Source organism: Mchenga conophoros, linkage group LG1, assembly GCF_057382185.1.
Source record: "Mchenga conophoros isolate Kocher_MC1m ecotype Shallow Benthic linkage group LG1, M_conophoros_male_GT1.1, whole genome shotgun sequence".
NCBI classification, from domain to species: Eukaryota; Metazoa; Chordata; class Actinopteri; order Cichliformes; family Cichlidae; genus Mchenga; species Mchenga conophoros.
Window position 1 is genome coordinate 24,594,549 of NC_140526.1, and position 144,179 is coordinate 24,738,727.

At 40.6% G+C, this 144,179-nt stretch overlaps 3 protein-coding genes across 4 annotated transcripts; all 3 read left to right on the forward strand.

The window, feature by feature from the left end:
- The first annotated feature begins 20,684 nt into the window (after positions 1-20,684).
- On the forward strand, positions 20,685-110,168 carry LOC146583423 (ephrin type-A receptor 6-like). Its single transcript, XM_085271476.1, has 20 exons — positions 20,685-21,329; positions 37,145-37,209; positions 65,938-66,066; positions 67,108-67,257; positions 67,339-67,500; positions 67,601-67,829; positions 84,597-84,752; positions 85,394-85,744; positions 95,551-95,675; positions 96,017-96,179; positions 98,286-98,391; positions 101,351-101,421; positions 104,982-105,107; positions 105,686-105,871; positions 106,014-106,075; positions 106,172-106,381; positions 106,480-106,629; positions 106,788-106,981; positions 107,556-107,705; positions 109,379-110,168. Exons 1-20 carry the CDS (start codon positions 21,251-21,253, stop codon positions 109,491-109,493), a joined length of 2,979 nt encoding a protein of 992 aa, XP_085127602.1. The 5' UTR covers positions 20,685-21,250; the 3' UTR covers positions 109,494-110,168.
- Positions 110,169-112,217: 2,049 nt separating this feature from the next.
- arl6 (ARF like GTPase 6) lies at positions 112,218-125,921 on the forward strand. Of its 2 annotated transcripts, none has more exons than XM_085271490.1 (8): positions 112,218-112,402; positions 113,301-113,454; positions 114,157-114,218; positions 114,374-114,442; positions 114,521-114,615; positions 114,805-114,934; positions 116,039-116,094; positions 124,769-125,921. In XM_085271490.1, the coding sequence occupies exons 2-8, from the start codon at positions 113,335-113,337 to the stop codon at positions 124,792-124,794; spliced, it is 558 nt and encodes a 185-aa protein (XP_085127616.1). In that variant the 5' UTR covers positions 112,218-112,402; positions 113,301-113,334; the 3' UTR covers positions 124,795-125,921. The 2 variants fall into 2 exon arrangements, with proteins under 2 accessions (XP_085127616.1, XP_085127624.1); XM_085271498.1 differs by lacking the exon at positions 112,218-112,402 and adding an exon at positions 112,485-112,617.
- A 2,277-nt stretch (positions 125,922-128,198) lies between these two features.
- Positions 128,199-135,506, forward strand: slc5a7a (solute carrier family 5 member 7a). The gene is made up of 9 exons (XM_085271510.1): positions 128,199-129,043; positions 129,784-130,009; positions 130,237-130,350; positions 130,657-130,812; positions 130,947-131,095; positions 131,286-131,429; positions 132,081-132,234; positions 133,175-133,392; positions 133,506-135,506. Exons 2-9 carry the CDS (start codon positions 129,826-129,828, stop codon positions 134,178-134,180), a joined length of 1,794 nt encoding a protein of 597 aa, XP_085127636.1. The 5' UTR covers positions 128,199-129,043; positions 129,784-129,825; the 3' UTR covers positions 134,181-135,506.
- The last annotated feature ends 8,673 nt before the right edge of the window (positions 135,507-144,179 follow it).

Sequence of the window (144,179 nt, forward strand, 5' to 3'; positions counted from 1 at the left end):
AACAATAGTCAGGTAGGCTGTGGTGTTTAAATGATACTTATATTGTACTGAGAGGACCACAGCCATCAGCTGCTACCTGTACTGTTTCTACTAGCTCTGTTAATTTATGTTTTCTTTAATACTGCCCTTCTCTTCGGGTCTACGACTTCAAATCGCTGTTAAACATCCATGCCACTGTCAAGGAACAGTACCGAAAGCCCCCAGGATGTGAGGATTTCCGTGTTCCACCTGTGGTAGAAACCATAACTTTTTTTCTCCGCCGCTATCCACCTAGCCTTCCCCTCAGGAAGAAACACCACAGAAGGCGAGGGAAATGAGCCGGAATACTGGTCAAATTCATAAATTGTGTGGCGGCATGCATGGTGATATTTCCGGTGACTAATCCTTGTATTCTTCTTAAGAACCTTGCCCCGGACAACAAATGTTTTATCTCCTGGAGCTCCCTTGAATCGGCTCCCCGTTGGATTATAACGGTGACTCCACATCTTAATATCCAGCACCCTCGGCATCCGTCCCCACGTCTTCGCAGAGCGGGAGTGGATAATCAAAACCTTCTCCCCCTATGCCGATCATCCCGGCCAGCGGGGCATTCCACGCTAGGTAAACTGGCCCTGGTTAACGTTAGATCACTAGCCAACAAAATCTTCATTTTGAATGATTTTTTCACCACTCGGAATTTGGACTTTCTCCTGGTAACCGAAACTTGGCTGAACTTGGGTGAGTTGAGCCCGTTCTCTGAACTTGTTCTTGTTCAGTCAGTCTAAGGCTCAACTCACGAACACGGTCATACCCTGGATCTTGTACTCTCTTACTCATTGACACTGAAATCTGTAAAACATAAATTTTTCAGACCACATACCTGTCCTATTTGAGTTTTCCTTTTTGGGTCAGCCTGGTAGATCTGTTGTGCACAAACTCCGATCTCGTACGATCAATTCGGATGCAGATCGCTTCGCCCGTTCCTACAAAAATCTAAATCAGGCATTACCTACTAACAGTACCACTCATTCGACCACTGATTGTCTGCTTTCCCTGTTCAACTCAGCTTGTCTGGAAATACTGGATTCCATTGCTCCTTGTACCTTGTAAAACCTAAAACGCAACTGTGGTTAACCCTTGTGTGGTGTTCGTATTTTTGTTACTCAGCCAGTGTTCATGGGTCTGGTGGACCCGCTAGAGTTTTGGCTTTCCAAATTAACACTATCAAACAATTTTATGTTAAATTACTCAACAGATGTTTACTTCATCCCAATTACAAGACATATGAACAGCAAACATGGTTAATTTTTTCCCTTTACCTTTGTTAGATCACATTTATGAATTAATGTGCTTCTCGTTTTTCTTTTATATAAAATGTTATAAATAAATCAGTTATAATCAAGTGGAGTGAGTGGAAAGACACAACACATTTACACGTGAAAAAATAATTAATTGTTTAATTTTTCTTTTGAAAAAAACTGAACACGGGTCTCACAGACCCGAACACCATACAAGGGTTAAATAATGACACCAGGGAATGCAGACGGGCATGTAGAAAAGCAGAAAGAAAGTGGAAAAAGGACCGTCTCCAAGTGTCGTTTGAAGCACTTAGAGAATCCCTGTCAAGTTACCAGAAAGCTGTAAGAGCAGCTAAAACAAAATACTTTTCCAAGATCGTGTCCAACTGTAAGAGCAGCTAAAGCTGTAAGAGCAGCTAAAACAAAATACTTTTCCAAGATCGTGTCCAACAACTGTCATAAACCTCGGATTTTATTTGGTATTACAAACTCAGTTCTTAATCCTCCCACCGCTGATCCTCATATAGCAGTGAACATAACAAGTGAGAATCTAATGAAATTCTTCATTAATAAAATTGTAGATATTAGATCCCACATTATTCCTCCCATTTCTGACCCAGGTGTTTATACACCAACCTTGGCTGTTTTTGATCACTTCGAGCCAGTATCACTTTCATTACTTAACGAAGTAGACAGAAACTTGAGACCTTCAAAATGTACCCTGGATATCATTCCACCTAGGTACTGAAATATGTTTTTGACACTGTTGGTACATGTCTGCTTTCTGTTGTCAATAGCAGTCTTAAGTCTGGGTCTGTTCCCTTTGATTTTAAACATGCTGTGGTGGAACCCATCCTTGAAAAGCAGAATCTGGACTCAACAGTTCTATCAAATTACCACCCAATCTCTAAATTGTCCTTTTCGTCAAAAGTTCTGGACAAAATTGTCCTTCTGCAGCTCCAGACCTTTTTAGACCAACACAACATTGGTGAACTATTCCAATCTGGTTTTAAAACGTACCACAGCACTGAAACCACTCTTTTAAAAGTTTCTAATGACCTTTTAACTTTTACCAACTTGGGAGATTCTGCTATTTTAATATTATTAGACCTCAGTGCTGCTTTTGACACAGTAGATCACAGGATTCTTATCTCTCGACTACAACAATGTGCCAGAATTAAAGGGTTTGCTTTGGAATGGTTTAAATCCTACTTATCTAATACTTTTACAGACTTTCTCTAAAGACAACCCTTTTTTGTGGGGTCCCCCAGGACTCTATCTTTGGTCCAGTCCTTTTGTCAATTTATATGCTCCCGTTGGGATCTATTTTTAAAAAATATGGAATTTATTTTCACTGTTACGCAGATGATTCTCAGATTTACCTTCCACTAAAATGAAAAACTGTGACTCCTCTAAAGGGACTGTTTGATTGTCTAGAAGATGTAAAGGCATGGATGGCTCTAAATTTTCTAAATCTAAATGAACAGAAAACTGGTCCTTCTGACCATTATGACTTTGCCCCCTTAGAAAATTATAAAAAACCATTTGCAAGAAATTTAGAGGTGATTTTTGACAACAATTTAACATTTGCTAAACAGATAAATAATATAATCAAAACCAGTTTCTTTCACCTTCGCCTAATTACAAAAGTTAAGCCTTTTCTCTATTTCAGAGATTTTGAGAAAGCGATCCATGCCTTCATCTCACCTCGCCTTGACTTCTGTAATAGTCTCTACTCTGGTGTCACCTCTTCATCAATTGGCCGACTGCAGCTAGTTCAAAACACTGCAGCCCGGCTCCTAACTGGCACATGCAAGCAAGATCATATATCTCCTGTACTTGCTTCACTATACTGGCTGCCAGTCAGCTTTCGAATTGACTTTAAGATCCTAACACATGTTTTTAAGTCGTTGCATGGACTAGCCCCTACATATCTTGCTGATCTCCTAACCTGGTATTCTCCTCCAAGATCCTTAAGGTCTGCAGACCAAATGCTTTTGGTTATCCCTAGGTCCAGATTAAAACACAGAGGAGACGGGGCATTTGCTGTGACTACCCCCAAACTTTGAAATACATTGCCTTTGCATACCCGATCCTCCCCAACACTGGATACTTTTAAATGTCGTCTAAAGACCCATTTTTATTCTCTGGCTTTTGATTCATCGTGAGTTTGTTACTATTATTCTTTTTATGATTTTATACTCTTCTAAAACACTATTCTGTTTTTTATGTTTATTGCCTTGTCCGTTTTATTGTACAGTACTTTGGTCAACAGCTGTTGTTTTAAAAGTGCTATATAAATAAATGTGAACTTGAACAATGTGCCAAGAAAATATCCCCTCACCATGGCAGGATGGGGCCATGCTTTTATGTAGTTTACGTTAAATTCGGTCTCTGCCATCTTGGTGTTACGGCCAAAATCGAGACTCATCAGACCAGACAACATTTTTCCATTCTCCTGCCTGAATGAATCATTGCTTCACATTCATTTTCTTAGCTAACAGGAGTCACTCCAACTTTGGTCTTTTACTGGTGTAACTTATCTGTTTCAACATGATATACAGCAAAGACATCAGAATGTCATTCAGACTGAATAAGCGGATGGTAAGAAAAGAAGGGGATCGCGCTGCCAGAAGGCATGAGTGTCTCAGGGACGTGTTTACGGAGCCTGCACCTGGTGAGACAGACCCCAGCCTCTATGGATCTTGTACTTAGAGCATGTTCCTGTGCTGTCATGATTAGTGTCTCTGTGCTGTCTTTCAGTCCAGCTTTGTCCAGCCACTGGTAGGATTTCTATAACCCCCCATGCTAACCAAGCCTACCTTGGGTATGAGTGAGAGACAGAAAAATTAAGCCATACCAATTCGGACGTTGCCTGGATTAACATCAGGCGTTGAGGAACCAGGACAAACTGATGAGAAGTGGACTACTGGAAGAAGAAGGCATAAGTGGGCAACATATATATATATACACACATATATATATATATATATATATATATATATATATATATATATATATATATAGTACTTATTTGGGAGTGATGTCAGTCCAAAATCCAAAAAGCATTGGGCAAAGCCTTGCATTAAAACCTTGAGAGTCCCAGCCAACGCAGTAAAGGCTCGAATCCAAAAACAGCCCTGATATTTCAAAGGTAACCTGCCTAGCACCACTGCTCCTTTCATATTATCCATGGGGACTGTTTCCTTGTTAAAATAAAGCACCATGAGACTCTAAGTAATTGGGCCAATAATGACAATCATAGCTGAACATTAGCTGAACTGCACTGTGCACCAGAAATTAATGTTCTTGCGTACAAAGAGGTAGAGAGAGAGCGCATATCATGGACTGTGTACACCAATGTAGACGTGTTTTATTAAATTAGACATGTAACAAGTGCCTAATCAATAATCAAGAAGTTGTCACCCTTTCAAACTACGTCCTGAACTGGCACAATCAGAAATTTGATTATTTCTTAATTTATGTCAGCAAAAATGTGCCAACAAGCAACAAGAAGCGTAAGTGTGAAAGCCTTTCGGGAACTATCGGTCCAAGATTGAAAACAGACACAGACAGCCTTTTCTGTTGTTGCTGCTTTGCCACATTCATTATGCACAGCAAGTTTAAATGAATAATGCAGGTGACTAAATGGTTCTACAGAAGTAGTTCAATTATCATCATGAATAATAAATTTATTATTAAAAGGTGCTTGGAGATTTTAGTCACACTGTGAAGCAGTGTATAATCACTTTCCTAGACTTGTGTGTCAAATTAGCTCCTCTCCAGCATGACCTACACCAATTACAAACCCTCAGAATATCTCTTTTAACGCAGAGGGCAACATTTTCAAAAGTAAGATATTTACACACAAGAAAGAAAAATTACACTTTTAAAAAGGTGGCAGATGCATCACGACTGCTTTTACAGTCAGAAGCAGATTAGTTTACCTCTGAAAGAAAAAAAATGTTACAAAATTGTGAAGCAACTACGACATCAGGATGTCTGAAGCAAAAATCAGGTTTATAGTTGTGAGAAATGGTCTTATTTCTTTTTCCTAGTTGTTCCTTTCCCAATTAAATGATAACATAAATCTTTTATCTTCTTCTACCATTTAAATTCCCTTCAATCCTTTTTCCTGGCCATGTTTTGTCCACTCCTTTGCCCATCAATAATCCGAAAATTAGAGGGATTAAATTATTAAAGAAGTTCCAGCTGTAGTTTTAATAGATACACGTTAGCGTTCCACATCACCCATCCATCATTTTGCATACTGTACTCACTTAATGAACTCACTGTCAGAAATGCAATTCAGGTTTTCCCAGCATGCTTTTAGTAAGAGAATGGGAAATGTGAGTTAGACCTTGTCATGTCAAGTGTCTTGGTTAGAACTTCAGCGCATTATCTTGGCCGTATCTACTTGCCTAAATCCACTGAGTTGCAGGTATACCTAATAAAGTGTATCTTCAGTGTATATTGCTTAACCAGTATAAAGTTATTGTTTTGCTTTGCCAAAGGCAGCCTAGTCCAATTATTCAAATCCAACACATTTAGTCTGATACACAAAATGTGTTGGATTTGCATTTTGCCCAATTAACACCTAATTAATGAGCATAATATAAAAATCTCAGTCTTCAACATAAAGTGAGGATGTATTGCAGTGCAGTGAAACATTTTTTTCTCTGCTTTGTCGGATGCATATGTTTCATGAACATTACAAAAAAGTCCAGCTGGAGAAAATAACTGGATATCACTGCAAATGTTATATTCTGAATCTTTACTCAGGCATGGTACAATGTATGACACTTGTTAAAGACAAATTGCAGACAAGTAAGGTTAATCATGTTAACTAAAAGGTAATGAGGTGGAAGATAAAGCGGAAAAGAAATAGCTGGCAGGAAGCAAAAAGAGACAGCGGGTCAAAAGAGCTGCCAACCTTTATTGCAACCAGTGAGCCAAAAGATGAATGTAAGGAAGGTGAGAGGAGGGCAAACTCTTATATGTTAGACTATACAAGAAAAACTGAACAAGTATGATGAAAATGAAGGCATTTTTTAAACAATACTAAGAGCTGCTAGCTGATCTTTATGCACAAAGTACTCAGAACCACAATCGCAAAGCTCATGTTAATGCTGCATTACATGTTAGGAGATCAATAAACCCTGTATGAGTCATCCTTCTGTGAGCCATAATTGCCCATCCATAAAGTAGATGCTGGGATTCTTCTTAGGATAAATACGAATTTGCACCGCTTACTAGAAGAGTCAGAGGTTCATTAAATTCATTAAGGTTGCTATGCTATAAATTATGAATATCTGTCTAAAATTTCATAGCTATACACTCAATACTTGTTAGAGATTTGAACCAAAGTGGCAACCAAACAGCAGCAAACATCTGACAGTAATATATCACATACAGCTGGTTGTTAACACAAATATCCAACCTGCTAAAGTTCAAAATGAACATCAAAATGGGGAAGCAATTAGATTTACGTGACTCTGAAAGTGACATGTTGTTAGTGACAGACTGGCTGGTCTGAGTATTTTAGTTCTGTTGATCTACTGATATTTTCGCACAAAACCATCTCTAGGGTTTACAGTGAATGGTCCGAAAATGAGAAAGTATCCATTGAACAGAAGTTTTCAAGGTAAAAATCCCCCGTTGATGCCAGAGGATGATGGACTGACTGCTTCAAGTTGACTGGAAGGAACCAGTAACTCAAATTAGCACTCGTTATAACAAAAGCCTGCAGACAGGTATCTCTGGTGTTGAAAAAAATTGAACCCTGAAGGATATGGATGATAGCAACAAAAGAGCACCTTTGGGATAAAATGGGAGATCCTCATGATGGATGTGCAGCTAACAAATCTGCAGCAACTGTGTGATGCTGTCATGTCAATATGGACCAAAACCTCTGAGGAATGTTTCCAGCTCCTTGTTGAATCTGTGCCATGAGGAAGACAGCTCTAAAGGCAAAAGGGGGTCCAACCCAGGCATCATGTATCTACTAAAAATAACTGAGAACTCAGAAGAAGAGAGAAAATCCATCCATCCATTTTCTAAACAGCTTATCCAGGTGGGCCGAAGCCTTCGACAGTTCCCCAATCACAGAGTCGTAACATCACTCTCAAGTCCAAAAAAATTAATGGTACTATTGTGGTGGACCACTGGAGGGCTCCACTCACACCCAGTTCTCAGGAAGTGTTGTTGCTGTGTTTTGGAGGGAAAGTGTTCAGTTCTGTGGTGATGAGTAATAAACGAGCAGTGTTTATTGAGAGCTCTCGTGTCGTCTGTGTTTACCTCCACATTGGTGACCCCTGACTCGAACATGCTGCAGTCCGATGGTGGCGCCGACTCCGCTCTGGATGCATCAGCAGCCGCCAGCTCTCTGTCTCCGGTTGCAGCTACGTTTGCTGTGGCGCTCAAGCTGCTGTACTTTTGGCTTCACGATCCCCCGTCGTGGTTCGTGCACGTCGAGGCTCAGTTCGCCCTTCGTGGCATCTTGGCTGACGACACGAAATATCACCATGTGGTGGCTTCTCTCGACCCGCTAGCCACCCGTCGTGCGTTGACTCTCCTCCGGGACCCACCCACCCGAGGGAAGTACGCCGCCCTTAAGGAGCTGCTTCTTCGGCACTATGCCCTCACCGACGCAGAGCGAGCCGAGAAGCTCCTCTCCCTCTCAGGCCTGGGTGGCGGTACGGCTCTCGAACTGATAGAGCATATGCTATCCTTTCTCGGACCGGACGATGGGGGATTCCTCTTCGCCCACATCTTCCTCCGACAGCTGCCGGCAGCCGTGAGAGCCGGCCTCACCAACTCTCCGCTTCTGGGCACGAAGGATTATCGCTCCCTGGCTGAGGACGCGGATCGTATTCTCCTGGCTACCCGCACTTTCCACGATCACCACCTAGTTCCAGCCTCGCCGGCGCCGCCTTCCACTTCCCCGCTGACCTGCCACGACGTACCCGATCCTTCGCTGACGGCAAAGATCGCGGCACAGCGACACCACGGACGGGACCTCTGTTTCTACCATCAGCGTTTTGGCGCCAGAGCGCACCGCTGCCTGCCGCCTTGCGCTTTTCCGACCCTGGGACATGGACCCTGCCAGCGCGCTGTAGCGGCCGCGACCGCTGGCGACAAAGAAAAACTGCTCTTCATAGAAGACTCGCGCTCTGGGAGACGTTTCCTGGTCCTTCCCCCGTCCAGAGCCGACAGTTTAGCAGCAGGCTGCGGACCGCAGCTTATTGCGGCTAATGGCTCTCCCATCGCAACGTTCGGGGAAAGGTTCGTGACTGTTTGTTTTCATGGTCGGGATTTCCAATGGACCTTTGTTGTTGCCGCTAGCTCTGTACCTATTTTGGGCGCTGATTTTCTTTGTGCCCACAGAGTGCTGGTCGATGTCGCTAACAGACGCTTAATCGATGCACTGTCTTTTTCTTCAATGCCCTGTTTCACTCGCGCCATCGAGCCCCTGAATCGGGCTAATTTAGTGACTTCAGGGAATGTTTTTCAGCGTTTGCTCTTGGAGTTCCCTTCACTGACTGTTCCTAATTTCTTGAACACGGCAACGAAGCACGGGGTTGAACATTATATTCTGACGGTCGGTCCCCCGGTGTTCGCACGCGCGCGCCGCTTCGACCCCGCAAAACTCTCCGTCGCTCAGGAAGAGTTTGTCGCAATGGAGCGCCTCGGCATAGTGCAGCACTCGAATAGTGCCTGGCCTTCTCCGCTACACATGGTGCCCAAGTCAGACGGTCGGTGGCGGCCGTGTGGGGATTTTCGCCGTTTGAATAACGTCACGGAGAATGACCGTTACCCCATTCCCCACATCCAGGATTTTTCCGCCCACCTCGCCGGCACCTCGATTTTTTCTAAAATTGACTTGGTGCTGGGGTATCACCAGGTTCCCGTGCGCGCCGAAGACATCCCCAAAACTGCCGTTATTACCCCTTTCGGCCTGTTTGAATTTTTGCGCATGCCATTCGGCCTGAAAGGCGCCGCCCAGACTTTTCAGCGGTTGATGGACTCTATTTTGCGCGGGCTGCCTTTCGTCTTCGTGTACCTTGACGATATATTGGTGGCCAGCTGCTCTGAGAGTCAGCACGCGTCCCATCTGCATCAGGTTTTCCAGCGCTTGGCGGCACACGGCCTGATCGTCAACCCCTCCAAGTGCCAGTTCGGCTTGCCGGTTCTGGATTTCTTGGGCCACCGCATTTCCGCTGACGGTGTGGTTCCGTTGCCAGACAAGGTCCGGGCCGTTTCGGCTTTTCCGCGTCCTGCGTCCGTTAAAGCGCTGCAGGAGTTCTTGGGGATGGTCAATTTCTACAACCGCTTTCTCCCCAGAGCTGCGCACCTGCTGCAGCCTCTCTATGCTGCCTTGAAGGGTAAAACAGCTAAGGACCCGATTGATTGGCTCCCTGAACGCATCCAGGCATTTTCTGGGGCCAAGACCGCGCTGGCAAACGCCGCCCTGCTGGCCCACCCGTTTCCGTCGGCGGAGATTGCGTTGACCTCCGACGCGTCGGACGTGGCAGTGGGCGCAGTGTTAGAACAGCGGGTCTCCGGTGTCTGGCAACCGCTCGCTTTTTTTAGTCGCACGCTTAGAGACAGTGAGCGCAAATATAGCGTTTTTGACAGGGAGTTGCTGGCCTTACACCTCGCCACACGGCATTTTCGTTTTTTTCTCGAGGGTCGGAGCTTCACCGCGTACGTCGATCATAAACCTTTGACATTCGCAATGTCCAAGGTCTCTGATCCGTGGAGCGGGCGCCAGCAGCGCCAGTTGGCAGCCATTTCCGAGTTCACAATGGACATTCAGCACGTGGCTGGTAAGTCCAACTGCGTGGCTGACTGTCTATCCCGCGTGCTGGTTTCTCCTGTTTATGTTGGCATAGACTTTGAGGCTATGGCCGCTGACCAACAGGCCGACCCGGACGTCCTTGCCCTTCGGTCTGCGCAAACGGGCCTTGTACTGGAGGACAGACCCATGTGGAACGGCGGGCCTAGCCTGCTTTGCGATGTTTCCACCAGCCGTCCACGCCCTGTAGTTCCCCTTTCATGGCGTCGTCGCGTTTTCGACTCCGTACACGCCCTCTCTCATCCAGGCGTCCGAGCCTCGGTCAAGCTGGTCAGCTCTAGGTTCGTTTGGCCGGGCCTTCGTAAATCGGTGAAAGACTGGGCAGCCGCGTGCATCCCATGCCAACGCGCTAAGATCCATAGGCACACACAGGCGCCCCTCGAATCCTTCCGCGTTCCAGGGAGGCGTTTTGATCATGTGCATGTGGATCTGGTTGGTCCTCTGCCGCAGTCACAAGGTTTCACGCACCTTTTGACTGTAGTGGACTGCACAACCCGCTGGCCTGAGGCAGTGCCTCTGGCGTCCACTACAGCAGCAGCAGTGGCCAGGGCATTTTTGTCAACGTGGGTTTCGCGTTTCGGTCCCCCCGCCGACATTACCTCAGACAGGGGCCCCCAGTTCGTTTCCGAGCTTTGGTCTGCCATGGCTGACGGCCTGGGGGTCAAGGTCCACCGCACCACTGCGTACCACCCGCAGGCCAACGGGATGTGCGAACGTTTCCACCGGTCGCTTAAGGCCGCGTTCCATGCTTCTCTCACAGATGGCAACTGGGTTGACCGCCTTCCATGGGCTTTACTGGGGTTTCGCTGTGCGGTTAAAGAAGACCTTGGGGTTTCCCTGGCTGAACTTGTCCTTGGTCAGCCCCTCTGGGTCCCCAGGGAATTCTTGCCTGAGAGCCCACCCCCGTGCTTCGCTCCCTCTGTGCTGTCTCTCCGTCCCCCAAGAGACTCATTTTCTCTTCCTGGCCCAGTACACCATTGTGTGCCTGACACCTTTGTTCCGAGGTCGTTGGACTCTTCGCAGTTTGTTTTTGTCAGGCATGACGCTCATAGGCCTCCGCTGCGTCCACTGTATGACGGCCCCTTTCGGGTTATTCAACCGGGCCGGAAGCATTTCCTTTTGGATTTTGGGGGTTGGCAGGAGGCTGTTTCTATTGACAGACTTAAACCAGCACATGTGCTTCTGGATGACCAGGTGGTGCCGGCTCAGGCCCTCCGCCGTGGCCGCCCGCCTTCCACTGGACTGGACAACCCTGCTTCTTCCTCTGGAAGCGCCCCCCACCTGGCGGGGCCCGAGCTATCTTCAATTTTTCCTGACCGCCCGTGCCAGCCTGGCCCTCAGGCTCGTTTCCCCTCCGCCAGCTCTCCACCTCCCCAGTTCAGCTGTTCTGGACGTTTAATTAAAGCAAGGGTTCTGGACTAGGGGATGACCCTACTGGGTGTTCGGGGGGGGGGGGGGGGGGGGCATGTGTGGTGGACCACTGGAGGGCTCCACTCACACCCAGTTCTCAGAAAGTGTTGTTGCTGTGTTTTGGAGGGAAAGTGTTCAGTTCTGTGGTGATGAGTAATAAACGAGCAGTGTTTATCGAAAGCTCTCGTGTCATCTGTGTTTACCTCCACACTATGGTACTTTTCTCTCTGGTCAGCAAGAAGGCACAAGCCTGATGACACTTCTTTGCAGTATCCCCCTGGAGGACTGATACATGGGTCCCACTGGCTCAAACAGGGCCTGAGCTTAATCCTAAAAGAGAGAGAAAGAGAGAATGAGCCAGCGAAGGAGCTTTTCATAGATGTCAAGCTATTAACAATTTATCCAATAGTGCTATTTGGGCTTGAATAAACAGACAGTGTTACAAAGGAACATGCAAGCTGCAGGCCATCCTGGAAAATTGCTTTCAGTCTGACAATTTTAACACAGATGACTTCTGTTCAGAGTTCAGTTTTTGTGCTGTCTGCTATATTGAAGAATAGTGTGTGCAAACCTGTAGCTATCAAATACTTTTGAAGGGCATGAAGCCTTTCACATCCTTTAATCACTCAGAGGATTCTGCATCCCACTGGGCCTCTTAGACACAGCTTCAATCCAATTCCTAAACCACAAATCTGGGCTTCCCCTCCTGCCACCAACATCGATCGTGTAACAACAGGTGTTCGTAGGTGCTCAAATGTGGTCAAGCATCGACTAAAAGCCTTTTTGAGCTTAAGAACAAAGGAAATTAGCTCAGTAGGCAGCGAGAGGGGGAACATTGCAGTTTATGTGATGTCCTCTAGATGTTTGATATCTTACCTTCTCTTTACTCCTGAGATGCTGAGCTGAATATGTAACACGTATTTGAAAGGAAATTGAAAATTTTGTGAGCTCTAAACCAAAGAAAGGTCTTTTTTTTTTTTAGTTGACAAATTTGAAAGTTTTCAGAGTATAAAATATAAAGATTGCATGCTGGATGCACTGTTCGAGATCTCAAAGTGGTCAAGTTAACATAGATGTTTTCATTAATTTAACTTAGTATTCATTTATCCTGTTTATTCCGTAATTCATCACTACATAAGACCTGTTGCCACTTCCACTTCAGTGCCTGTGTAATTTAGCATATCTCAGTCTTTTCTCCCTTTTCTCCCCCTTCCACTAAGACCATTTCTGATGAGGCTTCAGTAAACAGTAGATGGATCGGATCTGGATTTGAAGGGACAGATTGATCTCTCAGGTCCTCTGTCAGGGCTTTGCTGAATTTTACTGTTCATCTGCTGTACATAGTTTTCAGGCCTGCCATGTCTCCTTTGCCCTGCATTTGTCCACGTTTTTTAAGGATACTGTAATTCTACCACTTCCACCCACACCTTTAATCAAAACTCTGAGCAACCCACACAAGACTAAAATGAAGCATTTCTTTTTGTTTTAACAAATTCTCTTAGATCTTTCAGATGATTTGCTTGTTGAAGTTGATTTTCATTTAAGTGCTTTATGTTCGCTACCTGATACACAGCGCTCCATTTTCAAGGGTTTTTTCCTTGCTTATGCGGAGTTATAAGATCCATTTTTGTTAAAAAATTATAAAAAAGAAAACCAACAGAATTATAACCAAACCAGATATCGTTATTACCCCAATTAATTAGTTTTATCCAGTGTTTAACCTGACATAAAATAAAGGCTTAGAAACTCTGATTAAAAAAACAAACAAAACAAAACAAAAATAGTAATTATATCCCCTCACACAATAAAGATAAAGCCTCTGCTTCTACTGACTCTTAATGCTGTCACAGTGTTATTCAATATCTTAGAGAAGTTAAGGTCAGACTCAGTGTAGCCAACTTTATTAACACTCGTCTGCGCAAACTTTGTGATATTTCTTCTTTGGCGATGTGGCGATGGTGACTGATGTGAAGAGTGTCCTGTTTTGCATGTCTTTGAAAGGGCTGAATGTATGTTATCTGTACCGTATCTATTTATTTTCACAGTTATAATTATTTTCCCAGGATCACACAAACATGAACAAGATGTTAATTGTGACCTTTCTGCTTTTGACTAAAATGAAACTTCCCCCCTAAGGGGAAGTGAGATTTATCAAACATTACAAGCCTGCAAAAGGGCAGAATGAGCCGAGAATGGAAATTAAACTTAACGTACACATGACTTTATTTTCATAACCCCCTTTCTTTCAGCGCAGAGCTGTTTATTAGCAGCGGTAACTCGCTAAAATGTTGGTTAATAGTTATAGTTAAACAGTCCACTAAAGTGTAATGTTAAAAGTTGGATATGTCTGATGGTTTTATAATTTGTAAGTTCTTGGACTTGCAGGTGTAGATAATATTTTAAGTTTTGCAATACAGCCACTTCATAATAATTAAAATTTTCGAAAGGAATAAATGTTAATGGAAAATGTAACAGAAAGGGCTGTGACTCAAAATGAAGAACATTTTGTTCCGACATAATTAAATTCATGATCTATAAAAAGACTGAGGTGCATTCAAAACAATGTGTAGAGAGGTGACACGGCCTTGGCGTGATCTGATGAAATAAAGAATAAATTTAAAAGAATAAATAAATAATAAAACAATCGAATCACTTTCTTGACATTTCGGTTTATGCACAGGTTACAGAAATGCAGAATTGAGAGTAGAGCTGGGCGATAGAACGATAACGATATGTATCGCGATATAACTTTTACTCGATAGAGAAATTAAGCTATCGCGATAGACCTCGCCGCTCTTGTCCTCTTAAAAAAAAAAAAAGGTCAGCCAATCCAAATTAAGTAGCGCAGAGCCGAACCAATCACAGCCGCAGCGTCACGTCGCGTGACTTGTTACGTACAGCACAAGTGCCAAGCCGCACGTGTGTTTGTTTGGGAAGCAGCCAGCGGGTAATGGAGCCAGCGCGTAATGGAGGAAATGAGTGTGCCGACTAGAAAAATCAACCGAGCGTGACCAAAGAGAAAACAGATGATGGTTCCAATGCCGGAGAGATTGTCGAACGGAAGAGCCAAAGAAGTTCCGTAGGGTGAAGGTATTTCGGCTATTTCAAGTCTGACAAAAAACAGAGTAGCGTGCACTGTAAATTGTGCCGAAAGCAAGTCTGGAAATACAATAAACTGGTGCATGCGTCACACGAAAACGGAAAATCTCCGTTTTCAAAAATACCCGTGTACGTGTGGACGTAGCCTCAGTCTCTGACTGGAAGCGCTAATTCGTCATTCGGCTTTTGTCAGACTAAAGTAACTGTTAAAACTGTTTGAAAAGCTAAGCTATACAACAAGGAGAGATTGAGAATTTCCTTTTAGTTCTCAGTTTATTTGATATTGACAAAAGTTAGTCAGTTTTGTCTGTTCTTCTGTAAAACAAACTAAGATTTATTTTTAGAATTAATATTTTGTTTCTAAGTGGAATTGACAATTTAGTAGTCTGTTTCGTTTGTTCTATTTTGAAACTTAAACGCTTTAGTGGCTGCCTTTTGTGTAGTTTGCAATATTTGCCTTTATTTATCTGAAAAAGTCTCATGTTCCTTAAGTACATCTACCCTGTTGAACTTATTATGGGAAATAAATATTTAAATAAAAACAAGCTGCTGATTATTTCACATTTTACTTGTGAGCAACGGCACATTTAAATCTTACAAATATAGTTATTTGGCTTATATCGTGATATATATCGTTATCGCCTGAAATGAAAAAAACATATCGTGATATGAAAAAATCTCATATCGCCCAGCTCTAATTGAGAGATTGTTTATTTTCCATCCTGGGATTAGTTTTTTCCTCCTGGTGCATGTTTTTATAATAAACTACTGGCCACCTGCCTTCAAGCACCAACTTTAACTTTTACTAATTGACAATAAGTGGACTGAGGGCCAATAACAATCTATTACTAAATGGTCTGAGACACAGCTGTGCTACATTCAGCAGACCTGATACCATGTTATTAGCACAACATGGTATCAGCTGAAGCTTAATTGTAGCTGTTTGTCTGTAATGGTGTTGAATGGAAGAGTCTGGGATTAGCAAAGTTACTATACAATTCATTTTGTGGGGATCACAAATGCATGTGCAACTGTCTGTCACACAGTTGTTGAACTCTGGAATAAAGTTACACAACGTGACAGTGCATTTCCATCTATTTACTTTTTCGGGGGGAATCAGAGGCTGAAATCCGGCCTGTAAGGAACCCATGGATTACCCATGGATGACCTAACTGTATTCATTTGGATTTAATATGCCATTATTTCTTCAGTCTGCACACTGACTTTAGAGAAGTTTATGCATTGTAATTTCAAATCCAGTTAGGGGGAAATTAAATTTGTCTTTCTAAATCATATTTCCAGTACACAAAAATTGTTCATTTGTATGATGAACAAGTAAGAAACTTAACCTTTAAAGCATTTACGCACACATTCACACCTGCACCACAATCAATTTCCGAGCAACTTTTTTCTCCTAATCATAGCCAATAAAAGAGTGTTGTCTCTCTGTTTCTGCGTCTGCTTCCCGTACATCAGGATAGCTTGTCATTTCTCTTTGCTGAGTGCTCCTCCTCCTTCCCCTAGCTCCACTTCTTCTTCTTCCCCTGTCCTCACTCTTCTGCATGACCAGTTCCATGTCAGCTCTTAATTGTGTTTTGATGTTCTTCCAGACCTGCAATTGAGCTCCATTCTCGCCAGCCAAAACAGAACAGACATTTGTCAATGCGCAGCTAACGTGATATTCCCCACTCTCTAACACGTTATCTGCTGCTTTTATTCATTTCATCCTCTTTTCCTCCTTTCTCCTGTCCCAGTGTTATCCAACTTCTGTCTGTCTGTCCATCTATCTTCCTGCCTGTCTGTCTGTCCATCTATCTTCCTGCCTGTCTGTCTGTCTATCTATCTATCTATCTATCTATCTATCTATCTATCTATCTATCTATCTATCTATCTATCTATCTATCTATCTATCTATCTAGCAACACTTCAGAGTTGTGCAATGAAGCAGTAAGATCAGAGAAGGATGAAACCAAAGACCTTCTTCCCCCTCTGGGGCCAATGTCACATGTAATAACTGTTACTTATAAGGCAAACTCTCTCTCTCTCACACACACACATGCACACACAAACACACACACAGTGTTAGACTGTCCTAACACTCAACTAAGCTCGGCTTGAGGAGTAAATATTTGTGCTGTGCAAGCTCTAGACATAGGAAGGCTCCTCACCTCAGCACTGTGCCACCAAATCATAAAATATTCAGAGAGAGGAAGACGGGAGGAGGGGAGAGAATGAGGGAGTGGGAGAATGAGAGGAAAAGAAGGATAGAGAAAGAGCGAGAGAGAGAGAGAGAGAGGGAGAGAGAGAGAGAGGTCACACATAACAGAATGAGATGGACGGAGGGGAAGAAGTGCGGGCGTAGGTGGCTCGGTAAAACAGCACAAGATCTGAAGGGAAGGAGTGGGTTGTTTGTGGAAGGGAGGAGAAAGGGGAAAAACAGAGGACATGGTGAGGGAGGCAGAGGGAATGAACAACAAGGCTGAAGGGAGAGAGAATAAAACACAGAGAGGAAAGGCGGAAGAGTGTGACAAGACAGAACGAAGGCTAAAGGAGGAGAGTTGGAGAGGAGGAATGGGTACTCTAAAAGTAGAAGACAAACAAAAATGTAGCCTGACAGGCAGACAACATTAGGAATAATCACACAGCACAATGTGTGGTGTCCTACAGCAGAGGAGATGTGTAAGAGTAAATGGATTGCGGGAAATGATGCTCTAAAGCTCTTAATGGTCCCAGTCAGTCTGCAGCTGAAGAGTGATAATCCCTATCCAGGACTTAATGAGGGTTTATTCTTTCACAGGTCATTCTGTCCTGGGATCTTGAAAGACTTCTCACTGTTAAAGCTGCTCTATTCACAACCACTCTGCTCACTTTGTGACTTTGAGGAATCACTACACCACACTGCTATCCTTTTTGTGGTATTTGTTCTTGTGACTGAGTAATGTCTATTTTGAGTTAATCACAGTAATTTTACTAAAAAACAAACCAAGAACTTTTAGCCATTTTCAGCCTTTATTTCATAAAATGTTATTTCCCCAACAAGGTGAGTCCCGAGGCAAAGGTGATGCCAGTGCTGCTTGTTGTTATTGTGGACCCTGTAGTTGGCTGATATTCATGAAAATTAACACACAGGTGGAGCATTGTCAAAACAAGAACTAAAATTTCTGCAAAACTGCACTGGCCACACACTAGTGATTTACAGTTTTTAGCTATGCTGTCACAGCTATGGGTAATAAAGTCAGCCATTTAGATGGTAATACAGTATCTCAGCAACGATATGATGGATATTCATAATATTTTGCCAGTTAGATCCCCATGAATTAAAATAGCAGGTGCTTTTTCCGCTGCTGTGACCCTCAGTGGTTATGCTACGAGGGTCCGTCGGCAGTAATCAAGAGACATGGGTTTGCTTGATTAAAGTTATCATGACTTTTACTTTTAAAAATCACCTGCTGTACAACAACAGCCAAGTACTATTTCTTTCTATTCACACTTCTTCATTTGGCAGGTGCTTTAGTGTAAAGCCACAGCTGTGCTTTCGATTCAAGGTTGAATTGGTTGTGTGCTATTTTTAAAGTTAACACACTAAAACCATGTGCGGCAGGTAAAAGGTAAAGTTGAGAGGCGTTAATGATGCTGCTGTTACAAAAGGCAACAAGCCAATATAATTAAAACAATCACAACAGTGACATTTGCTGAGATAATTTGCCTTTGCACACATTCATTTGGTATTTATACCATTTATGTATAATATAATAAATCTACGAATTCCCCGTATGTGCATGAATGTTGTTTGCACTTCATTCATATGATCAATGTCAAACTTGACAGGGTTGTTGCTAGATATCATCAAATGTAAAGGTATGAACTGATAAAATAATAGTTTAAATAGTTCTTTAGGTTCATAAAGCCCCATCCTTATATAAAGCGATTCCCTCTCTGCCCATCACTTTTTAGTAGAAAACAAGTCACCAGTGGACACTCCGTCATCTGTCAGTCAACAATATCTAGTCATCAACGTCACTTCAGAAGCAGTTATTTCACCTGTCGTTGCCACATGTCTCCAAATGTCATTGACATCTCAGGGTCTCTGGTGGCTACATCAGCGCTAGTCTATTCCTGTGTGTACTCCCCTTTATGCTTGATGTCTCACTCCTCTGGTGCCTGCATACCGATGTCAGACAACATAGTTTATAGATTAAACCTCCACTCACTGTGACATCTAAATTCGCAGTCGCAAACATGCCTGTAACAGTGACAACTGCAATCGTTAGGAAATATTGAATATCTGCACTAAATTTCTGGGAAATGGATGATTTTAATGAGGACTCATTCTTTGAGAAAAAATTGTTTGTAGGAAAAATGCACTCACTCCGTTTGCTTATAGAGCAAAAATAGAATCATGAAAATATGGAAAGCAGTTACATTCAATTCCCTCTGCGGGAAGTAAATGGCTTAAAATTGACCGTTAGGATCAATAGCCACTAGTCTTTCAAACAGCAGTTCAAATGGAGGATACAAGAGAAAAACATAACGCTGAAAACAAGTGCAAATACTTTACTTTTTTTCTTTTTCTCTTTTTAAAATATGTTGTAAAATATGGTCATTTTCAGGTTTCACTGTCTGTGAGATTCAGGGGTGTTTCCATCATTTTTATGTGGTTGTCGTCAAGGAGGCTGACACGACTCCCAGAGACCTGCAGCAACATTATCAGAAGGCTTAAACTCTGTTGACTGGCAGTGTCCATATTATGTACATTACACTTTATAACGAACCAAGAAAGGCTGCTGTGTACAGCACCACTGTATCGTTAGTGCCGAAAGAAGCAGGTGATGTTACACTAGGTAACCACTTGAGTCATAGCCAAAGAACCAATGAGCTCTATATTTGTTATAAAAACAAAGTTAAAGAAAGGGAATCTAAAAAAGTTGATTTTGAAAGTTAATATTTTTTGTCTACTTAAAATTGGCTAAATTATCTAGAACTTTAATTAAAAGTAAATGCATTCTCTTAAACAAGAACCCACTGACAGCAGATGTTCTCCATTCAGGATTCATTCAGTTGCCCTTTTTCCTGATAAACAACTTGATTTAAAAAAACTAACAAAAAAAAGCATTCAAGTTGCTTTGGGTTATAACAATTAGATTTACCAAAGTTAGTCTCAGTAATCATGGACAGGTTGTCAAACTATCGCAGAGCTAACATCGAGAGACAGACAACCATTCACACTCATAGTCAGTTTAGAACTGCCAGTTAATCTAACGGCATGCATGTCTTTGGACCGTGACGGGAAGGTGGAGTACCTAGAAAAATCATACAGGGAGAATATGCAAACTCCACTAAAAGGCCCCAGATTGGAGCACATTTACTCTCCCTCACCTGACCTGTAACTCTGGAGTCCATACGGTGATTATATCATCCCTCTGTCTGCAGACTCTAACAGTTGTTTCCACTATTGTGTTACAGCTTGAGGCTCACAGGCCATTAATCAGGATGGGTCTTTGGAATCGAGATGAAGGTCTTCTCTACACATGTTTTATCCAGAGCTTACAGTGTAACTGTAAATCATTAATTTGGTTCATTTCTATTAAGACACCCACTGCAAGATCTATGTGTGTGTCTGTTTGAGTGCACATTCAGTCCATCATACTCTGTATTAACTTAAACCATATCTGTCTGCTTTCCTTCCTCCCTGCCACCATAAATAGAAACTGCCCCAGACACATTACTATTCCAACAACATAATCCAATGCAGGTATAACCTACATCACAGCACAGAATTGATACACTAGTCTAATAATGGCTTCATATTTCCCTCTATATCCCCTAACGTCCCATGGAATCAATACCACAGCAGAAGCCGATGGAAATGACGCATTTTACATGATGTAAAGTGAGAAATGAGGTCACACATCAACAAGAACAAGTTTTATTTGCTTGCAAGGACTTGGCAGCTGAATGTCTGGTTGTGGTACAAAAAAAAACAGCTCCTCAGCCTGCGCCAGAGCATCCCTCCTATCCTGAGAGGAGGGAGAGGGAGCGCGAGATACACGCAGTGATACAGAAACACAACAGGGGATGCACCGGCTGCAAGTGAGTCGTTCGGGATTGTTCCCTTTTTCTTCTCTCGGTTGGGGATGAAAACACTGACTAACAAGCGCTGCCCACTGACTTTGCCACGCACACAATCGTCGGAACTTCGCTTTTGGACACTTTTGTCGTTTTGTGCGCTTGCAAACGTTACCCTGTGCGTGTTTTGAGGTTCACAGATCAATACTCATCGAATTAAGTATTGTTATCATTTAAGTTACTGCAGCTTAAGTTGTCGGGGTTTTGCGCACAAAGACTGGCGGTGTACATCTCTCGTCTGCCCGTGCTCACACGGAGGTGTCCGGTATGCGTGCCTAGAGAGAGAGAGAGAGAGAGAGAGAGAGAGAGAGAAAGAACGAACTCCAGTGGATGCGACCGTGACCTCCTGAATCTGGATACTGGGGGCTGGGGGGGCTTTCACTATCCTCCTTTATGATACAAACCTTACCTTTTCAGCGAGGAGATCTGTTTAGGAGTCTGTGCAACGTTTCACTTCTGAGCGCACTTGTCTGACTCAACGATGAGCTCCCGTGGGAAATACTGCGTGTTTTTGTTCTTGCTTAAAAGTATCCTGTCGGACCCGGGAACCTCAAATCAAGGTGAGTAAAGGGCGTCACAATGACCACACACTTAGAACAAGGGTGGATGCACCAAATTAGTCTCCTCAAACAAAAACACAACACGCACGCTCACACGCAAAACGCAAAGTACAGCCTTTTTCAACATTTGAGAACACGTGCATGATGAATATTTAACGAAACAAGTTAATAATTTGTTCACCCATTAAAGCCTGACGGATTTGCTTTTTATTTGTGATTTGTGGAATTTTCTCTCTTATGCAGCTTCCCGGCATTTGTCAAACAATAACAACAACATTAGCGTTTGACGGATTTCAAAGTGCACTCTGCATTTGCAGCCTGAAAATGCATCTGAGATTTTCCTTTTGTCGGCCGGACCCATAGATGTCAGTCTTGGTTTCAATACGTTTGTGTTTTGTCCTAATTAATGATCCTGTATTGCTTACAGCACACATCATCCAAAGGCAACATTAAGTCAGGAAGTTTTTCAGATCATTTGACTTAAAATGATACTATTGTTAATGTGAAATTTTTTAAACACTCAACATACAGTCATTTCAGTGGAAAGGCACAGGTTTAAAAAGAATCAGCACTGCACATGCATTTCAGTTTCATAATACACAACACACCGAGAGTTCAACTGCAAAAAACAACAACAAAAAAAAAGATTCACACCATGGAGGCTGTCTGCTCCATGGTGTGAATGCTTGGTCTACAGGCTGAAGCTCCTTGAGCCAAAATGACATCTTATTCACCTCCAAGTGCACAGAAACATCACCACAGCTATAGGAACCACTCAGTGCTACTGTAAATGGCAGCCCCTTATATTGCGAAGAGGATTCCTCTAAGGCAGGTGAATCTTATTATGCTGGGCCAGTGGTTGACAGTAGCTTCATCAGAATAGCTCTCCATATTTCAGGATTCATTTTCAAGTCATGCTGACATCAGTGTGCAGTTGCATATGTTTGAGAAAGACAGGAAATAATAGTGTTATTTCTCCTTCGTTGTGCTTGCAAGTCACATGGGTAAATGGTTGCCCTAATGCAATCTGTTCTTGACATCTTCCTCTTTGCACGTTTGCAAAGAGGTCAGTTTAATATTCCTTCCTGAATGTTTAATGTGTAGGATACACGTTTTCAAAGATGACAGGAGCTTCGCTAGCCAAATGTCAAAGTCTCCTTCACTACATTTTTCTGTCTTTTGTGGGAGTGTGTGTGTCTGTGTGTGTGTGGGCGCACACTCATTTTCCCCCACAGGATGTCTGTCTGCCTGTGGTGGTGACAGGCTTAAAGAAGAGGGGATGCACACAGGGGAAACCTGAAAAAATGACATCGTGAGGTGCTTAAAATGTAGTGTGAACAAGCTAATCTATGTTAGATGGTGCAATGTGTCTGAGTGAGTTTTCTGAATGTGAATCACATGTTTATGCCCTCATAGAAAAAAAGAAAATGAGAGTCAGAAGATAGTGTCTGTGGGGGTTTTAATTGAGTCATAAAACATATTTGTTTTCTATAAAGTATATTGAAGATTGTTAAAGGGAGTGGTAAATTACCGTTTAAACTTAATTGTTCATAAATAATTTCAATCTGCTTATTGTCAAAAGAGAACCTTTTAGACGAGGCTCTTATACGGCATTTCTGTAAAGTCAGCGTTCTCACAAGAATAGGCGGTAATATGGAAGCAGCATTTTTTGCATTATAATGTATAGGAGTGGGAATTCAGCACAGACATCCACACTGTGGTGCAAAACTACACAGTTGATGTGCTGGTCAGAACAAGGCTCTTTTGTAACATAATAGGTTAGGCTTGTTCTTAGCTAATGAGAGGCTCTCCAACTTGTGAGTAACCTTAAATAAGTGTAGTTTGTAAGCAATTGAGCCTGACATGTTTGTGTTTCCAGTAAAGTATCTAATTCATTCCTTGGAGTCTTTCTTTTGTCAGTTTCGGTTTAGAGTCTAGAGTCTTGCTTTTATTAGATTCCTGTGGACAGCAGTTCAGCCATGGAAGTGTTGAGAAGAAGTGGATCCCAGACTCACATGTCCCCTGCTGACTTAAATTAAAATTGCTCATCTGGTACATGAAGTAGAATCAGTCTGCAGTCTTTCAGACTGCATGACACTTTACTACATGACAAACTGCTAAAGCTAAGCCCATATAGCCTGCTTATAGGATCATTTCTACGACAAATGAATGCAGGTGAACATGCAGAATCTCTAAAGGATAGGATTTTCACCAGAAGCTTTCTGTTTCTCTTTGTAGTCTGACTTCTACTGGCAAATTACATTTGTCAGGTAAACACTCCATGCAGAGAGTAAAAGATTTTATTGGGATTGTATTTGTCTGCTTTTATCTAACAAAAATCTAGGTTTATTAATTTTTTTAACATACAACCTGTGGATGGAACAGGAACTCTTTTCCCAGGTATCCACTGGGAAGACTGGAAGCTCCAAACAGGTGTCTGTTTCCCTGAGGTCGTTTGGTTAGAATTATACTAGGAGAGTTGCACATAACACAGACAAGTTGTCATTCCTGTTATACTTCATTGAGGTCCACATGAAGGGTAGATAAATAGTTGGTGCACTGTTATGTAGTGTTATCACAGATAAGTCTGCATAGTCATGCATGCTTTAATTAAAACATGAGAATAATTATTCTAATGACAATTAACAATAAAAAAAAAGAAAATGTGTGTGTTCACCATCTGTGCCCTTTCCCACAAAGGGGTCCATAGAACAGATTAAAAAATGGGTAAAGTGAAGAGAACTGTAATGGTGGCTTGTGCAGATGCAGATGTTCAGCTCTCTTCTGCTGTCACCCTCACGTTTTCAGTTCTCTTAATCTATTGTTCATTAACAAAATAGCAGCCTTCGTTACATATGCGTCGATTACCATCTTTCTACTATCTATCAGGGACTATGACGTGGATCTTGTATTTGACGCAGTTTTTATCCTGCTTAAGATGTTGTGCACACCATTCTCCACAGGAATAACTGTCCCACTAATGAAGTGGCACGACCACGAAGAAAAGTGCAGGAAGTGGGCTAGGGTAACCGAGGGGTGGGAAATTAATTTTCCTCAAGGGGCCACATGAAAAACTGGAACTGTTTTGTAGGGCTGCACAAATAAGCTGAACTCAATTCTGCCTAATAGTAATATTAATTTGATCTCTTTATAAACTATTACTGATGAGAATAAATATTACAATTAGCCAATTAAAATATGAACTAGGCAGAGGCAAAACACACACATTCTATCACCATTTAATCAACATGCACAACAAAAACAATTGTGCAAGTTCTTGCTGAATTTCAAATATTTTTACCTTCATACAAAGTGTTACTCTTTTAATTAATTACGTCATCTTTCTCAGTCTTGTTTTCTATGTGAGACAAATTCAGTCTGTTTTGGGTATGAACAAGGGATTAAAGTCAGGTTCGATGTCTGAGGTTGATATGGAAGCGCGATAACATCAAAAACTTTACCTTTCCTTTCACAAACCCGAGAATTTCAACTCCTTTTAGGAATTTGCCAAGGCTGAGGAAACTGACAGCTGTGTGGTAGCCTATGTCACCATGTGCATTCTCATACTCCTCCAAATGTGAAATAAATTATATATAACTCAGTGCTTTCGCATTGGGGAAGTTAACTAATTTAGTTAAACAACATGGCTAATTTTTAGCACTGATTTACACAACGTCTCCTGATGTATATTAAAATGAAATAATATGAATTAGAGCTCTGGGATAATCTCAGACACTTTTATTTTGCACTTGCTTTAACAGTGCAGCATTGTTCCCAGTCAGACTCGGGACAAACTGGCAGGTGTTAAAACTGATGGCTGTCTATTTCATAACCTAGCCAAGCGTGATGTTGCATCCATTGAGAAATCAGTCCCTGCCATATACTCTTTAAAGAGGACATGAAATGCTTCGTGTACAGAGGCTAATTTACACCAAGGAGCCCTGCTATCAAAAACTTACATGGATTTCAATTGTCTGTGAAGCTGAATTTAAGAAATAAATGTTGAACGTGAAAGTTTTTAGAACATATTTAGTACCATCTTGTGTCAGTACAGAACTTGACATCACTGGGTTGGTTGTTTGGCTGCAATCAATAGACTTACATTAGTTTATGTTACCTAAATAATAACAGAACTAATAATTCAGGGAAAAACAAAGGAACTAAACTAGATCGCATTGTAAGGGAACAGTGTTGGGACTAACGCGTTATTAAGTAACGCGTTACAGTAACTAAGTTATTATTGTGGTAACGAGCACGGTAAGTAGTTATTATGCCAAAACCGGGAACGCGTTACTCGTTACTGGGATTTAGATAGGCTTGTTATTCGTTACTTCGTGTGGTGGCTATCGCAGAGCTTCCACAGATTCAATAACATTAGCAAGTGGTGGAGGCCAGCAGGTGGATGAAGGAAAAGGGAGGCAAGAGGAGAGACGCGAAGCGGCCGCTGGTCCGAGTATCAGGTGAACTGAACTTCAGGTAAGAAGTTATAACCTGCAGTCCATCTGGGTCAGATATGAACCAAGTTTAGGTGGAGTTTATTTTCGTTATGCTGACTTTTTCGTACTGCGTGCTAGCTAGCATGACGGAGTTTCTATACAGCTGGGTGGGTGCTATGTTACTGATGTTGAACTTTATTTTGTTCATAATGTTAATTATTAGAGTTGCCAACCGTCCCGTAAAAAACGGAATCGTCTCGTATTCAGAGAAAATATTACGCGTTTCGTATTGAGGTGAAAAGGAAAACAGTTTGTCCCGGACTTCAGCTACAATGAAAAAGACACAAAGCTGGAGTTATTCTGTGTCTTTGCTGCACAGCTGCCTCTTCTCTCTCATTCTCTCCCTTCCCTCTCCTGTTTCTACTTCAATCATGAAACTGATCAATGATCAGCTGATCGGCTTTTCTCTCTTGTTTATTTATCGCCCACTTTGCGCCAGAAAGAGGAAACCAGCAGATGTCGCGGTAAACAACAGCAGCACTTTTAAGCTTGATCAGCTGTTGTTAGAATTTATTTAATATTAATTTCTAGTATCAGCTGATGTTTGCTGGAGCCACAGCTGTAAACCTGCTGGTCATGATGTCGGTTTGTATATCTGGTCAGAGGGAAACATGAAGATGAAACCAGGAGATGTCCTTACTGAATCATCAGAGCTGTGATGGAGAAACAGGTTTACCTTTTAGGTGACATGAATGAGTTGAAGGGAAGTTATGAACTGTTTCTGAGAGACAAATAACCCCAGGATCCTTTTCTAAGTAGCTGACAGATGATAGATTGAGCATCATTGATAGATTGATACATATATACCATCAGAACAGTGTACATCACTGTCACAACAGTGTTTATTTTCATTCAAAGGCTTTATGATTTTTCCTATAATGGTGGGCCGGTCTCTAGTCAAAATGCCCGGGATGATTTTTTTGTCCCAGTCCAGCCCTGTATGCAGCTCATCTGCAGTCTGGTGTTACCTACATCTTCCTATTCGAAAGGCAGAATTTCCGAGTTCTGAGTACAATCGAAAGCACCACGACTGCAGTTTTTGTGTTGGATGTAAAAAGCAGGCTAGGATAGAATCAGGTGTGGGATTTCTCTCGTGGAAATGTGCACATTATTTTTCCCTTTCTATTGGTAGGTGGCACAGTGCACTTGTGGCAAGTAAGCAAGCTAGAAGACTGGCAATCTTGCTGGGTATCCAGTTACAGAAGCAACACATTAACAAGAGAATTCTGAGTAAAACCAAAGTTACTTTCCCTAGTAACTAGTTACTCTGAAAGTAACGAGTAACTTGAAGTAACTGAGTTACTTTTGATAGAAGTAACTAGTAATGTAACTAAGTTACTAATTTAATGTAACTTACCCAACACTGTAAGGGGATCACTTTTGTATTGGATGTAACAATGAGCTTTATGTTAAGAAACCGAGGATATACCGAGGATATCAACTTTCACTGTCTCTCTTTTAGCAGTAAGTGACTCTTTGTTGTTTGGCTAGCTGCACTGAAACACTTGTTTCCAACACCTGTTAGCTCTAATGTTTGCCTTTTCAAAGCACTTTATGAATGAAGATTGTGTGGAGGAGGGTCTGTTTGAGTTAGGTGACTCGAGTGGTTCACAGGACAAACTCAAGTCAGAAACTCTGATTTCTCCTCCTCTGGCCGGGTATACTGAGCGGCGCAATCAGCTGATGGGATCAGCACTATTTTATGAAATAGAATATTCTCTTTTTTTCCCTAAGCACATCCAAGCAGTTTATAACATAACAGGTTACTACACATCACACCACAGACATACTGTGTTTCTTACCAAAGCATGATCATGAATGGAATCAACATATTAGCAGGAAAAATAGGTCGATGTGTGCGATGGACAAAAACATCCCCCCCAAAAAACAGAGGCTCTGAGGAAGCGATACCACACTTTTTGGAGACATTTTTTTCCATGTCACATGTCACTGACTGGATTACGTCATATTAGAAGTGAGGAAAAGCAAAGTCCAAATTTGAGAAAAGGAGATTCCAATTTGGAGATTTTCTTTTTTTCCTGCAGACATGCTGATGGATGTTTGGACTGGATCAGCTGTGATTGTGTCTCACTCCAGCTTATCAGTCCAGTGACTCAAAAAGACACCGTTCTCAATTATAAAGTGCTTAACAATCCCGAACATTACGGCTAACAGCTGGATTTTCCATTCAAGTGCAGCTAGCCTAACAACAAAGAACTATTTACTGCTAAAGAGACAGAGGGTCCACTTTAACTGTGCTAGCTCCTTCATATTCTCACACTCTTTCACTTTCCCAAGTACAAAGATACATACGTTGTGTGTCATAGATATTCAAGGTTAACTAAAGGCCATTAGACACTATTGCATAAAAGTGATGGGCAATTTAACATTTTTCAGATGTGAACTTGTCAGATGACGTATATACACACTGAACTTATTGCATTTTTGCTGAAAATTCATCCTAAGACAAAAATTTATGAAAAAAATAAAGTCAACATCAAGCCATGATGAGCTGGTCCTGATGTTTCTAAACAAGAAAAGGGTGAAACAGAGATTTTGGGTTCACACAGTTCTCAAGAGAAGGCAGCAGCAGGAAGAATTTCATGGTTTGGTCCAGGAGTTTAAGCTGTACCCCGACTGCATTCGTACATATTTCAGTATGTCTGTGGAGCAGATTTAGCTCTTGTTAACACAGCTGGGACCACATTTGAGGGAGCAGAGAAATAATTTTGGAGAGCCGATTGACCTGGAGCAGTGTCTAGCTGTGTGTCTGAGGTAAAATAGTATTATTTTACTATTTCTATATGATTGTGTATTCAGTACTGGTGTGTCTTTGAGGCACACTTTGAGCTACACTTGTCAAATGCAGTGGTCTGATTGGTAAGATCTGTTTATTCACATGCAAAAATATTTAGCTTGGTTCAAAGAAATGAAAAGTGCATATTCATCCTACGAAACCACACAGTCAGAGGGAACGGCTGAATTAAGAATAGTTGAGCCTGAAAAATATTTTTAATGAAGTAATAATGGAATATTCACACGGATATTACTTATCCTGTAAGTAAAGGCCTTCAAACTCCAAAATTCCTGCAATGTCCTCTGTCCTTATAATAATTGTTGTTATTATTGGTTCACCAGGAAAGAGCCATACTCTCGAATGCATCCTTTTTCAGCATATTAGTGCATCAGAATCTAACAAACACACTTTGAGAAACTCCCTAAGAGATGTTTTTTGGGGATTTTGTAGGAAATGACAAATCTGGACTTGACTGCTCCATCCCTAGATGTGTAAAGCTTAGTAAAAAGTTCTTGTTGCTTCTGCAGATTTGCTAAAAAAGATTGAGATTCCCACTTTTCTCTTCGTGTTTAGTCTCTTAATGGTGATTCAAATTGTAATCGTTAAACACAGCAATCTGCTGTTTACGAACTAACTAAGCACACAGCTTTACCTCTGTCTTTACAAATAAGTCCATGTCTTGTTTAAAATTCTACATTCTGTATCAATCTTTCTTCTTGTTCTTCTTTTTTTTTCTTTTTTTAAATGTGAGCTGACATCTTTCAGGATTAGCAATCTCACAACTTCTATAAACATCTGTTACAATGCATTTATACTGAAGCTGCATTTGCTTGCATAAACATATGTAAATTCACCTTCAGAACAAAGCAATGAAGTGAGCAATTCTGTGAGGAGGAGTTTATCAAAGAGTATTTGATGGTTCAAATGGGACAAACTGAATGATTTATACTTATTTACATGGGAATCCTAATTTTCCATTGACCTCACATGGATGGTCAGGGACAACCAAAGGGCCAGATGTGCCGTGGGGGACATATAATACCCATGATTGGGTGAACCTGTTTAAACCGGCGCTTCTGAGCCTGCTCCTTGTAGTTCCTGTTGGATTGTAAACAAGAATGAGATGCGACTGAGAATAATGATGCACAGTGTGACAGTCATTACAAAAGTGATGCAGCCATAGAGCTAGATGCTAGTTTTGTTTACAGAGCAGACCAGATGAGGGACCCGAGGAACAGTGAAAAACACAGCTGCCTGGACTGGGAGTTGTTCAGTTGCAGAACATTTTTTCTCTCGGATGAATTCATGACGGTGACAGCCATGGCAGTATTCCTCTGCATGGTAATGCTAAGCTAACACCAAAAAAGCTAAATGATGGTAGTAATGATGAGCTGACAGGGACTTGAACCAGATCTTAAGCCGGTTATCCACTGAAATGTCAACTTTCCAACAAGAGGGAACAAGACCCAAAGTCTATTCTACTCAAATTACATTAAAATGTCTTATTTACATCTAGACCACATTTCCCTAAGTCTGACTCCAGCTTAAGTGTAATGAAACAACACAACCCCCCCCCCCAAAAAAACAAAAAAACAAAAACAAAAAAACAGCTATCAGGACAGTACAAGTACAGCCTGGGGAAGCCACCTCAGTGCTGCAGCACAATTTTGATAACACAGAGTGGGATTTGTTTGCAGAAGAATCAGGCCTAGAGGTACATGCTGGTTAAGTCCCTAGTTACATAAACTTTTGCACAGAAAATGTGTTAACATAAAAACACCTCTTAGCCGATCACATTGTGAACTATTTTTACAACAAACCATCCCACAGCATATGGAAAGGTTTTAAGTATAAACTGATGGACAAAAAGACCACCCAGTGATGACTGCAAGCTGTCTGACACTTTTCAGTTCTTTCCCCATTTGACAGACCAGACCAGCAAGTCTCCTCAACTGAATACCCCACCCTATGAGGACCCAACATTGGTCTTAATGCCAGGTGAGGAACATCTCACAAGTATTATCAATCAATCAATCAATCAATCAATCAATCAATCAATCAATCAATCAATCAATCAATCAATCAATCAATCTCTCGAGAAGCATGCCCTGTCACAAATCAGAAGCATCTTCTACCACTAAGCTAGATACGTATAACTTTGCCTACCTCTCATCTCATCCTCAACTAAAAGATGAAACCGTTATGTCAGTGGACTTCAGAGAGCTGCATCAAACACCATCATTCTTCAGAAATTGGTCAGCAAACTGCAAAAACCTGCATCATAAACTTTGTCTCTGACCAACCTCTTTCACTCTATTCTAAGTAAAGGGTACTTCACAGGGTTAATGTTGAGCCCAATGCTCTCCAAACGTTTGACCCATGACTGTAACCCCATTCGTGCCATTATAAAGTTAGTTGGAAACACAGTAGTGGTGCTTATAGGGGAGACAGCCTACTGCCCTGAGCTGAACAATCTCAGCATCACAACCATTCTACCAGCTGTGCCACTATGTAGTGCAGCATTTGTCCAGCTGATGATCATAAGGAATTCGACAGATCGTTAGGTGGTCATTCAACATGTTAAAAAAATGAAAGAACTGAATCTGTTTCCAAGGCCAGCATTAAAATAACAAATAGAATAAAATGGAGTAAATAGAATAACACAACAACAATAATTGCACGGTGAAGGTGAACCAGACCCCCCAGACATAAACACAATTTGTGGCACTAAAAACATTCAACCCACTTCCTGTATGAACCTCTGCTGTGTGGTGGATGAAGGTCAACACAAACCACCTAAAAGACTGAGGAGCAGCTCATCTACAGAGCTCCATGCCTCCATCACACATGTCCTTGTGAAAGCACCGACTCCACTGTAGGCGATTACACACATGTACACACTGCACATCGCACAGTACAAGTAGTAAAAACTTTCTAATATTGTCACTGCTGCTTCTTTTTAAGATTATGTATACTTCTACATTCTATTTATTTTACTGTGAGGCATGATTTTCAGTTTAGTTCAATTCAATTACATTATATTTTTTTAATGCCAAGTCACAGCAGCAGCTGCCTCGGGGCACTTTATAAAAAATGTACAAAAACATTGAATTGTATAGAATTTCGTTGTCCGTAAACAGAGCAGATTAAAAGCTTTCAAACAAGTGTTAAACCTAACATAACAAGAAGAAGCCACAAGGTCAAGCTGCAACGGAGCCATGATTTCAGCTTGTGAAGAGATCCACGGTGTGACAGGCAAACATTGTGTTTACCTGTGTTGGTTAAACTATGATTAGACAGTGAGTCCAGGAGTTTGAGTTCATTTTTTTGCCCTTTTTTTCCTCTGATCAATCAAAATAAAAATGCAAAAATTCTCAAAAAACAAAGCAAATGTTCTTCCTTGATAAATGGCTCGTACTCAAATCATTTATTGAAACTAGCATCTGGTACAATTACTGCCAATGAAATATTCACCAAATTAAAAACTCTTTTTTTCTTTATCCACTGATCTGCTTTGTATTTTACGAAGCAGGTATCTGACACGTCGTCCTTTCTATGGGATCATTTCATCTGATCAGCAGTAACATTTAGACAGACGCTGGAATGACTTTTTCAGGAACCTGCATCATCTGTGCTCAGAGTCAGATGAATTAGATGCTGCTGTCCACTTTTATTATCATCTCATAGAAAATAATGATTCATTTTTTTCCCAGTGGCTTTCTCTAACCACATCCAGGAAACTTTAAAAAAAAAGCCAGGGGTCCTTATAGAACTGTCTGTCACCCTGGTGGAGCTCAGCCTTGTGGAGTATCCTTATCCTCATACCTTATATACATATCCTAAAATATTTAGGGATCCTGAATACTCAGTGTCTAGATAGTGTTAATGAACCACCTGCGAGTACACACACACACACACACGCACGCACGCGCACACACATATGCACGCATGCATATATGCACAGACATATTCTGCAAACTACTACTTAAAACACAGTTTGTCTCTGCATTAGGCTTTCAAAAACAAAACAAAAAACCAAACCCTTCTGGTCTGTGCACTTACTAGACAACAAGAATCAGAGGTCAAAGAAGGCTAAGCAACAGAGGTTCTTTAGTTCTTTACAACATAAAAGTGTAGGATGATATTCTTGTAAATGGAAATCTTCAAAGGAAGGTGCAGACAGTTAAGTGAGAAAATGGTAAATGCGTATTTCCTTACTTATCAAGCAATTGCAAAGCCTCTTTCAAAAATTCATGAGCTTGAAGTGTTCTTCTCCCCTGCCTTTGTCATCATTAGTCGTGTCTTGTTGCGTTACTGTCACCTGTAGATTAGTGAAAGACTGGGAAACCACTGAAAGGAATGTGCATCACATCGCCTTTTTAAAACAAGGACCGACTCTCGGAAAAACAGCCCCATGGCACTTCTGAACTCCGCAGGAAACCTCTGATATGAAACAGCCTGCAACATAACTCCTGTAATGTGCAGACACCCAACGTGTCTCGGGTAAAGGAAGGACACGGGAGATCATTACACAGGATATTGTTTTACTGTTAGAAGCAGAAGTCCCCGATCACACCTTTGATCCCGTTCAGACCATCTGCTATGGCATAAAAAAGCGTTACAGCATACAGAAATATTAGAGCATGTTTCTGATTTCAGAAGGAGAATATTGTTGAATGTCCTGTCTGATGATATACAGCCCTTTACCTTGGTATGAATAGCTGGCTACAGGAATGGCAGTTCCAGTTGCAAAGGTTTCATTGGCCGATGAAAGGAAATGTAACCAATCAACGTAAATTACAGAACATACTCAAAACAGCCTGCCTTCAAATAGGGACAGCTCTTGTAAGCCATCAAACCCTTTCATTATGTTGCAGTGAGATTTGTCCCAAAAGCTTTGCAGAGCCACACCGTACATCTCCCAAAGTGTGCCTCTGCAATAATCCGATAGTGCAGAACCTTTTTTAAAAAAAAACAACAAAAAAAACCAGCTTCAGGTTATTATGCTTCTAAAGCAATGCACAGACAAAACTAATGTGATTTGGACTCCTGATAAGTGATTACCAGTGTAATTGTGCTTGCGTGAAAAACAAAAACGGTGTATCAAATTGCCTCCACTGTGGTCTTGGACCATTATTTCCTGGCTCAAAAGATAGTTGTGGAAGTTAATAGTTTCATTCCCACATTGCTATGCATGTATGTTTGTGTGTGCGCTTGGCTTTATGTATATGTGTAACAGAAGGAGAGACAGACAGAGAAGGGACTGCAGTCAGCTGAGCCTGAAGAAGTCACTTGGATGAGTGACGAAACTTTTCTCCCACTGAAAACGCTGCGTCCAGCTGAACAGAATCAACTTTTTGGGACAGAGAAGGGAGTTACTGGAAAATTTTGTGCTGCCAAACGTGCCGTGGAACATTGCTCATGATCATCAAAGACTCTTCTAATTTGGTCCAAATCAATATCTTTCTGTCTCCCTTGGTCTGTCTCACAGGCTCCCTCCCTACATCTCTCTATGTCCTCCTTTTGAACAGAGGCAAGGCCACCTTATTATAATTCAGACCTTAATTACCAGCTGGGAATCAAGGCTAAATGAAGTCTCTGTAAATACTAAAGTGGTTCATTAAGTCTCCCTCAAAGTGTATCTACTCTGGTTATCTAACTTGTTCTCAAAACAGTCACAACCCCATTAAATTAGTCCAGATTTGGCAAAGTCCACCGTACACTAGAGTGACAGGTCGTCTGAAGATGTGACTCTTTGGTCTATAATGTCGACCACTGAAGTGGGACATACTTTATTGATAGAGATTGTAATTAACTGGCTGTGTGGAGACAAAGGAAATTGCACATTCATCATATCAAATTGGCTCAGGGGGCTTAGCAAGGGCCAGATAATGGCTCTCTTCATGCCTGAGCCGTGACCAGAGTGCAGACAGCGAGGGATTGCTACATTTGTATACACAATGCAGCCGTGGATTCACACAAATAAACTGTTGTTAACATGCTCATGCAAAAACACCACCACTAACACTAATGCTGAAATCAGACTGCTCCGTGCTTTTGTCTTTTCAAATGGTCGCTGAGTCAGATTAGCTATTAGAGCATAAACTCTTGGCGTGACTCCATAATGGATGTGCAAAGGAGCAAAGGGACTGACCTGACGTCATACTGCTAACATTTTTGCATGTGATCACAGCTAAATGAACAAACACACTGTGTCGGAGGTGGGCTTTATCTCTTTCTTTTTCACTCACAATAGAGAGTGAGTGCGCCTGTGGGTAGGCGCTGTGACTGTGCACTCACAGAGATGATGTCACAGCCATAGATGGGATTTCATTGATTAATGCTCTTGACTGGAGGGGGAGAACTGTTGTAAAGACTTGCAGAAATGAGATAAAATGTTGTTTCTGTTTTACCGTGCTATTTTTTATAGCAAGAGCTCTCCGTGCTGCCATGGGTCACCATCACTGAATACATTACACCTGTGAACGTTGTCAAATATTGCCAAAGAAGAAATTAATGGGCACCCAATTGGAAGTATGGAAGCACACTGTGAAGGGAATGTGAGTGCCTTTCAGCGTGAAATCACAGGGATCTCGCCACTTGCCTTATCAAGCACCAAAACTCTTCAGATTTTTAACATGTTCACAACTTATACACAAATTCTGCGTTTTCTTTTTTTGTTTTTTTTTGTTTTTACAAGGAGGTGCATGAAGAGGACACTAATCCATACACTACAAAGGCGGGAATGCCATTTTAGGAAAAAAAGTATTTTAAATTAATTAAAAAGAGAAAGGACCTGTGTAATCAGCAATCAGTAGTCCACATGAGTCCATGGGTGGAGAAATGGTGTGTGCCAGGAGTGTCACACATAAGGCTTGAGGGTCAGTATCCCAGCAAAGACCCCAATCCAGCCCACTGGAGGGCTTTGGAACAAGGATGATAAAAAGTTTTGGACTTTTGACTGTATTGTTGTAAGTTTTACAGCATTTGACAGATAAAGACCTCCCTCAAACTCAGTTATACTACAAAAACCAACAGATGAACAAGTAAATGGCATAAAAGTTCCTGTTTTTTCACTATTTACTTGAGAATGTTTTGAAATTATTTTATTTTTTTTTATTTCTTTTTACAATGAATCCACAGTAAAACCAACAAACCAAAAAAAGAAAAAGAAAAAAAAAACAGGATGTTTACTTATGATTACAGGACAGTCTGTCCAATGAGCTAATAGAACTAATTTTACACAGTAATTTCTTATTGTTTCCGCCCAAAGAGTCATGCTGACAGATGTTTTCCATTTATTACAGGAACATGTCTTTATCATGTAGACAAACTGACATGCTGTTGAAATTGCACTTCTTTCACTCCCAATAAGATATCTCAGGGAATAAATGTGTCGTTAAACATTGTTGCACCGACACAAAGGTGAGTTTCACTCGTCTGGCCCACTTAACATCAAAGTATGTGGCCCACAGTGTAAAATGTTTGACATCCCTGGTGTATGCAATGTTGTTTGGTGTACAAAACCAAACTGGAAAGCATCAAAAACATGTCACAACGAGGAGAGCGACCCAGCAGCTGAGCTCTGAGGGCTTTAATAAACAGGGGTGCACATAAGTGGTCCGCAGGTGCGCATTCGCTGTCAAAATAAAAGACGCGCACCAGATAAGAAGTTGCAACGCGCGTTTGCGTACATATAAAAGGCACTGTTTTTGTCCGCTAGAGTGGGATTTTCACGGCACATTCTGCACCACATCTCTGTGCATTCATCATTTGTTTGAAGCCAGCTCACCTCCTGCAACCACTTTTCCGAGAATACGTGCTTCTTTTGTGGTTCGGACTCCTTCTGTCATTTCTTATAGGTGGAGGAACATCAAAGTAATTGCTTAAAGGAGCTTCTTCGACATTTTTAAGAATTCTTTTTTTTTTTTTTTTCTGCCTGTCCCGTTTAGTAGATCATCACACTTAAAACGTAATGCAGTAGGAAAATGTTATAACATGTTACTGAACAATTCATAAATGATCCCACACTGACCATATATCTCTTGAAGTAGTTTTTTAACTATTACAATTTTAATCTTAATTATTGATTTGTTGAGTTAAATAAAGTTTGATAATACTTCCACCTGTCCCCTTTATTCCTCTTTGGCTCTGACCTCTGAGAAGGAGAGTACTAATTTTTCCAGACTTCAGCGAGGTAGAGAGCAGATTTGTGTTGGTGTTGCGCTGGACTTTCCTAAGAGCTGTTATTTCATAGGTGGTTGAATTTGATAAGGGCCTTACACTTCTGTCAGCTCCTCATTGACAGCTTGATAACTATTGTCTGCTCTCTTCCTGTTTTGTCACCTCCATTTCTCTTCTTTTTAAATTCACCATCCAACCTCTCTCACACACTCGCTCTCTTACTCTTTTTGCTCTATCCTGTCATTCTTTGCATCTATGCTGTTGTTCTTTCACTTCTAACTTTTCTCCTTCATTTTACGAGACCTTTTCTTTTTTTTCCACCACTCTGCCCTATCTAGTGGTTCTGTTGGACACCACAACGGTACTGGGAGAACTGGACTGGAAGACTTATCCTGTCAATGGGGTGAGTGACCCTGGTATTTCTTGAATTAAGGCTATTAACTGTTTAAGGTTTTATTGATCAAAAAAAACTTCTGATACCCCCCCCCCCTCCTTTTTTTTTTTACATGGTAGACCAATGATGGCTACAATTTGAACCTCTCTTGTCCAAAATCGAATACTTGAGCCACAGCAGACTAGATTTTCTTGCATTTGAGTCAAATGAAGACAGGAGACAAGTTCTTGTGTCTTATTAAAAAAAATCCTGTGGGCATCAGGCGGCGTGTTTTATACGGCAGCCTTCCTGACAGCAGTTAGAGCAATGTGACATCCACTGAAGAATGATATGGTGACTTGTGGGAGCACAAAACACAGCACAGCAGGGGTTAAGAACATATGCTAAGTTTGCCCCTAGAGGAAGGTTGACTCAGAGGCAACAAGTGGATTGGAGGTGGACAGCAAGTGACAGCGTAGCTCGCAGGTCAGCCGTGTGGCAGATGTCATGCAGGAGCGCACAGTACACCACCTATATGAGAAGGGTGTACTGGACATACACACACAGCTACAACATTAAAACCACTGACAGGTGAAGTGTACAACACTGATAATCTCATTAAAGTGCGATATTGTGCTGCAAACCATGGCTCTGACATTTATGCGGATGAACCCATTACACTAAAACCACCGGACTAGACCTTTGTTAGTCCCCCAACGACATTAGATGAGAGCATGGGTAGAAGCAGTAAGAATGTAACTGAATACATTTACTTAAGTACTTGTTTAATGTACATGCTCTTTTTTAAAAAAAACAAAAAAACATTCACATGTTATGCTTCCTTTTGCTTTTGTTGTTGTTGTTTTTTTTAAGATTAATTGCATAGTTATAGATCAAGCTACCTACCAATCAGCAATTAAAATCATCAACAGCTGCAACATTAAAGAGATGTTCACTCTTTAACGTATTTAATCAAAAATGATGCTCCAATGATATCATGTATATGATTCTGAAAAGGAGCATGTTTACTTCATGTACTTTAAATATATTTTAATTATACAATCTGTGCATTTTTAATACAATAATTATTTAAATAAAAAAATCTAAGTACTCTTTTTTTCTGCAATTCTGCTTTTTGAATAATAAATCTGTAACACCTCATTTAAAAAAATCCTGGCAAATCCAGACAATATGATTTCCAGACTTCTGAAGGCTGTCTAGCCATTATTAGTAGTAATGATAATACTAATAACAAATATTATGTGTGAATTTTGCTGCTGGGACGGAAAAATCAACACACTTTAAAGAAAATCAGTAGACATGAGAGCTGTGTTTGCATCAGCAGTATGGTTGATGCAAACACAGCAGCCGTTTCTGTCGGCAGCTTTTCAAAACTCGCTGTGCTCATTTCACACGTCTGAGCTGGTTTGGAGAAAGCAGAATGTGTGTACCAGTTTTCTCAAAAAGAAACAGGGATACTGTTACGCACAGAAATCTGATCCATCCTCAGGATTTCTGATTACTGTGTGGGTGTGCACATCTGCGACTTAAGCGATACAGGAATATCATTACATCGCATTCATTTGCTTCTATTCAAAGAAGCTTCCACAGGGAAAAAGCAGTTTCACTCAAAACTGGAAGTGTAACCCTTTAATCAGATAACTCAAAGTACCTTCAGTGAATTTAAAGAAATAAACTTAGTGCAGTTCGGTCTATATATTATTGAACGCAGGCATAATTTAAAAGTTTAAAGTGCAGACTCTCAGTTTCAGTTGGAGAGGCTAAGGAATTATAGCCATTATCAAACAGCTCCCCTATTTTCAGCTTTTGTCTTTTTGGAAAGTCTGATCTGTCTTTTCTGCTAGGGAGAGCAGTCATTAGTTTAGTGAACTTTCTGTATTTCCTTTATGACAGACTTGAATAATGGCGTACATACCATTGAAAAGATCCTGTGATCATCACTGTTTTTTTTCTGTTGCTGTCTTTTTCTGTTGCTCTGATCACCCATATTTTTTTTCCCCTCAAAATATGCTAAATTGCTAATTTGGCCACTCCACATTGTTCTGCTTTGCACTGAGGTCTCCTCTGACCACATGTTGATTAACAGAAACACCTCTCAGAACAAATAAACACTTTGAATCATCTACAGACCTCTTAACGGCTTAATTTATGCTCAACCGATGAAGGAACAGTTAGCACCTGTCTGAGAAACAGCTTTTGAGTCAGCTATCCAATTACACTGCCTATAAAAAAAGAGAGACTGCATATAAAAATAGCTTTATTTCCCCAACTGTTAATGCAGTTAGCAACACAACAAATACATTTAAGTTAGAGCTAAAATGCGAAACGTGTTTCAGCATCAAAAAAATATAAGGACCCTATAATTTCCCTATAGCTGTTTAGATGTCTTGTACAACATAACTTAAGAGCAGGTGCATCGTGAGCCAGTCTATCAAGAAATAAGTACAGGTCTGCTGAAAAGTAGATGTCCATTCTCAAATACATGGTCAAAGAGCAGCTCTCCTCTGACCCACTTCCACTTCGTACCAAACTCTCTTGATTTATCAAATAAATGAAAAGACAAACTTCAAATTAATAAATAAATTGGTGTCTTCGTGCAGTTAAAAATCACAGGACAGCTGCTAAAGACTAAATACTAAAGTATTACACTATTAAAGCTTCATATATAACATTATTATTTATACCTCGTAACTATGAGTAAGTAAACATGTAGAAGTCCACTCTTCCTTTGATTTAATTTATTTACGCAATTAGATATTAATTAGGTACACCTGCTGCTCAAATGGTTTAAGCAAATATCTAATCAGCCAATCATATCGCGTTCATTAAAATTTAGGCATGAAGCGATAGTCAAGATGACGTGCTGAAGTTCAAACTGAGCATCACAATGGGGAAGAAAGATTTAAGTGACTTTGTACATGGCATGGTTGCTGGTGCTAGACAGGCTGTCTGAGTATTTCAGAAACTGCTAATCTACTGGGATTTCCCCACACAACCATCTCCAGGGTTTACAGCGAATGGCCAGAAAAAGAGAAAATATTCAGTGAGCAGCAGTTTTCTGGCTCAGAGGTCAGAGGAGAAGCAAGACTGCTTCAAGTTGATAGGAAGGTAACAGTAACTAGAATAACCAATTGTTATATGCAGAATACCATCTCTGTTCTCTGCACAATAAAATAAACCTTAAAGAAGATGGGCTACACCAGCAGAAGACCATTTTTGGAGGCACATTCAGGTAGTTGTGTCAGATTTTGGCTTAAACATCACAAAAGCATGGAGCCACTCTGCCTTGCATCATACAATTCAGGCTGATGGCGATGTTGTAAAGCTGTGGAGGATATTTACTTGGCACACTTAGGGTCCCTTAGCACCAACTGAGCATTGTTTAAATGCCACAGGCTGCCTGAGTATTGTTTATCATTTTTCTAAAAGTGGCTTCCAGCAGGATAAAACACCAGCTCTAATCATCTCAGACTGGTTTTTATGAACATGACAATGAGTTCACTGTGTTCCACAGTCACCAGCTCTCAATCCAGCAGAGCAGACTGGAAAACGATAGAATGAAAGATTTGCATCATGGATGTGTTGCTGACAAATCTGCAGCAACTGTGTGATGCTGTCATGTCAACATGGACAAAAATCTCTGAGGAATGATTCCAGCACCTTGTTGAATCTGTGTCGTGAAGAATTAAAGCAGTTCTAAAGGGCAAAAGGGGATCTTACCCAATAACAGTTTGGCATATCCAATGAAGTGTCCAGGGAGTGTGAGCACTGCATTGTTCACGTTTGTTATGTGTATCTAATTCTCTCACGTATGTTGATTATTAAACCACATTTATCTACTATAAAATAATACATTTGAATTTAGTAAAACAGCACTTTGAAGCTGAGACCATTTGTGAAATACTGAAGATGCAATTAACCAACCTCCTGAAGCCCAGAGATCTTAATTTAACAGAGTCTGGTTTTCTCGGCTTTTGTTGTTTATAGAACATATGCGACAACATTTATATGCAATGAATACAGATTCAAACAAGCCATTACAATATCTAGAGATTAAACTAATTTAATTGCAGTATATGATTCTTTTAGGTCTGAGCCTGAAGGAGAAGCGCTGCTGTAGATTTCATTCTTACAAATATTTCATCGGGGACTGAGCAACCATCAGCAGCAACAATAATTTTTTCATGACTTCGTGTCTAATTCAAGACACAAAGTGGTTGTGGGGTGGGGGCTGTTTGTGCTTTCAGGCTATTATTAAAAGTGTAATAAATCCTTTCGAGCAAAACCAATAAATAGCAGCAAAAGGCTGAGATATTTTCAGGGCCAAATACCAATATTGAAAAAGCTTCTCCTCCCTTGCACGCAGCCTAAACAGCGTTTTTGCTATGGGGACCAGCAATGCCATTAATTGGTTGAACAAAAACACAGCAAAACTCCACCACCTAGATTCATATCAAATCAATAATTCATCAAAACTACAGAGATTTAATGACATTTTCATAACACCACTCTCTCCCTTCCCTTTAGTCTGACAATGACAAATTGCCTTGTTTTAATCAAAACCTCAAATCTCTTAGCCAGGTTGAGTGCCGCCTCCGTTGTTTTTAATACAATGCTATCTGTCTGTGCAGTGTCGTTAGGTGTGCGCATGTGTGCACGTGTCATTTATCTTAATGTTTCAGCACCTATGAACATGAACTATTTATTCTCTGATTTTCACCTTAAGGGAAACTCCAGATTAACTTTTATTTCTGACTTTGTGCACTAATTACATAAATTCCTGTTGATGTGTTACTAAAACATGGATGGTTTTCCAAAAATAAAAACATTGCATGTGATAACCAAAAACTGCTGCCCCATCTTGACAATCATTAAATTATCTTTCCTTGTTAACAGCTAAGGAATACCAGCTAACCTGCTCCTTTATTTGGAGAGAATATGATGCCAGTCATCACAGCTGCCAATATCAAAATATCCTTGGAAGTGAGCTGAAGTGAAAATGGCCAAAAGTGACTCATTATTTGCACTGGCAAAAAAAAAAAAGAAAGAAAAATCCTCGGGGGCATTTAGATGCTTGAGTCCAAGATACAAACCCAGCCAGAAGTTTAAATCAGTTCTGTACTTCCTTCCATGGTGCAGCCATTGCCTATGCTGGCTAAAGCTGGGATAACTGCAGGTTATGTATTATTTTTGGTTTTCATATTTGGTTAAAATCGGCTTCTTTGGATTTCTTATGATTTCGGGGGTTTTTTTATACTTTTTAAAAAATAATAATAATAATTTACACTGTTTCTGCTAACTTTCCTTTGTCTCTACATTCTGGGGCTCCCTGTCTTTAAGTTACTTTTTGTTTTATTTATTTGTGTAGTTTTTTTTTTTTTTACACTTCCTCTCCTCGTCTTATTCCCACCTCTAATTTCCTAATAGTTCCCGCCTATTAGTTCCCGTATGCAGTCTTATGTCTCTCTTATCAGGTAGTTTCACAATTTGCTTCCCACTTGTCTGCCCTTGAGTTTCTCAAATTCTTCCATTACCTTTAATTTTTTTTGTCTTTCTGTTCTTTTATAAACTTTTTTTTTGGTTGTACCCAATTGGTTTCTTCTCTGCAGTGACTCAAATAGTTGTCCTTTATTTATTCATTATTTAGTATCCTTCTGTCTTTTTAACTTTGAAACAGATATACAGAAATATTGTGGAAAAAATGAAGGAATAAATACTCACCCTAGTGGAGGCATTTCAAAAGCCTATGGGCCTACGCAGGTGTTGTTGTTTTTTTTCTTTCCTTTTCTTTTTCTTTTTTTTTCTCTTTTTTTTGGGGGGGGGGGGATTCGTTTGTTTTGGGGGGTTTTGTTGTTGTTGTTTTTTTTGTTTTTTTCCCCTCTCTCCCTCCTTTGAATATACTTATTTGGGATAATAAATGTGTATGTATAGACATAGATATGATTGTTTATGATTGTTTATATAATGGTAATTATATTTTATGTAAAAAGGATGGGGAGAGGAAGGAAGGGAAGGGGAAAAAGAGGGGAGCGGAAGGGAAAAGGGGAAAATGGGAGGAAAAAAAAAACTATGTCAATGTAAAGGAGATATATACTTTGTTGCCTGATTTGAATAAAGAAAGGGAAGAAAAAAAAAGAAAAAACAAAAAAAAAACAAAAGCCTACACTGTAGATACATTTTCAGTTTGTTTCTGTATTATTCTTAGTGTAGCTGTCATGGAGGAGGACCCAAATGTGGAATATTAAGGCAACAGGATAAACTGAAAAGATGCCTTTATTTAAACTGACAGAAAAGTCAAAAAACCCGACTAAAAACATCACAACATAAAAGACTCTAACAATTTTGGCAGCAAAAACATACAGAAGTAAAATAAGACACTGTGAGAAGGACTGAGAGAAAGACACCTCTATATATATACACAAGAGAGCAATTAGAAGAAATGAACACAGCTGGGGCGAAATGAAACACAGGTTAAGAGAATCTAGGTAACGAGACAAGGAGGAAATAAAGTTCAACAAAGCACAAGAGACAAAGGAGTACCAAAATAAAGCAGGAAGTAACAAATGGGGGTGGGGGGCAAAGACTTAACAAGGGTACTGGGGGGATACACTAGACTGAAACACAAAGAATTAAATGTAAATCAATACTGAAGATGTAGACAGAACCAAGAATTCAAAAGTAACAAGAACTAAAGAATAAAACCCCAAAGGAACTATAAACTTTCTAAAACTCAAAACACAGGGACCCATGACTATGACAGAATTCTGTCTAAAAGTCTGGTAAGGTGGCCAAAGATCAATAAACTTGTTCTTATCAAAAAGAAAAGATGTTTAGAGCATCTGAAATACTGCTATAAGTTGCATTCACTTTATTACTCCTCTACAGCACAGTGTTGCCCTGGGAAAAGAGATTTTAAAGACTTGTGCTCAGTACATATGAACTTAAACTATGCCAAGAGTGTTTGAAAAAGCATCAAATTTCAGTGCAGTGGAAGTTGTGGGAGTCACTATCGAGCATCATTTGATGGTGGGGCATCCTTTTCTGACGCATGGTCACATGACCACATGGTTTGACAAGAACGTAAGAATATTTTGTAATTGACCTGTAAATAAAAAATACTGTAAATAAGTGACCATATGAAATTGTAGAAAGGGTTTTTTCTCAGGTTTTATGAAGGTTTCTGACAGGGCAATATGGTGCGATGAGGGATATTTCCTGTGGGAGAATGTCATGTACTTGTGCACATTTCACATGTTGCTGGAACAATTCAGTTCAATTCTGTTCTATTCTAATTTAATTATATAGCGCCGAATCACAAAAAGATCAGGCATTCAACACAATTTTGGGATTTACATTGGGAAGCTTCCAGATGTAGACGCAAGTGAAAACATGGTCCCAAATTCCAAATTGTCTGTAAAAGTCCAAAAAAGAAAACAAGAAGAGAGGGCGAACCAATGGTGGTATATCTCGAAAGTATGAGAAGAAGAAGAAGAAGAAGAAGAAGCAGGCCCACAGCTCCCATTTCAAATCAAGATCTCCTCTTGGACAATGCATCACTCTGGCCAACAAAATATGACAACCCAATCGGTCGGGGCAGATGGCCACCCCTCCCTGACCCTGGTTCTGCTGGAAGTTTCTTCCTTGGGGTTTTCTCTTTATTTTTTTAGGGTCTTTACCTCACAATATAAAGCACCTTGAGGCAATAAAGGTTGTGATTTTGCACTATATGAGTAAAATGGAGTCAAACAAGGGAAGATGTAGGGTACCTGGGTGCACAGATACACCAAAGTGATGCGTACAAAGTGTAATGTGCGCCTCTGTGTAGATATTTACAGATATGTAAATATGTTTCAAATGTTTTTCAGATCTTTGTTTCATAATCTTTTGAGATGTTTGGAAGTTTTTCTGATGTTTTTATTGCTCTTGCATAGTTGAGTTATGATACATGAGTTAATTATTTTCTCTATTATTATGTTTTGTTTTGTTTTTTACTATTGTTGCACAACATTGCCTCTAGGTAACTAAAAATATCTTGGAGAAGGGGTGTCTGAAATATACATTTTTTGTTTTGGCAATAAAATGGCCCGAAGTGAGTCAATAATTGATGTTGAATCATTTTCAGCATGTACCATCAAATTGTGTGCAGAAGAGGGCTTTAGGTATATATCCTAGGACAGCAGAGGCTATTTGAGTACAGTGAGCTCATTGTCATGTTCGAGAAACCATTTTGAGGTGATTTGAACTTTGTGATATGGAAGCAGACATCAGAAGATGGACACACTGTAGCTGATGATCATGAAGAGACGGTTGTCAGTTGGTACTGAGGGGTTCAAAGTGTGCCAAGAAAATATCCCGCACACCATTACCCCAACAACAGTCTGAACTGTTGATATAAGGCAAGATAGATCTCTTCTTGCATATTGTTTATGCTAAATTCTAACCTTACCTTCCAAATGTTGCAGCAGAAATCAATACCTATCAGACCAATCTTCTGTTGTCTAAGTTTGTGAACTGCCCATATGAATTGCAGTGTCAGGTTTCTGTGTACTGCTGTAGCAAATCTGCTTTAAGATTTGACATGTTGTTCATTCAGAGATGCTTTTCTGCATACCTTGGTTGTAACATTTGGTTATCTGAGTTACCGTTACAGGTCGAAGCAAAGACCTGCCACCAGTAGGTCAACCATTACTCAAACCAGTCCATCTGGCACCAACAACCATGTTCAAAGTCACTTAAATCACATTTCTTCCTCACCCTGATGTTTGATTTAAACCTCAGACACTGAGTTGCTGCTATTTGGTTCACTGATTAGATACTTGTATTAATGAGAAGCTGGAACAGTTTTACCCAAGGAAGTGGTAAAACTTCCTTGTTTGTTGTTCGTTTCTCCAGTGATTCAAGAGGTTTTGTCAGCATTAACTTCTTGTTCCACTGCTTTTATGACTTTGTACACTCTGTTTTCTCACAAAGTTTGCCATCACTGACTTAAATAATTACATAAGCCATATGTTGGCAAGGAAAGGTCCAGATCTACTTCTAATTGAGGACATTAAATAGAAATAAATCTGCAACGAATGTTTAATTTTCCAGCTTAATTAAGTGCTTAACGACTTAGTTGGCTCTAAAAAAAATATGCTGCCAAAGGTGAGGTTCACTCCACCATTTGTAAAAAAGAAAACTTTTTTCTCATGCATGTAAGCCTGGTCTTTGTCCAACCATCAGCTGATTTGAAAGATGATGTTTGTATCTGCAAGGCAAAAGTTCCATCTGAAGCAAGCTGTCAAATTTCTGTCAAGAGCTCAGTACATAAACTGCTGGAAGCAAAAAAAAGAAAGAAAGAAAGAAAGAAAAAACCCAACGTAGCAAGTTTTCCATTCTGAACATCGCTGCAAAATCAAATTGTTTTTCAACTACTTCTCAAGCAGTTGCAGCGAGAGCTAAAGTGTGTTGTAATGCATCATTGGTGTGTCAAAGCAGGAAGCGAACACTACTTAACCGAAAAAATAGGAATGGTTCGTCAGGCATCGTCCGGACAGGCTTTGGAAAGGATATATTGGGATATACACCAAGCCCCAGCCTCACCCACTGATTCATGTTGTGCACAGAAGCTCTCACAAAAACAGCTCCCAGCAGTTGGAACCCCTGGGGTGGTGCTAGTAGGTGCCTGAGACTGCGTTTAACAGCAGCACATCCTGTGGGCATTTTGGATGGTGGGGTGGAGACTCCATTGCTCAGATATGGGGAGTTTGGAGGCTGGATAGCATTCTCACTTACTGATGTTCCTTGAGCCAGTCCTGAATACCATCCTGCTGGGCAGGCCAAAACCGTCGGTGAGTAACATGGAAATGGGTAGTATGCTGAGTTTGCAGTAATTTTTAGGTTGTACAAGTTAAGGTAACATCAACATGAATGCTATTACCCAGGGTTTCTTGGCTATTCACTTCACATGCCTTTGGTTTTATTGTGGCTGATCCGTGTACATGCACAAACTGTGCAGCTAAACTGACCTGCACGGCTGTCCTCACTGAGGTGTCCTCATTCAGATAAAGTATCATCAATAAAATGTTGCGTTCAAACACCTGCACCGACAACATCCAAGTTGAACTGCTTGTTTTCTCTTTAAAAAAACATATCATCATTTAAAAACTGGATCTTTATGTGATGATATTGTGAATCACTCAGGTAATCTTTGTCTAAATCTTTTTCACAGCACTGCATATTTTTATATTTGTTAATTTTAAGAGAATTGATAGCAAGAACATTTTAAAACATTATGAGCTGTTCAGCTGCACAGTCCCGATAAACATGATTAATTCCTATGGATGTAATTGAGCAGAACTATTTCTAAAGGTACATCAACCACAACCCCAAAACTCTTGAATACATTGATATGGCCACCATACTAAATTCATGTAAACTGAGCAGGTGCTATGCGCCTGTCTGTCTCAAGCCTGAACAGGTACTGCGATTCTTGCTATAAATAGTGATGAAGTATTACATGGTGTTTTCCATCCTCCTCTGTCCTTCTGATAACTATCTGTATGCAGATTGAAGGCGCTGGAGTTGGAGAAGGTGTATCTGGAGGACTAAAAGTCAGCCACATGTGTAATAGTTGCAGGTCTTTTAGCATCAAGCTCGATGTGATGACAATAAATGTGATTTCAGTTGTATTTCATATTAAGCGAGAGCATTTTTAATGAAATCAAATGCCGTAGCCCCAAACTAAGTATCAGTATTTCATTGTATGGTCCGCCTCACTACTAAGCCAGCAGCGAGCATTTTTATGAGGCAATTGTTGTATTGCTCCCTCACACTGCAGCATTACTATGAGTTCGGTACATTAATTAGATCTACACTTTGTACACAAAACCTACTTTCTGCATTCCACAGTCTGCTAAGCTTTGGACTAATAGGCAGAGCGATTAGTAGGTGCATATCTGATTGCCTCGGAGAGCGTGGGTTGCAGCTCATCTTTCAAACTCAGGGTTTGCATTTTTGTTTTCCCTGCACTGAACCATGCCACATCCCAAGGGTGCATTTTAGAACACTGAGGCACACGGAGTGACAAATCACCATTTTCTCTCGTTTGTATGCATAATGGAACTCCAATTACTTAATGCTGATCTTATGCAAACCAGAAAGTCTGCTTCTTGTAATAAGATACTCAGTTTCTGTTTTAAGCTTTGTAAGGAGGGCAATGTAATGAGGATATACAGAGCACCGTGTATGGTGAAGAAACTTCCCCGACTTTGTCTTTACGTCTGCTCAAAATCTTTTAAGTGACTGATTCAGTGGCATGTGGCATAAGTCCTGCAGAGGCCTTGCAACTGGATGCAGTCGAAGCATTACTGGAAATGTGTGAATTTTGGATTTTTCCTGAGTAAATACATTTATTTTTTATTTTTTAGGTCATATTCATGCAAACGTAACAAACAGGGTATGTCTGTGCATCATTAAACATCTTAATATTACCTCAGAGTCCCCTTATAAAATTACAAGTGTATAAGCAACCAAGGAAGTGAGTCCTACCTGGCCACTGGACAACATTCAGTGACAGTGCACTTGCTGGCATCTCCGGTGGGCAGAGCCCTGATTCAGTAGGGTGAATAAGGGATCTTGTCTCCTCCGTACTTAATGAGAGAAACTAATTTCCTCTGCGTGTATCTGCGATCTCAGTGTTAACAAGAAGATCAGGGTAGATTGGCATTCAGCGGTGAGTGAGAGGAAGGACGCTAGCATCAACTAGCTAGCCGGTCGTCACGGCAAAGCTACAAGAGCGTCTCTCAGCATGGGCCCGAAAAAAGTTCTGTCAGCCGAGGAAGGAGACGATATTAAGAAGTCGCTGGAGTTTATGACAGAGGAGATTTCTACTGTCAAACTGCAGCAGAAAGCCATCCTGGACCTGGTCGAGGAAGTTAAGGCTCTCCGCATCCAGAACGCCGAGAAGGATCGGCAGCTGGCGTACCTGGAGAACAGAGTGGCGGATTTGGAGCAGTACACCCGGATGAACGATATTATCATCACGGGGCTTCGCATCAAACCCCGGTCATACGCCCGGGCGGTCGCCACTGACAATGTAGGAGGGCCAGGAGAGGAAGATGTCAACTCCACGGAGCATCAAGTGGTTACCTTTCTATGGTCCAAAGGTGTGGAAGTGGATTATAACAACATTGAGGCTTGCCACCCTCTACCCCGAAAAAATGACAGTGACAAACCAGCCATCATTGTGAGATTTGCAAACAGAAAACAGAAAACAGCACTGTTAAAACAAGGAAAGAAACTGAAAGGATCCGATGTCTTCATGAACGAACATCTGATAAAAAGAAATGCGGACATTGCCAGGAAAGCACGTTACTTGAAGAAACAGGGAAAAATTCAAAATACATGGACCACCAACTGCAAAGTATTCATTAAACTCAATGGAACACCGGAACAAGCCAAAGTGTTGGTCATCAGAAATATGGAAGAGCTGGACAAATACTGAGGTCAACTTACTCTGGAGGTATGAATACACATGTGACGTGACACACAACACAACACATGGCACAGTCCAAAAGAACTTCATCTGCATCCGGCAACAATATCAACATAACTCATTGGAATTCTCTTTATGATAATCTGGAACTGAGAACATTTCGATACACAGACCATAATGTTCTAGACTTAGAAAAGGATATAGACCCGGAAAATAATTTCTTCTACAACATCAGCTGTAACTGCTGCTACTTCACTGATGAACAGTTTAAGCACACCATCAACACGGAAAATAAATTATCAATAATCCATTTTAATAGCAGAAGTCTGTATGCCAACTTCAACAATATAAAGGAATATCTAAATGAGTTGACAAATCCATTTGGAATTATTGCCATTTCTGAAACATGGATCAATGCGGAGAAAGGAATGGACTTTGGACTGGAGGGATATGAAGTGAATTTTGTAAATAGAAGGAACAAGAGTGGAGGGGGAGTAGCTGTGTATGTGGATAAAAACCTAAACTACAAGGTGGTAGAAAGTATGACAACTGTAATTGATAATTTACTAGAATGTATAACAATTGAAATTTATAAGGAAAAAGAAAAAAATGTAATAATTAGCTGTATATATAGAACACCTGGCTCTAGTATTCAAGTATTTAATGACTTCATAGAGGAAATATTCTCTAAAACAAATCAAAAAGTTATGTTTATCTGTGGTGATTTTAATATTGACCTGTTGAATCCAAAAAAGCACAAAATGAGCGACGAATTCCTAAACACTATGTACAGTTTGAGTTTACATCCTAAAATAACCAGGCCTAGCAGAATTACACCACATTGTGCCACCTTACTTGACAATATTTTCACTAACAATATGGAAAACAACATTGTGAGCGGATTATTAATTAATGACATCAGTGATCACCTACCAGTTTTTGCAGTTTATGACACTAATTATAAGAAAAATCAGCATGAAGAACAACTGAGATACAGACGTGTAAGGACGGAAGAAACGATGACTGCATTTAAGAACGATCTATTAAATCAGGACTGGGACAATGTGTACAAAGAAGCTGATATTGATATTGCATATGGCATATTTTTAAGAATATTCATGGAGTTGTACGATAAAAACTGTCCAACAATAAAATACAACAGAAAGCACAAATATTCAGATAGACCATGGCTCACTAAGGGTTTACAAAATGCATGTAAAAAGAAAAATACACTCTATAGGGAATACCTAAAACAAAGAACAAAAGATGCTGAAAATAAATATAAAAAATACAAAAATAAGTTGACCAATATTATACGTGTATGTAGAAAGGAGTATTATAGTAAAATATTGAACAACAATAAACATAATATGAAAGGAATATGGGATGTTTTAAACGGTATCATTAAAAATAATTCTGGACAACAAAGTTATCCACAATACTTTATCGATAATGGCAATATTATGGAAAACACTGCTGATAAGGTCAACAGCTTTAATCATTATTTTGTAAATATTGGACCAAAACTGGCAGAACAAATTCCTGAGTCACTGCCATCAGTAGACTGTAGTGAAAACCTGATTGATAGGAACCCTAACTCAATGTTCCTCACATCAGTGGAGGAAAAAGAAATAATTGACATTGTACACATGTGTAAATATAAAACATCTACTGATTGTAATGATATTGACATGAAAATCGTCAAGAAGGTCATTGAAGGAATTGTAGGACCTCTAACATATATTTGCAACTTATCATTTCAGACGGGAAAAGTGCCAAACAAAATGAAAATAGCTAAAGTTGTGCCGCTGTATAAAACCGGGGATAGACACCACTTCACAAATTACAGGCCTGTTTCTTTACTACCACAATTCTCCAAAATCCTAGAAAACCTGTTTAATAAACGATTAGACAAATTCTTAGATAAATATAAATTACTCTCTGACAGTCAATATGGATTCAGATCAAAAAGATCAACATCTCTGGCATTAATCGAATCAATTGAGGAGATTACGAATGCTATAGATCAGAAACAGTATGCAGCTGGAGTATTTCTGGATCTCAAGAAAGCATTCGACACAATCAATCATGACATATTAATTAATAAACTGGAACGGTATGGGATTAGGGGGGTTGTACTGGAATGGGTGAAAAATTATTTAAGTGACCGGAAACAATTTGTGAAGCTGGGTGTCCATTCCTCATCATGCTTGGACATTGCTTGTGGTGTTCCACAAGGCTCTGTACTGGGTCCAAAATTATTTATTATTTATATAAATGATATTTGTAAGGCATCTGATATATTAAAATTAGTATTATTTGCAGATGACACAAATATTTTTTGTTCTGGGGGGAATCTAAAGGAGCTGCTGGATACAATTACTTCAGAAATGTGCAAAATTAAAAAATGGTTTAACAGGAACAAACTATCGCTAAATCTAAGTAAAACTAAAATTATCTTATTTGGGAATTCCCTTAGAAATGCACAAGTGCAGATTCATGTAGATGGTGTGGAAATTGAAAGAGTACTTGAACATAAGTTTCTTGGTGTGATTATAGATGATAAATTAAACTGGAAGTCTCATATAAATCATATACATAACAAAATTTCAAGAAGTGTCTCAATCTTGAGTAAAGTAAAACACATTCTGGACCACAAATCACTCCACATTCTCTATTGTTCCCTGATTGCACCGTATTTGAATTACTGTGCAGAGGTTTGGGGCAATACTTACAAATGTTCGCTATCATCAATCTTTATATTACAAAAAAGGGCCATAAGGATAATCCATAAAACTGGTTACAGAGATCATACAAATCCACTATTCTTAAAATCAAAAATTCTAAAATTCACAGATCTGGTTCATTTTCTCACAGCACAAATTATATATAAAGCAATAAATAACCTGCTTCCTGACAATATTCTAAAAATGTTTTCTAAAAGGGAACGGGGATACAATTTGAGGGGGGAATTAAATTTAAAACATCCTCGTATCCGTACAACATTAAAAAGTTTTTGCATCTCTGTGTGTGGAGTGAAGCTGTGGAACAGACTAAGTAAAGATATGAAGCAATGTCCAAGCATGGCGCAGTTTAAAAAGCGGTTTAAGGATATGGTTTTTACAGGGTACAGGGAAAAGGTAGAGATTTGATAGGGTGTTCTTGTCTAATATTTTCATGTGTGTGCGCATGCACGGGTTTGTTGGTATGGATATATATATATAATTGTAGGCTGTGTATCCTTGAGGTGTTAATGGGGTTATTGAAAATGTGTATATGTGCGTATGTGTGTATATACGTATGTATGGATAGATAGAAACATATATGTGTATATATTTAAAAAAAAAAAAAAAAATTACACATAACATATAATGTAATTACAAGGAGGTATTTCTGTAGTCTATTTATACTAGATAGTGGAAAAGGGGTGGGATTAAATAAGCTTATGCTTCTTCCTGCTCCTTTTTGAACATGGACGTTATTTGGAGTTGTGGTTGCTCGTTTTCCTTTTGTTTGCTTTGTTCATTTGTCTCTTTTAATTCTATTTTTTTTATACTTTTTCAACATGTTCAAAATAAAGATTCAATCAATCAATCAATCAAACAAGCACAACATATTTGGGAGGCCAGAGGTCCAAATGAAAGAGGGAGTGAATATGATTGATTAATCGTTTGGCCCATGAGTGTCACATAGAGCTTATTTAGATAAGATAAGATAAGATAACCTTTATTAGTCCCACACGTGGGAAATTTGTTTTGTCACAGCAGGAAGTGGACAGTGCAAAAGTTATGACGCAAAAATTAGAATACAATAAGAATAAATACAGTACACAGCTGTACAGAATAGAATAAAATAATATACTATATACAGTAGAATAAAATAGAATAAAAATATACAATAAGATAAAAATAGAATACGAATGCTATATACAACTGAGTAAAAATACAACGATGCCAGAAAAGATTATTGCACTTAGTGTTATTGCACATGTGTGGATGTGTGTGTTTGTTCAGTTAAAGTCTTTGTTGTGGAGTCTGACAGCAGTGGGGAGGAAAGACCTGCGAAATCTCTCCGTCCCACACCGTGGGTGCCGCAGTCTCCCACTGAAGGAGCTGCTCAGTGCTGTCACAGTCTGCTGCATGGGGTGGGAGACGTTGTCCAACAGGGATGACAGCTTAGCCGCCATTCTCCTGTCACTCACCACCTCCACTGGGTCCGGGCATCCTAGAACAGATGGCTTAATTAATAGAAGATTAATTGCTTCTGCACACTCCAGTCAAGGTTAAAGTGTTGTTTAATTAATTATATTTGAGAACACTTAATCTGTGACTTGCCTGTGTGTGTGGATATGTGTGTTTTTTAAAATGTATGCATATCAAATTCTCAACACAGGAGCACTGCATATTACTTCTTTTTTCTTTTTGAACACCCCATTTTGTGGATGTCACAGATACAGTTTTACATAATGGCGAAGTGTGAAATCAATAACCAGCCACAGAGTGTTTTCAGTGTAGACACTTGGGCTTTCTCACGATCTCCACGCTCTGGTCTGTGACCTGGAAATAATAGTGTGCAATCATGGAGGAAGCTTCAGCCCCGCCACCCTTTGAAGAAGTGGCAGAGGAGGCTTCCAGAGTGAGGCTTATTGGATAGTGACTCCCTTGCAGTCGAAATCTGTGTAGAAGTGCTGTCCAAATTCAGGGATTTCTGCAAAGCCTCTATTTCCAATCCAGAACCATTGTATCTGGCCAACATGAAATGCCCTATTTTGTAGAATTCTTCAACTCTCGCATATATATGCATTTTCTCTTATCTAGGAGATACAGTAAAGTCCCCACTATTCCATAAGGCATGCATAAAGCCGCTTGTTTTTGTCTCCCTTCTGATAGGACCCACAGTAAGGTATTGTTAACAGAAAGTCTTTAATACAGTGCTAAGATGAGGCTTGTCAAACGCTTCACCTTTGTATTGGTTTTTGTCTGTGCCATGAATACATTTTATGAAACAGACAAGTGTAAAAGATAGAGACAGAAAGAAGACAGAGATAATGTTCAACAGTGCAGATCTGAAACGCAGTGCAGTGCAAAATGTTCCTGGGTTCTTAGGGTTCTGATGTTTGTATGGGGGAGTTCGGGAGAGGGCTACAACACTGAATGTGTACAATGTGCCAGTGGTTTTGGGGATGTTGTCAAAAATGATGGAATTATGAATGAGGAAATGTACCATCAGATTTTGATTCACCGTCTAGAAAAAGGTTTGTCTGCCAATGACAGACAATCAAAACAAACTGCCAAAGCAGCAAAAGAAACTGAGGACTATGCTCCTGAGAGCCCAGACCTCAACATCATTGAAGGAAAACAGAACAAAGGGCAAAATCCAAATAAAGAGCGTTGAATGTCCTTCAAGAAGCCTGGAAAACTATTCCAAATAACTGCACCTATTTTCCATTTGCTTGCAAAATATCTGGACCAGGGGTCTGCAACCTTTTACACCCAAAGAGCCACTTGGACCCGGTTTCCACGCAAAAGAAAACACTGGGAGCCGCAAATACTTTTTGAAATCTAAAATGAAGATAACACTGTATATATTGTTTTTTTTTACTTTTATTCTTTGTGTGAACAACTAAAGTAAGTAAGTAAAGTTTATTTATTAAGTGCTTTTCACAGACAGGCAGTCACAAAGCGTTGTACACAAATATTAAAATAAACAATACAATCAATAGATATTATACACAATGTAAAAGATCAAATGTAAATAATGTAAAGAATATAAAATATGTAGATCAACAAAAGGCTTGTTTGAAAAGAAAAGTTTTTAACTGCTTTTTAAAAGAATCCACAGAGCAACTAAGGTGTGTTGCTTATGAAATCCATGAAGTGCTACAGAGAAAATTACATTTTATTTATGTAATTAACACATTTTGAACTCTTAAAGAAATATAACAAAAGGAAAGACACCCAGCTGAACTAAAATGATCCAGCAAACAAAAACTGTTGTGAGCCGCCACCCTTAGCGGCACCCGCAATCACGCCTCGCCGCCTTAACGTCTGTGCCATTTATGCTGGTGTTGGTATGTGTCGGGCTGTGAGCTGCAAAGCTACAGCCGGCTGTATGCGTACAGCAACCGTGTGTGAAAAGTGGTCAATAAAGAGATGCTATAAAGCATGTTCATGCAAACATCGTCGAGTCTGCCGTGGTATGTTTACAATGGGACTTCTGGTCCTGAACCTCTGTGCACAGCGTCTGCAAATCGGGGCTGTACGAAGTCACTTTCATCTTTACGCAGAACTGTAAGCTGTCGTCTGTGAGGCGTGAGCGGTGTTTGTTTTTAACATAGTTCATGGTGGAGAACAGCTGCTGACATAATGTGGATCCAAAGATCCATAACTGGCCTACCTGGGTTCGAAAGTCTCGATAAATGCACGGTGTTTCGGCGGGTACACCGGCTTCCGCGAGTGTGACGCTTATTTTGAGCGATGAAAAAATAATAAGGTATAATTTTATTTTTATATTTCAAAATCACAATAATCTTCCAATTTAGAACTACAAGTTAAAAAAAGAACTAAACACAAATAAAATACACTTCAGCTAAATACTTCTAATTTTTTTCCCAAACCACCCGGAGCCGCAGTATAAGGACAAAAGAGCCGCATGCGGCTCCGGAGCCGCAGGTTGCCGACCCCTGATCTAGACTATAAGAAGTAGCTACATTACGGTACTTCTGTTACACAGTTACACATTATATTATTAGCTATACTTTTGAGAGAATCTCAGATAAATTTAGTTATGAAAATTTACAACTGATTGAATTGATGAAAATGCTATTAAGTTTGGTTTCTGTAACACTGCAGTGACATCAAGGCGCTTGGTATTTTGAGGTAGAGACCCTACAATAATACAGAGAAAGCCCCAACAATCAAATAACCTCCCATGAGCAAGCAATTGGCGACAGTGGGAAGGGGAAAAAAATTTAACAGGAAAAGACCTTCAGCAGAACTAGGCTCAGGGAAAGGCTGAGCGGTTTGGGGTGAAGGGAGAGAGACGGGGGGGATGGAAGCATGTGCTATATACGCATGTGAAGACTGAAAAACCCAAGTGAAGAAGCATCATAGGAAGTTCCCAGCAGCCTAGTCCTATTGCAACATAACTAAGGGAGGATTTGGGGTACCTGATCAGTCCTAACTATATGCTTAATCAAAAAGGAAAGTTTTAAGTCTAATCTTAACAGTAAAGAAGGTGTTTGTCTCCTGAATCTAGAAGCTAGATCTAGAAACTAGAAACTGGTTCCACAGAAAAGGGGGCGTGAAAGCTGAAGACTCTGCCTCCCATTCTACTTTTAAAACTTCTAGGAACCACAAGTAAACCAGCAGTCTGAGAGCCAACTGCATCTTTGGGGTGATACAGTGCTATGAGGTCGTTAAGATAAGGTGGGGCTTGATTATTTAAGACATTGTATGTGAGGAATTTAGGAAAGAGGAACAGGAACAAACACCACCCATCTCTGTAAGCAATGCAGACTCTGCACCCGCTTGATCTTTTCTAAGTTCAGTAATCCAACATTCAGAAGCAGGTCTGAACTAAAGAGCAGCTTTATTGCTTAGTTTACAGGTCATAAAGCAATTTACTGTAAAGCAGGAAGTCAGGAATGCTAAATCGGGTGACAGGGAAAACTCCAAACAGACGGCTCACACAATCAGAGGGGATAAGACGACAACAACGGGGACAAAGAATTAAGGAAACTGAGGACTTAAATACACACAAGGAAGTCAGGGAGATTAAACACACCAGGGAACACAGATGATCCAAGTCTGACTAATGACACAAGGGAAGAAAAACTGAACACGATGCACACCGGATAAGTGACTATCACAATAAAACAGGAAATCACTAACACTGATTCACAGTGATATGACGGAGGCAAGAGAGAGCAAGAGACAGCGAAAGAGACATGGAATGTAAATGGAGCTGGCACCAGAGGAAAGAGGTTAAAAATATTTAACCAGCTTAAAAAACTACAGGCAGATGTTGTTTTATTACAAGAAACTCACAAACCTGTCACAGGTTTAAATGAACTTAAAACACCTGAGTTTCCTAACGTGTTTGCAGCCGGTTATAATTCTAGACAACGGGGAGTAGCAATTTTAATACATAAAAATGTTAATTTTACAGTACTCGATACAGTTATAGATCCAGAGGGTAGATTTCTAATTATTAAACTATCAATATTGAACAAAAAACTATGTATTGTTAGTATATATGGTCCAAATGTTGATGAACCCTCATTCTTCCACGGTTTTTTTAGTGCACTCTCTGAACACCTTGATTGCACACTCATTCTTGGCGGTGACCTCAACCTTGGACTAAATGAAGAAATGGATAGGCTCAACACAACAGGAACTCAGCGTAATTGGCAGTCCACAAATATAATCAAACAGTATATGAACGACTTTGGTCTTTGCGATGCATGGCGCTCTCTTCACCCCACCAGTAAGGAATATACTTTTTTCTCGCATGTTCATCACTCTTACTCTCGTCTGGATTATTTTTTGGTCAGCAGCTCACTGCTGTGTGACATTTCAGACACTGAGATTCATCCTATAGCTGTCAGCGATCATGCTCCTGTATCTTTAACACTAATGCACAAGAATAATACTACGCCAAGTAAAAACTGGAGATTTAATATATCACTACTTAAAGATGAAGACTTTATTAAATACTTTAAAAAGGAATGGACTTCATATTTAGACTTTAATGACACTCCCGGAATATCTGCTTCTGTTCTATGGGAAGCAGGGAAAGCTGTGATGAGAGGTAAAATAATTTCTTTCTCATCACACAAAAAGAAAGAAGAAAACAAAAATATTCAGGAATTAGAAAAAAACATCAAATCACTAGAAGAAGCCTACGCGTCCCACCAAGATCAGGAAACATTGAACAAAATATGCAAAACAAAACTAGAATTAAATGAAACTATTAATAAAAAAACACAATTCCTTATACAAAGACTTCGCTTGCAGAATTTTGAACACAGTAACAAATCAGGTCGATTTCTAGCTAACCAGCTAAAAATAAATAAAGAAAAAACAACTATATGTGCTGCTAAAGATTTATCGGGGAACACAATATATGATCCTGGAAGAATAAACAACATTTTTAGGGATTTCTATGAAACTTTATACTCACCACAAATAAACCCATCTAAAAATGAAATTGATCTGTTTCTTGACAACGTAACTCTTCCAAAATTACTAGACAGTCAAGCAATGGAATTGGATTCGCCACTGACGCCAAGTGAACTCCAAGAAGCCCTGATAAGTATGCCCAATAATAAGGCTCCAGGTCCAGACGGCTTCCCTGCAGAATTCTACAAAGAATTCTGGACAATTTTGGCACCAGTATTCCACAGCATGTTGCAGGAAATCGAGGAAAAGGGCAGACTACCACCAAATATGAATTCTGCCAACATTAGTCTCCTGCTAAAACCAGGCAAAGACCCTTTATTTCCCTCAAGCTATCGTCCAATTTCTCTTTTAAATGTAGACCTTAAAATAATCTGCAAAGCTCTCTCAAAGAGATTAGAGAAAATGACCCCCCTCTTAATTCATCCTGACCAAACTGGTTTCATAAAAGGTCGGCACTCCTCAACAAACACTCGTAGATTACTTAATTTAATAGACTACTCATACGATAAAAACATCGAAGCCATAATATTATCTCTAGATGCAGAAAAAGCATTTGACAGAGTTAATTGGAAATTTTTATTCGCAACTTTACACAAATTTGGTTTTGGAAACTCTTTCATAAACTGGATAAGAATATTATACAATTCCCCAACGGCTCGTATCAGAACAAATGACCAGACATCCTCCAGCTTCTGTCTCCTGAGGGGCACCAGACAGGGATGCCCACTCTCCCCCTCACTTTTTGCAATTTTTATCGAACCTCTAGCAGCAGCATTTAGACAGGCTACAACAATTAAGGGCATAAAATGTAAGAACATAGAACATAAAATCAGTCTCTATGCGGATGATGTGTTGCTTTTTCTGCAAAACACACAAACCAACCTCTCTGAGGTAATTACTTTAATAAACTGGTTTTCAAGAGTTTCAGATTATTCAATTAACTGGCCAAAATCTACAGTTCTCCCCATTAACTGCTCCTTCCATAATTCTTCCTCTGCCCCACTGCAATCCGGAAATATTAAATATTTAGGTATTAATATCTCTCCTAAGCTTTCAGACTTAACTAAACTAAACCACATCCCACTTCTAAAGAAAGTAGAAGGCGATCTGACTAGATGGAAATCTTTACCCATATCACTCATGGGAAGGGTCGCCACTATAAAAATGATGATCTTGCCAAAAATAAATTACTTATTTTTGATGATCCCTAACAAACCATCACAAGATTGGTTCAGATCTCTGGATTCATATATTTCCAAATTCCTTTGGAAAGATAAACCCCCGCGTATTAGCTTAAAAACGCTACAAAGAACCAAGGATAGAGGAGGATTAGATCTGCCTAATTTTCACCAATACTTCTTAGCCAACAGGCTTCAGTTCATCTCAGAATGGTTAAAACATACCTTCTTAGTTGAGCCCTGGCTAGATGTTGAACAGGCACTATGCAAGGATCTAGAGATTTCAGACCTACCATTTATTAGCTCAAACATCAAAAGACATGAATGCTTTAAAAGTATCAACATCAGCTTTTCTCTAACAGCATGGTGGGAGTTTCTAAAAATAACGGAGTCTTCATTAATCCCATGCAAACGTACACCTATCTGGAATAACCCTGACATATTACAAAACAATAATATGATTAATTTCCCAGAATGGAGTTGTAAAGGAATTAAATACTTAGAACATATATTAGAGGGAACAGAATTTATTCCATTTGACAGACTAGTTGAACAATATGGGATCAACAAGACAAGGTTTTTAGAATATCAACAAATTAAATCCATAGTAAAAAAGAAATTTAACCTCAGTCAAGTTGAATTACAAACACCACTAAGTGCGGCACATTTTCTTACTCTTAAATCCCCCAAATTATTATCTAAAATATACAGAACACTTTCTAAATTAGATGAATCAATATCCCTTCCTACTGCAAAGTGGGAAGCAGATTTATCAGTCAACCTAGACCAAAACTTCTGGTCTGAGATTTGCTTAAAAACTTTTAAATTAATTAAAAATCCCAGTCTGCAATTAATACAATACAAAATACTTCATAGAGTGCACTATACAGGTCATCGGATGTTCAAGATGGGCTTTACATCTTCCAACAACTGCTCACACTGCCAAGGCAATACACCAGACAATTACATCCACGCTCTTTGGTTCTGTCCACCAGTGCAAAAGTTTTGGCGCGAGATATGTGAAGACTTATCAAAATGTCTGAAATGTAACATTCCAACCTCCCCCTTAGTGTGTTTGTTGGGCAGCTTAGATAATGTCACTTCAGAAAAGAATATAGCCCATATGATCTTCACTGCCCTATGCATAGCCAAGAAAACAGTCCTCATGAACTGGAAAAATAAAAATAATCTTAATTCTAACCAATATAGAAATTATCTATTAGATTACATTAGTCTTGACACAGCCTCTGCCACCACATTAGATCAATTGCTCTGGGCCCCTTTTATCAGCTCCATCACCTAGTGGGGGTGGGGGGTCATAGTTTGGTCCCGCCTTCACTGTTGTGATTGGTGAGGGGGTAGGGACAGGCTTAGGGCGTCGGGGGGTTCCCCGGAGGCATCTTCCTTGGGGGGCTCAACCCGGGGTAGCGGTCACGTCCGGTTGAGAGCTCTGTTGGCTCTCAGGTGACTGTTTCCTCGCGGCTGCGTGCAGCGGGGCTAGGGGAGGGTCTGTGCTGACGGACGCGGGTTACTGACCTGGCAACCTGGCTGCCCCTGGGTGGGTCCGGGATGGGCGTGAGGTTCTGGGGGCGCTCCGTCTCTGGGCTGGGGCCCGGGCCGGGCCTCGGGGGCTCGGGTCCTGGTTGGTGTGTTGCCGGGGTTGTGGGCGGGTGGGTGCATGGGGGCCCGGCCCTGGAGCAGGGTGCCGCCGGTGCATCGAGCCGCCTGGGGGGCTCTTCAACTGGTGGGGGGGATGGTCACATCTTGCAGGAGCTTTCTTCTCTCAGGAACTCTCTGCAGGAGGGGGAGATACAGGAGAGGTGGAGGAAGATCTCAGCCTGGGCGTTTACCGTCTTATGTAGTCTGGAAGATGTGTGGTTGGTGGGGTGGGTGCAGTTTTCTCTGTGGTGGGGTTGGGTGGACTGTCCAGGGCTCTGTGGAGCCGGGGGGCGCTACTGCACTGGGCCCCGGTCTGATGGGCCTGGGCCCCCCTTCCCTGGCGGGTCGCGGAGGGTGGGAGTGCCTACTGGGGTCAGCGGGGGAGCTGGCCCCAGGGAGGGGTTACCTGCCCCTCCCTTCCTTCCCTCCCCATCTCCAGCCGCCTCCCTCTTCCCGCTCCTCCACAACCACCCACACATGCAGGGCCTTGGAGTGGGGGTATGTCACCAGGGTGCAGAGGAGGCTACCCCCCCCCCCCCCCCCTGTCCCCTTCTGGCTGCCTCTGCCTCAATTTTATCCCACAACTTAGACATTCACATTATTCACACTCTCATTACACATACATATAGGATCTTGGGGGTGGGCACAATCACGGAGTCCAAATCACCATCAGGGTGTATACCTCACCCCTGACGTCGTTGCCCACCTCTCAATTTTAAATACACTTAGTCATTGAGGGTTAGCAGGAGGGACTATGCGCTTACCTGCTGCTCCTTGGCAGGTAGCTCCATGCCCTCCTGGGTTTTAATTGCACCTTAGAACACATATGCATCAACACTACAATGAGCGGGTGGAGGGAGGTTTGGAGTCTTCTCTGCGGCCTGCTGGAGCGGGAGGGCTAGTAGGAGGAGTTGGCCGTCCGACTGCGGTCTGGGGTGTGGGGCCTCCCTGCTACTGCGGAGTCGGGGTGGTCTGCCTCTCCCCACCGCAGGGAAAAGGGTAACACCACCTGGGTCTGGGTGCAATTCCCCCCTCCAGGGGCAAGGGTACCTAGACCCGGTTTGTAGAGTACGCTTGGGGAGTGTGATTGTGTGTACAGCGTCTCTTTATGTCTGTCTCCACGTTGGTTGAGTGTGGAGTGAGTGCATATGAGAGCATGAGGGTGGGAATGGATGTTTGTGTCTGTGTGTGCCTGTATGTCTGTGTCTATATGTCAGGTTGGGTATCAGACGCCACCTCTCTGGGGACACCTCAGGCCCTCCAAGGTTTGGAGGCCTATCTCCACCCACCACCACTTCCCCTGCCGGTGGCGGACTCCCTCAGGTGTCGGTGTGTTGGTGGTTCTTTGTGTCTGGGGGTGGGCGTCCGGGTACACACCGGCTCACTCCTTGGCGGCCGCTTGTCGGGGCCTGGGGCCTGGGGCTCGCTCGGGCCCCTTTGGAGGTGGGGTGCCCCCGGCCTCTCGGCCTAGGGCTCGGTCACTCAGGCGCAGCTGGGGGCCGGCGGAGCTCACGGGCGCGTCACTGCAACTCCCCCTGACTTCTGCTCCGCGGCTGCTGGGCGAGCCCTCATCTGGGACTCTCCTCAGCTCTTACTGGGACAGTGGCCCGGCTGCCCCTCTGTTGGTCTTCCATGGTCTCTTGTGTTCTGGGGGCCTCTGGATGTCTGGAGTTTTGATCTCCTCCATACCCGCTTCACACCCTGGAGGACGGGGCTGTGGCCCCCCCACACTCCCTAGCAGATCATTACATGGAGAAACCTTTGGAATGCAAGCATGCTGATCCACACAGGTATGCACACATGGGTATTCACAGACGCGGACTAAAGCTTTCTTGGCTGCTGCCTCAAAGCACACTGTGCGCTGTCTATCTTGCGTGCTGCACAATATCGTTTATTACTTAGTAAATACTGATATCTATGACTAGCTAGTTTATTGTGATGGTGCTTTGTTTTCTCTATTATTATGTTGCTCTTTGTTGTTTGCTGTCTCCTCTGTTTGTTTTTGTTTGTTTGTTTGTTTGTTTTTTTTCTCCATACAGGTGACCCAGGAGTTCTTTTTTTTTTCTCTCTCTCTTCCCCCCCCTTCTCACCGTCTCTTCTCCCCTTTGGTTTTCTTTCTTTCTCTCCCCCTCTCTCTCTCATTCATTCCCCCTGTCCTATTTATTAAAAAAAAAAAAAAAAAAAAAAAAAAAAAAAAAGAAAGAGACACGGAAACATAGGGACAAGACAGAGACAGACTAGATATGAAAGGGAACTGACTCAACTGAACAAGGAGCAGAGAACTAAGCAAACTCAGAAGCATAAGGAAATACATATCTTAAACCTCAGTCCACTAATAATCACTAATAGTCTCAGGAAAACACAAATTACTGTCATGGTCGCAGACCCAGGATCATGACAATTTGACCTTTTGACTTTTAGTCACAGAAAATAAATTATTTTCTTTTAGCAAAGTCATTTACAGAATGTCTTATCACCATTCATACAATAGAAATAATGATTTACATGCTGTAAGTTTCAGACTCAAGTCAAAGCACTGGCATGTCTTCAGTGTGTCTCATGTTCTTGAGTTATAACTACATGTCCAGCTGTGCATCTGGCACAATCACAGCTGCCCATGTAATGCCACAGGAGTTGTGAGAAAGAGGATCTGTCAATAAATGTTAGGGCTTTTGAAGCTCTGATCATCACACCGTTAAAGCGGAGCAGACAAATGAGAGCCTGGCTGATGCAACAGCTTGAAAACATTGGTGAGAGAATTTGTGTCTCTCAAATGTCATGTTTCTATACAGATTAAGTTTCACTACAAGCAACGAAGGCTTATATACATTATACAAAGCAGCTCAGAAACTAGATCATTCATGAGTGTGTTTATTATAATATCCTAATATAATCTCCATTTTAGCACATTTGATGCTAATATGTTGCTATACCAATATAGTCCATACCCATATCCATATCAGCTAATCCTCACTAATCCACAAATTACTGATGGTTTACAGTTTTTCTGATTTTGTAAAACACTAAATCCCCTTTTCAAAACCAAATGCTCAGTGTCCTTAACCAATTTATTAAATCACTCAAAGCCTTAAACAATTTATAGTTAACAAGTCATTGACTCATTTCCCCCCCAAAAAACATCTGTAAAACACATTTAACAGTGATGTATTGTACGTATGATGCGTGATGGTAACCACAAGTGGCAATGGTAAGTCCTGATAAAAGTTAAAAGTTATGGATGCCAGCTATGGATGGAAACAAATCTGAGAGGTGGGGGAGGTGAGGCGGTGGATGAAGAAAAAAGGAAGGCCGGTAATTTCAGAGGAAATTTAAGTAGCTGTGACAGACCAGGTCCTAGTTGGTGGAATGACAACGAGGGAATCGGGACAAAGACTACAATCCAATCTCAGCAGATGCTCTGTGGCCACCATTATCAGGAAATACAGAGAAGATAACAGGTCCTTTAAAACAAGGCAGCGAAATACAGAAACACAGAGGTGCTAAAGACAGTTTCAGTTTTGAAGGCACCAACAAGTGTCAGCCTTTTATCTTTCAAACATGTCCTCAGCTCAGCATGGTGCACAAGAAGGAAGTGTAGGGCACTCTCTTTGAGGAGGATGACAGCAAAGTCTGCCCTGTGTCCTGGCTTTGACCTGATGCTGACCTTATCAAATGAATTGCATGTTGCCTTTGATTTTACAGTTAAATTTAGAGTCTGTAATGTCCTGTCATGTCTCAGTGTGACTGATAAAATCCAAAGACGATTGTGTCATGAATGTGTTTGTGTTTTATTTTGACTGTGTGTGTGGTATAAACAAATTGTTTTGCTTTAGGGTATCTTTTAGCTCACCGGGTTAAGCAAGCGACCCATACGACATGAGGCTAACGCAGCAGCGCGGGTTCAAGTCTGCCCTGGGACATTTGCCGCATGTCTTCCCTCTGCTCTCACTTTCCTGTCATCTCTCCCCTCTGTTTCTGTCATAATAAAGGTGGAAAAGTACTAAAAATATGAAAGAAAGATTTTATTTGGCTTTGAGTATGAATAAAACAGGTTTAAAGAGATTCTTTTGATTACCCAGAACAGACACAGGTCTTATGAATGTAGCTTGAATACTTTGTTTTATGTATACACCAGAATATTAATTTTCTAACAAAAATACTAGTTTTATTTTGCAAATGATAGAGTTAAAGTGTCGTGACACATTGCACATAATAACTTTATCCTTTTTTTTGTTTTAATCAGTGGGATGCTATCACAGAGATGGATGAACAGAACAGACCTATACACACCTTCCAGGTTTGCCATGTAATGGAGCCAAACCAGAACAACTGGCTGCGGTCTGGGTGGATCCAGCGACAAGCTGCACAGAGGGTCAGGACTACATCACAAAACTTGTGCAAAGACAAACACTTGAATAGAAATCTTTGTTTGTGGTTTTGACATTGCCCCCAGGTTGAGAAAGAGTCACACTCCCTGGAGGAAGTTCAGTCTTCTGTATAACCTACCGGGAAATACAGACAAATAGCTATAAGAACCTGACACTTTGCTTAGGACCGATTTCTATTACAGTCAACACAGAGTCTATTGTAACAAAGATATAGTAAGATGCCTTCTGTGCACATTGGCTGGTGGGAAACACAACTATGTTGCTGCACCAAGTTTCACATTTACCTCTTTTTGTAGACTGAGAATTGCCCGCATACAGACTGTTAAATCAATGCACTCGCTCGCTCGAGGGGACTGAGCCGTCTGGCATCGTGACTTGAAATAGTGGCTTCTTGATAGAAGAACGATCTGTCCACTGAGCTTCAGGGGAGGAGTAATGATTAGCCAATCATTGCCATGGGCAAGACTAACACCATTGTCAAGCCACCACAGCGGCCTGCGCTCACTCGGCTTCTCCACCCTTGAGGCACGGCTACTGCACAACAAATGGAGAAACATGCTGAACTGTTCTTACCTTGCTCGGTGTCGCTCATAAAAACAAGTTTGTTAGCATGGCTGTGCATCAGTATTAACTTAAAAATTATGCAAGATTTTAGTGGATATGTTGATCTAAAAAATACTTAGAGAGTAATAAAAATAGTCAAATGAAGCACAATTTGAAAGTATAAAGCAATAATCTTCGTGTTTCTTATGGGGAAGGAGATTTTTTTTTTTCGTATGTGCTAATAGAGTCCTATTATGTTTGCATTTTTGCTTGTACAATATCCCCTTAAAGTGTGTCCTCTCTTCTTCCCAAAACCATTTAAATTTTGTCTGTAGAAGAAAAAACGGAGTTACGGTGATTTGAAGAGAGCTTGTGAAATGGGCTTCGTTTTGTTAAATAAAGGGCTTAACATAAACACACTTGTATGAAATTATTGATGGTTATAATACTGACGTAATTGTTTAATCTATGTTTTACCTCAGGTATATGTGGAGCTGCGCTTTACACTGAGAGACTGCAACTCCATCCCTTGGGTTTCTGGTACTTGTAAGGAAACCTTCAATCTCTTTTACCTGCAGACAGACGGGCCGCTCCCCGACAGCACACGCTTCCGGCCTACTGACTATGCTAAGGTTGTCATGTTTTTATTCTTGTCATGTGACAGAACTGTCATTGTGTGACTTTACGTGAGTAAAGCGTGTGTTTGGTTTAAGGTGGACACCATAGCAGCGGATGAAAGCTTTACACAGACCGATCTTGGAGATCGTGTCCTTCGACTTAACACCGAGGTCAGGGAAGTGGGCCCCATCACACAGAAGGGATTCTACCTGGCCTTCCAAGATGTGGGAGCTTGTATTGCTCTTGTGTCTGTAAAGGTCAGTGAACAGGGTTGCATGACTCAGTCTCGCATAGACTGGGCATAAACTCAGTATTACTTCTTTAACCTGAACACTGTGTTTTCCTCTTTCACATAAGGTCTTCTACAAACGGTGCCCCTCAACTTTAAGAAACTTGGCCGCGTTTCCTGAAACAGTGCCACAAATGGACTCATCCTCTTTGGTGGAAGTGAGAGGTTCGTGTGTGGAGAACGCAGAAGAGAGGGACACGCCCAAATTGTACTGTGGTGCTGATGGAGACTGGCTGGTACCACTGGGCCGCTGTGTCTGTAGTATTGGCCACGAGGAAATGGACGGCTACTGCCAAGGTGAGAAGCAGCCCGAGATGTATCTCTGAGTGTGTGTGTGCATTTAAGATAAGATAAGATAAGATAAGATAGAACTTTATTAATCCCTCGGGTGGGTTCCTCTGGGAACCCTCTGGGAATTTGTGTGTGTTCCTGTCTGCACTCATTTTAGAGAAGTATGGTATGCTAACAGTGTGCTAAAAAAGCAAAGAGGAGAGGAGAGGAGAGGAGAGGATGCGTCATGCTCACAGATCTCCAGGGCCTCCCAGTCATCTGCAAGAGTTTGACTTTACAGGACTGATATTCCCTCCTCTCGTTCTAAGATCCTGCATCCTTGTCTGATCCTTTCCATCCCCATTTCTCTTCATCCCTTTTCAGCCCCGCCTCCCCCTCATCATCGTCTCGTCTCTCTTGTCCACTTTGTTTACTCTTCGCTTCACTCCCCATTCTTTCTCTCTTCTTTTATTTCACCATTTCAACTCACACTCTCACTTTCCTTCGTTGCCATCCTTTTCTGCTACGTGATCACAAACAATGCAAATAGGAAGGGATTGTGTGTATCACTTCAGAGTTTTCGGAATCATTACTTTGGCTCTCATGAGATCCCTCTCTGGACTCTGTCAATTATGTGGCTGAAATGGGAAAGTAATTTCTTGTAAAATGAAACCGTTTGTGGATTTCTGGTATTTAGGTCTGATTTTTTGCCCTTTGATACCTAAAAATGTACAGAAGCTTCTTGTTAGGATGCTTCAAATTCAAATTCAAATTCAAATTCAAATTTTATTTGTCACGTACACAGTCATACACAGTACGATATGTAGTGAAATGCTTGGACAACTGCTCGTGACCTAAAGAAAACAAAAAAGGAAAAGGCTATGAATAAGATAGGAAATAAATATGAAAAATTAAAAAGGTTAAATTTAACTAAGAAGCAATAAAATATAAATTAAGGTTAAAAATGAAATAACTGTACAACACAAATTTGAATGAAGGGTAAATTTAACTGGGAAGAATAATTAGTCCAATCAAAATAACCTAAATGTGATCCACTGAACAGATTACAAAGGACTTAAAGAAACTGTTTACTTGTTTCAGATGGTCTTTGGCCTGCTCTCTCAATTAGACAATGATGGAGGGCTAGCTGGCTAATTGCCTTCATTTGTTAGTTTCACAGCTAATTTAGCTCACACCTAGTTTTTGCTAAACCTTTCTTCAACCTTCCCTTTCATTACAAGACTCAGACTTACTTGTAATTATGGCAGGAGCTAAATTGAGCCACAGTGCATGATTACAATTGAAGAGCACTCCGTGTTCCTTACTATATTTTATAGACTTACAGCTGATTGGGGTGAAATTCATGTAGTAACCCTGTGGTGATGTAGTTACTCAGAGCATTACAGAGAGAACTCCAGCAGTCATTAGTACAGCTGATATGTAGGATAGGCTCTAATATCGCCTTTATTTGCTCCTCGGGTGTAATTTTTTTTTTCTTTTTATCTTCTTCTCTTTTATCTTCCTTTTATTTATCTTTTCTCTCTCGCTCGCTCTCAATCATCTCAAGTTAAACAACACAGAAGCCTGTCAGGAGAGATTCCAGATGAGACGCCAGCTTAGGAGCAGTACTCTCATGGTGTCCCTTTTATATGTTCTCCATCTCTGCTCTCCTTTTTCATCCCCTCTGGCTGCCAGTAGTTGCTTCTCTCAAATGTACTCAACCCACTTGGCAGTTGAAAAAGATGTCTGTGTTAGCGTGTTTTATCACAATGTCTGATCCTCACTCTAATAAACCTAAACTGACAAATGCTGTTTATAAATTTAACAAATCAAATTAACTATCCAGAGATATGAAAGAACTGTGAAAGAAGAATAGTGATGAAACGCACTCACCAGCCACTTTAATAGGTATACCTACTCAATTATTTCTTAATGCGAATATCTAATCAGCCAATCACTTGGCAGCAAGTCAGTGCGTTAAGGCATGTAGACATGGCCAAGGCGACCTGCTGAAGTTCAAACCAAACACCAGAATGAAGAAGAAAGGTGATTTAAGGAACTTTGAACCTGGTTGCTGGTTCCAGATGGGCATTTATGTACATCAGAAATTGCAGATCTGCTGGGATTTTTCCACAAACAGTCTTGAGGGTTTACAGGAAAGGGTTTCAAAAAGAGAAAATATCTAATGAGCAGCAGTTCTTTAGGCTGGGATGTTGAGGGATAATGGCCAGACTGCTTTGAGCTGATAGGAGTGCAGCAGTAACTCAAATGACCACTTGTTAAAATCAAGGTAAGCAGAAGAGCAACTTGTTGAACCTTGAAGCAGATGGGCTCCAGCTGCAGAAGGTCTCACCAGGTGCCACTCTGATGAACTAAGAACAGGAAACAGAGGCTACAGTTCATGCAGGTGTACCAAAATTAGACAGTAGAAGACTGGAGAAACCACACCTGGTCTCATGAGTTTTGATTTCTGCTGCAACAGTTGGATAGCTAAATACATCAAATATCATAGATCCATGAACGCATGGATGTATCCTGTCTTGTATCCTGCCCATCTGAGCATAGTTTAAACACCACAGTCAATCGGACAGTGTCCATCCCTTTATGACCACAGTGTACCCATCTTCTGATAGCTGACTCCAGAAGGATTATGTGCCATGTCACACATAACAAATGCATGTTATTGAGTTGACTCAGTAACATGCATTGGCCTCCACAGTCAACCAGATCTAAATTTAATAGAGCACCTTTGGGATATGGTACAAAGAGAGATTTGTATCTGCCAAATCTGCAGCAACTGTGTGATACTATCATGTTACTATAGACACTGATCTCTGAGGACTGTTTCCAGTACCTTGTTGAATCTGTGCTGTGAAGAACTAGTTCTGAAGGCAAAAAGCTGCAACCATGGACTAGCAAGCTGTAACTAATGAAGTGTTTTTCCTGTGATTTCTTTAGCAGCAACATCAGCTTTAGCATACACGGCTGCATGCACATAATACTTAAGCAACAACAATGGTGACATTAAGGTTAATTAATGCGATTGTAGATGAAGGCTATGATGCAGTCACTGAATACTCATATGTGGTTACATCCTGCAATCAAAAGCATCGTTGGCATAAAAAAAAGCTTCAACATATAACAACAACATCTTAAAAATTAATTAAATGATTAATAAAATAACTAATTAAATTTCAGTTGTTAATAACTTTTGCGGGCTGTAACTGTGGAATATTTCAAAATTTAACTTCAATTAGTAAAATCAATTAGTAAAATATTTGATCAGGTTTTTTTGTGATCAGCTAATCGAGTAAGTACTACATCTATAAATCAAACAAAAAGAAAGAGGCAGGCTGAGCATTTACCAAAAGCAGTACCCTCCTGTGTGTTGTCTTTGCTTCGACTGGGCCTTTTCCCATCTCTGCAGCGGATGCATGAACATGAAACGAATATTGATCTTATTATCAGATTGTCTGAAGGAAAACAAGTGCATTTCCCAAAATGGGTGTTCCTCTTAGACTCACGCATCTACTGTAGGGTCCCTAGTGAAGGAAACCAGTGTTGCTTTTTTCTTTGCTGCGGTTGTTGCTGTGGTCAGAAACGTCAGGTTATTTCTATCAGGGATGGTCTACTGTGGAAATCTGAAACAGCGAGAGCGTCAGCGAACTTACCGTTAGGGTTTAAAGTGGTGATGAGTAGAAACAACGCATAATGGCATGATAATTAATGATTTATGACCAATCACCCCTCCAACCCCCCATCAATAATTTCCATAGGTCCGTCAGAGCATATGCAGTAATGAAGATGTGCACTTTGCTTGGAGTTGCAGGAAGTTTAGGCATGAACTTGCGATGACTTCTGCTTTCTCCTCGTTTTCATTTTGGAACACTGCTTCAAAGGGTACTGTGATCAAAGCTGTCTGAGAGGCAGCATGGGGAAAGAGCAAAAGAGGGAGAGAGAGGGGGAGAGAGAGAGAGCGAGGGCGAGAGAGAGAGAGAGAAAAGGGAAAGCCCCAGCCTCCCAAATATAAGCAGAGCTCTGCACTAACACGTCCATCTTTCCCTCCCAGCTGCCTAAACAAAGGCATCAGCGCTTATCAAAAGCTGCTTTCCACCCCAATAGCATTCTGCCAGACTGTTCTGACATCTCAATCGAGTGTCTTATTATTCTATTCCTTTCATTCGTTGTCAGCCACAAGAGGATTACTCAGAGATAGGCTGGTTATATCATGACCTAGATAAGGCAACATCATAGTGCTAATGCTATTTGTTCCACATCCTTTCGTCACAGCAGCATATTCATAAAGAGGCAGTGAATTGTGGGTGAAGCTAATAGAGATGTCTTTTCAGATTTCATGTGAATCAGAGTCGATATGCAGACGAAACCAGAAACCCACCAGTAGGATAAGTGATAAGTCTCAGAAGCTGAGAAATGAAAATATTATGGTTTCAGCAAAATCTTCTTAATTTTCTTAAAAATGCATTGCATTTTTTAATTAAACTCCACCTAATCCAGCACAGTTTTCCTCTTTTTAAATAAAGTTAATGGTAAAAATGCAAATGAAGCAATTTAGGAGCAACAAGCTGAAGTTGCTTAGTCTTTAATTTTTGTTGCTTTCTGTCTTTTGCCACTTACCCTGACCATGCCACAGAGCTACAGGCTTTGACAGTAGGTTGCTCACTGATGACTTCCAGCCTGAAGTTGTGACCTTTTAAATTTGAGTAAAATGGAATAGGAAATGAGGAATCGATACATCTCTTAGGTGTGTCTGAGTGTTTGTGCCCCTCTTCTGTCCATTAAGGACTGTGTTTACTCTGGCCTGTAACGCAGCGCAGACGAGAGCATCACTCATTCTCTGTGAACTTCCTATCTGCATATCAAAGCTGAGAGTCCAGGGTAAACATACTCTTCAGCTCCATCTGTTTCTGACAACGTAAAGCCAAGAGAAAACTTCCAACCCCACACATCCAAACAACTCAAAATCTCTTGGTTGGTACGTCATTACATTCCTGCAAGTGTGCAGATGTTGCACTTCACCAAGCTACAGTAGGTTACCTGCTGAAACTTCAACAGTTGATGTGTTTTGAATAACTGTGGATAGCTTCTCTTATCAATGTTTTATGGAACGAATCAAGATGTATAATTCATTGTAGCAATGAAACCACAGAGAGCTATCACCTAATGTTGAATTTCACCTTATCTTAAATCTGTATGTCAGCAGCTTCCAGCTCAATGTTTGGTTTTACTTACTGTCCTTATTAGCAGTAATTTCAGCAGACCAGCAGCAAAACGAATGGCACTTTAGGATCCTCAGCTATCATCTGATGATAGCCTGTGGGGACAGCGGCCATTATTTTGGGAATTTTTATGGAGCCAGTTGTCAAGCTTTCACCCAAAGGATTCAAATGCAGGACACAGTCGAAACAGTTTTAATGAAAAGAAGTCAGGAAGAAATAACAACAGTGAATGATCAGAGGTCAGTCTTCAAGCTGGGATTCTGATCAGGGAAGTATTTTGAGGTAAGTTGTTACTCTGGAATTTAACATTCAGACACAGATTTTCCAAGTGGAATAATACTCAGGTACTGTAAGTTTCTTCAGGTAAGTGCAAACAGGAATTGGCGATCCTCTCATCTTTCTTCAGATTTAGGGTTGCAGTACTTGGAGCTCCACTGCTAGCAAGCTTTCAACAGCAGTTGGCATAAGAGCAGGTCAAGCAGGTATTCAGGTAAGTACAGTGGGGCAAAAAAGTATTTAGTCAGCCACCGATTGTGCAAGTTCCCCCACCTAAAATGATGACAGAGGTCAGTAATTTGCACCAGAGGTACACTTCAACTGTGAGAGACAGAATGTGAAAAAAAAATCCATGAATCCACATGGTAGGATTTGTAAAGAATTTATTCGTAAATCAGGGTGGAAAATAAGTATTTGGTCAATAACAAAAATACAACTCAATACTTTGTAACATAACCTTTGTTGGCAATAACAGAGGTCAAACGTTTACTATAGGTCTTTACCAGGTTTGCACACACAGTAGCTGGTATTTTGGCCCATTCCTCCATGCAGATCTTCTCGAGAGCAGTGATGTTTTGGGGCTGTCGCCGAGCAACACGGACTTTCAACTCCCGCCACAGATTTTCTATGGGGTTGAGGTCTGGAGACTGGCTAGGCCACTCCAGGACTTTCAAATGCTTTTTACGGAGCCACTCCTTTGTTGCCCGGGCGGTGTGTTTTGGATCATTGTCATGTTGGAAGACCCAGCCTCGTTTCATCTTCAAAGTTCTCACTGATGGAAGGAGGTTTTGGCTCAAAATCTCACGATACATGGCCCCATTCATTCTGTCCTTAACACGGCTCAGTCGTCCTGTCCCCCTGGCAGAAAAACAGCCCCATAGCATGATGTTTCCACCCCCATGCTTCACAGTAGGTATGGTGTTCTTGGGATGCAACTCAGTATTCTTCTTCCTCCAAACACGACGAGTTGAGTTTATACCAAAAAGTTCTACTTTGGTTTCATCTGACCACATGACATTCTCCCAATCCTCTGCTGTATCATCCATGTGCTCTCTGGCAAACTTCAGACGGGCCTGGACATGCACTGGCTTCAGCAGCGGAACACGTCTGGCACTGCGGGATTTGATTCCCTGCCGTTGTAGTGTGTTACTGATGGTGACCTTTGTTACTTTGGTCCCAGCTCTCTGCAGGTCATTCACCAGGTCCCCCCGTGTGGTTCTGGGATCTTTGCTCACCGTTCTCATGATCATTTTGACCCCACGGGATGAGATCTTGCGTGGAGCCCCAGATCGAGGGAGATTATCAGTGGTCTTGTATGTCTTCCATTTTCTGATGATTGCTCCCACAGTTGATTTTTTCACACCAAGGTGCTTGCCTATTGTAGATTCACTCTTCCCAGTCTGGTGCAGGTTTACAATACTTTTCCTGGTGTCCTTCGAAAGCTCTTTGGTCTTGGCCATGGCGGAGTTTGGAGTCTGACTGTTAGGGGCTGTGGACAGGTGTCTTTTATACAGATGATGAGTTCAAACAGGCAAGGCAAGGCAAGTTTATTTGTATAGCACAATTCAACAACAAGGTGATTCAAAGTGCTTTACAGAGACATTAGAAACAAGAACAAATAAAAAGCATGATTTAAAATTGATTAAAACAAGCAAATAAACTAACTAACTAATTAACAAACAAACAAACAAACAAACAAACAAACAAACAAAACAGTATATAAAATCAAAACAGATAAAATCAGAACAGTAGATAAAATCAGTAGTTAAATGTAAGTTTTGAAATTTAAGCTTAAAGTGTGGATTTGGTGCTTTATTCAAATGCAGCTGAGAACAGGTGAGTCTTCAACCTGGATTTAAATAAACTGAGTGTTTCAGCTGATCTGAGGCTTTCTGGGAGTTTGTTCCAGATATAAGGAGCATAAAAGCTGAATGCAGCTTCTCCGTGTCTGGTTCTGACTCTGGGAACTGATAAAAGACCGGATCCAGATGACCTGAGGGATCTGGAAGGTTCATACTGGGTCAGGAGGTCATTGATGTATTTTGGTCCTAAACCATTCAGAGCTTTATAGGCCAGCATCAGAACTTTAAAGTCTATCCTCTGACGGACAGGCAGCCAGTGTAAGGACCTCAGAGCTGGACTGATGTGGTCCACTTTTTTGGTCTTAGTGAGGACTCGAGCAGCAGAGTTCTGAATGAGCTGTAGTTGTCTGACTGATTTTTTAGGTAGACCTGTAAAGATGCTGTTACAGTAATCAAGCCTACTAAAGATGAATGCATGGACTAGTTTTTCCAGGTCCTGTTGAGACATCAGATCTTTTATCCTTGATATATTCTTGAGGTGATAGTAAGCTGACTTTGTTATTGTCTTAATGTGTTTTTCTAAGTTTAGGTCTGCATCCATCACTACACCCAAATTTCTCGCCTGGTTTGTGGTTTTTAGATGTATAGATTGAAGTTCTCTGGTGACCTGTAATCGTTTTTCTTTGGCGCCAAAGACTATTACCTCAGTTTTGTTTTTGTTTAGCTGGAGAAAATTGTGGCACAACCAGTCATTGATTTCCTCAATGCATTTACCAAGAGCCTGTACAGGGCCTCGGTCTCCTGGTGACATTGTGATATATATTTGTGTGTCATCTGCATAGCTGTGATAGTTTATTTTGTTGTTGTTTATAATCTGTGCCAGTGGGAGCATGTAGATGTTAAACAGAAGGGGTCCCAAGATGGAACCTTGGGGAACTCCACATGTGATACTTGTCTGCTCAGATGTGAAGTTACCTATTGATACAAAGTATTTCCTGTTTTCTAAGTATGTTTTGAACCAGTTTAGTACAGTTCCTGAAAGACCTGTCCAGTTCTCCAGTCGTTTGAGTAATATGTTGTGGTCAACTGTATCAAATGCTGCACTGAGATCCAGTAAAACTAGGACTGACATTTTTCCACTGTCTGTATTCAGACATATGTCATTAAACACTTTGGTCAGAGCAGTTTCAGTGCTGTGGTTCTGTCTAAAACCTGACTGGAAGGCATCGTAGCAATTATTCTGTTTTAAGAAGTAACTGAGCTGTTGAGAAACTGCTTTTTCAATGATCTTACTTAAAAACGGGAGATTTGAGATCGGCCTGTAGTTGTTCATTTGTGTCTTGTCAAGATTGTCCTTTTTCAGTATAGGTTTGATTACAGCAGTTTTTAGTGATTCTGGAAACACACCTGATAATAAAGAAAAGTTGACGATCTGTAACAGGTCTGACTCTAAAGTCTTTGAGACCTTTTTGAAAAAACTTGTTGGCAGGACATCTAAACAGCAGGAGGAGGAGTTCGGTTGACCTAAGATGTCCTCCAGGTCTTTGCTGTTAATAGGTTGAAACTGTTTCATGGTGTTTAAACAGTTTTTTGGTGGACACAGTACATATCCTGGATCTGCTGTTGATGTACTAACTGCTTGTCTAATTTTTTGGATTTTTTCAGTGAAGAATTTGGCAAAGTCATTGCAGGCCATGGTCGAATGAAGTTCAGCTGCCACTGACACAGGAGGGTTTGTTAGCCTGTCAACTGTAGAAAATAAGACCCGAGCATTATGGCTGTTTTTAGTGATGATGTCAGAGAAGTAGGACCTCCTTGCATTCCTCAGTTGTAAATTATAATTGTGAAGTTTCTCTTTATAAATGTCATAATGAACCTGGAGGTTTGTTTTTCTCCATCTGCGCTCAGCTTTCCTACACTCTCTTTTTTCATTTTTCACCAGTGTGGAGTTTCTCCATGGAGACTTTTTCCTTCCAGAGATAACCTTCACCTTAATGGGAGCAATAGTGTCCATTACATTTAACATGTTAGCATTGAAGCTATTGACGAGCTCATTGACTGACCCTCTGGGCAGGTCAGGTGTTAATGGGAAGACCTGGTTAAAAATTGCACTACTGTGTTCAGTTATACACCGTTTTGTGATCACTGTTGTTGATATATTTGTGTGGGCTGAGATTTTACTTTCAAAGAAAACACAGTAATGATCAGACAGGCCCACATCAGACACAGTAACCTTTGAAATGCTCAGGCCTTTGGAGATCAGTAGGTCAAGAGTGTGTCCTCTATTATGTGTGGCCTCTGTTACATGCTGAGTCAGCCCAAAGTTGCCCAGAGTGTTACTCAGGTCTTTAGTCCCTTTGTCCTGAGGGTTGTCCATGTCTTCACTAGTGGGGATAGTTACAAAGCTTTCTTCGTTATGAATTAGTGATGCATGTTTTTATTGAACATTTGAAGATAAAAAAAAAAACAGAAACTCTTGCAGAGGACATAAAGTCAGAGATAGAAACGACAAGGAGCAGGTGCATCTAGTACAGGTAGAGCTGCTGCAAAACCCCAGCGCAACAAATTCTGGATCCTTGGCTTTTAGTTAGCAGTTAGCGTTAGCAGCACATGCTGCGTCTGATGTGAAAGGACCTTTATGCTGCGCACTGTGACTCACAGTCATGGTCCCGGGTCAACCCTGACTTTGTGTTAAACTAATCCTAAAGTAATAATGGTATTTCTAACCACTGATATACCACAACTTTATCCTTTCAGCAGCTGCTGAAAGTTAGGGGACCTAGCTTCTATCGGATATTTATATAGAGATCCTCCAGCTTCAAACTGTATTACCCTTCAAGGACCTGCAGTTCAAAAAAGCGCCCCTCCGACAGCCAAACCCATGTGTTCTCTGATTGGATAGTTAAATTTGTGATTGACATGACATTGGCCAATCAGATGAAAGGAAGAAAAATGGGGTCAAATTCGTACTTGTAACTTGAAACTTGAGTTTAACATGTATTTTTTGGCTGAGTCCACACATAAATCTTTTTACAGACACACAAATTCTTTTTACACATAAAAATCCTGATTTACAAGTACAAAATATTTATGACCACAATTTGAGCCCATAGTCTCCCTTCAGTGTAATTTTTGATTGTGCAGGATAGTCCAGTAGAGAGTGTAGCCAAATGTTCTTTTGGGCAAAGCTTTTTTCTCCTGTGGGTTCCCGCTCTTTGTTTTGGCCAGTTTTTTATTTTGGGGTTATTTTTTGTTGTTCTTCTTCTGTCTCTCTAGTTTTTACACTTCTTTGTACCTTCCCTCGTGTCCATTGCGATAGTTTCAACTATCCTCTGAAATGCTAACATTTCTGAGTCTTTCTGTTGATGTGTTATTATTATTCTTTATACTGACCTGATGATTGTTATTCTCTCTGATCTGAAGAGGCCAATCACAACGCTTGTGTGCTGCGTTGATCCAACATTATTACATTTCTCTGGAGGTGCACGTCAGGCTACCGTGTGGGGTTCAGAGGGGTTTGCTATTACTTTGTAGGTTACGACATAGATTTCCTGCTGAAGCATAAAGTGGCCAATAAATGTGAGAATGTACTGTTAAATGGGGGAAAAAGAAGCATATTATTCCTTTTAATAAAAATACATGACATGAAGGAAGATTACATGACAAAATCCCCCCAAAAAGTGGTAGCAAACAAATAGCATTACTTTATGTGTGTGTGTGTGTGTGTGTGTGTGTGTGTGTGTGTGTGTATGTGTGTGTGTGTGTGTGTGTGTGTGTGTGTGTGTGTGTGTGTTTGGAATGTTTTTTCTGACTTTTGGACAGAAATATCAGTATGAGTATTGTAATTGCTTTTTGGTGGTGATCTTCCTAGCTTATACTAGAAAGCAGGGAGCAGCTGGAATTTCAAATGAATCAGTGTGTTTGTTGCCTTTGGCAGGACCTCTGCATGGAGAGAAGGTAATATCCAGATGAAGGTGCCTCAAAAATTGAAGCTGGGTGACAAATTACTCTTCTCATTAGGACCTAAGCAGCAATGTGATTTTGGCAAGGATTTCCGTCTGGATGTCAATCTTTCATCTCATCCTCTTTACATCCAAATTTATGCTCATTTCTTTCCACCTATTTATCCATAGAGTTTTTTCCCGCCTCTTCCTTTGTTACATAGTATTTTTGCTTAACTATGCATCACCTGTCATTCAAAGTTTAATGAAAAGCTTTCAACATTGCTACTTAAAGAAATATAGTAACATTTGATGACCTGGTTTCAAGAAAAAATCTATTAGAATGAAAACGACAATCAGTTTTGTTAATCAGGAGAGGATTTGGTTTAATGGTTATCATTTTTTTAAGTTTGCATCATTCACTGTTGGTCAAATTACAGTACGTGGCAAGATAGCTGCACAGCACTTTTCCTCTCTCAGTTCTTGGATTGATTCCAAAGTAAATCCTCAAAGTAGTAAAATATATTCAAAAGCAACATAATTATTGACTTTTCTGCAGCTTTCTTCATTGGAGAATTCAGTTATTGAGTTGCAAGGTATTTTTCTTGGAATTTGCTTGAAGTCATAGAGGGGAAAAATAGCAACAAAATAGCAGGACTCAGTAGCCCTGCAGTGTCATATATATATAATATGTATGCAGAATGGGGAGAAAGTAGCAGATCCTCACTCTCGGCAGCTCTATGCCTGTTAGAGGCAGGTTATATAGCAGCTTATGTAAGTAAAGTTCAAACTATGTGATCTTACTCAAATGCACCTTGGTAGTTGTGCTTACCATCTCACCTCATGTTTTTATGTCCACATACAGTAGTGACTGATCTTTTTGTTACCTGGCGATTCAAATGGGAAAATTATAAGTTGATTTAAAAACTGTCCTTCACAGATCAGATCACAATCAGATTTGTTTTAACCAAGGGTGTTACACATACAAGGACACTTCAGTTGATGGTGTTTCCACTATATACAGTCCTGTGAAAAACTAAATATGCCCTAATTGAATAGAACCAGCAATAACTTTAATAATGTTCTGTATGTCTCATTCTTTCACATCATTGTAGAGGAATTCTGGACCACTCTTCTTCACAATGTTGCTTCACTTCTTTGAGATTAGTGGACGTTTGTTTAGGCACAGCTTTCTTATATTTTGCAATATAGCTAAACATCTCCACTCCCAAAGGACATTGTACCAGAGGTCTTGCAGTTTGCAAACCTAAGCCATGTTCTTTGTAGATAGAAGATGCTTTGTCTTGGCAACTCTAACAAACAGGCCTCACTTGTTTAGTCTTAGTTTTTGTTATACTGTCATGAACTTTAACATGCTAACTGAGGCATTCAGAGTCTTAGATGTAGCTCTTCTTGGTAGTTTCTCTAAGAATTGCATGGTCTGACTTTGTGGCTAAATTCTCATCCACTCCTGGGAAGATTGTGGCATTGTGTTAATACACACCTGAATGCTCCAAGTCAGCAAACTTTCAAAGCTTTCTAGAGTTGCTCACACTCGCCGTTGATCAATTAATCGAGTTCATCTGATTACCAGCAACTGGGTGTTTAGAAAAGTCTAAACAATATATGTTATATATGGATTCATTATACACAGAGTAGGCTTACTGCCAACCACAAACAGATAAAATATAAGACAAACACATGCGTAAGGAAGTAGACTGGTGCAGCACAACGATTATGCATTATGTGTGAAATATAATGTTGTGTACATGTAGAACTGTTGTAGAACACAGTCATTGTAGATTCAGAGCAGAATGCAATAACTACCTAGACTACCTAATAATAAATACTTGGCATAGGTACAACTTAGTTGTTTATGAGGATAATGGCAGTGGGAAGGAAGCTGTTTCTGAGTCTGGTTGTTCTGGTGTAGGTGGATCTGTCACACCTGCCGGAGGGGAAGAGTTGAAAAAGTTGTGTCCAGAGTGTGAGGAATTTCTGATCATGTTTGCTGCCTGCTCACTGGTTCTTGAGGAGTTCTGGAGGCTGGACAAGGGGACGCCAGTTATTTTCTCTACATTCTTTAGAGTTTATAGTAGCGCTAGTAGTACTAGGTAGGTAGTCATACTAACCTGTTTTGTGTCTGAAGCAGACTGCGCACGACAGACTTGATGACCGCAGTGTAGAACTTGATCAGTAGCTCCTATGATAGGCCATCCTTCCTCAGCTGAAAGGACGTCAACTGTTGGGACTTTTTGAATAGAGTTGGTGTTGGGCTCCCACTTCCGGAGCTGAGAGATAATAGTGAACAGGAACTTGAAAGACTCCACACTTGGCACAGGGTTGTTTGAGCAGAAAATGTCAAGTTGTAGTGTGTCTGGGGTGTTTTGATAAACATTTATGTTATATACTCATAAAAGTGGCTATTTTCTATGCTAGTTCTACTATTTTACATGCCAGACTTGGCAGAGGTACCAACTCTGGCATGGTATCCCTGCCAGGCTTACACTGGCAGGGATACTATGATACAATTTCAGTTTTCTTTGGAAGAAGAAATGAATTTTATCCCACACTCACAAAAAAATACCACTCTGAAGATTAGTGTTTAGTTAGATCAGTTTCTCCGTTCGGTGAACAGGACGGGGGAGGTGTATTTAAAATATTCCAAGTTATCTTCTCTTTACATTAATTTTCCAAGATTATGTGACAGACTGCAGTTTTTCCTGTCTTATCTAGTGTAATAATATCAGTGAGAAAGTTTCCATCACTAGGTTGACTAAAGTAGCAGCAATCCAGCTTGAGGGAGGAAGTTTCTTTCTCAGTCATGCAGTACTCTCTTGAGTATTGAAAAGCTGATGTATGTAGATCCTGGAGAAACTGCACGAACAGATTTGGTGTCACTGCAAAAATGACTTTCATGAAACATTATATCTTAGCATTACTATATACACACACAAAAATAATTGAATATAATTGATTTCAAACAGTAATAATCCTCCATCAGTCATCCTTTGTACAGTGCTGGGACTGTGTCACAGCAGGACATCATTTATCACGCTTATGATAAAAAAAGGCTAGCGTCAATAGAGAATTTAAAGTGGTAGTGTATTTCAATGGAGGCATTAATGCATTAGGCAATATATGAAGATGATGTGATTACGGAAAAATAAAGTCAGTTAACTACTATGTATTTTTGCTTACTTACAGAAAATATATGAAGATATTAAAATGAAGCTGAAATTATATAAACCTTCTGGCTTGATTGAATTTCTCAGTGTATATATACAGTATTTCCTATTTCTTTAATTATTATTCCACCCACAAGTATATATATTCTCACGAAAGAAAGAAAAAAAATCACTCAACTCAACTGCAATAAAATGGCAATAAAATCATCCACAAATTCCCAGAATATTAAATAACTGCACTATTAATGCTTTATTCTTCTGTGCCAAGATAAGTCTGGGGAAAAGGAGGCAATCTGCAGTGGTTTTTCCATCTTCTGATAAGCCTCGAGGGAAAAGAGCGACGAAGAAGACGAGAGATGGGAAAAGAAAAAATACATTGGAATAAAGATGAAAAACAAGAATAGGTGAAAATTGTTGCAGAGCATAACAGTTGGGGGGGGGGGGGGAGAGAAAAATTGAAAAGATAAGGAAAGGAGAGTTGTGTGAGTTGATGGAAAGAAAGAAATGGGCAAGTAACACTGGAGGTAAAGTGAAACAGTCTAAGGATGGAAAACTGCAAATACCCGGTCAGCAGAATGGACTGTGTAAGTGGATTGAGATTTCAGCAGGAAGCAGGTTGTGTTAACATTTTAATAATGAATTATTCGTATGTTAATCGCTCCTCTTTTACCTACTTGCAAGACTACAAAGTGACCTTAAACTGGGTTAAACCTGCTGATTAAAACAAATTGCTGCCAAAAATCGTTATTTAGCCTTTAGCTACTACTCCTTTTTTGTCAATTTGAAGGACTTAAGCAAAAAATATGGTCACTGGCCACTTTGTTAGGTACACCTGTTCAACTGAAAGTTAAGGAAAATATCATCTCAGGAAGTCAGCGCATTTAAGTATATAAACATGGTCATGACAGTGTGGAAGAATTATTATTTAAGTGACTTTGAGTGTGACATGATTGTTGGTGCCAGATGAGTTGGTCTGAACATTTCAAAAGCTACTAATCTACTGGGATTTTCCCAGTCTCTGGAGTTTTCACAGGGAATAGTTTAAAAAAGAGAAAATAGTGAGTAGTAGCTGATGAAAAAGCCTTGCTGATGTCAGAGGTCAGATAAAGGCAAGAGTAACTCAAATAACCTCTCAGTATAACTGAGGTGAGCAGAAAAGCATCTCTGACCACACGATACGTCAAATTTGAAGCAGATGGTCGGCAGCAGCAGAAGTCCACACTGGATGCCACTGCTGTTACCTAAGAACAGAAAACTGAGGCTACAATTCACACTGACAAAACCGGACAACGGTAGATTGAAAAAATGTTGCCTAGTCTGATGAGTCTCAGTTTGAGTTGTAACATTCAGATGGTGGAGTCAGAATTTAGTGTAAACAGCAGAGTGAGTGCATGGTGTTCTTGCATTGTTTAGTTTTGAAATATTTCTCTGATATCCAGTCATCTAACAAACGTCTACCTACAGTAACTCTCATCTTCATTTGCCAGGAGTACTGTTCACCATCAGCCACTGTGTTGCATGAAAAACATTCAGAATAATATCTGGATTAATGTGCTAAGGTTAATCACGGATAGGACATGTGTCTGGATTTTTCTGTGTCTTCTCACAGTCTGAAGACATAATTACGACTCACCTTTAGCCCATTTTCCGCTGGGATAAGCTCCAGCCTCTTGTAACATTGTGATTAAGATAATAGATGAATGGACTGTATCAGCATGTGTTTTACTTTGTGTGCTAATGTGTTTTTAAACAACATATTGTCGTATACAGTGCTTAACAAATTTATTAGACCACTGCCCAATGTAAGGTTTGTCACGGCTGCCCTAAATTAACAGTACTGGCAATTACCAAATATATCTAGATTTATAAAAATGTATTAAACATTGTTATTATTATTATTATTATTGTTGTTGTTGTTGTTGTTATTTACTTGAAGTACTGATTCAGTTGAATCATGACATGAATTCAGTTTATTTGCCTGATAAATAATAACATATTTATTTGGTTAGTTTAGTCTTTGACAGATTTCTAGAACGCTTGCGTTTTCTTGTTTTTATGACAGGTGGCCTAATAAACCTTGTAAGCTCACCATGTGGGTTGTGTGATTTTGTGATTCTCTATTCTGTAAAAAAGAAATGGCTTTACAGGTGTGTGCCATTTCTTAGAAGGGCCACTTTACAGGACATGTGGCTTAGTGAGCTAATAAGAAGGTGACAGATAGTACCTCGGGAAATAAGGTCAGACCACAGGTGAGGAGCGAAGCAGCTGGAGTTTCGATTAAGAGTATGTGCGCTGATGGAAATGCAGTTGCATAAGGAGCACTCACCCTTTGCATCTCTTTTTTCTCCAGCTTGCAAGCCTGGCTCCTTCAAGGCGTATGCTGGAAACACTAAATGCTCCAAGTGTCCTCTACACAGCTCTAGCCATGACCAGGCGGCCACCATCTGTCACTGTGATAAAGGCTTCTACAGGGCTCTCAAAGACCCCACTACTATGGCTTGTACAAGTTAGTAGAAAGCTACAAAACCTTTCGTCTCTTTCCTGCTTGCAGAAATCCAATTTTGTGACTGCTGTGCCAACATTCACCCCATCGTTTCTGGTTTTATTTATTTTTTTAGTTTCGTTTTGCTGTTTAAGTTTTAACAGTGTGATTGAGTCACATTTAAATTTCTGCTCACCAAGTTTGGACATTTCTGAGCGGTGTATCGATGAAACTGACAAGTATCATGCTGGAATGAAACACTCTTACACTCTGAGAGCTATCCTCTCACACGCCTACATGCAGATATTTGAAGATACACTCAAACAGCTCAGATTTTTTTTTATTGTACAGGTGTGAAAACTGAAAAAAAAACCCTGAAATTTTAGCCGGGAAATTGACACAAGTTGCTGGAATGAAGCCGGAAATGTTGAAAGCCAACCACCCACACACTTGCTGTACCTACACACTGAACACACATGCTAAGGAATAAAAATATGCTCAGCGTGCAAACTTGTCAGATTATGGTGATCATGTGCCAACCATTGCTTCATATTCAAGGTCGCATAAGTGTCCTGGAGAATATCCATCTCAAAAAGTGGCAAGTGCAGTCGCCAAAAAAAAAAAAAAAAATGTCTGTCTCTAAATACTTTTCTTCTCTCTTTCAGGGCCTCCATCAGCTCCCAGGAACCTGGTCTCACTCATCAATGACACAGCTCTCTTCTTGCAGTGGATGCCTCCCAGTGATACAGGAGGCAGAAAGGACATCACTTACAACATACTGTGCCAGCGCTGTGGTGGGAGTGACAGCAGCGGTGCTGTGACACAGTGTGAGCCGTGCGAGCCTGACCTGCACTTTATCCCACGGCCACTCGGCATTACTGGCACCTCTGTAGCAATACTGGACTTTGCAATGCTCGCTAGCTACACCTTCCACGTTGAGGCTGTGAACGGGGTCTCTGGGCTGGGTATGACTGCACGCTCGCTGGCAAATGTGACCGTCACGACACACCAAGCTGGTAAGTCCTGTTCACTCAGGCGGTCTTTCGTTTTGTTTTCCAGTTCTGGTTGTTTTGCTTTTTTAAAATGGTGGTGGTAATAATAGCAGGCAGATGTAACCCTACCTGCAAATAGGATCTGTATTAATACAGTTTATTTAACGAGAAAGCATATTGATGAATTTATTAATAATTTCATAAGAGATTAAACAGAATTGATGATGGATTATAATCATCTTATCTTAAAGAACTCATACTACCGTATCACTCCAATAGAGCCCTTCACTCCCAGACTGCAGGCTTACTCGTGATTCTTCTGTGTATTTAAAAGTAGAATGGGAGGCAGAGCCTTCAGCTTTCATGACCTTCTCAGGGGTAAAAGGCAGAGTACGCTTTGGACTGGCCACCAGTCTGTCACAGGGCTAACACAGAGAGACGGACACCCATTCACACTCAGATTCACAACTATCGTCAATTTAGAATCACCAGTTAACCTAACAATGTCTCTGTACAGTGAGAGAAAGCTGGGGTACCGGAAAAAACCCCACACAGGCACAGGAAGAAGTTTTAAACCAGGCCTCAGGATGACCAGTGTATTCAAACCCAGGACCTTCTTGCTGTGAAGCAGCAGAGCTAACCCCTGCTGCTCACTGTAATTTTCTCATTTTTTGAGTTATATATAAATAAATGTCAATCCCCATTACATTTACATAATTGTAATTATTCTTGACCAATAATACACTGTGGTTAGACAGGAACTAATTCATACTTCATGAATATTGTTTTTTGCATTGCAGTTTAGGTTATTCATTACAGTAATGAGGAAGGGGATTTACTTTCCTCTTTCCTGGGGACCCTGAGACCTCTTAAGTCTCCATCTCTCCCTCCAGCTTAATGCGTCAATAAATGGAACGCACTCCTGACCTTTGAATTGCTGACAGAGTCAGTGTGACCTGAACCTATTCCTAATTAGTGAAACCCAGCAGACCCGGGGTCAACTAGATCTACAAGTTCACAAAGGAACATCGTCTCAGGCTTGAATTAGTAAAAAATAAGAGACCTGAAATTCAGCTTTAACCTTAAACTTCTAGGTCGGGAATAGTAGTGAAATAATTGATGGAGAAGGTTGAGATGAAGGAAGGGAAGCAGGTGGATTAATAAATTATGCTGGGATGTATGTGCACGTTTCCTCCCCTTTCAGCATGCGTATGAAGTTTGTATTGAGATTAAATCCTGATGAGAACTAGAGTCGTACTCAGTGATCTCAGTTATCAGCAGCTCAAACGAGACAGTGAGGAGCTGTGAGTGTCTGTGCTAAATCATAGTTGTCATTGTTGTAATACTGCTTTGACATTTATTTAAGTAAACCGAGAAGAGTGAATGATGAAGATATTTGAAGCTTGGGAAATGTAAACAACATATAACTGGATGTAAGAATCTTTTGAAGGCTGATCCCTTTCCCGTGGTCGCTCACATTGACACTCCGGCACAATATTTGCCCGAATGTTGATTAAATGTATTTAATGTTTACCCAAATGTTGATTAAATATGTATCTAATGAACTCAAGTAAATGCTAAAGCCCTCTAAATATTTCACAACTCATTATTCATGAACTGCTTGATCAAAATACTGATGACTTTGCACCAAAACTATCAAACTGATGAGCTTAAATAAATGATAAGTTATGAAAATGGAAGAGTGTGACTCCTTAAACTAAAGCGATGCAATCAAGAGTTGATGACACCGTTGCTTCTGAGAAAGAAGAAATGCTCTTGGTTGCACAGCGGTGGTGCAAAGAGAAGCTTTTATTTCATAAACTCTTGTCTGCAAAGAACAGACTGCAAAAACCAACAGAAGGCCCGTCGTGTTTAGTCTCTCATTACTCTTTGAACTGATAATTAGTGACAGCTGGTTTGACCGGTCGCAGCCTCTGCTGGGTTAAACATCACCATCACTGCTGGCCGAACCATGTCCTTAACGTTCTGAACTCTGATCTTTTTTTAATGACAAAGAGTCCGAACAGACGTAATCACTGGTGTGGGCATGTAACTTTTCAGATTCACACGCTGTAATTTTTACTCTAGTGAAATGCTTGCAGTGTAGTGCAGCTCAGGGTCACCTCTAAGAACACTTATTCATATTTGGCTGTGAAAAATAACCTATAACTGCAATGGTTGGAAATCTGAAAGACAAAGCGTAAAAGTCACCAACGCTCTGCTGACTCAATAACTGCAGAGCTCCAAACCTCCTCTGGTGCTGGGCGCTTCATGGGTTTCCATGGCCAAGCAGGTCCTGTATGTGTGATACGTAGGCAGCCTGATGTATGAATGGAAGTAGAATTCAGCAATTGTGTAAAATAGTATATTTAAACATTCATAGATAACAGACTACTTGAATATGCTGAAAGGTTATTATGAATTTTTTTGGCCTATGGCCCCCAAATCACTCTTTAACCATTTAAATGATTCATGAATTGTCAAAATCTTGACCAATAATGTTCTTTTAATTGATAAATTGGCTAATCTTTATATTATATAATAGTGATCATGCGCATCATGATTTCAATTTAATAAAACAGAAAGTAAAGTAGTAATTTAATTAATTCTCCTCATTTTTCATTTTTTAAAAGTAGGCTTAGGAAAAAATCTAAACCTGTTAAAAAATTATGCATCATTATTTTTAACATCTCAAGTCCAATTATCACCAAAGTCAGGAGGATTCATTTCCTGGGAAATGCCTGTACCAAATTCCACATTTTACAGTAGTCTGTTCAATACTTGTTGAGCCTGTTCAGTCTGGACCAAAGTGGTGAGCCGGCTAATCAACCAGCTCATTAGGGTGACTCTTCAAACTGTGATCCAGATTAAAATTTTAAAACCTGTGCCCATGTGTAGAATTCGCTGGCTTGCTGTGTCAAAAGCAGTGAGACGCAGTGAGAATGAAGCAGCATTAATGATGAAGTGACAACAAGGAGTCCAGACAGTTATAAGATTATATTTATGCTCCTGCTCATTAAGAAAATATTTCGCAGTCATTCCTCATAATTCTCTTTAGTATACAGGGAGAAATAATGTGTCGAGGTTTTTATTTTTACAAACTGAAATGTGTGCTGATGGGCTGTCATCATACCATGCAAACCAGATGTCAGGTGTGTATGTGTCATGCCTGGCACCCATCTCTCTGGCAAAGGCAGCAAGCCCAGTGGGAGGAAGTTGGAATGCAAAAATAATCTCCATAGCACAAGAGAAGCAGCCTGTGGGGATGTTCCCATTAGGATGTTTAGAGTGGATTAACTTGTCAAACTGCCTTTCCTCAGTAGACATACTGTACACACACACACACACACGCACACAGAGAGAGAGCCAGAAACACACACACAAACAAGCAGGCAAGCAAATTCATACAAATAAGACATTTGCACGCATGTATCACCCACACTTTTACATGGTGTGCTGGTCATTTCCTCAGCTCGTTCCTGTTATTTCATCTGCATTTTGTTATATTACTCCTCTGAAAAGAAACCAGAAATACTCACTTTTCTTTGATTGTTGATTGATACAACACATACACCGTAGCTCTGTTACGGAGATTACAGCAGCTTCTTTGTTGTGGTTTGGATAAATAAAAGTGATCCTGTTCTGCATATTTTACATGACAAATGGGTAAAGTTTTAAAAATAAGAAATATATTCACTAAAAGATTGAATTATTGAATCTGTGCAATGACACGTTTGCTTGAGTCAGCAGCTGATTCTCAGCATCACATGGAGTTTTTTATGCAAATTTAAATGAACATGTGACATTTAATATAAGCCACTTTAGTAGGGTCCCCTTAATAATAGTGTGTTGGAAGTGCTTTTGCCTTCAGAAGTGCCTTAATTCTTCATGGTTTATATTCAATAAGGTGCTGGAAGGTGATCCTCTGGGATTTTTGGTCTATTTTTAGCTTGAGATTTGTCAGCTGTGTATTCATGATGAGGACACGGTCAGCAACATTACACGGTACACCAAGAAAATATCCCCCACACCATTACACCACCAGCAGCCTAAGCTTCTGATACAAGGCAGGATGTATTTATGTTTTGTCAAAGTTTATACCAAATCCTTACTGTACCATCTAATTGTCACAGCAGAAATGGATACACCAGGCCAGGCAACAGTTTTCCTTTCTTCTAATTTTTGGTGAGCCGGTGTGAATTGAAGCCTCGGTTTCATGTTCGTAATTGACAGGAGTGGCATGCTGCATGGTCTTCTGCTGCTGTTGCCCATCTGCCTCAAGATTCAGCGTCTTTTCCATTCAGACATGACCATATGCTTATAACAACTGGTTATTTGGTTTCTGTTGCATGTTACTGTTACTGTTTCCTATCAGTTCAAAGCAGTCCGATGAGTCTCATCTGACCTCTGGCATCAGCAAGTCATTTTGGTCCAGACAACTGCTGCTCACTGGATGTTTTCTCTTTAAATGGTTCTTCTCTGTAAACACTTGTGTGGGAAAATCCCATCACATCAGCAGTTTCTGAAACACTCATGCAGCCCATCTGGCACCAACAACCATGCCAAAGATAAAAGATACTTTACCGCCTTTCTTCATTCTGATGCTCAGTTTGAACTTCAAAAGTCTTCATGACCATGTCTTCACACCTAAATGTGCTGAGTTGCTGCCATGTTGGTTACTTTGTAACTAACAAAGGGGCTGTCGGTGTATGCATGAGTTAGCTATGCATTAAGGAAAAATATTCCAGGAAGCTCTTTTTTGATGATGTTTAAAAAAGAAAAATTGAAAATCATGTTAAACTCTTCAAACCGCGGGCATAGGTTTAAAATAAATTCAACTAAGGTGGGATGATCATGGAATGAAAAATGCTGTCTGCTTAAGCTTTTTTTTTGGGGGGGGGGGTGAGCGAGACTGTGGATGGACAGTCTCATTACCAGTTAAGACAGATGCTGCAAGGTGATTCGAATAATTGATTGTGATATTATGGCAATTATGGAATAATAGACAATTAAAAGCAGAATGAAAAAATTAACTGGATTATGTAGTGAGAGGAAAGTAGCAATATATTTTCTGTTACCCTTCCATCATTGGTAAATTGTTTATTAATGACTCATTATGCTGCTAATATGTTAAAGCTATTAATCAGAATTAGTAATCGTTTCTCTTCTCAGTTCCTAGGGTGCTTATTTAACCTTGAAAAGTTAAATGCCTGGTTAAGGTGCCACTTTATCTTTAAATAGAATAGTTTTCATTGACTCAGATGAGATATTGTGGAGATATTTGGTTAATTAATTGTCACACTGTTGTTCTGAGGGGTATTTTTTCAATGTCATGGTGTCTCAGTTGCTCATCTCAATGACTATTTTTGCATTCTCTGCTCCATAGTTGGTTTCACTGCACAGGTCAAAGTCATCAGCTGTTGTCCTCTCACCTCTAAAGGCAGCAATGCGTTGCAGAGCGAGCACGATGATCTCTGTATTTATGTAGCGTGAACTGCACTCTGCTCTGAGCTTGCTGTAGTTGATGCTCAGCAGAGGATTTCTCACTGAAGATGCCTCCCACAAAGTTCACTGCAGTATTCTGCGAGGAGGCACACAGAAAGTCACTGCATATTTGTGTAAGGTGTTCAGTGCACAGATTAAAAATGTCCACCTACAATATTTGTGGACAGCCACAAATATAGACCCACTCTGGGTTAATAGTAAACCGTACTTAAAAAAAGAAAGCCGAGCAGAGGCGGAACATGTTATCTGTTAAGCCTGTCAAAATTTAGACTGCAGAATCACAGCACAGAAGAATCACTTGTATTGAATTATATATCAAATTGAATCAAACCGTTATCAGAATGTGAGATTGAATGATGCACTGAACCTTTGCTGAAATAATTGAAATCAAATAACTTCTGGTTTAAATTATGAAGTCACCTAAGATTTTTGCACATTGTTGTTTAGTTCATTCCAGACTGAATGACTTGTCTTCATCATAGTAGTTTTTAAATCCCGAAGATTACTTATTAATAAGAAATCACTAACAGCTTTCAGTGGTGGTTAAAACAATTCTATCTGACTATAGCTGACAAATTTTCCAAAGGGCATAATGTCAATAAAAATGCTATAAATTCATTCAAAATTTGATTTCAGTGGAGCTTTTCACCAAGAATGAGACTGTTTCACCAAATTTTACGGCACCTATATCAGAGGTGTTAAAACGCTAATATCAATCAATAGTTTAATTTACCTTTTTTTTAAGGAGCGTGGAAAGAATGTTGAAGACATGAAAAATGAATTTTTCATAGGATTTTATGCAGTCCTGTGAAAAACTAATCACACCCCATCATTCAGTACCTTGTAGATCCACCTTTAGCACCAATAACTAAAAGTAATCATTTTCTGTGTGACTCTATCAGTCTTTCACATCAATGTGGAGGAGGGTAGGTCCACTTTTCACTTCAACATTTATGCACAGCTCTCTTGGGTTTCCACCGCAGCACTTCAGTCAGGTTAACGTTTGACTGGGCCATTGCACCGCCTTGATTCACTATTCAGTTCTCTTCTATTTCAGTCATTCTGTTGTAGTTTTGCTGCTGTGCTTGGGATCATTGTCCTGTTACATCACCCAGTTTGGGCTAAACTTTAGCTGTCAGACAGATTCACATTTGACTCTAGAGTACTTGGGCGTACAAAGGAGTTCATGGTCAAATGACCTCAAGGTGCCCAGGTTCTGTTGCTGCAAAACAAGCCCAAATCATCACTTCTCCACCCCCGTGCTTGACAATTGGCATCAGTAGTTTGTGCTGATATGTCGTGATTGGCCAAAATGCACCAGTGTGCATTACTGCCAAACATCCCCACTTTGGTCTCATCTGTTAAAAGGATATTTTTCCAGAAGTCTTGTGGTTTAATCAGATGCAACTTTGCAAACCTTGCAGCCCTTCCAAACAGAGCAAGCTTATTCTTTTGTGGGATTCTTTTTTATTGTAGTCTCATGAAATTTAGCCATTAACATGCTAACAAAGGCCTGTAGAGTCTAAGATGTATCTCTTCGGTTTCTTTGCGGTTTCTCTGAGCATTGCACAGTCTGAACTTGGCATGAATTTGCTTGGACATTCCCTCCTGGGATTGTGTTAACACAATGAAATGCTTCAAACCAGAGAAACTGCTAAAACGTCTGCTGCTATAGAGGTGCTCACATTAGCTACTTACCCTGTGAATTCTTATGGAAGCAGTAAGGGTGCTCTTAGTTTTGCACAGGACTGCACAGAGTCCTGTGCAAAGCTTTGCAAAGCTTCGAATTACTGTACATTAGAAGTCCTGTCTGTTCCATGCTCTTTTCTCTGGCAGTCGATTTTTGATTTTACGCCATACCGCAGATGTCTTACTGTTGATCCGCCTGAAACAAGAAACAGACAAAAAAACAAAGATTTAGCTCTGTTACTGCCTTCATCATAATGATTTCTTTTTGTAAGGCAAAAACAACAGGTCACACAAAGTTCTCACATGCTGAATCCATGCATGTTGTGTCCTGATTCAGAAGATTCTCTCTCTCTTACTTCGCTGTTTCTCCTTTTTCCTCCAGTGGATTCTCTTCAGTTTTCATCCTCCTTTGCTCTGGGAATAAGACTGACTTCTATTTATATGCTCAGATGCTGGGGAGATGCAACCCCATGGGATTTCTTTACAGCTTTTCCTGCTCACTTGCTCTCTCTCTCCCTCTCCCTCTTCTTCCCCCATGTCCTTTCTTTATTTCTTTGAGCATTTGAAGTTGAGGGTTAACCTATTTTTGCATGTTGCCAATAAACCAACTAGAGCTTATAGAGTAAGCTCAATCGTCAATTATCGTTTGCCTTGTGACTTGTGATTAAACTGTAATGACCATAATTGTTCTCTTTGAGTCACTCATCCATAGCAGAAGGTGTCTGAGCAGCAGACTGATTTGTGCCGAACCTAAAATAACTTCTTCCATAAGTGCGCAGAAGGTTTCTAGAGATTTAGAGAAAAAAAAAATTTTTAAAAATCGAGCTCAAGTTCTCTCACACAGTAAAGGCATAAATTTATACAGTACAGTATGCTGCAAACAGAAATCCCTTCTAGTAACACGATGCTCACAAAGTTTTATCCCCTAAGTGGGTTATGCATATAGTAAAGATCTGCTCAATTACACTAAAGCCAACTGAAAAACATCTTTCTCAATTGCAACCTCGACATTTACGCAGACAACTCTCGTTTAAATGCATTTTTACAGTCACACATTTACCTGATTAAAATGTCACAGAAAAGATTCTACAAGCTGGCAGGTGATTTTTTTGTGTGGACCCCCATTTCTTTAGTTTTATGATAGTTTTAGCTTTATGGCATCTTTATAACAAGATTATATTATAACAACATTATATTTTAAAAATTTCTGACATGGATATATTTTGGAGTATCTGTATCACAGAAGAATACAGTCATCTGAAGTTACAGTCTCACACAGAAATACGTTTTTAAACCACTTTGAGTCTGAAGATGTGTGCATGTTGCATATTTGTCACCCAGAGTGTGCATTTTTGCAGGAGTCAGCATCAAACACCATGTTTCATGTGTGCACCATTTTTCTTTTTGCAAAAATAAATACAAGTGGTTGAGCCGCTGGACTGTGAAGCGTTGTGTCTGGGCTGAGCTCCTGCTAGAACGTTTTGGCTTCTTAACAAGATGTAAGAGTTGCCTCTGCACCCCAATGCATCCGACTCGCTATAGGGACATGTCACCTTTTTGTGAAGTGCCGCATCCAGTCTGTGGACTTCGGTATAGAATAGGTTATCTGCTTCTCTGAGCATGAGGACAATTTATGACATCAATCTGCTCCTGAATTTGTATTCCAACAATGATCTCTCAAACAGCACGCACAGCAACAGGGGGGACTGGATCTGTTAGTTTGCCAAATCATATTGTGTTGAAGCAGAGGCTTTATGAATAATTGATGGTAAATATTTGACTCTCTGCTAGGTGATTTTATGATGTCCTCAGCAGCCTTGTGTAAAATATTCCCCCAAAACTCAGCAATAATGACAAACATGATAAACAGTTGGTGTAGGTCTAGTGGTTTCTGTGACAAAAATGTCTCTCTGAGACTGAACATTACACAGTAGCTGGACAATAAAATGTTTCAAAATCAATGTTTTTTCCCTGTCTTACTTTTATCTTGGGTATTCCTGTGATGCCGAATGCATTTCTCTGCCCTACTTGTGATATTTCACAACAGCTATTTTACCTGAGATTGTCTACTACAAACTACATAAGTTCAGCTTCAGATGTTTATTTAGCTTTTCATTTGCAATTGCAGCCGTATAACTGGTTCTTTGATGCTTACATCTTTTCTCTGATGACTGAAGACACTTGTGAAATCCCTTTTGCAGTACCGACTCTAAATTCAGTGAATATACTTCAGAGTTCACCACAGAGGCTAGAGCAGGAAATGGCCTGGATCACTTGTTTCCTCAGTCTACTGGGCTTCTTGGCCAGGCGACTCTCGGTCCCCCAGATGTGCTAGAAACATATTGTTTATTGTGTTTTTTTGCTTGCTTATGCTTCCCAAAGTGTTAATGTGTTTACAGGTTCACCCTTTTGATAAAGACACTTTTCAATAAGCCAACCAATTGGAAGAAAGTCAGTCAAATAAGTCAAGTATTTTTTGTTGATTGTAGAAACACGGTGATGGATACAGACACTTCTTATCAAGAAATGCCAGTCATGTAAAAATACATCATTTTCAAGCTTTGAAGCGCTGTTGTTCTCACAGCTTTCTTATCACAGCTGACTCAAAACCCTGCACTCTTTCACTTTACCCTCAGGTCCTGCTCTGGTGGGTGTAGTCAGGAAGGACTGGGCCTCTCAAAACAGCATCGCCCTCTCCTGGTCAGAAGTGGAAAAGCCACCCTCAGACATAGTGGATTATGAAGTGAAATATTATGAGAAGGTAAACCCTTTTTGTCATATTGAATGACGTTCTTCTTCTTCTCTCAGACTATGTTTATGTACAATGTGTAATTCTCTTTGTGGCAAAAGCGTTTTTTATTGCCGTTGCTCTAGAATGCACCACAGTGAATAATTGAGAAAGCCAAACATAAGTGTAGAGCATCCATAATGTGTCATTATCCCTGCTTTGTTCACCATCTGCTCTGATAGTTAATAGGACAGAAATGATGTCTTCTGTTAAGACATTGCTGTGATAATGGGTTTATGCAAAAACACGTTTATCTCTTGTGCCATAATGTGGCTTTGTTTATCATGTTTGGCAATCTGTTTCTGCTTTTCTAGGAGCAAGAGCAGCTGAGCTACTCATCAACACGGACCAAAGCCCCCAGTGTTGTGGTGACAGGCCTCAGACCCTCGACTGTTTATGTTTTCCATGTGCGCGCTCGCACTGCTGCTGGCTACACAGCATACAGCCCCAACTTTGAGTTTACAACAGCAGCTGAGGGTATGATTGCAAGGGATGGGGCACTTGGGAGTTGTGGTTTGTATGTGCTAGGGAGGAACGGCACTGATAATCAGGCAGATTTGTTGTTCCAGATGGATTTGGAGTATGTTTTAAAACAATGCACAAGAGAGAAAGGGAGTTGGAAAGCCACAGATGTTGAGCCATCACTGTCGATTACCAACTCTATATAATCCTTGGAGACGTTTTATGATCATTCTTTGCTACGAGTCACTGAAACTCATCAGGGCTTATTGAGGCGTGAGCCATTTATTTAAGTGCTTATAAGCTTCCATAAGTTCCCAGTTCTGATGGTCTGCTTAAGCATGTATGGCACCCTTTAGATGATGAATGTGTACATATTCACTTGAATATTCTCACATTTCACTATAAGAGTGAATTTGATATAAGTCTGTTGACATTATATAGTGCAACTCATAAGTCGCACAGTTCACGTATACTTTAATTTTACAATAACTGTTGGAGAAATGTAAGAAAAGTTATCCACAAGTAAATGTTTAATATATGTGAAATGAAACATTTACATGTCAGTAAAGGAAATGTCCCTGTCTCCTGCTACTTCTTATTATTAACCAAATATATATCACCAAGCTGATACTGACAATGGATGCAAGACGAACACCGGAAAAAAAAAGGATGTTATTTTGCAGTGCAAGAGAAATTTTGTTTAAAGGCAGATGTGATTAAACAGTTTTTTGTTTCCTGTGCAGTCCTGTGAAAAAATAAGTACTCGTCATGATTCAGTAGCTTGTAGAACCACCTATAGCACCAGTAACTTGAACTAATTGTTTTCTGTGTGATTTTATCAGTCTCTCATATTGTGCACACTCTTCTTTGCAATGTTGTTTTAGTTCATTGAGGTTTGCAAGCATTCATTTTTGCACAGCTCTGTTAAGGCCCCAGATTTGCTGATGTGCTTGAGATCATTGCCCTGTTGCAAGAATGTGATGTTATACAGAGGAATTTGTTTGATGACTGCTAGACGGCCAGGTTATGTGGCTTTGCAACTAGCGCAAATCTTCACCCCTCCACCACCATGCCATGGTCTGTTGGATTGTCTTCAAACATGATGCTGTGCATTATGGCCAAACATCTCCACCCTGGTCTTATCTGTCAAAAGGACTTTGTTCCAGAAGCCTTGTAGTATGTTTGGATGCAGCTTTGCAAACCTATTAGGGAGAAGAAACTTTTTCTTGTCATCCCTTTCAAACATGATACACTTGTTCAGTCTTTTTCTGATTGTAATGTCCTAAACTTTAACATCTAACATGACAACTGAGACCTGTAGCATCTGAGATGTAGTCCTTAGGATTTCACAATTCCTTTGACATTGCGCACTCTGACCTTGGGCTGACTGTCTGGGATGTTCACTCTTTGGAAGATTGTGACATTATGTTAACTCACCTGAATGCTCCAAACCTGCAAAATGCCTAAACTTCTCCTTTTATGGAGGTGACTACTCCTCCTGGTGACCCCTAGTTAAAGTGCATTTTCTTAGCAGCATCTGACAGCTGCTTACCCTCTTAAATCCTACAAAAGAGTGTACTTAGTTTTTTCACAGGACCGCACTGAGTCCTGGAAAGTGCATTTAAGACATTCATGGAGAAATAAATATCAATGACTGTCACTCACATGCAATTGATAAAAAAATAATAATAATTTCAATGTACAGCTGAATTTTCCATCTAATATGATGAATTCCTTGCAATCCAGCCGCATCATGCACATCTCACTCTTTTAGATTAAGATTATAATAACCTAGTCAGAACAAATCAAATGTCAAAACAGAAGCCAATCAATTCAAATCGCAACAATAACTTTAAATAGGCTTTTCATTTCAGGAGAGACAACTAATCTTTTACAGAGGAAACTTACAAAATGCCTGGATCGTTTCTTTTCATTGGGTATAAACATGGATACTGTTTTAAATTAGTAACAGAGAAACCACAGTCGGTCTTTTCAGTACATTTTGTGTCGCAAAGCAGTTTGTCCTTCCTCTGGTATCAAGTCTGGGAGGGAGAGTTCTTAATATTCAGATGAATGATCTTTCCGCCGTTTTCACCGTCACTTTGTTCTCACTTTCCTCAGATCCTGATATTGCTGATCAGGGTCAAGTTCTGGTGGTTGTCACAGCATCTGTAGGAGGTTTTTCCCTTTTGGTCATCCTTACCCTCTTCCTTTTAATCACTGGACGGTAAGACATCCCCTGTTTTTTTGTGTGCACACGCACACAGAAACACACACACACACACACACCTTTTTCTCTCATAATCTCCAGAGTGAGGCCACAACCAGAAGTCTGTTAATGGACTCCTTTTTTGCCACCAAGCAGACACCCTTATTTTACAAATGGCTGAACCAATTTTCTGCCTAATTACTCAGCATGTAATGCATGTACCAGCAGTTTTCTTCATTCCATTAACCTCCCCAGGTTGGCTCACAAAGTTGTCTTCAGTCTGCCTCTGGTTCACAGCGTTTTTACCATTAGTGGCACTTATTAATAAACAATGAAAAATGGCCAGAAAGTGTGGATACTCTGTCTGGATTCTGACTTAATTGTGATACAAACCGAATGATAATCTTTGATTACACAATTTGCAAACATTACATTAAGCTGAACATATCTAAACTCCAGTCTACAAAAAAGCTGAAAAAAGGATGACATCACTATCTATGTTAAAATGACTCTGTATGGGAAATGAGCCACCAACATTGTTACTTTGTTTACTTTTATCTTTGTTTGCACCTGAAATGTAGTTAAGGTATATACAGTAAATACAGTGTTTCTTTTTTGCCAAGAATCCAGACTGGCTTGTAATTTTTTAAAGTGCTGGTGAGCAATAGTTCTCCAGACATCCTGAAAGTCTCTTATCTCTTTGGACACTCGCTGCTTTTTTACTCATTTTCAATTCATTCCTTGTACCTGAGCATTTCCAGAGTAATGTTTGGAAATTATTGTTGTTTCAAATTGACACTATAGGTGCATCTAATAATAATAGGTTTAATGGTCAGAGGGTCATAGGTCAAGTTCTCTGCAGATCTTGTGAATGCAATAACTCAAGAACAAGATGATGTAATATTTTCAAATTGATGCTATAGGTCAGGGGTGGGGAACTCCAGGCCTCGAGGGCCGTTGTCCTGCAGGTTTTAGATGTGTCCGTGATCCAACAAAGCTGATTCAAATGCCTACATTACCTCCTCAACATGTCTTGAAGTTCGACAGAGGGCTGGTAATGAACTGATCAGGTGTGTTGACCCAGGATGTTACTTGCATCCGGCCCTTGAGACCTGGAGTTCCCCAGCCCTGCTATAGGTGTATTTATTAGGAGCTTGAGGGATAGGCCACTTAACACTGACCTATGAGTCATTCAAGGAAAAAGTCACCTGACTCAAGAGATGAACCATGGTTGTCTACATATAACAGAAAACTTAGCAAAGAACCAATCTTAGATTTTTTCTTAACTACTTTTGTTATTCTGTCACAAAAACTCATTATTTGTTGTCATTTTTACCCTTCAGCTGTAAAACACTGATGCATCATTGTCATCACCCGACTGGGCAGGCTGGTGGGTGAGAAGAAGGAAACAGGTTTTTTAAATTCATACCATGGGTCCATCTACTAAAAGTCTCAGACAAGTTTGAATTTCAGTGACCTCAAGACCAAGGTCAGAGGTCAACTTTTCTGAAAATTTTCTGAATGCAATAACTCAAGAGGAAGATAAACTTGGATTTTTATACTTAGACAACATGTACATTGACTAGGAGGCCAAGAGGTCAGCAGTGGCGGCTGCCAGTATCTTTTTATTTTATTGAATCTTTGAAGAATGTCAACGTTAACACAGTTTGAAAGGCATAACAATGTATTTTTGCAAAGACTGTTAGTTGAAAACTTGGCATTTCCTGGCACTTCCTCAAAACCCTTTAATAGAAAACTACAGCAGGTCAATAATATCTGAAAGTCCTTAAGAAATATGAAAAATAAAATCCGGCACAGACCTGACACGTGACCATAGAGATGCATCTGGCCCTTCGGTTGATCCATCTACTGTTAACTGAAGCCTCAGCAGAAATCCAGTAAAAGCATACCCGGATTTAAAAAAAAACACACACACACAGAATGAAACATTATCAATCATGGATTTACCTTTCCAGAGTCCAGACCTCAACAGTACTGAACATTTTGAACAGAACAAAAGACAGCCAGCATCCAAAGTAGAGCTTTCAATGTCCTTCCAGATGCCCAAAGAGCTACTCCTGAAGACGACGTAAAGAAATTACAAGAAAGTTCAGGCTGTGTTGAAGAATAAAGGTGGTCATACCAAATATTCATTTTCAAGCTTTTTAGAATCATAAAATCTAAGATTTCTTATTATAGACTGTATTCCTATATATTTGTCAGTAAACTCATCCACCTATTCCCCATTTTTCTGGACAATTTGCAGAACTGTAACTGGCAATAAAAATTTTGCAGAGGTAACCAGGTGTCTGCTTTAAACCTGTTATACTGTTCTGCAGAGATGATTTTCATATATAGTTGCAGCTTTTTTATGTGTGAGGTGTGAACAATACCAATCCAGAAGAGTCGCAGTGTGTGAATTCATTATCTCATTGTCTTTGAACCAGGTTTACCTGCACCCAAATATCAATAAAGTATTATCTTGTGTAAGTGACTTGTAAAGTGTGTAAATAAAGTGCAACATTTCAGAAAAATGCAATCCTATGATGACATTTTTAAAGAGCAGTCTTCTTCTTGGGTAGTTTTTGCAAAGAGGATCTAAATTGTTCTTTTTGCTTAATACAAGTGCTTGATTGTCAATTGAGTCCGAATCTGTGGAGCCTTGAAAGTTTGAACATGTGGGGATCTGAATACTAAAACGGAAGAAAAGAAGAAGAAAAAAAGATCTAAATCAAGGAAAGAGCAAAAATTGCTCTTAAAACGAGTGATAGAAAAGAACATAATGGCATAATGTCGGTTTTCAAATAGAATTTTTTTGTAAACCAAAAGGCAGATTATGTGGGATCACAGAGAGAAGCCAAATGGCAAAAAAGAAAAAATAGTCATGCTTCATGTTGATAATGAAAACTAATTTACCTTCATTTAGCATTTTCATTCAGATCTTTAACTGTTGTGTTAATGTGTCTTACATGTGCAGGTGTCAGGGGTACATCAAAGCTCGGATGAAATCTGAGGAGAAGAGGAGGACACGCTTTCACAGTGGACACGGTGGGTGTCTGTGTGTGTCTGTATTTAATGTGGGATTTCACACAGGTAAGATGAGTGCGACAACATTTGTTGTAATTCCCAGGACTTTAGTTTTGCAAGAAGTTATACAAAGCGTGGTCACTGTTTGCCTTAGAGCAACAATTCTTATGCATTATGCATTTTTTATATTGTCATGAGCAGAATTTATGGACTCTCTTATTTTCTGTTGAATGAAACTCAGTTATTACAGTTCAATTCTTTGTAATTCCTGTTATGGCTCAAAAACAAAATAAGACCAAAAGGATGCATTTAAAGACACTGGTTCATTACAGTCCATCCACGTGCTGGTAGATAGGGTGGATTGATTTGGATTTGGAGCTTGTTCAAACCTACATTAGGCGAATGTTAGTGTGCAATGAAAAAAGATCAAAGCCAAATAGCCTTTTAAAAGAACTGATTAAGGCAAAAAAATGAAAACTGCAAGTAATCTTAAAAAGCAATGTTATTTTTAAATTTATATTCAGGTAAGAGTCAGGTATCCAGCCAATATAGGGCAAATATTAGGTTAACTGTACTTATTAAAAGAAGTTTTTTACAGTTAAAATGTCCTGCACCAATAACTACAAATTCAGGTATACACATATGTGGACTTTAAAATATATTTTTAAAACTCTAATGTCAGTCAGTAATCCAGAAAGCAGAAGATTAACCTGCAGCGCCAATGTTCCTTGTTTTTGTCGTTTTAATACTTTGAGTAAACACACACATTGCATCGTCTTACAAAATACAAAAAGAAATCCCTCTGTCTCGCTCACCATTGAGCATGCTATTGGTGAGATTTTGACTCTTAAAAATCCATTTCAAGTCCCCTCTCACTATGTTTGGGCTTTTGTCACACAGATTGGGCCTATTTTCTGTGCTAAATCACTCACAGTTTGCCAGAAACCCACTATTGGTTTTTTGACAAAACTTGCTGTTCCAGTTAATAATTACAGTGGTGCTACAATTACAGATAAAAACAGGGTTATAGATTGCCCCATAGGGAGGACGTATTATTGTGCCCTGTGTTTTACTTAGGCAATTCAGTGAGAGCTCTTGTAGGATCCGATTTGAGGCCTGCAGGGAAACAAGTTTGGCTCTCGACACAAATCTAACAATTTTACCTGTGTGTGTTTGATTGGGGCTTTTTTTTATTGATCGAGAAGAGCATTAAAGACTGTGAGGAAAATATTGTAACATGCTGACATACCATTTTCTTGTCCTTTGGACACAAGGCCCATCTCTAAGTGTGCACTGCTACTGTTTGTGTGCAGGTAACTAATCTGGTTCTTCTCTATAGTGCAGCAGGTAAATGAAATTACAGGGAAATTGTTTACAGGTGATATGAGAACTAAAATTGGTACATATACTCTTTTATGATCACTTACTTACTGTGATTAATACTGCGTGTTTGTTCTGAATCCTCTGAAGCATCCATCTAGGTTTGCATGTTAATGTTAAAAATTCATTTATGGATGGAGCTCATGCCGTACTTTGAGTGTTAGGTGAGAGTAATAAAGCACTCTAATAATTGCAGTCAGTTTACCATAGACTAAACTGGGAAAGGATAAAACACTAATGAACTTACGACAGTCAGATTAGTTACAGGACTTACTCAGTACAACACCGCTGTGGTGCCGCCAGTCACCTCACAGCATGAGGGTTCCAGGCCGGAACCAGTCCAAGGACATGCTTGTCAGGTTATCGGGTGATTCTAAAGTGTCTGCTGGTGTGGCGGTACATGATTATCTCTCTGTGTTAGCCGGTGAAAAAATAAGCCGTTAAAAACGTTGATGACAGAGTGCGCCAGTGTGAGAGAGCTGAGCCAAGGGTAAAGAAGCCTTCATGCACTGAATTCATAAAATTCACTCATTGGCACCAGATGAATGTTAAATATCTGAATCTAGTTGTATGTATGAGTAAAAGGGTAATCCGTCAAGCTGGACAGCACTGTTACTGGACCACTGGAGCAGCATGTAACATATTATGTGTATCTGCAGTTATCTTGTTTTACTTCAAACAAACCAGCTCTGAGGAAGTTTTCAAGTAACACATCTGACTTGTTAAAATAATTCAAAATTAAGTGTAAAACTTCCAAAATTGATCAGTTATATGACATTCTGTAGTGAAAAATGTTGTTTCATAAAATGCAAAGGATGGCCAAATTGGAACATTTTGAAAATTTAAGTGGCTAATGGGATTTTGCAGAGGAACAAACACTCATATTTTGGTGCTTGTGTCCACATTTGATAATTATTTCAGTCATCTGCTGTCCTAATACTGCTCTCCGAGTCTTTTCCTTGATGGTGCTGGAAGTTGGACAGAGATTTTTTTCAGCAGCTTATTTAAGAACGAGTCTAATTTTACTTTATGCCAAACAGTAACAATGGCCTTGCTGATACATATGTACTTTTATGAGTCATTTCTTTCTATCCAGTAGAATGAAATCTATATGAGTCGCACCAGTTTTTTCTGTGCTATTTGTTCTTTGCTCGTGTGTGCTTGGGAGCCATCACCCAGGTGGGGGGATGCCACCAGGCTCAACAAACTGGTAGAAAAGGCTTGTTCTATTATAGAGCTGAGCTTAGACACCCTGGAGACAGAGGTGGGTAGACGAAGCCTTCAAGCTTCCACAACACAAGCTGACGCAGCTATAAAGTACATTTAGTCCCAAGCTCATCTGCTTGAGGTGTACAGTTATCATTCGTGCCAGTCATAATGCACACCACTGCAGCAGCATCCCCAGCCTCAGCCAGAGAGGAAGATGCAGAATTCTAACTGTCTGTAATGTCTTTTTATACTGCTCTGGGGATTTTTTTTCCCAGCTCTTTCTTTCTCTTTTTCTGCCCCCTTTTCCATCCCTTGACAAAATAACAGAAAAACCTCACAATATAAGAGAAGCAAATAGTCGACCAATTATGGACTAACACAGTTGAATAAAGAATCACCTTCTCTTGCACAGTCTGGCTTCAGTATAACAGAATGTCCTGCAGGCTTAGAGAAGCCAGATAATGACTTTATGCTTGCAAATGCTTCAGGTTTTGAATAGATTAACAAAATATGCACTGTGGTTGATAAAACTAATATCTGTTTGGGAAGAAAGTTTTCTCATGCAAGTCATGCAGGATGAGAATTTCATAATCAAATAACCTATCATTCAACGTCTCACTCTGAGACAAAGTTAAGAGATCTTTTATACCCTCCTGGACCTGATTAGATAATGTTAGATATGAGAATTTCCATACCTTATGTGTAAAAATCAATCATTCACTCAATCAATAAAAATTATCATTTTTTTTCCCTGGGCAGAATTCATCTTTAGTTCAGTTTGTGTTTAAAAACCCTTTCACAATCTCTTCTGAGCACATGTGTTTAACACTGTTCTCTCTGTCTGGTTGTGTGTCCTTGTTGTGGAGAAATGTGTAAGAACTTTATCCAACTTGTACTCATGTATTAAAGCAGTTCAACCTCATTTCTAACTTTTATGTGCTACTCCACAATATACATAAAAGAATACATTATATTGTCTGTTTCTCTTCTAGTCCCATTTTCTGGAATAAAGACCTATGTGGATCCAGATACATATGAAGACCCCACTCAGGCTGTGGAGGAATTTGCCAAAGAGATAAACCCCTCTTACATATGCATCGAGAGGGTGATAGGCGCAGGTAAAACAACTAATACAAATCAGTAAGTCGTGATAATTCATCGGATGAAACGGATGAAATCGGACTTCAACCCGGGTGTTTTTTCCAAGAAAGTGATACATAGGCATTTGCAAAACTTGCCAGTAATGTTTGTCTGCTATATAAAAAGAAATGCTGAAGCATATTAGTATTGGACCTTAGAGATGCTAACACTGCAGGCTTTGAATAATGGAGTTTGATGGTTCATTAATTTGAACAGATTGTGTCGGCTTATAAACCCCTGAGTAATTATGAAGGTGCCCCCTTCTCAGGGGTTTCTGTAATATGAGCTCCATCTGGTGGAACCCATGTGCAGTTGCATGGTTTTAAATATGTCAGACAACTAACTGTGCAGTAGGCCTAGTGGTGATGAATTTCATATATCTCCTCCAGTGATTAGGCTGCATGTCTATCTGAGTCATGTTCATTTTTATTTCGTCTGTCGTTTTCACTTTAGAGTAAGGATTCAGGAACAATACCCAGCATTTAATCTGTTTTCTAGTTTTTACTTTGAATATGTTTTATTATGTAAGTGAAAGGAAATCTACTGTGTTCTGTAGGTGAATTTGGAGAAGTCTGCAGTGGCCGTTTGCGTGTACCAGGCAGGATGGACATCTCTGTGGCAATAAAGACCCTTAAGGGTGGTTATATGGACCAACAGAGACGAGACTTTTTGCGTGAGGCCTCGATCATGGGGCAGTTTAACAACCCCAACATCATCAGGCTGGAGGGAGTGGTCACTAAGAGTAAGCTCTTTACACAGCTTGACTTCCATTTCTTGTTTTTTTTTTTTTGGGGGGGGGGGGGGGGGGGGGGGTTTGCATTTTTGCAGTTGGTCTCTTTTCTTTCCGTTGAGCTGTCAAATCAAGTCCTTCTCCTTTTCCTCAGGCAGACCAATAATGATTGTGGTGGAGTACATGGAAAATGGAGCACTGGACTCTTTCCTCCGGGTAAGGGGAATGCATGTTCACACTGGTATGGTGCATTCCTGAAGATTGTCTTCTTCACACGCTGTTTGTACCCTCTCTGTCTTAATACCACCTCAGGCACGTGATGGTCAGTTCACAGTGCTCCAGCTGGTTGGCATGCTGCGGGGCATCGCAGTTGGTATGACCTATCTTTCAGAAATGGGTTATGTTCACCGAGACCTAGCTGCTCGCAACATCTTGGTTGATGAAAGCTTGGTGTGTAAGGTCTCCGATTTTGGCATGTCCAGAGTTCTTGAAGATGACACCGAAGCAGCCTACACAGCTACAGTGAGTGCAGCTCCTGGAAGATTTTACAGCATCAATAATGATACTGAAGTCTGAATATCGCCCTAACAAGAGGATCCTGTGTTTCTATTTTGCGTTAGGGAGGAAAGATACCAATACGCTGGACAGCACCAGAGGCAATTGCTTATGGAAAGTTTTCCTCAGCTAGTGATGTATGGAGCTATGGCATTGTCATGTGGGAAGTGATGTCATATGGAGAGAGGCCCTACTGGGAGATGTCCAATCAAGACGTAAGTTGCTTTTCGCTCTAAACTCCTCAGTATAGTCAACACTTCATTCAATTTCTTGCAATTCTGTCTCTTGTATGAGGAGTGTAACTCTTTAAACAAATGAATGAATCATTGTTTTATTTGAGATTCAACAGTATGTTTACTGACATTCATCTCAGGTCATTTTATCTATTGAAGAAGGCTATCGTCTACCAGCACCAATGGGCTGTCCTGTGACGCTGCATCAGCTCATGCTACACTGCTGGCAAAAGGAATACAGCCAGCGCCCACACTTCAGTGATGTGCTGTCGTTCCTCGACAAACTCATAATTAATCCCAGTGGGCTGCTGAATCTAGCCAATGATGTTCAGAGGTAAGTATCGGATAACGCAGAGACTGTTTCCATTGTTTATATACAGTATATACAGACACTAAGATAGTGTAGAATCTGGAAAATATGGAGCTGTTCTGCACTGAAAATAAGGCAAATTCATTTTTCCTGGTCTTGAGTACAGTTACGACTATAGCATGTTGCTTTACATAAAAAACATCGAAAAAAATACATGCAATCATGATGGCATATATGACTATGCATGCATTTAAAAAAACATACACAAAAGTATGAGGACACATATAACCACGGTTAAAAGCATTTCAGCATAAACATTCAGGATGCAGAATGGGTGCATTTAACTACACAGAAAGGAATGTCTAAGAATTATAGCTACATAATTACACTACTAAAATTATGAGGTTTGACATGTATTGCATATTACTGTAGCGTCCCAGTGCATCACATCATAAACCAATAAAAATGTTGAACCTGAAGGAAACTATCAGAAAAGAATAGGTAGGTAAAGGTATAATTTTGATTGACTGGTAATTCTTATGCATCTAAACTGTTTATTCAAAGAATATTTCCTGTGTTTTTCTCTTTGCCATATCAGTTTCGCTGACTCCCCAGACGACATGCCAGATTACCCTCTTTTCATCTCTATCGGCGACTGGCTCGACTCCATCAAAATGAGCCAGTATAAGAACAACTTTCTTGCAGCAGGATACACGACGCTGGATTCTATTTCAATCATGAGCATAGAGTGAGCAGAGCCAAATTATACAGAGAGCAGTTACACTATCAAAATGTACACTAAAAGGAAACTAAGTTGCATAAAACAAGCAGGAAATATTGACACTGTAAAAAACACGATTCAACTATTGAGTTTTGTCCAGTGCTGTGCAGCTGTTTTTTAAATATCCTATTTTTTATGCTGTGTGTGCCTGCTGGTTTAACCACAGCACGGTCAAGAAACTTGAACTGCAATACTGTGCTAAAAGTCTTACATTTGCTAGGAAAACAGGAAATCGGTATAGGGAATTATTGGAATATGTAGTATGTAAAGTTTTTAAAAAAAAACTTGGAAGTCATATTGGTATGACTACCTTACCTATTCTTCAACACAACCTGAACTCTCTTAGGTAAGCTTACTTGTAAGTTCTTTAAGTAGTCTTCAGGAACCGTTCTCCAGGTTTTTTAAGGACTTTCAAAGCTCGTCTTTAGATGTTGGCTGCCTTTTGTTCTGTTTTCTATAAAGACGATCCCACACTGCTTCAATAATGTTAAAGTCTGGTCTCTGGGGAGGCCAATCCATCCATTATGTGTTTTTCTTTCCAGGAATGCTTTTACTTCATTGGCAGTGTGATTGGAATCATTGCCATGCGGAAAATGAAACTGTTGTCAATCGGATATTTTCTGGATGGCATTTTCTGTTTTCATGATTTCATTTGAAAACATCCCCAACACCACTGACTGAAATGCACCCAGAAACCATGACACAGGTTCCACCGTGTTTTACACAGGGTTGTACACACTTACTGTTGTGCCTCTCTGACCTCCTTCATAGATACTGATGCTGGTTTGACCAAAAACTTCAAATGTGGATTCATCACTCAATCAGACCTACTGACACTGATACCTCAGGCTTTTCTCCTCCTTTCCCTTTGTTAAGAATGCTTCTTGACAGGCATCCTCATTTGAGACCACTTCTTTGCTTGTCTTTGCTGAATTTCTTTTTGCTGATTCTTAAGAAATTTACTTTCAGATAGTGTTCATCTACTGTGTAGAGGTTTTTTTTAAGCCCTTTACTTCTTCTTTTGTACTCCACTTATCCAATTTCCTCTAATTTGTTAAGAACACACTGCATATTATGCAAAGATATGCCAGGTTTTCAGCTAATAGCACTTTGGGAATCATCTTTTTGGTACAAAAAAAGCTCATGTTTGACAAACTGTGTTGTCATTGACAATTTTTAGACTGAACTAAAGAAACTGTAACAAATTATTTGTTTTTGCGACATACAGGTAGTAACACAACACTAATTCAGGTGCTTTTTTATGTTTGTACAATTTGTCAGTGTAAACCACCTTAAAAAATAAAGGACTTCACTGAAAATGAGTGATAAAGCAGCCAGTCCAAAGACGAGCTTTGGAGAACTATTGCTCAAGACCACTTTAAAAATTACAATGACGTTTGCCTCCTTGGATGTAAATTATTAAGAAATGTTGGCTCAAGACTTTTACACAGTACTGTAAGCCAAGTTTTATTCACATATGCTGACTGTGTAACATAAACTACAACACTGCCACTATTGTGCTTTCACGTTAAATGTGGTCATTGTTAACACCGTCAACTTTTTGCTTGTTACAGTTTTGTGTTTTCCTTGTTGTAGAAAGTAGGTTTGCTGTTCTTATCTCTTCTCTCCTCTTTCTTCAGTGACATCAGACGTATTGGAGTCTGTTTGATTGGCCATCAGAGGAGAATTATAAGCAGCATACAGTCCCTTCGCCTGCAGCTTCACCACATTCAGCAGAGTGGCTTTCAAGTGTGAGCCCACTGCACAGAGTCAGACTGTGTGTACAAACTGAGCTGGAAACAAGTTCCTTGGCATCGTCATTCAACTAATTGCACAAAACACCAGACTCTTAGGTGTAGCAGGTACCACATGCTGCTCGTATGAGAGCGGTCTGCTGCTAGACCACATGTGGTCTAGTTAGCACACACATCATCATCTGGATCATTATCAATACAGCCTCCACAACAACCAACCTCTGGCGTTGGCCAAATGCGGTCTCTTTATTATCTCAGCAAATACTAGCATTCACTTGAATTTAGGACTTCTTTTCTCTAGTGTCTATTCAAGTGTTCACCAATACCTCTTCTCTTTCCAAGTGACAATCCAATGGTTTGTATTGACTTTGAATGGTCTAAAGTTTCTTACCTCATGACCAGAGAAGATGAGGACAGGAGAAATCATTTGGTGATGTGTGGTACAGTGTGTGACTTTAATAACTACCTTTCCAGCTGGTTTATGAAACACTTCACTTAAAAGAATAAAGATTGACCGGATGGTAAAATACAATCATGTTTTTTGAACTGAAGACCGCTGAATGTCAAAAGATTTTATAGAAATGTATGTTCTCTCTTCATGATGATGCAGTATGTCTTGTACAAAAAGTCTTGTGAAAATTGTATGTTTTATCCAGTATGTTGGTTCCTGAATAAACAACCCTATTTTAATACTTAGTTTTCTCTCAGACTTTAACCACCCCTGGCCTCAATCTCTACATACGCCGCACATTTCATTAGGTACACTTTGCCAGTACAGGATTACACCTTAAGTCAACAAGGTGTTGGAAACATTTTGATATATGGAATAGAAGTTTTCTGAATAGCTGATGCAAAACAGGATGCTATTTACATCAATTTGGACTCTATCATGTTGCAACAGAAATCAAGACTAATCAATCCAGTTAACATCTATAAAAACTTTCTGCTTTTGGTGAACTGTAGTCTCAGTGGTGCTTTTCTGAACTGTAGCCTCCGTTTTCTGCTCTCAGCTGACAGGAGTAACAAAAGGTATGGTCTTGTGCTGCTGTAGCCCATCTGCTTCAAAGTTTTGATGTTTTGTGTGTTCAGAAATGCTCATCTACATACCTTGGTTGCAATGAGTGGTTATCTGAGTTACTATTGCCTTCCCAGCTGGTCAAAACAGTGTGCCCATTCTCTTCTGGCATCAGGAAGGCATTTCAGCCCGAAGAACTGGCTGGATCACTGGGTGTTTTCCGTATTATTGACGGTTCTTTGTAAACTCTAGAGATGACTGGGCAGGAAAATCAACAGTTTCTGAAATACACAGGCCAGCATGTCTGGCACCAAAAACCATGCCAAATCATGCTTCACTTAAATCATCTTTTTTCCTGATGCTCAGTGTGAACCTCAGCAGGTCTTATTCACCTGTACTGAGTTCCTGCTCTGTGACTAGCTGAGAAGATATTTGCCTTAACAAGCAGGTGAACAGGTATACCTAATGAAGTGGCAAGGGAGCCAATTTCAGACACTCGCGCACACACACACACACACACACACACACACACACACACACACACACACACACACACACACACACACACAGATGTCCATAGATGCCATCTCTCACTCAAAAACAAGTTATCTTAATTGTCACTCAGAAGACTGACACATTTTCTGTGTCACTGTCAGGTGAGTTTGTCACATGGGTGCTTATCAAAGGTGCTAGGTGAAAGCCATGTCTGGCCAAAGTAGGTGTTCAGTATGTAGACAGTTTTAGATTCTGTGAGAAATGTTGTTTTTTTTATGGCTTACAGTCATTATTTTATATCAGAACTGTCTATAGGGATTTGGACTTAACAGTGAAAATATGTAGTTACACAATATTTTGGACAGTGAAGGTTAACATAAAAGTAGTTTGGTTCTCAGTATGTTAGTAATGTCTTGCTTATAAGACATCAGTAGATTAATTAAGACAAACAACAGACTATTGCTTCACTTTTAAAAATGTTTCTTGTTTATGATAATTTCAGATTAATTGTTTCATGGTTGTATTTACTTTGATTGTGTTTTTGGTGTGTTTCGTTCCCTTATTCTAGATAATAGAATAACTTGTTTTGGAAAGTGGATACTGTCAGTAAAGATCAGTATGAACATGAGCAGGGGTGTCAAACACCTTTTTAATCGGGGTCACATACAGCCCACTTTGATCTTTAAGTGGGCTGGCCCAATGAAACTCCCCTTTCTGTCCATGTAAAGACAGTCAACTAAACATTTAAACCCTGAAATATTTAAACAGAAGCAAAAGAAGTACATTTCCAGCAGTATTAGTTTTCTTTACATGATAAATGTGTAAAAATACAGAAAAAGCTCATTCCCCAGACGGTTCTGTATTTACAATAGCCATAATGTATAATATATTTAAAAATCAAGGTATTTTTAATCATTTGATATTTATTTATTTTTTTGTCTTTTTGGAATTTTATCGATTACTTCACTACTTTAGTGTAGTGTGAATGGCAGTGGGGGAGGTCCATATCAATAGAGAAAGCTGTAAAACATATATACAGTAAAATACAGTTCAAAAATCTTCACATTTTCCAAAGCCTTCCAGTGGGCCTGATTTCAGTCTTTGCCGGGGTGAATCTGCCTTCTAGGCCTTATGTTTGACACACCTTGCGTGCCTAAAACCCGGCTGCTAAAGGTATCAGATTGGAAGTAAGTTTTGTTCTGCCCTGTAGGGGTCAGACTAGAGTCAATTCGGTGGTCTCCCAGCAACACAGTGTAAATAACTCAGTGGGTTTTTCAGCAGGTCATGGAGCTTAAGAGGCAAGCAGAGAAATGAATGCAAAAACGATTTAATATTAAGTAAAGTGAAGTAAAGGGAAGGGAAGGGCGACTCGAACGTAGGCACTCAAGCGAAAATTACAGGTAAAGTACATCTTCAATATACACTTTAGCACAGGATAATACAAGCTAACCATAGCTAAAGCATCACTAGCTGTCGTGGTAACTCAACGATGAACTATATTGCCTTGATGGCTGAGACTGTTCATTTAAATATCGAGTACCGCACTAGGCTTTAAAAGCCTACCGCGTTACGAGGGCTCGCTGATGTAAAGCTTGTGGAAAGAGGTTGGCTAAGGGTAACTAGCTTCAGTAACAACAAGAGATTAACGAAGTAGCAGTAGCGACTGATAATTATATTCTAGAGCCCACTAAGCACGTTAGCTGAGGCTAACGATAACAAGGTTAAATGTTGTTGGGTTTGGCGAGGCATAAACACAAACGCTATTTCTTGGCGTTATGCCGTCCATCTGTTATTGCAGCAACTTGAGTGTGAATGCTAATTATGCAGCAGAAATGTGAACTTGTTCAGTTTTCGCTGTCCCTTTGGTGATCTCAGAGCTAACGATGAGTACTGTAACTATGCTAGCAATGAAATATGAAACGTTTCCCACACAGGACACGTTCCCATTCCCATAAAGTCTAGATTACTCATTATTTTTGTAGAAGTGGCTTAATGTTATCGAACAACAACAGATAACATTATGTCGCACAGCCCAGTTACCGTGTGATTACATTCGGGGTCACCAGGCTAAAGTATAACATTTAAAAGGGTTCCTAGGACTGACTTGTTTCTGATAGCCATTGCATGTGATTAGCAACAGGTGGGTGATCAGTGCGTGACCACAGCTTCTTTAGAGTTGCAGGTCCTCATGTTGTGAATTTTCCAGGACACGTGAAGTACCCTGTATAATCTCCAGCACTTGCTGTAAAGTATTGCTGTATTCTAAATCTTTCTGTGTTTATGTTATGTTACTTGAAGGTCATAAAGACAGCTGATGGTTGCTGAGTAGCCAATGGGGTTGTTTGACAAGTTGGCGGGTTGGCTGGGCTTAAAGAAGGAGGTGAACGTGCTGTGTCTCGGTCTGGACAACAGTGGAAAAACCACCATCATCAACAGACTGAAGCCCTCGAATGTAAGTCTTTCTAATACAAGAGATGTTGCATCACTCATCTTTATGTTGATAACGCTGATGAGAAAGGTGAAGGTGGGGTGTAAGGGGTGGAGATGGGTGTCAGGGGTGATTTATGACAGAAGGATACCAGCAATAGTAAAACGAAAGGTTTAGAAGATGGTAAATGGTAAATGGCCTGTATTTGTATAGCGCTTTACTAGTTCCTAAGGACCCCAAAGCGCTTTACACAACCCATTCACACACACATTCACACACTGGTAGTCAGACTTGCTATGATATATGGTTTGGAGACGGGGGTACTGACAAAAAGACAGGAGGCACAGCTAAAGATGGGTTAGGGTTAGGGTGACTACATCAGAGGGACAGTACAGGTCAAGCGGTTCGGAGACAAAGTTAGGAAGGCAAGTCTGACATGCTTTGGACTTGTGCAGAAGAGGGATAGTGGATATACTGGAAAGAGGATGTTGAATGTGGAGTTGCCAGGCAGGAGGAAAAGTGAAAAACCACAGAGAAGATTTGTAGATGTAGTGAAGGGGGGCGTGCAGGGGGTTGGTATGACAGAGGAGGATGTCAAGGATAGGGTGAGATGTAGCCAATACAATGAGAAAAAGACAGTACTGTAGAGGGAATGTTGCTACTACTAAATACTGTGTTTTCCCCACCTGAAGCTGCTAATGAGAACATGGTGCCCTTCTTTTTCAGGCCCAGGTACAAGATATTGTCCCAACAATTGGCTTCAGCATAGAGAAGTTCAAGACATCCAGGTAGCTGCTGTGGTTTAATATTGAATTGAAACCCAGTAATAAAGTATTGTCATCCTTTACATTATTGAACATCTGTTACAGATTAATATATTTTATTGCTTGTCTCGTTATTTACATAAACTTCATACACATGTGATTTTCTTCTCTTCTTCTAGTCTTTCTTTCACAGTGTTTGACATGTCAGGTCAAGGCAGATACAGAAACCTTTGGGAACATTACTACAAGTGAGTGTGATCCCAAAACAGCCTTTGCAAGATTTTTGTTTTGATATACGTTAATTAATATCTCTCATCTCTTCCCAGGGAAGGCCAGGCTATCATATTTGTCATTGATAGCGCAGACAAACTGAGGATGGTAGTGGCCAAAGAAGAACTGGACACATTACTAAATCATCCTGGTAAGGATTTTTTTTTTTTAGCCACTTGTTCACATATTTATTTTGTGTAAAATTAAATCAGGTTTAAAGGTTTCTTTTTTTTAATTGCCTTTTTAAATTTAGTTTCAAAATATTGTTCATTTATTTGAAGCTAATAACATTTCTAATTAACAGCACAACTCTGAAACTTTAATCTCTCTCTCCTTGCAGATATTAAACACCGGAGGATCCCCATTCTGTTCTTTGCTAATAAGATGGATATGAGGGATGCTCTGACTTCAGTTAAGGTCTCACAGCTGCTGTGTTTGGAGAACATCAAAGACAAACCCTGGCACATCTGGTACGAGCTTTTACTTTTATGTCATTGCCATTGAAGCAGTGTAGTTATTATAGACACAACAGCTACACTGCAGTCTGATGTGAGCATACCAGCACCATTCGCGGTTTTCCTGATGCATCACATTATACGAAAGTCCATTTCAAGGGCAGAACAAGTTTTATTACACAGCATGCAAGTTTGTTTTTTGTTATTGTCTGGTGTACGATCATATTGAACTAAGATGCCCAAACTGTACTGATCACTTCCTCTCGGCGGAAGTCCAGGATATTAATACTGGGACATTTATATTGTATGACTGGAAATAGTTCTGATGAACATCTATTTTTCAGTTCAGTTTTATTTATACAGCACTAAATCACAACAACACTCGCCTCAAGGCGCTTTGTATTGTAAGGTAAAACCTACAATAATACATACAGAGAAAAACCCAACAATCATTTGACCCCCTATCAGCAAGCACTTTGGCGACAGTGGGAAGGAAAAACTCCCCTTTAACAGGAAGTAACCAGTTAGGATGATGGGAGGAAGACAGGATAAATCTGCCATCTGCCACAAGATGTCATATTAACCCAGCAAAAATATTTCTATCTCTTCACTGTTACACTAGAACATTTACTTCAGTGACCTGAGACTAAATTACTCTATTGATTGACACAAGCTCGTTAACACTTGACAATGAAAATGAATATTTATTTATCCTTCACCAGAACAAAAAATATACGGAACCTTCTGCGATTTTATTCCTTTTTTTATGCTGGTTGCAGATAAGATATATTATACATCTTATTATATGTGTTATCTTCATATATTATGAATTATACAGTGTCACTTGGTGCACATTGTTAAATCTAAACATGGAAGAAAGAAATTAATTCCATGTTCTGTGCAAGTGACACCACACACAGCTAAGCATACTAAGAGTATCCCATGTTAAATCACAAGACTGACAAAAAACCCTAAATAGGGATTTGTTACACAGTGGTTAATGGATTTCTTTCGATTTGCCTTTGCACCCTCAGTATTAAGGATGTGGATTTGGCAAAGCAGTCACTTGAAGGTTTTCTGCTTTGTGCTTTTATCAGTGTGTATTTTGATATTTTTCAGTGCCACCAATGCTCTGACAGGAGACGGTTTACAGGAGGGAGTCGACTGGTTACAAGGTATAGTAGGAATGAATATACATGAAAATGGGGAAAGTGGACATCCACTAGTGAGTTCATCTCACAGTGTAGTTCACTGTTAACCATTAGAGTACATATTACATACATTTTAAATGACTTTCAAGATTTATACAGTTAGTTTTTTTTTTTTTTTTTTTTAACAGGCGTATTTTTCTGTCTATAAGGCGCACTTAAAATCCTTTAATTTTCTCAAAAACCAACAGTACAGTACAGTGCCGAAGTCGGGAGCATTGCGGAGTAATCAGGGTCCAAACTCCGCTTCAGGTCCCCAAGGTCAAACGATCACTGCGGCATTAAAAACTGTCTAAATTCTTTCATCTTTAATAAAATGATCAGTGTTATTGCTTTACCAGGTGTAACAATTAAGTTTAACATCTAGGCATCCATGAAAACAGAATTTATTATATTTTAACGGAGATGGAAGTTAACAGGAAGTTAACAGGAAGTTAGCTTGCTAGTTTCCACCTAAATATGATATAGCATGTTCTGACTGAGAGATTTCTGAAAAAAATTAAAATGTACAGCTCTGCTATCACTTCCAACATAAATGAAGACAGAAAACTAAACAGCAGTGACTTCTGTAGTTGTTACTAAAGTTGAACTAGCTGGTTTATAATGATGTGCTACGTGATCGCTAGCGACACAGCTAGGTTTGCATAACATAAACACAGTGAAGCTGGAGGATGAATGCTAACTTTTTCCACTTGATAAAAGTTAACAAGAACGTTCCTGATGGTTAGAGACAAATGCAGTCGCATGGCAGGATGCTGTAAACGGACCGAACTTCAGTCAGGAGAACAACTGAGATAATCCATCCACAATATAAAGTCGGTTATTAATATACTGCAACAACATGGGAATAGAGCATGTTGTTGCAGTATATTAATAATACAGGCCGTACCGAAGTGGAGGAAGCAAGAAGAATGAGTTGAATAAAGTTTGACTTATCAGACTGTTTTGTTTCACTTAATACACCTTATAATCTGGTGCACCTTATGGTCTGAAAAATATGGTAACCCCATAATTCAGCCACGTGTAAAACTACGCTTAGCAGGAGTAACTTGAAGTAAACCTTTTCTTTATGACTTTATCGGCCTTTCACATGAAGGAGGAAATTCCAGTCCACTTTTGGTTCACTCTTCTTTACAGTGTTGTTTTGGTTCATTGAGGTTTGCTTGCATTTTATGCACAGCTCTCTTAAGGTCTCAATAGATTCTTTTCTTTTTCAGCCGTTCTGTTGTAGATTTGCTGCTGTGCTTGGTATTATTGTCTTACTGCATGATGCAATTTCAGCCAAGCTTTAGTTTTTTTACAGATGGTTTCCTCTGTAAACTTTGATATAGAGAGGCGTTCATGGTCAACTTAGTGACTGCCAGGTGCCAAGGTATCGTAGCAGCAAAACCAGCCTAAATCATCATCACCGTGCTTGAAAGTTGGTATGAGGTTTTTGTGCTAATATGCTGTGTTTTGGTTTTCAGCAAACATTGCGCTGTGCATTATTGCCAAACACCTCTATTCTGGACTGATATGTCCAAAGGACATTGTTCCAGAAGTTTGCAATTTTCTATTTAGACAGAATAGGCTTTTTCCTGGGAACCCTTCTAAGGAATCCATACTTGTTCAGTCTTTTTCAAATTTTACTGTTGAACTTTAACATTTAGTATACTAAGGCCTGTAGCATCTGAGATGTAACTCTGACCTTTGTGTGAATTTACTGGGAGATCCACTGCTGTTAACGCACAACAACTGCCAAAAACTTCTGTGTTTATAGTGGTGCTCGCACTTGCTGATCATCAATTAATCAAGTGTATTTGATAGCAGCACCAGGCTGCCTCTTATCCTCTTAATTCTAACGGAAGCAGTAAGGGTGCACTTAGGCTGCGTTCACACTGCAGGCGAAGGCGCATCAAATCTGACTTTTTTGACCCTATGCGACCCATATCCAATCATGGTATGTGTCACGGGGGTGGAACGGACTCAGGCGCAGACTGAGGTAGCACAGTTCAACGACACTTTATTAATCACACTGGTGCGCTATATACACGTGAAGGGAGGGGGGAAACACCAGGGTCCCGGGGATCAATAGGCTGGGGAGACACACTTCTTCGCACTCGCTCTGCTCCTCGTCCAAACAGTCTCCACACAAGCAGCTCAGCTCACTTTCCTACTCACGGGGTCCAGGGGTCACAAAAGGGCTGATCCAGGTAAACCTGTTTACACAGACGAGGGTAAGTCGAAGGCAAACACGGGAACAGTAGAATCGCAAGGAAGCCAGGCAATACTAACGAGAGTTACTCAATATTCCAGCGACGAATAGCTCAGAGCCCCAGCCTTAAAAGCCAGAGAACTGCAATTCGCTTGAGATCAGCTGCAGGTGCGTGGGCCAAGGGCAGGAGCCCAATCAGAGCTCCGCCCAGGCAGACAGGTAGGAGAGAGAGAGAGCGAGAGAAAAACAACAAACACTTGTGGCCACACTGGGCTGGCCGGGGAGGCACAGGGACCATGACAGTACCCCCCCCTCAACGGGAGCCTCCCGGCGACCCACCAGGCTTACCCGGGTGCAGGCGGTGGAAGTCCCGGAGCAGACCCCTACCCACGATAGCCGACCGGGGCACCCAGGAACGTTCCTCTAGCCCGTAGCCCTCCCAGTCAACCAGGTACTGAAAACCCCGACCCCGGCGGCGGGAGTCCAAGATGCGCGTAAACCAGCTGGCCACCGACGAGCCGGGGGGGCGGCGGGGGCCTGGAAGGAGGGCACAACGGGCTGGAGACCACTGGCTTGACCTGAGAGACATGGAACACATCATGAATACGCATATTGCGTGGCAGAGCCAAGCGGACGGAAGCAGGGTTGATCACAGCACTGATTTCAAACGGGCCGATGAAGTTGGGGGTGAGTTTCTTAGATTCGGCATGTAAGGGCACGAAGCGAGTAGAGAGCCATACCTTCTGCCCCACCACATACACAGGGGCGGCCGTCTGGTGGCGATCCGCGAGTGCCTTATTCCGTTCCTTCGTCCGGAGTAAAGCCGCCCGAGTGGCCCGCCAGGCCCTGCGACACCTGCGGAGGTGATGTTGGACAGACGGAACAGTATGCTCACCTTCAACCATGGGAAACAGAGGTGGTTGGTATCCCAGAGACGCCTCGAAGGGTGACACGCCGGTAGCAGAGGATGTGTGACTGTTGTGAGCATACTCTATCCACGGCAGGTGTTCGCTCCAGATGGCCTGGTTATGAGAGGCGACACAGCGGAGGGTGGCCTCCAACTCTTGGTTGATGCGCTCTGTTTGGCCGTTGCTTTGCGGGTGGAAGCCAGAGGAGAGGCTCACCTTGGCTCCTATGGCAGAGCAGAACTCCCTCCACACCCGCGACGTGAACTGAGGGCCCCGGTCCGAGACAACGTCCTCAGGGATGCCATGGAGCCGAAAAACATGCGTGGTGAGGAGTCGGGCAGTCTCCAAGGCTGTGGGGAGCTTAGGAAGCGCAATGAAATGGGCAGCTTTGGAGAAACGGTCAACGATGGTCAATATTGTAGTGTTACCTGCAGATGGTGGCAGACCAGTGACGAAATCCAGAGAGATGTGGGACCAGGGTCGGCTGGGTGTGGAGAGTGGCTGCAGACGTCCAGACGGATGTTGATTGGAGTGCTTATTTTGAGCACAAGTGGTGCAGGCGGTGACGTACTCCCGTGAGTCTTTAATGAGGGCGGGCCACCAGAAATACCTGCGCAGGAATGCAGTGGTGCGGTTAACTCCTGGATGGCAGGAAAAACGGGCCGTGTGAGCCCACTGGAGCACCCGGGACCGGACAGCCGCCGGAACAAAGAGTCGATCAGGGGGGCCCGTGCCAGGATCAGGGTCGGTTTCTTGTGCCTCCCGGATGAGCTCTTCGATCTCCCATGTAACTGCTCCAATAACACAGGAAGTAGGCAGAACAGATCCAGGGTCGGACTCCTCTCCGACTGGGGCGTATTGCCGGGAAAGAGCGTCTGGTTTAACGTTACGGGAGCCTGGCCTGTAAGTGATGGTGAAATTAAACCGGGTGAAGAACAAAGCCCACCTGGCCTGCCGTGAGTTGAGCCACTTCGCCGAGCGGATGTATTCGAGGTTTTTATGATCGGTCCATACAATGAACGGCTGTGCAGCCCCCTCCAGCCAGTGCCTCCACTGCTCCAGAGCCAGCTTTACGGCCAGAAGTTCGCGGTCTCCGATGTCATAATTCCTCTCGGCTGGGGAAAGACGACGAGAGAAAAAGGCACAGGGGTGGAGCTTACCCTCGAATTGTTGGGAGAGCACGGCCCCTACTCCAGACTCCGATGCATCCACCTCCACAACGAACTGCAGGGAGAGGTCCGGCTGGCGAAGGATCGGGGCGGTGGCGAACCGTTCCTTGAGGTGAGAGAAGGCTTCCTGAGCCAGCCGGTCCCAGTGGAATGGCACCTTGGGTGACGTTAACCTAGAGAGAGGCAGAGCAACTTTACTAAAATCCCTGATGAAACGTCCGTAGAAGTTAGCAAACCCCAGAAAGCGCTGAAGCTGCCGGCGATCGGGTGGTTTGGGCCAGTCCAACACTGCCTGAACTTTTGCCGGGTCAGGTTTCAAATCCCCTTTGGTGATGATGTAGCCCAGAAATGCCACTGAATCCATGTGGAAGTCACATTTCTCTCCTTTAACAAAGAGCCTATTCTCCAGCAGGCGCTGCAGGATCTGCCTCACATATACCTCATGTTCCGCTTTAGACTTGGAGAAGATGAGAATGTCATCTAAGTAGACAAAAGCACATCGGTTAATAAAGTCTCTGAGAACATCATTAACAAGAGCCTGGAACACGGCCGGGGTCAGGCCGAACGGCATCACAAGGTACTCGAAATGGCCTAGGTGAGTATTGAAGGCCGTTTTCCACTCATCCCCTTCACGGATTCTCACCAGATGGTAGGCATTGCGCAAGTCCAACTTACTGAAGATCGTGGCACCCTGAAGTAACTCAAAAGCAGAAGAAAGAAGGGGCAGAGGATACTTGTTACGAACGGTGATTTTGTTAAGCCCGCGATAGTCGATACAGGGGCGAAGGGTCTTGTCTTTCTTAGCAACAAAGAAACACCCCGCTCCCACTGGGGAGGACGACGGCCGAATGATGCCCGCAGCGAGAGAGTCTGCAATGTACTTCTCCATAGACTCCCTCTCTGGCTGAGAAATGCTGTACAAACGACCAGATGGAAGCGGAGCCCCAGGCAGGAGATCAATCGCACAGTCATACGGTCTATGAGGGGGAAGTGAACGCGCCCCGTCTTTACTAAACACTTCAGCCAAATCATGATAAACACGCGGGACCGAGGTCAAATCCGGGGGCTCTACCGGCTGGTCAGACCCTGGAGATGTGGTTGGAGCAGGTGCAGCTTTGAGACAGTTCATGTAGCAGTCATTGCTCCACCCGGTTACTCTCTCTTTCTTCCAATCGATGTGCGGATTGTGCTGGAGCAGCCATGGATAACCCAATACAAGGGGGGTGCGCAGTGCTTGAAACACGAAAAGCTCGATGCACTCTGAGTGGTTACCCGAGAGAGTAAGAGACAGGGGTTCTGTGATTTGGGTTATGTCCGACAAGCGTTGCCCAGACAGGGCTGTGACAGCAAGTGGATCGGGTAGGGCGTGTAGTGTGACGTTTAGCTTTTTCGCCAGAGCGATGAAACTCTGCTCAGCACCTGAATCCACTAGAGCTTGAAGAGAGTGGGTAACATTCTTAATGGTGAGTTTTGCAGGTAACATAAGCCGGGGGAGAGAACTTTTAGTCGTTATATCGCCCACCAGTATTCTCTCAACTACTGGCGAGCGCGCCCTTTTGCCCGTGCGCGGCATGAAGAGGCAAAATGGCCCTGACGGCCGCAATATAGACACTCACCGGCGGCCATACGCCGTTGACGTTCTGCGGGCGAGAGCTGCGAACGTCCAAGTTGCATGGGCTGCTCCTCCTCCTCAACCTCGCCGTGCTCGCGTGCCGCTCCAGGCCCCGGTGAGGCGTCCCTCGGTGGCCGAGGCTGAGCGAAGCGACGTTGCGTGCTTCGCCGTGCACACAGGCGATCGTCTATTCGGATGCATAGGGACATGATCGCACCTAAAGAGGAGGGTAACTCACGCACCATCAGTTCATCTTTAATCTCCTCGCTCACATTATTTAGCAGTGCCGTCTTTAATGCTTCCTGCCCCCACCCCGCTTGCGTCGCTAGTGTCCCAAAGTCAACTGAAAAATCTGCCATGCTCCGCTTACCTTGCTTCAGATTCATGAGGCGGAGCCCAGCCGCCGCAGCAGTGGAGCCTTTATCAAAAACACTCCGAAACAGAGACAAAAAATCATCATAAGTGATTTCGGGACTAGTGCTCAGCACGGCTTGTGCCCAGGTCAGCACACGATCTTGTAGCAACTGAACAAAATATGAGATCTTACTCCCGTCATTAGAGAAGGCATGAGGCCGCTGGCGAAACTGGAGAGAGCACTGCATAAGAAAACCCGCACACTTCCCTACATCCCCTGAAAACAGCTCAGGTGTGGGGAGATAAAACTCACACACAGCCGGGACCGGAACCGGTGAGGCAGCACGTACTGCGGAGCTTGATGACACCTGGGCGGGTTCGCTGGTAGGCGAGGGTTCCGGCAATGGAGTGCGCTGAGCAGCTGCTAGCGTTAAGGCAGCGACATTCTCGCTGAGGTGAACAAGTATTCGCTCGTGGCGTTGTAAGATCGCTTCCATTGTGACCGGGGCGGAGGGAGACGGGGAGGAAGCTGAATCTGCTGAGTCCATGGTGGCTGGAATATTCTGTCACAGGGGTGGAACGGACTCAGGCGCAGACTGAGGTAGCACAGTTCAACGACACTTTATTAATCACACTGGTGCGCTATATACACGTGAAGGGAGGGGGGAAACACCAGGGTCCCGGGGATCAATAGGCTGGGGAGACACACTTCTTCGCACTCGCTCTGCTCCTCGTCCAAACAGTCTCCACATAAGCAGCTCAGCTCACTTTCCTACTCACGGGGTCCAGGGGTCACAAAAGGGCTGATCCAGGTAAACCTGTTTACACAGACGAGGGTAAGTCGAAGGCAAACACGGGAACAGTAGAATCGCAAGGAAGCCAGGCAATACTAACGAGAGTTACTCAATATTCCAGCGACGAATAGCTCAGAGCCCCAGCCTTAAAAGCCAGAGAACTGCAATTCGCTTGAGATCAGCTGCAGGTGCGTGGGCCAAGGGCAGGAGCCCAATCAGAGCTCCGCCCAGGCAGACAGGTAGGAGAGAGAGAGAGCGAGAGAAAAACAACAAACACTTGTGGCCACACTGGGCTGGCCGGGGAGGCACAGGGACCATGACAGTATGACAGTGTGAACGGCACAAATCCGATATTTTCAAATCCGATCTGGGTCACTTTTGTATGTGGTACTGAATCCGATACATGTCTGATGTTTCAGAAAGCGACTGCTGTTTGATCGGTCATGTCGCATTAAATCCGTCTTTTACATCACTGACACAAGACAGACGCCAATTATCAGCTCCAGAGAAGACATCGTGAACACTTCCTGGCCATCCAGTGTAGATGTCAGTGAAACTGTTGGAAAAACAACGTTGGAGAAACGTGAACATTTTATTTGTACTGTATAATCTGCAGATTCTTACAGAAATCTGCAACTATCCTTTGAAGCACCGCTCCTCTCTAAAACAGCAATAAGGATAATTATTAGGCCATATCTAAATAACAAAATAACCTTATAATTTAAAGCAAAATTGGGAAACAAAGTCCAAAACAGTCAAACAATACTGTTTGGTCTGGGTCTAAACAGAGCGCATTTTGTGTGACGTCTTCTTTAGCGCATGCGGGCCGCTTTGAGGGTTCACACTAGAGCGCGTTTACTGTCACATTTTATTTGTAGTGTGAAGAAGCAGACAAAAAATCGGATTTGATCAAAAAATCGGAATTGAGCATTAAGACCTGCAGTGTGAACGTAGCCTTAGTTCTTCACATGACTGCATACAGTCCTAAGAAAACTGTCTTGTTCACACGACTAGTTGATAATCTTATTTTTTCATGCCTTTTTTGGAAAATTTTCAAATATCTTTTTGTTCAGCATATCAGAATGGTCATGTGTTTTATGTCATTGAGCAAAGCACAGTGTGTTCTGCATCGTCATATTATTTTTCTTTTTTTTAACATTTAATGCTCTCGCTAAAATCCTGCCATAGATCAAATTATGCAGTGAGTACTAAATGCTGTGTTGTCTTATTGTTATGCTGTCTAGTAGATTTTATTCAAAATTAGTTCTACCTTACTGATTTACTGTCAGTGTGCCTTGGTTAGTGGAGAATAGGATTATTTGGGTGTAACAGTGAAACATGCCTAGATGTGTACCCTTTCCTATATCCTTAATAATGATGTCAGATTCATAAAGGAATGCTCTGCTCTGACCATTATCGCTTAATTATCGAGTCGTCAGTTTAACGTGGAGTCAGAAGGTTCATAGAATCAATGTTACTGCAGCATATGCCATTTTCTCCACAGACGACTTGGTCAGTATTCTGGTTTCCTGCTTCATAAGTGATAGCAGTGCATAAATGAAACCTGTGCTGTATATTCCTTCTTAACCATACTTCTCACTTTTTTCCAGATCAAATCAAAACAATGCGAACATGAGGGCGTGAAGGGGCATCGGCCAGAAGTCGCAGTCTAGTCTTTTATTTGTACCAAAATTCAATGTTCAGAATGGGTTTTTGTTTTTTTTCATTAATGTATTTTTGTCAGTCGAAAAAACTTGGTATCAGTAAAAAAATGTAAAGAATGAATTGACTGTGAGGAAAAGGTCAGTGAGAAATCTGTGACTGAAGACATGGCAAAGTGCTCATGTTTAAAATTCCTCATGGACGTTTTGAAAGGAAAAATAATATTTAAAGCATTCTCTCACTGAAGAAGTCTGTTTCCATTTATCTCATCCCTTATTGTGTCCTTTTCCCCACTGACTCACGATTCATTTCCACTGCGCCATTACAGCAGGAGATAAATGCTGTGCTCTGAAATTTTATGGACGCTTTTTGAGAGCCTCCATATATCACACAAATTTCTAAAAGTCAAACAATTTTGGGAAATAAGTGAAAGATTTTTTTTCCCACCTCTGACATATGCCAAATGCTCTCTTATTTTCAACTTTTTGTGTTTCTCAGGGCCACTGAGGATACATTTCAATCTATTGCTCTCATATATATCTTCAGCATAGGCAAATCTTCTGCTGTTTGTGTCGTTAATACCAAATATTTTCACGTATTCCAGTGCGTCGCCTTTTTTCAAGTTTGCATAGAGGGCCATTTCACTGCCGCATTAAAAGAAAACAGCAACAGCTGTTACCTTATTGCAGCTAACATCACATGCAGCTCTGCTTTGTGTTTGATAACCATTGTTCCAGTTGTAGTCGAAGTGACAAAATTGTAAAATAAGTCGTGTGTATTTTTGTTCATGGGTAACAGTAACTGTAGGGTCTAGAGATCAGTTACCCAGCTGTAAAATGATTTTCATACACGATTGTAATGCTAGCCTGTAATGTTTGTTTGAAAGTATTTTAACGTTTTCCTTTTTTTGCCTTATTTCATTGCTGAAAGGAAAATGTATCAAACATTGTGCTTCTTAGAATTGACTGATGGTACTTGTGATCAGAAGGCAGACCAGCTAAACAAAACATCTGCTCAGTCTGCACCAAGTCAAGAACCCAAGCTTTTTGTCCTGTGCTTTAGCTGGCTGAAAGCTTGCATTAAAAACAAGTACAGATCTGACTGTGTGGTTGCATTTTTGGGGGTTTGTGGGTGTGTTTGTCAGGATCCATCCCCTAATTGAGCTTTAAATTAAAAATGAATCATTTTCAGTGTTTTGGGTGCTTTCAGGGTACAAATCCCAAATATTGTTTTGTTCACTGCACAGTCTGGAGTTCTGCTTTTCCTCTATAAATTGTAATTATACAGGTGTTACGTACTGCAGAAAATATTCTTTGCATTATCCAATTAAAGAAATGAAAGGAATTGTAAGCTTTCTGTGGTTGACAATATCAAACAGCTGTGAATGTGAATGCAAATTTAATCCTGTGAGTTGTAAATAAATAACAGAAAACATCACAGACAGATTTGATATGAAGCAAGCAGAACAGACCTCATTTGATCACTTTAGCTTACAGAAAAGGACAGCAAGCTGAAACAAGCTTGTTGACATCAGGAGCTTAATAATCTATGACCAGTGATGTTTTTCACTGCACAGAGTTGGTGTATGTGTAACTTTCAGCCCACTTAGTCTCCACAGACACTGAGTACTGGTTCATGTTAGCTGTAAGGACATTACATTGAATTGCTACTTTATAGTGATGGTTAAAAAAAAGTGCACTACCTTCAATTTTAAGGTTTCATGTATCGGCACATAAAATTAAAAATAATCACAATATAATTATTTAAATACAACTGCAGATGACTTATAAAACATGACTTTTTACACCATCTAATTTTTTAATTTGGCAAAAATGAAGCAAAAGCAGCGTGTCAACAACTAAATACACACTGACTCAGCTTGTAGAACCACGTGTAGCAGAATAACTTGATGTTATCGTTTTCTGTGCAACTTTATTGCGACTTTACAGACTGTCAAACCTCTGCTTGCATAGAGGCGCGCACACTTAATAAATAATAATATGTAATATGTCATGTTCATCTCAGGTTGTATTAATCTTGTTTCAAGACCTGGTTAAGGACAGGATTTTGTCAAGTTCTGATAAACCTTAGAAATGGAAGATAGAATACTTATTTTTAACCTTGACTGTTTATTTTTATAAGTTTGGTCAACTCTTCAAATTCTCCAAAGGCCTGCATATTTTCTAAACAAGCAGATGTTCCCTGAGAGATCAAGTTTCTTATTCACCAGACTATGATTCAAACTCAGACTTCTTAGATCCTCCCAACAAGCTGTGTGTCTCACAGAAGCTCTGTTTATTTATTTTTTTATTATCTTTTGTATCTATGTGCTAACTTTCAAAGAATGCATTTTGTGGAGAAAAAAATTGTTTCATGTTTTGGAAATTGATGGATGTTTCATATGGAAAATCCTCTCTACACATCTCTGTGAATCTTTGACTTCCTTAGCGCTTGATTTTCCTCTCAGACATCTTGAGCTCTGCCAGCAACAGCTGCTCATTAAACCTCCACTCCTTGGGCCCTGACCAATTTACTTTCTTTAAACATAAACATTCATTCATGACAATTATTAGGCTTGCTCTTATTATGCTATATATCACACCTGATCTGTTTTAGGTAACAATATTATTAGGAATGTGTATGTAATGAGACTTCAACCATTAAACAAAATGTAGAGTCTTAGCTTCAGTGTTTAGCTTGAAAATGTATCGGGGTTGTGTCCCAGCCATCTGTGAAACATGTCGTTAGAAAGCTTTCCAGCTGTCTGCCGGATGTTTTAGCTTTTGGCATCAATATTGATTAGAATCAAGTTAGATGTCAACAAAAAAAACCATACTTTTAATTCAGCCATCATACAAGTACTCAGCTTTTCACATGCTCCTGTGATATATTGTCGCCGTAATTTGGCCTTTAAACAAACCGTATTTGACTGTGTTTTGCAGAATTAACCGTATATTGAAAAGCCATGTTAGACTCCCTTGTTACTCTTAGACTGGGTAAGTTCCAAAGTCATATTACTAATGTCTAACTCTGTTTTGTTGACCGTATGATTTAATCAAATGAAATAAAAGAGCTCAAAGAGAAATCATGGAATAACAGCTGATATAAATATTAACTTTATGATAATTAAAAGGAAGTAGCAATCATACATATCAGATTCTCACGCAGTCTGAGCGGTTAGAATATTGTCCACTGTCCTTGGTGCTGAAACGAGAATGTTGTCTTTCCCAAAGAGGGCGCTGTACATGGGTAGCAGTTAAAACAAGCTTTTGTCTTGGTAAAAACCACAGCCCTCTATCAGATATCAGTTGTACTTATACGCGCGCGTGTGTATGTGTGTGCTCGCCAGTCAGAGCGTATCGTTAAATCTCTCCGCTGCTCTCCAGGATCCATCCTAATTGGATGCCTCAGTTTTGGCAAGAGGTCCAGATTAAACGAGCTCGTGCAGAGGAAGCCATTAAGTGGTCACAGCTCAAGTATATCCTGAAGGGCAAGTGGCAGACACACTTAAACGAGTTCTAATAGGTCCAAGATGAGAGTGTCTTCAAGAAGGTTTTAGGAATTAAAAATTTGAGTGATATATATTTAAAGTAATTTTTTATTTACAGATATTTGTCTCTTTATAATTTTTCGCCTGCAAGGACATTCGGACAAGCTTTCTACGTCCTCGACGCTCAAAACTTGCGCGGAGCAAAGCTGTTTGCGATTGTGAGACGAGGAGAGGACGTCGGACAAAAGGCCGTGAAGTGTGGCTGCGCAGTCAAGTGACTATCAATCACTTGAGTTTGGAAGAGCAGGAGCCACTGGAAGCTTGAAACTCCCCCACAACATATTGATTATTTGGTGCGTAAAAACGCCGCATTCAAATTCATGTCAGGCTATTGAGCTTCTTTAAAAAGTGAACGATGTCCGTCCATCCTCCTTTTGGCGTAAAGGAATCTCTTCCGCCCTCCCACCACTCACATCAGCCATTACACTGTGACGCGTTTCAATACAAGGTGCTCATTAAGAGGGACGTTTGGTTTCTCTGACGTAGGTTTCAGTTCTCTAACGGCACCTGCCCCCTTTTATAAGCCTCAGTAAGTCACCCGGGAGACCTCCACCAACAGTTCAATTTGACTGTTCCTCACTGTGCGGCGGAAGGTCGAGGGTCTTCAGAAAAAGTCTGTTACGCGCTCCGTTACCCTTAAGTGCCCCAGCACATGACTCTAAAAATACTTCAGGTAAGTTCTGCATGTTTTTCAAGTTTTCCTACATTTTTAGAAGCATTTAGCAAATAGCTTTTTGCACAGGACGCTTTCTTGTTTTTTTAACGTGTCAAAAATGGGTAATGATTTTTTTTTCATGCGCTCTGTGCGTAAATTGAATTTTACGTACATGATTCATTACAGGAGACAGACAAAGAAAAGGACAGACCAAAGTCTATTACCATAGGACCGCTGACCATTTTTAAAATGAATTCTGAACAATTTGTTTGGTTTATTTTTTATTTAAAGAATCGTTTCTATGTTTTTTCCCCAACAAGGCAACATGCACCTTGGGCTGTATCATGTTATTTTGATAAACCGTACCAAGAAAACATGGTATTTATTTTCAATACATTTTCATCTTACGCGATAATGTGGAGATGATTTTACCCCAAAATAGCCAAAAAACATATTTTTATAAAGAGCTTTTTGTGGTTAATCTTTACCTCGATTTTTTTTTTCTTTTGTTTGTAAAGGTAGAAAAGCACATGAAATTTGCTTCTGTATCGGCAACAGGGAATAAAAAGTAATTTACCATTTTAAAAGTTAAAGTAGTCATTACATCAAATCGAGCATAGAAAGATGTTTATTTTTTATACATTTATTTCAAACCAACCTAACAATTCAACATGTTGCTTCTGTCACTTTCTTGTCCAAAAGTCGGAAATAAAAGCCAAATAATTACTTCTTTTTTTTTTAACTTTGACTCCACACAGGTCTTGATGCCTTCCCGTTCCTAGCGGAAGACCGCTGCGACGATGACCATCCATGTAGAGGGGCTTGTGGCTATCGCGGTCTTTTATCTGCTGATCCTGTTCGTCGGCATCTGGGCGGCATGGAAGAACAAGCACTCCGGAGAGGCGGAGGGCACCGACCGCAGCGAAACCATCATGGTCGGAGGGAGAGATATTGGATTATTTGTGGGTGGATTCACCATGACAGGTGAGGTTTTAACTTGTTATAACTAAGTGACACAAAGGAGATTGGTGTCTTTTTTAAAGACACTTTCTTCTTTTAATAAGTGGAATGAGCTTAAATTAATATTTTCTGATTGTTTTAATTAGTTCTGTAAATGTATTTCACTTTGGCCAAGTTTGTGTTCAGATTTTTGCTCATTATAATTCATATTGGAAGCTTTAATCTGATGCGTGTATGTGCAAAATTTCCAGCGACCTGGGTTGGAGGAGGGTACATCAATGGCACTGCAGAGTATGTGTATCTTCCAGATTATGGCTTGGCTTGGGCTCAAGCCCCATTTGGATATGCACTCAGTCTAGTTCTGGGTGAGTGTTTCTTTGTGTTTAAAATAATGCAAATTGCTGATTTTATATTGCTTCTGAGATATTATATTGCTTGAGAAAGGATTTGGGGCAATTTGGACACAGATCTGATATCTTTCTACCCATTTACATTTAAACAAAGCAGCACTTTAATGCTCTTACTTACTGGGTGCTAATCAGACCTCTACAAGTATTATTCTGCTAAAGAGTCTGAGGGGGACGCTTTAGGTTTGCTTTTTTGTTTGTTTGTTGTTTTTTTCTGCCAGGGGCTGTGGACATAATATGTAATGTGTGCACCCTTTGTACCAGGTGGTCTCTTTTTTGCTAAGCCCATGCGCTCACGAGGTTACGTCACTATGTTGGACCCGTTCCAGCAGCTGTACGGGAAACGAATGGGAGGCCTTCTCTTCATACCTGCTCTCATGGGCGAGATTTTCTGGTCTGCCGCCATCTTATCAGCCCTCGGTAAATTTTACTGTTGTAATCAGTACAAGATAAGCGATCGGTGTGGTCAGTGAAGTCAAGCTTCATCATTTGACTTCATGATGCTGCAGTGATCATAACATCCTTTCAATCTGTTCATCTCTTCACGATCTCAGGTGCCACTCTGAGTGTCATCGTGGACATCAACATTAAGATGTCCGTGGTCATCTCTGCGCTTATTGCAATCTTTTACACCCTGGTTGGAGGACTTTACTCTGTGGCCTACACAGATGTTGTGCAGCTGTTTTGTATCTTTGTTGGTCTGGTAGGTTCACGCCAATCTGAAAATTAAATCACCCTCATTAATATACGGTAGTGTAACAAAAAACATGCAAATATATACTGCTTCACCTCTATATATTTTTTTAAGAACCCTCTTTTATTTGGATTTTCTTGTATGCAGCGTCTCTCTTCTCATCTTCTTTTCCATCGATACTTGTTTTTCTTGTCTGCAGTGGATCAGTGTCCCTTTTGCTTTGATCAACCCTGCGGTGTCAGACATCACTGTTACTGCCGTGAAGCACTTGTACCAGTCACCCTGGATAGGCAGCGTCCAGAAGGGGGACACTTGGGTCTGGATTGACAACTTCTGCCTCTTGGTACTGTAACCACGAGCTGTTGATCTCATGTTTTATCTCACTGCTTTATTACCCTGGAAAAATACTGACACTAATTAGATGGATAAATTAAATTGTGAGACGATTTGTTGATCAAATACTCCAAAATGACTGAAATGAGCTGAAAATAGTGAATGCTGCCAATCAGAGGCATTTAAAATCGGTGAACTATAGTAACCACTGATTTACATTTGTATTAGTTTCTTCTTTTATTTTGGAGACAAATTCTGCCAGCTGATTACTCTGATAAATCATCTAAAAGTGAATTTGCCATAGTAATAACTGCTTGTTGCAGCAATAAAATGTATTAGACTCTCAAAATGAATCTTCCGCTTACCGGCAGCTGCTGTGAAGCTGTAATAGTTGACTGTAATGTGGTTTTACTTTATAGCACAGTTTGGTTTTTTTTAAATGTTTTTATGCAAACACAAATTAAATGCAAATGATTAAAAGTATTTTTCTCCTTCAATCATGACCTCATCTTGTGCTTTTAATAACTTTCTTATCCCCCCCAGTTAAAAATCTTTTTGATTAGAGGATTTTGCTTGTTGTACAGATTTATGATTTGGGGTTATAATAAATGAGATTATATTGACCGTGAGTGCTATTCACTTGATTTGAACTGTGCTGCAGATGTTAGGAGGAATACCTTGGCAAGTGTATTTCCAGAGAGTCCTGTCAGCCTCTTCGGCTACGTACGCCCAGGTCCTTTCCTTTCTGGCTGCTTTCGGGTGCCTCGTCATGGCTGTGCCCTCCGTTCTCATCGGGGCCATCGGGGCCTCCACAGGTTAGAGACAATAATGTATGGTGTATTCATATATGTATGTATGATGAGGGTCAGCAGCTCTGTCTTCTGTCATCATGGTAAAGTGGAAGTGCTGTCCTGAATACTGTGGCAGGTGTTGATACTTCACAATAGTGTCACATCTATACAAGAACCTTCAGATGAAAAACGAAGGTTGGATTCAACAATGAGTGTGTTTCAGCCAAAGTGTGCCATGGGTTTGCCTCCCAGTACTTAGCCATAGATGCCAAGTACCTGATGCTGCTATCTTATATTCTTTTCATGTCTTTTGTGAAGTACTTCTATGTTGTGTATAAAGCCAGAAGAAGGTGTCATTCTATGTCTGTTTGTGTGTGTGTGTGTGTGTGTGTGTGTGTGTGTGTGTGTGTGTGTGTGTGTGTGTGTGTGTGTGTGTGTGTGTGTGTGTGTTTGTTTGGGACTGCTCTGGATGGATCCATGTTGCCCTTAGATCTGAGAGAACCTGGTAAATAGCAGCTGGTTCGCCTCATCCATAATGAAACAGCAATCAGTTTAATAACCATGCTGGTTGTGTAAATATTACATTAGAGGGAGGCAAGGGACCGAATTAGTAGTTTGATCTTCAGATTTTTTTCTGGCTTCAGATTCCTCAGTGAACAGGTGATGTTGCTCTGTTTTGTCCTGTACTAAAATATATATTATTTATATCTATTATTTGCAGAAGCAAGAAATTTAAAAGAACAAATGTGATTCTCCAGTGCAAATATATTTAATATTTAACATGTTGTGCATGTCCAGCTATGGCTTTAATGTTTCTCTGTTTATTTGGTTGAATTTCGTTGGTGCAGAATTATGAATTTCTCTGCATGAATGTGCTTGTATAGATTTATAGATATTAGTGGGTGTATTTTGCACTTCTGTTCATCACGGATGTCTTTTAAAATGTTTATTTTGCCGTCCTCAGACTGGAACCAGACATCCTACGGTGCCATTCCCCCTAAAAACAAAACTGAAGCAGATATGATATTACCCATTGTCCTCCAACACCTTTGCCCTCCATTTGTCTCCTTTTTTGGCCTGGGAGCAGTTTCTGCAGCCGTCATGTCGTCTGCAGACTCCTCCATCCTTTCAGCAAGCTCCATGTTTGCAAGGAACATCTACCAGCTTGCCTTCAGACAGTCAGTAAGTGCATGTCTGGTCCTTGGACACATGTAATTATGCACTAACAGTTTTCTCTTTAAGTTTAAATAAAATTCATCTTGACGTGTATTTTTCGCTTCTATCTTTCTGCTTAGGCATCTGACCGTGAAATTGTGTGGGTGATGCGTATCACTATCTTTGTATTCGGTGGTCTTGCCACCTTGATGGCCCTGGTAACCGGCACGGTTTACGGCCTCTGGTACCTGAGCTCAGATCTGGTTTACGTCATCATCTTCCCCCAGCTGCTCAGTGTGCTCTTTGTCAAAGGAACCAACACTTACGGCTCAGTAGCTGCATATCTGTTTGGTATGGTGCTGCGTATAGGCGGAGGTGAGCCCTACCTGCAGCTTCCTCCCTTCATTTACTACCCCGGCTGGATGACTGAGCAGCGGAAGCACCATATAACCGGAGAACTGGAAGAAATCGTTGTCCAAAAGTTCCCCTTCAAGACCGTATCGATGCTGGCCTCCTTTCTGGGTAACGTTGCTGTCTCATACCTGGCAAAGTACCTGTTTGAGAGTGGCAAGATTTCACACAAATACGACTTTCTTGATGCCGTGGTGTCCAAGCACAGCGGAGAGATCATGGATAAAACTACGCTTGTGACTCGTGGCAACGCCATCGGGCTGTCGGAGATGGCGCCCATGAAACCGCGGCTGAGTGTGACCTTGGCGGCTGCCTTTACACGCCGTGATACGTTGCCAACAGAAACAGTAGAGGAGGAAGAGGAAGAGTCCAGCCCTGACTCCTCCCACCACGAGGAAGAATGACGCAGTAAAATGAAGAAAATTAAATAAACAAAAAGTGAGCAATTGACTGAACTGACAGAGAATCAAAAGACAGCAAAGAAACATCGTCTTACGGGACTACAAATACAGCACCCCGCCTGACTGGATAACAGCTACGTGCCAGGATATATAGTGTAGCAGCTTGCTGATTGTCAAGACATGAAGCGGTCTTTCTGTGAAGTAAAGCAAACACGCCTACATACATACATACACTCAGAGTATTTATCAATAGCTGTTTCTACTATATATTCATTCTTTTTATTAACTGGTTTGGTGAAAACTGTGTTTAGAGACTTTTTAATTGATTATTAATTTTCCATCGATAACAAGAAAGGCACTCACTTGCTGAAAGATGCTACTGTTCACACAGAGCAAAAGAGGGTGAAATATTCAATCAGAAGTACAACACAGACTGACAGCACAACCACTGTTTAGACTCAATGTACAAATCAGATGAAAGCAATAACACACACACACACACACCTTAACAGCTGTACGGAAATGATTACAGAGCGCCGCCTGTGAGAGTAACTGAAACAGATCAGCAAAAGGAGATGATGGATATGATTTTCTCTTTTATTAAACTGGGTTTTCATATATAAATTAGTTCTCACACAATTCCACATAAAGACAGACAGGAAGTCACGTCTCTCATGTTCGTTATAGATCAATGAACCTATACTCATAATTACTGTGAATCAAGAAAGGCACGAATCACGTGCCACGCCGTGTAGAAAATATACAAGCAGTAGTGATGGTAGCAGACTTGAAGCATTAGCTAATATTCTCTTTAATGTCAGGTGTAGACACTGTTTTAAAGTATGTAAACTAGTGTTTAAAATGATCTTGTAATCAGCTGCCTTAATGAAGCTCGGTAAAACAGATGCTCTCGTTTCCACAGCTCTGATGCCGGTGAGACTGCAGTGAACTAAGACTTGAATATGAATGTAACCTCTACCAAAAAAGAAAAAAACAGAAAAAAAAAATCGGATTATATCCGATAGTGTACTTCTAGCTTTTATTCATGATTTGCAAAGAGTTGCAGAACAATGTGGTGGCAGGTTCAGACGGATCTGTTGTTTGCTTGTTGTCAGCAGTGTACAGATTATTTTCTCTGTGATGTGTATCTTTATGTACATACAAGAGTGGAGAAAAAAATCAAGGATGACAAATAATGCTGGTTAAAATTATTCATATACGATAGGAAGGATGTTTATTTATTTTTGATGTCATAAAAAATTGAAACAATAAAAAAAGCAAATTATAAAAATATATAAAAATAATTTTTATAAGAAGAGAAAATTGTCACTTCACTTCTTTCTTGTCTGTTTTTTTAATGATCTTCAATACTGAATATTTGAAGTTGTCATATTTCCATTAAGCACGTCCATTTCTATATTTCTTTATATATTTCTTTTAGCTGCTTTCTCTGTTTTATTCAGTCGGGAACGAAACGCACAGAGAACCGTGAGCTTTCAGGGATGAGGTCTTGTTGTGGGGGTTTTATGGTAGTGGTTTCCAACCTTAATGGCATGTGATTGCTGTGACTCATATTGCAGGGGTTCAACCAAAAGGATTATTATTCACTCACACTAAATTAGAAAAAAATAACCTATAATTTACAAAAAGAAGGAACAAAGACCAGAAAAAGCCTCAGATATCTATTTCTTCTGTTATTTTAGAGTATTACAGCCAATTGTAATCATTTCCTTATATTCTGGCGAGCTAACCACTTGCGACCCCCCCGCTGTCAGTTATTTTGACATGTAGACTTTCTTTCATGCAGGGACAGGCTGAACATGAATTTGCTTCTCCAGACGTGTTGTTGTTTGTTAGGCCCTTCAGCTAGCTGGATGGCAGACTGAGGAACAAGAAAACGTCCAAAAACGTGACTGAAATTACAATCGCTTGGCTTGCATCTTTGTTCCCCTCCTTGTCCACAGTGAAAGATGGCATCTTAAAATAGCTCTCCTCTCTGGTTATTTACATTACTTTAAGTGCTGGACTCTCTGTCATCTGGACTCAGGGAGGAGCCATCCGAGGGTGGGCAGACTTGCTCGTGATCAGGCGGGGCAGATAAGACTTGGGTGGTGTACCTTAATGGCGTCCGATGCCATAAAATTCACCAGCTCCGGAATAGCGCAGGAATGACGCAGGTGCCCCACCCATCCGCCACACCGCCTCCCTACATTATCAGTGTCCTTTCTTGACGTCCTTGAGGACTTGGAGCAATCCCATAAAGAGAACAGAGGGTGGAGAAAGAGAGCGAGTTCCATCTCCATTCATAGAAAGTACCTCAGAGAGCACTCATGATAATTAACAATTATGGGGGGGGGAACTGTCACTTGCCCAAAAGTCAATCCATTTATCCAGGCCTTTACGGGAGGAGGAGATTGTTGGGGGAGGGTTTTCTGCAGAGGACTGTCATCTGGAGAGAATTTGGACACAAACCAAAACAGATTTGTTGATTCATAAGCACTAGATATATTTAGAGTCTCCTGGGATGTCTTTGCAGGCGTCATTGATAGTTTGGTCTTTGTTTTCATCGTGAAATTCTAATGTTTTTTTTAATTGTTTCTTTTCATCTGTTCTTCTACGAAGGGATGTTGTTAAAATATGCACTTAGATCTCAAAAGGAGACCAGCAAACAAAGAATTCCCTAAACGGGATCAATAATTTTTGGGGGAGTAAAAAGGTTTTTTTTTTGTTGTTTTTTTAATTAGAGGTTTTCAAATCTCACTGTAGTCTAGTGATGTGACTTGTTATTAAATTTCTCCCAAGTAACACTTACTGTACTGAGACCCCAACATTCTTTATGTCGGTCTTACCAACAGCAGCCGGTGGAAATTTCTTTCATTTATAAAAGTCTTAAGACACTTTTCCTTCACTGCACTTTATCTGCTTCAGCTGTCTTCTCTGATTTCTTTGTGAGCTCATTTTCCCAGACCAACCTGAAGAGACAAGCAGGAATTCTTGGAATCAAGGTCCCGCTTTCCCTGAATGTGGACACAAGGAGATGAGATTACAGACGGCACATTCAGATACACATCTCACGTGCTGCAGTCGGGCATAAATTTAAAGAGCAGACTCGAGGTAAGGTAGCTGTTCAGGTATCAAACTGCTTGCTGGAAAATGCCATTTGCTGTGAGGATTGGTTATTATTTATTTTTTTAAAGCTCTGAAAGAGACTGAGCTTCCAGCAACCAACAACAATACTGTGACACCAAAACAGCTCACAACAAAGCGCATCAACACACGTAAAGCCACGGCGCCACAAGAATAACGTACAGTAAAAATATAAACATTACAACATTAACATTAAACAAACACTATCTGGCAGAGTATTTCTAACAGTAATGCAGCAAATAATCAAGCCAAAGGAATTTTCACTTTAAGACTTTTATATTTTTAAAACTATGTTATGGCAAAGAAGGAAGTGAATTGCATTTTAGGATACCCACTTTTGAAGACAAATTCAAATAACCCTGAAGTGATTAAATCACATTTTAAACTATTTTTACAAGTTAATAAAAACTGAATACAAGCTAGCCTCATCATCTGGAGCCGTGGCACTGTGAAGGCAATCTCAAAAGCCCTTTGCTCATTTATTAAGACTCTATCTAATAAGGAGAAATCTTATTTTAGTAAAGCTCCAAGCCCCAATCACTTAACCCTGTCTTGGTGCTGAAACACAGACTAGAAAGCAGCTAAAATGCTTGATACCTCAAAGAAATGTGTTTTTTATTATCTGGTATTATAAAAAACATTTTTATTTTTTTTATTTATTTATTTATTTTTAGGGGGGGGAGTCCCCTGTGCATCATCCTGCTCAGTGATGGTCAAATACACCGATATACAAAGTGAAGTAATAATATAAAATGCACACTGTGGAGGAAACCTTTGATGAAATCTGGACATGCATTCTCTATCTCCTCTGCACACAATGTGACACAAGCTCATATCTTATCTAAGGCTCATGCACCATTATCATGTCTGCTATTTATGTCCTTCTTAAGTAATGTCCCCTAATTTAATCACAAGGGAGCTAATTGAAACATGGGAGGAGGGGATAAGACAAACAAGCGATGTCCATTTGAGGACAAATGTGGTGCTGTGTGTGTGATGTAGTAATGCAAATTGAAATAAAGAAATAAAAATAATGCTTTTTCTGCTTTTAGGTACAAACATGATGCTTTTTTTCCAATGTATGAACAGATGTGTACACAAACACACCGTACAATAATGTCACGTCTAATTGTTTCCCATATATCTGTCCATCTCCTCCATTAGTCTCTCCAAGCAGCTGAGGAACATCTGCAGCAAAATGAATGCAATGGCTGCTCTAATCGAATCAGCCAGGAGAACTTAATTATACAAGCAGCTTTGTTCCATTCGTGCTGGCTGCAGGTAGACTGTCTAGAGCTCACCGCAGGAATGAGACAAATGCTCTGCAATCAGCAAACCTACTAATTCTTAATGAGTCAGAGCCACGAATCAGCTTCAGCAATATGGAATTCTAGCTGTGGCTGACAGACTTGCTTAAATCCAGATTTTACAAGTAGGGGAGAGCCATCAGCTCTACTCGATCAATGAGAATCAAATTGTTCCGATGCACCATGGTCAGTGTGTAGAGACAAAAAAACAACGAAAGAAAAGAAAAACAAGTGCAACATGATGATTAGTTTTACATTTTTGCTTGTTTTGGTTGAATATACTGCTAAGTTTACATGTGGTTTGACTACATTTGACAACATTTTGCTGGTGGGTAACCCAAAACTGGCTGAAATATTCCACTTTTCTTCTCTTAATCAAAGACATCTTTGTCGATCCTGGTGAACAGGTGCCTTCAAAATGAACATTTGTCTCACATTCTTGGCAGTCCTTTCAAATTTGCAGTCATATATTTTCTTGTTCAGATGTATTGATAACCATGGTACTTATTAACCCAATCACACACATTCAACTAATTTTTTTTTTTTAATGTCTGTACCTAATCACCTTGTCATGGTTGAGTATCTTCCCCAGGGATACATCAATATGTAGACTGGAGAAGTTGGGGATCGACAGCCACCCTCATATGAAGCATACAATGTATGTACAATGTATATTTTAATATTGTGTCCTGAGAAAAATGTGAGTTGGACCTTTTTCTTTGACAAAGTTAGTTTGGAAAATTGAGCAAGCTGTACAATGCTGATGCGTCTGTAGTATCTTTATTTCTCTACATGTCTTGTTGATCTCCTGAGGGCTGCTCTGCTTCACAGCAGGTTCGCCTTCAGCCCATCTCTTTTCTAAAGACAGGAAGGAACGGGTGTGCTGGCTGGACCATCATTTTTTCCTCCCATAGAAAGTCAGTGATGAGAATAATGTCGTGGCCATACACTCCACACATACACACACAAACATTAAAAAAAACACATTAGCCCCAAGGGACGTGTGCACTCTTTGAATGAAGACGCAGAGGGTGGAAAGGACTGATGTGAACCTTTCATATACACACTTAAACACACAAGAGCCTGAGTGGGGATGGGGGTGGGTGACCCAGGACTAAAGACGCCACATTTTAGATAAAAATTCAGTTCAGCTGTCCTGTAATTTTAACTACAGCTATGATTTAGTGGTATTTTAAGTAGCTTAACAAGATGAACTATTGTTTTATTAGATAATTATTGGGATTGTATTTGATTAAATTCAATACAAAGCAGTAAAGTAACACTGTGGTTCAGAAATGGTGCAGCATAGGAGACGAAACAAAGGACAAAGAAAGAAGGAAAGGGTCATCCTACCTCTGAGCTCATCGTGACGTATATCTGCCCGCAGCTCCGCCCTGGCCTACGTGTGCTTTATGCATGCGTATTGGAGTGTCTTTAGTATCACAATCAGTGCTCGAGCTGAATCTGAGCCAGAAGATCCATTAGAGCTGATTGAGGAGCATCAGGGTGCAGAAGTAAGCTTGAGAGAAGGTGAGACGGAGAAAAGACATAACCAACATGAGCACGAGGACAACTGGAGCCACAAGTAACTCTACACAAGTAAAGACACACATACATGTACAGTAGTACAAAGAATATTATGTAAAACCGCTCGACAATAGTGGAAAGTATACCAATAAAGTGTATCGATATGAGTCAAAGTGTGCGTCTGCAGTTCAGCATCAACAAATGAAGTTAACAGGAGTTCATGTGACTAGTTCACATGACATAGAAATCAGCTTTTAAACAGAGTGCAGTTATGGGTTTCTTCAAATATTAACTAGGTGACAATAAATGTCCTAAAACCAAAATTAATTTGCAGGTGACAAACTAACCATTTAAAGACTGAGCTGGCACGTTGAAGCTCCAAAGACACACCCACAGATCCACCAATTAAACTGTAAACAAGACACGATCAGCGTTAATTGTTCACTGTTTCAAAAGAAAATAAAGTCCTTGTTATAACATGTCAGTGACACAGATGTTTTTGAAGCAGTTGTTAAAATTGTTTAATGCATTAGAAACATTGTATGCTAATGAATTAGAAAATGCATTACTTCAAAGATCGAGACACAGGGATGATGCCTTTGTTGTTTTGTCATAGATGATGTGAAGGTAATCATTTTCATCAAGGCCTCATTCTTAGAACAGATTGCAAATGGTAAAGATGAATTACACTGGACTCACTGTTTCTTATACGAAGTAATTTTGATTATTAATTACATTATTGATTAACAACTGACTGAAAATCAGTATCAGATAATTAAAGGTATTTACAGGTTTATCTGACTTTTATACATCACATACACAGCTTCAGCCAAAGTGCCCACTAGAGGGCACACTTGTTCAAAAGTCTACAAATATTCTAAATCACAAAACTAATGAGTCATAATTCTGGTTTGTTTTTGTCAGATGTCAAACAAATCCAGATGCAACCTGAGAAGGGAACATGAAAGAGCCTGTGCATCAATCATCCAGGGATGAGGGAAATCTCAGATGGTTGATTCTGTTCATCATTACATTTATCACTGAGACATAACTTTCAGCATACTGGTTACTTAACAGCCTTTTGGAAATGATTTTCATACTTTCATGTTACAGTAAAAAAGAAATAACCCCCCCTTTTGTTGTAGATGCGTAGTATTAGATGGTGGGCTCAAGCCTGAAGCTATCAAATTGAAGAGGTGGAGGTGGAAGGACGTCTGGTTGGTGTACTACAACCCTCCTAGCCGCCTGTGGATGCTGGGAGAAGACAGCACTGTCTTATGAAGCCAAGTCAACCAGTGATACATGCAAACTTGTATCCTGGTGATAATTGGAGAGATGTCTGCCAATAAGTCTTTTGTGCAATATGAGGACATCTGAATAAGCTTTAAAGGTCATATTGTGAGTTGCTAACCTCTGGATTAGCTCGCATGTCATTGCACTGAAGATCTCAACAACTTTAACGTCAATGTTAATGTTTTCATCCTGAATTGATTGAATAAAAATGGCAGTTTTATAAAAGTTACACATCCCCATTTTTGCCGTTTCCTGTCTTGGCTGCTTCATTCATGTTGGAAATATCATATCCACTAGCAAGCTGACTCTGAGTGAGACCATCAGCCTCAGCAGTGAAGGGCAGAAAGAAAGGTGCATGTGGAATACACATTACGGTATTCTACCAATTATGTAAGTGTTAAGAAAAAAATTATATCTCTATGTTTTGATAATAGTTTTTCAACATCTAATATTTAAGATAATTCTGATCTTTTTGTCATTAATCTCTTGGATGAGCCCCCAACAGTGCATGGTCCCCTGGGCAAGTGTCCAGCATGCCCTTGGGATGATCCAGCCAAGCCTGGATGGCAAAATGTCTCTGGACCGGTGTTGTACCAAAAAATGATTGTGGATTCATATTTAATCTGGTGTAAATGACTCGTTGAACAAAAAAACAGTAATATTCCGGCAGCTGGGGTGCCAAAATAATACCAGAAAATACCAGAAAATAACTTTCTCATAAAAATACGGCTATTTTCAGTAATGACAATACAGTTTGTTGCCCTAATTTTACATGGGATTTTCAAGTGCTTTTAAACATTAAATTAGGAACATTTTAACGTGATTAAACAATGAAATTACCTATAAACAAGGTCAATGAATGCGGCAATATGAATAATAATACTTAACAGTTGGTTTAAATAATAATAATGGATTGCATTTATATAGCGCTATTCAAGACCCTCAAAGCACTTTACAATTCCACTATTCATTCACTCAGGCAAGCTACAGTTAGCCATAGCTGCCCTGGGGCAGACTGACAGAGGCGAGGCTGCCATATCGCACCATCGGCCCCTCTGGCCATCACCAGTACGTGGTAGGTGAAGTGTCTTGCCCAAAGACACAACGACCGAGACTGTCGGAGCCGGGGCTCGAACCGGCAACCTTTGGATCGATTTGGATCGGTCGCTTCCCAACTCATCTAGCCCGGATCCTTTGGATCCGTTGTTGATTATAAGCTAGAACAGGGGTGCCCAATCCCGGTCCTCGAGAGCTACCGTCCTGCAGCTTTTAGATGCATCCCTACTCCAACACAGCTGAATCAAATGAATGGCTTGTTATCAGGCCTTTGCCAAACACGATGGCATGCTGAAGAGGTAATCAAACCATTTGATTCAGCTGTGTTGGAGTAGGGATGCATCTAAAAGCTGCAGGACGGTAGCTCTCGAGGACCGGGATTGGGCACCCCTGAGCTAGAATGATGCCCGCTAATGTTTGGCTCGAGTCTCCTAAAATCACACTTTCCCTCTGAGAAACCCTAAATATTTGAACAAATATAACCACATTTTATGAAAAGAACAATATTTATTAATATTTGAAACACACTTAACTTGGGACACAGGAATGATTGTAGAAAAGTTTTCTTCAACAACTGCAATACACATGTATATTTTCAAAAGGTGACATCTCTGGCCCCTTTCTGGCCCCGACACAGTTGACTACAACACTTTCTTCTGGATTAAGCATCTCATATTCTCTTATTCATCTCTTATTCTGTGTTTCTCTTCATCCACCAGGATTGATTTTCAGTACTGGAGGGCTGAAAATGGACTTTCCCACCCCGTTCATGAGTGAGGTATGAAAAACATATGAAGCTAATTTTGTTAAGCACAGTGTTATTGTGAATTGCCCCTACTTAAAATGAATTCAATTGGGCTGAATTAAATTTCTTTAAAACATAACAACCTCGTCCCCTTCAGAAAGCCAGCATGATTGTAGCTAAAAGAGCCTGCAATCACCATCTCTCCCCTTGTTTAGGGTTTGGCTATGTGACAGGATTGCACGTTTGTGTATTGAAGAGGTTCGCTATCATCTGGCTGACACTTTTGAATTTGTTGAAATCTCTGACCCTTTCCTCAATCATATTAACAGTGATTCAACATAATCTGTAACCCATTTGACTGCACTTTGTGTTTATGTGAAACTACACCTCTGCCGGATACTGATTCCTTCCTGGACTTGTTCCCCATATCTTCTGGGCTCAGTGAACTCCCTGTCTAACTTCACACAGAAGATTATTTGCTTTAGACTCTAGCATTTCTCTTGAACTTTTGATTTGGACTGACTAAGCAGTCTTTCTCTTTGCTTAGATGTTGTTGTTTTTTCACCCTTTGTCTGCTGTGATTTTATGGTAATTTGAAACATAAAATCTTATAACTAAACAGGGAGAACCATGAGAAAAAGTGTTTTTTAAGAGTAATCTGGCAAAGAGGATAGCAGAAATTGCAACAATAAAGATGTTTTAGATGGCCTAAAAGAAGTAACGTATTTTACCAAAATAAATAAGACATTACAGGCTCTGTAACGGATCCGCGACCCGGGTCCGGATCGGAGTCCACTTGCACAGCGAGTTTGGAACAGATCATGACTGGACCCGATTTGGATCGGTCGCTTCCCAGCTCATCTAGCCCGGATCCTTTGGATCCGTTGTTGATTATAAGCTAGAATGATGCCCGCTAATGTTTGGCTC

What these genes read in the sequence shown, in the direction of transcription:
- LOC146583423 (XM_085271476.1), top strand. Translation starts at nt 21,251, where the DNA reads ATGAGCTCCCGTGGGAAATACTGCGTGTTTTTGTTCTTGCTTAAAAGT. An exon ending in AATGGACGGCTACTGCCAAG is followed by an intron (nt 67,830 to 84,596) that starts GTGAGAAGCAGC and finishes TTTTTTCTCCAG; the next exon opens with CTTGCAAGCCTGGCTCCTTC. An exon ending in TTCCTTTTAATCACTGGACG is followed by an intron (nt 98,392 to 101,350) that starts GTAAGACATCCC and finishes TTACATGTGCAG; the next exon opens with GTGTCAGGGGTACATCAAAG.
- slc5a7a (XM_085271510.1), top strand. Translation starts at nt 129,826, where the DNA reads ATGACCATCCATGTAGAGGGGCTTGTGGCTATCGCGGTCTTTTATCTG. An exon ending in GGCCATCGGGGCCTCCACAG is followed by an intron (nt 132,235 to 133,174) that starts GTTAGAGACAAT and finishes TGCCGTCCTCAG; the next exon opens with ACTGGAACCAGACATCCTAC. An exon ending in AGCTTGCCTTCAGACAGTCA is followed by an intron (nt 133,393 to 133,505) that starts GTAAGTGCATGT and finishes CTTTCTGCTTAG; the next exon opens with GCATCTGACCGTGAAATTGT.
- arl6 (XM_085271490.1), top strand. Translation starts at nt 113,335, where the DNA reads ATGGGGTTGTTTGACAAGTTGGCGGGTTGGCTGGGCTTAAAGAAGGAG. An exon ending in CACATTACTAAATCATCCTG is followed by an intron (nt 114,616 to 114,804) that starts GTAAGGATTTTT and finishes CTCTCCTTGCAG; the next exon opens with ATATTAAACACCGGAGGATC. An exon ending in GACAAACCCTGGCACATCTG is followed by an intron (nt 114,935 to 116,038) that starts GTACGAGCTTTT and finishes GATATTTTTCAG; the next exon opens with TGCCACCAATGCTCTGACAG.